A 139665-nucleotide genomic window follows, 5' to 3' on the forward strand; every position below is an offset into this window, starting at 1 on the left:
ACTTGTGTTTACATAACCTCTGAAAAATGGGCGCTGAAATGCCTAATTCCTGTGATTCAGAGCCATTCCAAGCCCGAATGGTCCCAAGCTTGACACCTTGCTTCTCAGTTTGCTTTGTGTCATGCTCTGTTCCAAGGGTCCGAGTCTGTTCCCCTGGGATTCCATTGGTGGTGTCAGTGGGAGCAGTGGAACCTGACATGTGTGTGAACTGTTCAAATAGTCGTGTAACCAGGATAATTTCTGCTGCCTGTCTCAAGCCAGAGCCTTCTGAGAACCAAATCTTTCTCTTGGCCTTTCCAAGTGTCCTGTCTCCAGCTGGAACAAGCCATTGCAATAGCTGTACGTTCAAACCCAAGGTGTGCAGGGTGGAATTCATGTGGAATGTCTTGAATAGCAGCTCTTTTGGGGAAAATGCAGTTTTTTTCTTGGGCTTGGATCTTCAGGTAGTGCACTGGTGTAGGGCTGGGTGCCCTGGTCCTGCAGGAGAGCTGATCCCTGTCACTGAGCAATGGCAAAAGCAGAATTCCGGCTGTTGTGGGTGGCTCAGGGGACACAGGAGGCCCCTTCTGAGGCTGGAGAGAGGCAGGAGAAGCGCTCATCAGGTCTGTGAGGTGTGAGGCAGCAGGACTGGAGTGGCAGCAGTGGCACAGGGATGCTCTGGTGGGTTCCCTGATGCCCTCACGGTGCCCCCAGGTACAGTCAAGGTCAGTACAGGCTTTTCGGTGGAGAAACTTGAAGGAAAAAAGGCTGGGGTTTTCTCATAATAATTTGTTGAAGTTTTATCACTGACTAGTGACACTGAAAGATAAGGAAAGTAATTAAGATTCCCTCTAAAACTCTTATGTGATAACAGTGGAGCTTGGTGTAGTCATAGCGACTTTTCAAAAACTAATCCTAATCATTATGAGAATATTATAAATTACTTGGAATTGCATAAAAGCTTCAAATTGAATTTGTACACACACAGTTGAAAAATTTTCCTAATACTGCACCATTTATCCAATTTCCCAGCTATGAATTTTTTAAAAAACCATGTAGTGTATAGAAAATGTAAATTATATACAGGCAATGAGCAGATACATTTTCAGCTTCTTGCAAAAAAGGACTGCAACCTTACATTTTTTTCACTTAAATGCAATTTTATACATTTATGTTGCTTTATATCAAGGAAATTGAATGTGAATGTTACCTTTTATGAATGCAACTTGCTCTTTTTTCATTACAGAAACTTTTGTTTGAAGTAATCAATAAACTTTGGTATGTTGTTCTGATTAATATATCTTTGTTGTCTCTCATCTCCTTGGATACTCCTCGGGGGTAGTTGATTGTGTGGACTTTTCCAGGGCAGTACGAGGGGCACAATCAGCATTTTCACAGTGGGGTAGGTGCCAGCAGGGCCATGCTTGGTTGTCTGATGTGGAGCAGCATTTGCCTAAGGAAACACTGCTTGCTTCTCATCCATTTTTTATTTTTCCAGCTGTGTATTCGCAGTTGTGGGTATCAGCTGCTGCACGTAGCTGGCCTGTGTGCCCTCCACTCCTTTCCCTCAAAATGAATGTTTAATTATGAAAGTGAGTCCTGTGAATTAAGTGAATAAATTGATTTAACTTTCTAGAATAGGTGAACCCAGGGCTTCAGCTGGCATTTAGGAACTGATGTAGGTCCATGTGCCTGATTTCCATTCACAAAGTGTTTTCCTTACTGCTGTTTTGGTTCTTGGTTCTGTCTCATGGCTGCCTGTTATAAGTAATTTTTAGTTCACAGCCTCGAAATACACAAATGAGGTTTGCAAAGTGCCTGGTGCTGGTGAGGTTCAGGCCCAATATTTGCATTGATCAAATTCAAACAACACAAGGAAACTGCGAAAGCACGACTCACAGTGTTTGTGTAATGCACAAGAAATTTATAGGCTTAACTTTCTTTTTAAGGACACGGCTCTGTTTCAAGCTGAAATGTTTGTAACGAGAAAGTGACAGTTTGAAAAATTCTGTTTTGGCTGCTTGGATGCCTGCAGCTCCCATCAGGCACCGCAGGACAGATGGCTGAGCTATTTAAAACAAACTCTAACCTTTCCCGAGTACTATTGGAAACCAGATACACGCATTGAGAATCTGAACAGCGCCAGGAGTGATAGTGAAAATGTCTGCAGGGTGGAGAGGAGCTCACTGAGCTGGCTGGCCAGGCTGGCAGGACAGGGGCTGTGAATGGGGGCTGGCCGCAGGTCACCAGTGCTTCAGAAAGCACCAAAATTAGCATTTCAAACACCCGTGTAGCCCTTCTGGTCGGAAAGGAGAAGCAGTGTCGTGCTGTACGGTGACTTTTACAAGGACAGCAGGTTTTTGAAGGCCGGGCTGTTGGCGTGTGAGGGCTCTTGGCACGTGGAGGGGTCACGGTGTCCCTGTCCCCGCTGTCCCCTGCAGCGGTTGCAGGACATGCAGCCACTGCTGGCATGGGGCTTTGCTTTACATTTTCACACGTCAGGATAACCTGCTAAGCTGGAAAATACACGGTGGCCTGGAGAAAGGGTGGGTGTGTGTGTGTGTGCACCTGTGGGTGTTCCTTCCCAAAAGCAGGAGCTGTAACAAGAAATAAGGCAAGTCTGACTGACACAGGGGAGAGTGAGAGTGGCAGAACAGAGTGGAGCCCCTCGTTTTCATTTCACATCCAAGTAGGAGACACAAAATCCTCCTCCTGATTAAACCATGCAGGTGTGGCTGGCTTCGGTGGGGCCAGGATTTCTGCCAGGCTCTGGAGGATCTGCTCAGCCTGGACCAGCTTGGGAGGAGCCTCACTGGGCAGTGCCCCTGGAGTGGGTGATGCTGCGGTCTGCACAAGAAATCCTCCCAAACCCCTGCTCATGAAAACCAACCCGAGGTTAATTACTCTTCTGCACAAGTAGTTTGCTGTGGCTGTGCTTACTCCAGAGGTGAGCAATTCCCTTGGACATCACTTTGACTCTAACCTGTGTTTAGCCAGATCTGTTTTTCCAGTTCTCGGCACTTGACTGAACAGGTATTTTTGAAGGGTGATCTTTCAAATCCAAATAATGGCTCCAGTCTCAACCCAACCTTCTAGCCTTAATGTGGGAAAGGGAGAAAAAAGTTGGGGTTTTTTTCAAATTTAAAAGCTTTAGAATTTCGTTTGAGTGGGGCTTTTTTCAGCCCCTGATCTGGAATTAATGAAATTAGTTGGAGTTCTTCCTACACCTTCTCCCTAAGATTAGATTTAAGGATGAGGCATTGCACCCACATGAAATAAATCTCTGCAAACAGGTGCTGTCAAGATTTTCCACGGCTTTAAAGGGCCCTTGCCCCTCACACACCAGTTTGTATGTGCCACCCTCAGGGTGCTAACATTGCTATGGGGCCTGGACAGGAGATCCCTGCAAAAGAAACAGCCACGTTTCTGGCTGTCAGAATTTCCTTTTAATCTGTCTCCTTGCTGCTCCTCTCTCAGTTTATCAGCTCCTGGGCAGGCAGAGGGTAACACGGATCTGGAGGAGCCCAGGGGCTGCTGGCAGTGTAAAATGTGGGCAGCTGGAGGATGCAGAGTGCCTTGCTGGGATAGCTGGGCATTGAGATGGCCCAAAGTGAGCAGCCAGGGCCCCAAACTGTGAATCTCAGTGGCCATAAGGGAAAGCCATGAGCAATTGCCCCACAAGGAAAAGCCATGAGCAGCTGCCCCATAAGGGAAATCCATGAGCAGTTGCCCTCCAGTCTGAGCTAACCCAGCTTTTCCAGCTGTGAGGCTGCCTGTGTCAGCTGAGCTGTCTGCAGCAGTGCAGCTCTGGCTGTGCAGGGTTCCTGTGGCTGTGCAGGGTTCCTGCAGCAGTGCAGCAGTGGCTGTGCAGGGTTCCTGCAGCAGTGCAGCTCTGGCTGTGCAGGGTTCCTGCAGCAGTGCAGCAGTGGCTGTGCAGGGTTCCTGCAGCAGTGCAGCTCTGGCTGGCTGTGCAGGGTTCCTGCAGCAGTGCAACAGTGGCTGTGCAGGGTTCCTGCAGCAATGCAGCTCTGTCTGGCTGTGCAGGGTTCCTGCAGCAGTGCACTCTGTCTGGCTGTGCAGGGTTCCTGCAGCAGTGCAGCTCTGGCTGGCTGTGCAGGGTTCCTGCAGCAATGCAGCTCTGGCTGGCTGTGCAGGGTTCCTGCAGCAGTGCAGCTCTGGCTGTGCAGGGTTCCTGCAGCAATGCAGCTCTGGCTGGCTGTGCAGGGTTCCTGCAGCAATGCAGCTCTGGCTGTGCAGGGTTCCTGCAGCAGTGCAGCTCTGTTTGGCTGTGCAGGGTTCCTGCAGCAATGCAGCTCTGGCTGGCTGTGCAGGGTTCCTATTCCTGCTGGCTGCACTGGGGCCAGCCCTGCCCACCTGGGGCTCGAGCAGGGGCTGGGCTGCAGAGACCTCACCCAGATCCTGTCTAAATGACTTTCCCTCCATTCAGAGAGCAAGAAATTGATTGATTGTGAAACCTTGGGGGTGGCAGCTGCATCTTCCTGGGGTGGCTCCGTTCTCCCCAAACCCTGTGTCGGAAGCGGGTGTGTGACACTCGGGGGGATGAGTCCCAGCTCCAGCAGAGCATCCCCTGCACTGAGGTGGGGCAGAGCAGGGACTTTCAGCACCTGGATGGGTCCCGTTCTCCCTGGGCCGGGGCAGTTTGGGACAAACAGCATTCCTGTGATAAGAACACAGCAGGAATGTGGCAAGGCTCTTTCTTGGCTTGTAGCCTTGTGTATCAGACGGATTTTTCATGAGTACCTGCACATGAACTGTCCCTGTCACACACATAAGAAGTGCTTTAAGACCAGACAGAAAGTCATCTGTCCAAACTGTGGTGGTGAGAACCTGCTGTGGCACCAACAAGGAGCACTGGCTGATTGTTTTTCCTTGAAAAATTCTGTATCAGTGTGAGAAGGGCCTACCAAAAGATGCTGGATTTTATATTACCACTGTTAGACCACGGCTCTTTAATTAATAGCCCTGACTGCTGAAGTGTTGGAAAAAGGCTGCTATTATAGTAAAGAGCATAATTAAAAGGTTGTTTTGGAAAAACAGGAGCATCTACTTTTCCATGCTGCCTTCCTGGGCAGCTCAGGCTCCTGAGAGAATGAGCTGGCATCGTTGGAGTCTCAGCATCAGGAAAAGTGAGACTGATGGGTCAGCCCAGTGCTGTGCTTGGAGCTCTGGCCAGCACTGGCTGGAGTACAATTTAATGTAGTGCTCATAAATCGTTCAAGGAATTTGCTAGAATGCTGCTTGCAAAGGATGGAAATGGTTTTTTGTTTGGTTTTTTTTTTTCCCCTCCAGAAGTGCTGTAGGCACTAAGGCAGGGAGTAAATCCAGCTGCAGGATGGTTTGCTGGGGTGCACTGGGTATATGGTGAATTAAAGAAAAAAAAAAGGACTGAAAGGGGAGGGAAAGGAAAGGAAGGGGAAAAGGGAGAGGAGGGAAAAGGCAGGGGGGGAAGGAGGGAGAAACAAAAGAGGGAACAGAAGGAAATACTGGAAAAAAGACTAAAAAGAAGGGGCAAAAGAGGAAAAATAGGGGAATGGAAAAAAGGGGGAAGGGGGAAAAGAAAAAGGGAAAAAAGAGGGGAAAAAGGAGGAGAAAGGGGGAAGGGTCTAAACTAAAGAAATCCAGAAAAAGGGCGAAAGGAAAAAAGGGGAAAAAGAAAAAGGAATAAAGGGGAAAAAAGGGGGAAAAGAGGAAGGGGTGGAAGAGGGAAAAAACGGCAGAAAAAGGGAAGGAAACAAACAAACAAACAAACAAACAAACAAACAAACCAGAAAGGAAAAAGCCGGGTAAGGAGCTAAAAAAAAGGGAAAGAAATGCCCGGGGCAGCGGTGCCGGTACCGGTACCGGGGCGGGGCCGGGGGCGGTGCCAGTACCGGACCGGGGCGCGGCGGGGGCGGTGCCAGTACCGGTACCGGTACCGGGGCGGTGCGGAGCGGTGCCAGCGGCGGGCAGAGGCGGTGCCGGTACTGGGGTGGTGCCAGTGCCGGGCCGGGGCCGGGGCGGTACCAGGGCGGAGGCGGTGCCGGTACCAGGGCGGAGGCGGTGCCGGTACCGGGGCGGTGCCGGGGGCGGTGCCAGTACCGGGCCGGGGCGGGGCCGGGGCGGGGCCGGGGCGGGCAGAGGCGGCGGCCCCGCCCGTCGGGCCCGGGGCGCGGAGCGGGCGCTGCGGGCGGGGAGCGCTGCCCGCGGCATGGCCCTGGCCCCGGCCCCGGCCCCGGGCGGGCCCCCGCCGGGCGGCACCTCGGCGGGGGACATGGAGCGCTACTACCGCCTGCTCCGCGCCGCCGCGCTGCTGGAGGCCGCCGCCGCCGGTGAGTGCGGGCGGCCGGGCCGCGGGGCTCGCAGGTGCCCGGGCGGCGGGGGGACAGCGGCTTTCCCGGACACCCTGGGGCAGCGGCACCGCGGGCAGGGGTGCCGGGGGTGCCCCGGCCCTCCCGCCCCATCCCTCCCGCCCCATCCCTCCTCGCTGCCGCTGCCGCTGCCGGTGCCGGGCGCGTTCTGCGCGCTCGGTGCCGCTGCCCGCGGGAGCCCGGCAGGGTCCGTCTCTCGCGGCTGGCCCAGGGTTCGAGCTGCTGCTCTGTTATTCATTCACGGACGGCACGGTGGGTGCGGACGGCCCCAGGGGCTCAGCAGAGCCTTGTCCCCGCGCTGCCGGCGGTGCCGGTGTCACCGAGTGCGCGGCCGGAGCGCCCGGAGTGCCCGGGGTGCCCGGAGCGTCCGATGTGCCCGGGGTGCCCGACTGCGTGGCCAGAGTGCCCGGGGTGCCCGGAGCGCCCCGAGTGCCCGGTGCCGGCGGCAGGCGCTGCCCGGCCCGAGGATGGATGTTCTCCCGTGCGAGCCCCGGCGCGGCTCCCGTGGCCACAATGAAGAGCTCTTCCCTGGAAGTCGTAGCTCAGCTCTGGCCGTGGCTGCCCGTCCCCGGGTGGGAAGCAGGGGATAGATGTGTGTGAGGTGTGCTCCTCTGTCAGACACCTCGGTCCCCTCCCGTGTCCCGTGTCCCCAAGCACCCCCGAACGCCCGGCTGTGTCGGGAATTCAGCATTGTACTGAAGCCGCTGTGCTTTTGTGCCCGCACACCCTGAACGTGAGAAGCAGATGCAATCTGATCCCTTATCTCAGGCCGTAGCTGCCTCAGCGATGTTTCCTTTGGTGGACGGTGATGTGCTCAGAAGTTGTGTGGAGCCCTCACTTTTTCATTGCTTTCCTGATTTCGCGAGGGGAGTTACAGGTGTTTTTGCAGTGAGGGGAGTTACAGGTGTTTTTGCAGTGAGGGGAGTTACAGGTGTTTTTGTTACAGGTGTTTTTGTAGTGAGGTCTTTCCCAAGCCAGGAGGGGAAGGGGTCCTCGGGTGGCTCCAGGCTCACTAGGGGACGCCTACCTGGGCAGGAGTGGAAGCAGGCAGAGCCATCACTCCTTGTTGGTGTGCAGCTGGTGGAGGGCTTGCAGCTGTGCTGGGCACAGAAAAGACACACGGACCCAAAAAAGGCTCCCTGTCTAGTGCCAGCCCTCTTGACATCTTTGCAAGGCACAGCTGGGGTGCAGGAGGAATCTGCCAGGGGTAGGTCACAGGTGAGGGCTCTACCAACGTGTCCCCTGCTCCCCAGAGCTGCTGTGTCCATGCTCCTGTGAGGTGGTGCCACAGCACCTGCTGCTCTGCCTGCCCTGCCCAAGGCCTGCCCTGTTCCCCTCCCTGCACCCTCAAATGGGGCAGGTACGTGTAGGCAGGGGTGTCACGGTCAGTTAGCAAGGGATGCTGCTTGAATGGATGTGGGTAAATGCTCTTTGTGCTGCTGTGGCATGGAACAGCATGGATGTGGGTAAATGCTCTTTGTGCTGCTGCTGCTGTGGCATGGAACAGCATGGATGTGGGTAAATGCTCCTTGTGCTGCTGTGGCATGGAACAGCATGGATGTGGGTAAATGCTCCTTGTGCTGCTGCTGCTGTGGCATGGAAGCATGGATGTGGGTAAATGCTCCTTGTGCTGCTGTTGGTGTGGAACAGCATGGATGTGGGTAAATGCTCCTTGTGCTGCTGTTGGTGTGGAACAGCATGGATGTGGGTAAATGCTCTTTGTGCTGCTGTTGGTGTGGAACAGCCCCACTGCTGGAGCAGGAGCTGGTGCCACGGCCATGGGGACACGCCTGCTGTGAGCTGTGTACTGGGAACCAGGTGAAAGCAGGCAGTGGGTTTCTTCTGAGCATGAGTCTTCCCTCCCAGCCAGCTTTTGGCAGATGACCTTTGTGTAATGGTCATGCAGAGCCAAAATACCCCCACAAAGGCACACTTGTGTGGTTATAGCTGCAGGATCCGGACCCATGATTTGGCATCCACACAGGTTCTGAAAATAAAACGTTGAGAAAGAGACAAAGTTGAGTAAGGCTCTCCAAATCATGAGATTAAAAATAAATCAGAAGCTTTTTTCCCTTATTGCCAATTTCTGAGCGTTCAGCCTGATCTGGGACCATGTTTTAACCATTTCCCTACATGCAGCAGTCCTGGAAACTTGTTGGTTGTTTCTGGTAGAAACCTGTACCTGCCTTAGATAAAAGGCAGTAAAAATGCCAAGCTCTTCATGGCCATTCCCATCTCTAAGATGGCTTGGGCTCCCCCAGAGCATGGCAGAACCAGGGCAGCCCCCAGGAGCTCTGTGCTGGCATCAGCCAGGCCCCCGGGGTGGCCCACGGAGCAGGAGCAGTCTGGAGCACTCAGTAGTACGTGGGATGTGCTTCCTCTCCCTGCAGCACATTTGCTACAACCACTTTAATGGTTATCATTCATGTACCAGGACAAAAGTGCAGTGACAGCAGGGCTGTGTGGGAGGGAACAACTGAGGTGTAAAACATGGTGAGGGAAAGAAAGAGCTTCCCAAAGAGCTCTGTTTGCCACTGAACGAGAGGATGCCCGGAGACACAGAGTGCCTGGGGATGGGGGTTAGGGCTGGGACCCTGCCCCTGGTTGTGCTGCCACGGGAGCCTTTGTTAGCCTTGGTTTTGGCAGGTGGGACTTGCAGGGGAGCGCTGGAGCCCCAGAGCAGCCCCAGAGCAGCCCCAGGCTCTGTGCACAGCCACGTGTCGCTGTGACAGGGGCTGCTGGGGCCATGTGCTGAGCACAGGGCAGGGCCCTGCCCAGCCTGCTCTGCTGCCAGCTTCCCTCACGCTGGGCAATGCCAGGCCAGTGGAAAGCGGCTGGGCACAGGAGCTGCAGTCTGAGGAGTGATGGTGCCAGGGGCTGGGTTGTTTTCTTTCTTTCTTCCTTTTTGCTCCCAGGCCATGCTGGAATTGCTTTTAGGGCAGGGATGAGTCAGGATGTCCTGGGCAGAGCTGTTCCCTAGCCCAGCACAGTTTTCTGCTGCTCTGGGAGTGTCTGTCAGGGCAAGCAGGGGGTGACAGCCAGCAAGCACCAGCAGTGTCCTCCCCACCTCCCTCTCCATTGCACAGGCCTGCTCTGCTGCAGGAGCATCAGCTGGATCTGCAAATGTGCTTTTGCTTGGAAATGCCAGAGTTGGGCATTTCCACTCTCAGTTCGGGAAAAATTGTGTTTATTTTCCCTTGCTTTACAGTAGAGTTTCCAGGTGATGCCATTGGGGGAACCTGGCTGCACAGTGTAGTTTCCTGGCTGTGTCAGCTGTGAAAGGAGTTGTTCCAGTGTCCTCAGTGAACTTCATTCCAGCTTCTCCAGGCAGCCAGTGAGGCCCCAGGATTTACTGCTGAAATATCTCCCAGGAGTTGCTTTGTGCTGCAATTTCTCTTTGAAAAATCAGCGTTTGCATGGTGCTGAATGATGATGGGAAGGTTACTGATGTCTGTATATTTTTATTGGGTTTTGGAAGTCTTTTGTGCTGAATGGGCTCTGGTTTAGGGGCCGATTGTTTGGACTGGGAAGATGTGTGCTAAATACTAAATGTGCCTTTGCCTGCACAGCTGGCAGGGGTGCCCTGGTGCTGATGGGCAAACACATGGACTGCTCTCTTTGGTAAGGGAGGAGTGCCTGAAGCTGGGAAAAGGAGACAACTAAAGTACATTGGAGCTGCTACATGTTAGAAATGCAGGAAACTAGATTTTCTCAACTCCCACACCGAGGCTGAATCCAAAAGAGGGGGTGTTGGGAATCTTTTATTACATTTCTGCAGCTGACGTGAATCCATGTATGGTGGAGCTGGCTTTTATCATTCCCAATTTGTGCTTCCTTCGGTGTGCTGGGAGAGTGGGGTTTCTCTGATTGGCCATGAAAACATCACAGCATAGCAGGAGGCAACAGCTAAGCCTTGCTGCTGCTTAATTTGCTTTTGCTTCACCTTTTCTTAGCAAAGCCTCCCCAGTTTCTCAGCTGCTAAATATAAACTGGAAGAGATTCCCTCCCCACCAGCCCCAGGCCCCAAAACTCCATGGTCTCCAGCAGAGGGGATCTTTAACCTCCCCTGAAGATCCTCCTCTTCCTCCTCTTCCTCCTCTTCCTCCTCTTCCTCCTCTTCCTCCTCTTCCTCCTCTTCCTCCTCTTCCTCCTCTTCCTCCTCTTCCTCCTCTTCCTCCTCTTCCTCCTCTTCCTCCTCTTCCTCCTCTTCCTCCTCCTCTTCCTCCTCCTCTTCCTCCTCCTCTTCCTCCTCTTCCTCCTCTTCCTCCTCCTCACGGGCAGCGTGGCTCAGCCAGGGCTCCTGCAGCCCCTGTGCTCCCTGCAGCTCCCAGGACTGTGTGGCAGGATGGCATTTCCATGGCTCTGGGCTCCTTGGCTGGCGGCACCTCGTCCTGTGGCAGCAGTGGCTGCCCAGCAGGAGTGGGGCTGTGCTGGTTTGGGTGTCAGCAGTGGCTGCAGCTGTGCCACCCCAGTGCCCTGGCTGCTCCTGCTGTCCCACTGCAGCTCCTGGGGCATGCCTGGTACTGGGATGCTCTGTGCTGCTGTTCCTGGGGCATGCCTGGCACTGGGATGCTCTGTGCTGATGTGGGCATGCCTGGCACTGGGATGCTCTGTGCTGCTGTTCCTGTGGGCATGCCTGGCACTGGGATGCTCTGTGCTGTTCATGGGGCATGCCTGGCACTGGGATGCTCTGCAGCTCCTGTGGGCATGCCTGGCACTGGGATGCTCTGTGCTGATCCTGGGGCATGCCTGGCACTGGGATGCTCTGTGCTGCTGTTCCTGGGGCATGCCTGGTACTGGGATGCTCTGTGCTGCTGTTCCTGGGGCATGCCTGGCACTGGGATGCTCTGTGCTGTTCCTGAGGGCATGCCTGGCACTGGGATGCTCTGTGCTGCTGTTCCTGTGGGCATGCCTGGCACTGGGATGCTCTGTGCTGTTCCTGGGGCATGCCTGGCACTGGGATGCTCTGTGCTGATGTGGGCATGCCTGGCACTGGGATGCTCTGTGCTGCTGTTCCTGTGGGCATGCCTGGCACTGGGATGCTCTGCTGTGCCCCAGGCTGGCACTGGGATGCTCTGTGCTGTTCCTGTGGGCATGCCTGGCACTGGGATGCTCTGTGCTGCTGCTCCTGGGACATGCCTGGCACTGGGATGCTCTGCTGTGCCCCAGGCTGGCACTGGGATGCTCTGGAGCCAGAGCCCTGGCTCAGTGCACTCCTGGGTGTGGTGGTTGCTGCCCTGTTTGGGCACAGGGCTGGCTCCTGCTGTTCCTGGGGCATGGCTGTCCCATGGGGACACTCCTCCATGGGTCACTCACACTGCCTGGCTGATGGCACCCAAACCTGAATTGCACCCAGTTAACATTTTCTATTTCTTGTCTTCTTTTCCTTTCACAGCACCTTTTTTTTGCCCTTTTCCTCTTATCCTCAGTGTGTCTAAATCTAAGCCTTTTGAAAAGGTCATTGTGGTTTTTCAGGAGCTTTCCTTTTTTTGCTGTGTGGTTTCTGGGTGAGCACACCCCCAGGCTGGGTGCTGGGGATGTGCCTGCACTGAAGCTCTCATGCACACAAGCCCTGGAAGGCTTTGCAGGAGATGCACAGCCCTGGGTCACAGGAGAGAACCATCTGCTGCTGCTTCCCACGCCGTGCTGGAGCAGGTGCTTGGGGACAAGGAGAAGAAGGAGCTTGGAAATAGAGTGAGCTGTTCTTAACAATCCCCCCCAGTCGGAGAAAAGAGAGTTCAGGGAGTCCTTGAACCTGGGGAGGTGACCAAGGCACCGCTCCTGGGGATGGGCTAATCTGGTGGGACTTTGGTGCCACGTGCAGGACCCAGGCCTTGCAGGGGCCATCCCCCTTGGGATCAGCCCATCGTATCTCCCAGAGGAACAGCCATACATAAACCTCCCTGCTGACCTTTCCCTTGGGATGAAAGCTGCCTTTGGCTGGCTCTGGGCAGGCAGCAGGTGCTGCAGGCTGAGCCAGGGCTCAGGGGGTGCAGGTGAGCCCCTGGCCACAGAGAGGAGTGGGCTGTCCCCAGGGGCTCTGGGGACAAAGGCACTTGCAGCAGTCACAGGCGTTGAAGCTTTCTGCCATAAATATTTTAATGTGTCTTTTGTGTCCCCGCTTGGCACGGGGAATGGCACACCAGCTGGAATTCCAAGGGATTCCATGGCTCACCCTGGTGCCCAGGTTAGTCCAGCACCTGCAGCAGGGCTCAGCACTGCCCTGGGTGCCAGTCTGACACAGCCATGGGCACCTGCAGCAGCTGCTGGCTGGGGGCTGCAGGGTCCTCCCTGCCCTTGGCATCAGGGTGCTCATGGCCCTTTGCCAGCCCTGCTGGCACTGCCTGTTCTGTCCCAGGTGGGCACCCGGAGCCACTGGGGACACCATTTGCTCCTGGCTACCCCAGCGTTGGCTGTCACACCCAGGAAGCAGCCCCAGGACCCTGGCTGTCTGTTCTCTGCCCCAGCCAGGCCCTGTAAGTCACCCTCTGAACAGAGCAGGCTCTGCTGGGAGCACAGGGAGCTGCTGAGTGCCACACGTGCCGTGGGCTGGCTCCATCAGCCTCGTGCCACCTGCGTGTGCCAGCCCCTCCCAGGGCTGGATCCCATGGGTGCTGTGTAAACACCCGCTCTGCCTGTGCCCAGCAGGGACAGTGTCCTGGGCAGGACAGACAGACACAGCCCAGCAGGGACAGTGTCCTGGGGGCAGGACAGACTGACACAGCCCAGCAGGGACAGTGTCCTGGGGGCAGGACAGACTGACACAGCCCAGCAGGGACAGTGTCCTGGGGGCAGGACAGACTGACACAGCCCAGCAGAGTGTCCTGTTCTGGGCAGGACAGACTGACACAGCCCAGCAGGGAGAGTGTCCTGTCCTGGGCAGGACAGACTGACACAGCCCAGCAGAGTGTCCTGTCCTGGGCAGGACAGACAGACACAGCCCAGCAGGGAGAGTGTCCTGGGCAGGACAGACTGACACAGCCCAGCAGAGTGTCCTGTCCTGGGCAGGACAGACAGACACAGCCCAGCAGGGAGAGTGTCCTGGGGGCAGGACAGACTGACACAGCCCAGCAGGGACAGTGTCCTGGGGGCAGGACAGACTGACACAGCCCAGCAGGGACAGTGTCCTGGGGGCAGGACAGACTGACACAGCCCAGCAGGGACAGTGTCCTGGGGGCAGGACAGACTGACACAGCCCAGCAGAGTGTCCTGTCCTGGGCAGGACAGACTGACACAGCCCAGCAGAGTGTCCTGGGCAGGACAGACTGACACAGCCCAGCAGAGTGTCCTGGGGGCAGGACAGACTGACACAGCCCAGCAGAGTGTCCTGGGCAGGACAGACTGACACAGCCCAGCAGAGTGTCCTGGGGGCAGGACAGACTGACACAGCCCAGCAGAGTGTCCTGGGGGCAGGACAGACTGACACAGCCCAGCAGAGTGTCCTGTCCTGGGCAGGACAGACTGACACAGCCCAGCAGGGACAGTGTCCTGGGGGCAGGACAGACTGACACAGCCCAGCAGAGTGTCCTGGGGTCAGGACAGACTGACACAGCCCAGCAGGAACAGTGTCCTGGGGGCAGGACAGGCTCTGCAGGGCTCCTGGCTGAGCCACACTGGTTCCCTCATGGGCTGCAGAGCCCCAAATTCCCCCTTTGTCTTTTCCCTGCTTGGCTTCATGCAGCCTCCAAAACTCTGTACCAGGGCCACAGTCTCCCCCTGCAAGGAGCCTCTGGATGCAGTAACTGCAGCACTTTATGAATGGCCATTTTAGAACTGTATAAAAGTGACTCTCCACTGTTGTGACCATTTCCCACCCAGGTGCTGCTGCTGGTTTTCAGTCAGACCCTAAACCTGGAGGTGGTGCCAGCTGTGGGGACAGCAGTTTGTGAGGTGCTGTGTGGGGAGCTCAGGCTTGGTTTTGTAACAGCTGCTGGGCACAAAGGCTCCTTTTGGCTTGGAAAGAAATGAGTGGACTTTGCTGAAGCCCTGCCTTGTGCCCCCTGTGCCAGGGCAGGCTGTGCTGCTCACAGGGCAGGGCCCTGGGCTCTCCTCTGTGCTGTCCCAAGAGTGGCCTTAAATGAAAATCCCCAGATTGAGCAGAGCATCAGCTGAAGCCTTGTTTGAGAGCCGTTGGTGCCTCCCTGCCTTGCTCTGCCCTTTCTGCAGAGATTAATATCAGAGGACAAAGGTCTGTGGAGGGTTTACAGCAGCACCCACCGAGTGCCTCGGGCACAGCAGCGCTCTGGGTTTGGTGCCAGCCCTTGATTTGCCCCAGTGTTTGCCCAGGAGGTTGGGCTCAGCGGGCAGCACAGGGTGGGTGCAGGGATGAGCTGCCCAGGGAGTGGCTCTGATCAAGCACAATCAGGCTGTTGTTGTGCCTGGCCTTGCCCAGGGGCAGCATCCTGCTCCTGTGTCCTGTTGGGTTGTCCCACAGGATGGGCACAGGCTCCCCCTGCCTCCCTGCACCTTGGCAGGGTTCTCAGGGAGACCATGCCCTGTGAAACCCTTAAACCAAGAGATGTTTTCTTTAAAGGAGAGCTCCCTTTCTGCAGCCTGTTCCTGCCCAGCCTCAGTTGCTGGCTCATCCCTCTGGCAGCAGGGCAGAGCCCAACCCAGCCCACGATTGCTGCAGGGTGGTGCTGGGGCTGCCCTGGGTGTCCCAGCACATCCAGCCCTGGCTGCTGCTGCCTTTTGGGGCAGCCAGGGCTGGGCAGGGTGTGTTTGGGGACCAGGCAGCCACAATGGTTTGTGACAAACACATGGGCACAGCATGGGCTTTTCTCTTGTGTTTGCAATGGCACATGTTTGGTGTCATCTGGTTCATGTGTTGGAGCTCATTAGGTTGTTAAATGTGAATTTTATCAGTATGAAACCACTGACCTGGTGAAAAAAGGAATCCACAAATAGAGAAGAAATCTCTTGCTGCTGCTTGTCCTCAAGCTGGGTGAAGAGGTTGAATGAGAGACAAATATTTGAAATATCTTTGCAAGACAAACTTCTTCCTCACCAAGACCAATTCTAGGGCCTGTTAAAATCAAGAATGTTTCTGTAGATGCCAGTGGGACTGGGGCTCCATCCTCAACAAGCACAAATCCCATTTTTATCCACAGGAGGGGAACCCAGCAGTGTGTGTGCCTGGGAGCAGCCCTGGCTGGGGAATTTGGGAGGCACAGTGACCCCCAAACACATCTGGGCTGCAGCACCTGACAGCCAGAGCAGGCCTGAAAACCCTTCAGATAAAGGAGAAGTGACCAGAAAGCTTTTGAAAAAAGGGGAAATAGAATAAATATTGATTATACTGGAGTGTGCTGAAGTATGCAGCCTGTCTGATTTAAAGCAGCCAGAAGATTATTCCCTAGGACCAACTCTGGGAAATAATCAGTGTTTAAAATTTGATTATCAGAAAGCCCAAGGATTTTAATCTGCATAGATGTGCTTCAAAACATTTATTTGCAGGAACAAGGATGTTTGATTTTTAGCTGTCATTCCGTTTATAGATAATCCAGAAAAATGTCTGCCAGCTTTAGGCTCCTGTTGTGTTTAGTCAGTGTGGTCTTTGTTTCCTCTCCCAGGGAGAGGTGAAGTTGTGTGTGTTGTTCTGATGTGCTTCATTGCCTCTGAAACGATCCTGGTGCTAAATATGGCATTGAAACAGCTCTGCCATGATTTAATTAGGAAGAAGTCTAATAACTGACCATAAGAACAGCAGCCTCTGCAATGGCTGTGGCCCCGTGCCAGGTGGAAGCATGATTTCAGGGGGTTATTTGTGCAAAATTAAGGACTGGCACAGCCTGAAAGGGCAGCAGCCTTGGGTGCTGCAGCTCCCAGCAGAAACCTCAGCCCATTGCATTGCCAGGGCTGGGAGGCACTGGGTAAAACAGGGAGAGGGATTGCTGACTCCAAAATATAAAAATTTGCACTGGAAATGGCCCACTGAGGGGAGGGCAGTGCTCCCTTGGTGCATCTAGTGGAATACATTTGTTGCTGACTCGTGGCTTTCACCCTGTCAGAGTCATTAGAAACATTAGAAATAACATCTCTAAGATCCACATATCCTTTATTACACAATTTCACGTATAGTTTAGGGAAGTTCGGGTTCCACCTTTGGATTAACTCACTGATAAATGTGTTTGCTTTGGATTTGTGCTTTATTTTGATTGCTGCTTTTCCCTTTCTCCAGAAACTGCAATACCCATCTGTGCAAAGGACATCAGTGATGATCTGATGAAAGAGTTTGCTTTTCTGTCTGGTGAGTACAGGAACATCTCCAGGGTCTCTCTCCCCCTGTGGTAATTAAACACTCCAGAGCAAGTTCTTTGCCATTTGTCAGAGTGATACTTCCCACAGGCTGTTGGCCATCAGGTAGTATCCAGTGCCATAGAAATGCTGTTAATAAAACATGGAGGCACTTGGGAGAGCAGATTAAGTTTCTGTCCCGTGCCACTGTAAAATATTCTGACTCCCAGCACTCCATGCATTACAAGCACTTTGCTGTGAAATGCATTTCTGTAGGTTCCAGAGCAGTGTGTTTGTTTGCCCTTGTATTTCTGATTTCTTCTGCTGTGCTGTGTAAAGTTCACTCAGTGAGTAAAGGAAATGCCTGGTACTGGATGCATTTGTTTCCAGCACCTGCCCTCGTGTGTTGGACTCAGAGGCAGATTTGGCCTTGTGTGGCTCCTCTGGCGCTGTGAACCCCCTGTGCCAGGGGCAGGGAGTGCTCTGAGCAGCCCAGGGCAGCATCCCTGTGTGTTTGCAGGTGGAAGGGGCAAGGACAAGGCCTGGATCATCACCCTGCCTGACAACGCTGGCTTCAACCAGGTGCCCGAGGAGAGCGTGGCCAGAGTCCTGAGCTACCTGACCTCAGTGCCCAGGTAGGAGCTGCTGGCAGCCCTGCCCTGGGGCGGGTGGGCAGGGGGGTCCTGCCTGCCCTGGGCAGGGCTCTGCAGGTGCAGCAGGGTGGGCGAGGGCTCCCTCGGCTCTCGGAGCAGCACAGGGGTGCCAGCCCCTACAGTGTCCAGGGCAGGTGTTCTGAGTGCCAGCAACTGCAGGGCAAGGAGTGGGCATCATCCCTGCGACCTGTCAGCTGGAATGTACCACACATTTCCTTGATTAAGTTTCTAATTAGCAACAAGCTTTCCTCAAGCTTTGGCGTGTGTCACTGCTTAAATATACCATGCCACTGCAAAATAATATTTTGACGTGTACAAATAGAGAGTCATTGCTGTGGAAAAAGAGAAGTGAAACCAGAGGGAGAGGCTAATTACAGAACAAAGCCTTTGGGGTCCCTGTGACAGCTGATGGCTCAGCAGAGAGCAGCAGCTCCCATTGCCTGCCTGTGTGTCAGGGCTGAGCTGCTGACAGTCTGCCTGTGCCTCACACAGGGCTGTAGGCTTGGATTAATGACCCTCCTAATTCTGGCTGCTGAGCCTGGTGACTCACTTACCTGGAATCCTTCATTTTCTTGAATTATGCCTGTTTTGGCAAATTCTGTCCTGCAGGGAGAGCAGGCCGACAGCAGCTAGATGGGAGCTTTCCATCAGCAGCTGCTTTGGAAGAAGTGTGGGGTGTTTAGGCACCTCTGTTCAAAATAAAAAAAAAAAAAAAACAAAACCAAAAAGGAGCCTCTGGTTCCTCTGTCCTCTTTTTGATGGACTCTGAGGGTTCAGGGGCTCCTGGCCCAGCAGGAACAGGACCCAGCCCTGCTCTGTGCAGCTGCACTTCCCAGCTCTGGCTGCTTTCTCCAAGGCTTCTCATTCCAGCCTGGCATTAGCATGATGAGCAGTCCTGAGTCCCTGTAATAGGTCAGACTCAGTCAAGAAACTAATGAGAGCTGCGAGCTTGCTGGTGATTCAAACGCGTTCAGCATGTTTGTAGTAAAAGCACTTTAATCATCCTGCTCTGCTCCTCCTGCCCCGGTGTCTGATCAGCTCAGGAACGTGTGCTCCCCAGCACTTTGGGGCTGCAAGGCTCAGGGCACCAGGAAAGCATCACCTGGGTGAGGGTGGCAGGTTCTGTGCCAGCCCTGGGTACACATCCCCCAGCAGCATCACATCGTGGGGTTAGAGTCAGACCTAGGCCAGAAAGCCCCTAAAAGAGGGAGATGTTTCCTTGCTAGAGGTGCTTCACTTCCTCAGTTATCAGGGTTAGGTGGCTGCACCAACTCCTGCTTACCTGGATGTGCAGGGGCAGATGAAAACCACACACCCGTGCCAAGGAGCTGCTTGGTGTCCTGCCTGTACGGCCTGGGAACACCTCAGGGCTGTCAGCTTTGTGGTGTTTGGGCAAGCTGAGTGGTTTGGAGTATTTTGGGAAGCTGAATTTCACGAGGCACTCTTCTCCTGGAAATCATTGTTGGGTAAAGGAGGTGGATGCTGAGAGCTGCTCCCGAGTCCTCAAGGCAGGTGCATTTACAGCAGAGCCAGGGGCAAGGTGAGTCTGTAGGCAAGAGAACTTTTAGTGTTCCTGGGAACTGCTGCAGGCAGGAGGCAGCTGCAGGGAGTACTTGTGTGCATGAGCTGGAAGGGAAAATAAGTAATAGGTGCCCACTTTCTATTCTGTGCACATGCAGCTCAAAATGCTGCCTGCCTTCAGGCTGGCTGTGCTGAGCAGCAGCTGCAGGGGGCTGCTGGAAGCAGGGAGGTGTGACAGATCTGTGTTTGCAGAACAGAGACCCGAGCAGTGGGAAAGCAGGGAGGTGTCCTTTACCCAGGCTTGGATTGAGCACTGTGACAGTGCAAATTACAGCAAATACAAATCTTTTCTCTAGGCTGAAGGAATTGATCTCTTCCAAGTTAAGCCAGAATTCCAATAGAAGCTGAAACAAAAATAAATCAGTTGAAGTCAGTTATGGTATCTGTAAGATTGTTACTACAGAAAACTGACTTAATTACCATTAAAGTAAAACTTGAAAACTGAAAGAATCCCTGTGTGTGTAGCCTTGTGTGGTGTTACCTTCAGTCCTGTGTGCAGTGCTGGGTGCCACATTGCAAAGGATGTGAAGCTGTGCAGAGGGATCAGGTCTGGCGAGAGGGCAGAAGGAATGAGAGCAGCTGCCCTGTGGAGGGGGAGGCTGGAGGGGATCCCTGCTCCCTGGCCCTCCTGAGGATGCCAGAGGAGGGTGCTGAGCTCTCCTCCTGGCGTCCAGGGCATGTGGGAATGGTTCAAAGCTGCCAGGGCAGCTTTAGAGCAGACATTGGGAAGCATTCATTTGCTGAGGGGGTGCCAAACTCCAGAACAGTTTCCCTGGAGATGCCATTGATTCCCCAAGCTGTCAGCGTTCAGGGGGCATTTGGACAATGCCCTGAGCACATCTTCTAGCTTTGGTCAGCCTCAAGTGGTCAGACCTTTGGACAGGTTATCACTGTGGGTCCCTTCCTACTGCAATGTCACCTCCTGTTCTGTTCTTTCTTTGACTCACAGCTGGTTGGTGTTTGGACAAGCTTTGCCTGTTTGCTGTGGGCTGGAGGTGAGGTGCAGAGTGGCTCAGGGCTGTGACACTGAGTGTGGCACACTGGAGGGTGCTGGTGCCTATAAATATCCCAGGATTCCAGCACTGGGCAGGTCCTGGTGCTCTGATCCCACCAGCAGCAAGGAGCCTCTGGGGGCTGTGCTCAGCCTCACAGCTGCAGACTCCAGGGTCCAATTTCAAGTCCTGCAAAACATCCCAGGCCTTTATTTTTAGTCTGGTGCATCAAAAAGGGACAAGAAACACCCAGAGAGAAGCAATCCTTGCCCTGGTTATCTGTCTCCATCTCCCTGCTGCTGGATGCAAACAGAGAGCCCTCACAGCCCCGGTAGAAAGCATTCATTTATTTTTATTGTCACTCTAAAAGGTACATCATGGGCCTGGAAATCTGACAAACGTGCAAGGCCTGGGTTGCAAATAGTCACAGAGTTTCTCCACCGGCCTACAGTGACCAATTTCTCACAGTAGGTGCCAAGGCTGTCAGACTGCTGGGAGCTTCCCTCTGTTTCTGTAAGGGCACTGGTAAAAGTCCATTAGCATGCTCAGAGGTGCTCTCTGAGCATAACCTTGTCCTGAGTTAATGACTCCAGCTTTTCCTAACTGGCACTGCACTGCAGTCTGGCTGCCTTTTCTGCATTCTGGGGGTTGTAGTCAGGTTTTATTATGATTACAGCAGTTCTGTGTAAACACAGTTTATTTTTTTTTCACTTGCAGGCCCTTGGGAAACACCAGGGAAGTTGGGAATTGTTCTTTATAGCTCAGAGACATAGCTTTTAAAATTCTAAAGTGTGCTGAAAAACCAAAGGGTTTTATTTTTGCCTCAAACCAAAGGATCCTTTGGCCTGCTCTTACCCACCTGGGTCACTTAGCTCGTGGTGGGGAGGAACAGAGCTGACAGAAACCTGCAGAGTTGGCTCACATTGCCCAAACCATTCTAAGCAAATAAAGGTTTTGGCTGAAAAGCCAGACTCACCATGCTCACAGCCTCAGACTTTATTCCATGTGTTCTGCGTATGACCCATATGCAAAATTTGATGTTCATTTTCTCTGCTCTTTTCGTCTACACTTCAAAGCCACTGAATGAATTCAAGCCTTTGCACTGTGGGTGTGAAGGTGCAGATCCATAGGATGTGGCACAGGGTGGCTTGGGAGCCTCTCCATGCCTTCAGTCAGCTTTTGTGATGAGTCAGAGGGAATTGTAGTCCTCATCCCTCTGAGCACCGCTGCTAATTCCTCCTAAATGTGTTTGTCAGAGCTGTAGCTGCCACAGAGCAGAGCAGCAAGATGTGCACTGAATGAAAGCTCCTGCACTGCCTTCAAGTGACTTTTTTTCCTTTCCTGTAGCGAGTTGCCAAGTGTTGTCTGCCTTGTGATACCTCTGAGCAATCCCCCTGTGTTTGCCTTGCCAAACACGGGAATTAGCAGGGATGATGCTGGCACAGGGCTGTGCCAGGGCAGCCACCTGAGCCCTCTGGGGAGCCAGCAGCGTCCTGGGAGCCTCTCCCAGCAGCAGGGCAGGCTGCTGTGGGCATGGCTGTCCTGTGTCAGCATCCACAGGGTAAACGCTGCAGCCATTGCCTGGCTGTGCTGTAAATACACTCCTGGAGAGGAGGAGGTTCCAGGCTGGCTGTGTGCAAGCACAGAGCAGCTCCAGCTCAGCTGCCTGCTGTGTGCTGCTCCCCCAGCCTGCCAAGGAACCTTTGAGTTACAGCCAGGGCAGCCTTGGGCCCTGCCAGAGCAGGCACCCCTGGTGCAGCTGCCTGGCCTGGCCTGGCCATCTCAGAGCAGCTCAGAGGCTTTGGGAGTTACAGGGACTCAGGAGCCTGTGCTTGCTGAGTCAGCTGGGCAGTGCTGGAAAACACCTTGGGGCAGTGGCAGTGGCCCTGCAGGACGGGCTGGGGGAGCCACCACAGCTCCCTGGCCCCTCTGCCAGGCTGCCACTGCCCTGCCCTGTTGGTGTCCCCTCTGCTGTCTCCTGCCCTGTTGGTGTCCCCTCTGCTGTCTCCTGCCCTGTTGGTGCCACCCCTCCTGTCTCCTGCCCTATTGGTGTCCCCTCTGCTGTCTCCTGCCCAAACAAGGCAGGAGTCCCCACTTGGCTGCTCTGACCTGGGCAGGGAGGGCAGGGGGGCTTGGGCCATCAGCTGGGGGAGCCTCTGGCCAGGGCACAGCTCCTCTGCAGGCTCCTTCTCAAGGCCAGTTTGGGTTTCAAGAGCAATCTGCTGTCACCACCTCTCACAGAGCCACAGGTGATGCTGAACATGGGTAGCACAGTCAGAGGTGATGCTGGACCTGGGTAGCACAGTCAGAAGTGATGCTGAACATGGGTAGCACAGTCAGAGGTGATGCTGGACCTGGGTAGCACAATCAGAGGTGATGCTGGACCTGGGTAGCACAATCAGAGGTGATGCTGAACCTGGGTAACACAATCAGAGGTGATGCTGAACATGGGTAGCACAGTCAGAGGTGATGCTGAACATGGGTAGCACAGTCAGAGGTGATGCTGGGCCTGGGTAGCACAGTCACAATCACAGGGGCTGGGCTGGGAGGGGAGCTGTGGAGATCACAGAGCCTGGGCTGGAAGGGATCTTAAAGGTGATCCAAGCCCCCAGGCAGAGCAGCCTCACCTGCAGCAGGTTGTGCTGGAATATCTGGAGATGTGAAAAGCCCCAGGTGGGTTTTTAAAATATGCAGAGAAGGAGATTTCCCAATCTCTCCTGGCAGCGTGTCCCAGGGCACTGTCACCCTCAGGAGAAAGACATTTTTCCTCATATTCAGATGGAATTCCCTGTGGTTCAGTTTATGCCTGTTGGCCCTTGTCCTGTTGCTAAGCTCCACTGGAAAGAGTTTGGGCGTTCAGGAAATTTTTTTCAAAGGGAATTTCAGGAACTGCAGAAATACTAAAATGTGGTTTGCACTCTGAGTTCTTGGATTTGGGGTTTTTTTGGGAACAGAGTCACTTTTCTTGGAACATTATCTGGTTACTGGTATTTTCTTATCTTGCAGTCAGCATGAGTCTGACACTAAATTTATCCTAATCCTGGACAGAAGACTGGACACCTGGACATCAGTCAAAACAACTCTCCAAAAAATAGCAGTAAGTCCTCTTTATTGTGGATTGCTTTTAGTGCACTGTCACCCTGCCTTTGTGTACCTCCTTCAGAAAACAGTGGGAACCAGAGCAATGGTGCTCCTGCTTCCTCTCTAGGCAGCACTTTGCTTTATAGCCCTGTAATTAATTGCAGTGTGTAAATGAGCTGTTTGTGTGTTAATTTGCTTGCTTGATCCATTTCCTGGGGTTTATGCTCTTTTGCACTGGTTCAAATGTATTTTGTGCCATGTTCTATGCTTTTGATGGGTGGAAAATTTTGCTCCATATATGTTCTTTCTTGACACTGGTTATTAGTTTATTTTACCTAATTGTTGGTGACTGAAAGTTTTAGGTTCTTTGAACAGGCTTCACAAGGATTTGTATGTGGGCATGGATGGAAAAATCTATTAAAAGGTGTATGGATGCATTAATGTGTTTTAAATAATCTGGTACACATGCATGAAGCACTGGCAGGCACCTGCTCTGAGCACAGCTCACAAGGGGGTTGTGCAATTCTGCATTGCTCTGTGTCTGGGAACCAGAGCTTGGATTTTCAGCAGAGTGTGCAGCTGTAGGGAAGTCACAGCTCTGGGTGCATGGGGAGGTGGGAGCTAACAGAGAAATCCTTTCCCAGCCACACCATGCCATGGGGTGGGTCAGGGGAGGTATTCTGGGTGTATTGTTGTTGTGCTTGTTTCTGCTCAGTCATTGAGGGGTTAAAGACATTGGTCCATCTGAGGAAGGATGAAGGGAGTGTACTGAGACAGAAAATGCTTGCCTGGTTCTGATAAAGTTAGATTTATGGTATTTTAAATGGTTAATGCTGCTACAGCTGAAGTTGGTGTTAAAAATACCTGGCTTTGCTGGCAGTTTGCTGGTCAGCATCCCCAGGAGGCAGAGAGGGCTCCCTTTTTGCAGTGTGAATGAGATCCCACTAAGAGTATTTTCCGTTCTTATTTTTCTGAATGTTAGAATCTGAACTTGCAGGTGTGGTTACCATACCACTAGAGAAGAAGCAGCATTTAGAAAGTAGTTCTTTAAAGTGATCATCAAAATTCAGTTCTGCTGCCAGCATTTGAACAGGTGCTAATACCAAGAGCATCCTTTAAGGATGAAGGACTTGCTTTGCATAGTCTGGAAGTGTCAAATGGGAAAAAATCCTGTCCTAATTTGTAGCTTCTACAGAAGTGTCATTCATTTTGTGTTTAATAAGAAAATGGAATTATTTGAGCAGGCACCCTGTTTGTGCCATGTGTCCATGTGGAGAGGTGACTTTGCCTGCAGGATCAGGGCTGTCCATGCAAAGACTGGGAGGTGCTCTGTGCAAAGAGGGATGCAGGAAACCTGTGCCCACTAAATCTTAAGACTTGGGAATATGATCTTAAAAACCAGTCAGGTCCTAAATGGCTGTGGCTGTGTCCAGGAGGTGTAAGGACAAAAATTTAAATCTTGATTTTTTTCCCAGTCACGCATCATAAGCCCTGATGCAATTTAAAAAAAATCTTTTTCTGATCTTTGTACAATTTTGGAGTAAAGGAGTGCCATGAAGCTGAATTTAAATCACAGACTGTGTCCTATTTTTTCCAGCATATGTATATGCAAGTGCAGCTCTGCGGTTGTGCATCTGATCTTGAAAATTTTTCTATCACACTGCACAGATTTTTGTTTTAACTCTTTCTGTATGTCTCTAACTGCCTGGGCAGAGCAGGCTAGCAGTGCTGTGGGAAGTGATGCCGGGCAAGCCTCGGGTTTTGGCCGGAGCATCTTTCCTTGGTTCAGCCCCAGAACCCAGAGCAGCTGGAAAGGCACCTTGGAGATAGCGGCGGGGGAAAGGGAAGGGTGAGAGCTCCTAGCTGGGAGCCCAGTCCTCGCAGCAAAGAGCGGCTGCAGCATGATTTTTGGCATTCCACCTTAAAAGCAAAGCCGGCGCTGGGGAGGAGAGCGGGGCTGCCAGCCGGGAGCCGGCAGGGCTGCTGCCTGCCCGAACCGAGCCGAACCGAGCCGAACCGAGCAGCTGCGTGCCGGCCCCGGCAGCGGGGAGAGCCGGGCAGGGCCCCGCAGCATCCCCGCAGCATCCCCGCAGCATCCCTGCATCCCTGCATCCCTTCCCGCAGCATCCCCGCATCCCTGCGGGGCCATGGCGGAGGCGGGCCCGCGGCGGGGCGGGCGGCCCGCCCGGGATGCGGTAAGGCTCGGGCCGCCGTGCTGCGGACAGCGGGACACGGGGACAGGGGGACACGGGGACAGGGGGACAGCGAGACAGCGGGGGAGGCCGGGCAGCCGCGGCACGGCCCGCAGCGCTCGGGCTCCGGCGGCGCGGGGGGAGCCAGCGGCAGCACCCTCCGTGCGGGAGCGGCCGGCGCTGGGCACCGCTGGGTATCGCTGGTATCGCTGGGTACCGCTGGGTATCGCTGGTACTGCTGGGGGCCGCTGGTACCGCCGGGTGTCACTGGGTACCGCTGGTACCGCCGGGTATCACTGGGTACCGCTGGTACTGCTGGGGGCCGCTGGTACCGCCGGGTATCACTGGGTACCGCTGGTACCGCTGGGTATCGCTGGTACTGCTGGGGCCCGCTGGCACCGCCGGCTATCACTGGGTACCGCTGGTACCGCCGGGTATCAGTGGGTACCGCCAGGTACCGCCGGGTATCACCGGGTTCCCCGGGTATCAGTGGGTACCGCTGGGTATCACCGGGTTCCCCGGGTATCAGTGGGTACCGCCGGGTATCACCGGGTTCCCCGGGTATCAGTGGGTACCGCTGGTACCACCGGGTTCCCCGGGTATCAGTGGGTACCGCTGGTACCACCGGCTATCACCGGGTTCCCCGGGTACCGCCGGCCCCGCTGCCCGCAGCGCTGCTGCCCTGGCTCCCCGCCCGCAGGAACGGCTCTGTCATTGCCCCTCCAGGGCAGGAGAAGCCGCGGCACGGAGCGGCCCCGCACGGATCCGTGCCCGGTGGTGCTGACAGCATCCTCGGGTCAGTCGTGCCGCCGGCTGCAGCAAAGGCAGCAGAGCGCTTGGGAGTTTGGCTCTGGCTCCGGGGGAAGTTAAAGGCTCGGATTAGCAGCACCTGGCATTTTGTTGCATGGCTTTTCCTTCAAGGGGCAGCAGAAAGTCATCGAGTTCAGTACCTGTAGAAGGACTCCTGGACTCTGCAGAGCTCAGAAAGAAACTTATTGGCAGATAATACTTTGGGTTTAAAATTTATTTTTTTATATATTGATTTCCAGCCTCATGGATACCCCAGTGAACTGCAGGGGAGAATAGTGTCTGAAAACAGAGTTCCTGAACTGGGCGGAAATGTTGAAATACCACTAAATGTGTCAGAGTGAGATATCCAGTAACCTCTCAGTGCACGTCCTTTCTTGTGCTTTATTAGCCCAGTTTGTCTGTATTGATTAAATCAGGGCTCTCTGTTGGTTCTAGTTAAATGTGCATTTAAAAAGTTGCTGAAGTGGCCTGAAGGTGTCCGTGTCTGTCCTGGGAAGGAGGGATGTGGTGAGCAGCCTGTGGTCAGTGGGACAGGTAACAGCAGTGAAGTGCTGCCAGCTGCCTGCTTTAGGGGGACTGTGCTGGGGGTTTTCTGCCTTTCCTGGTGAGCTGCAGAGGGCAGAGGCTTTAGAGGGTTCTTTAGGTGTTTTGTTACATAACCCCAGGCTTATCAAGTGCACAGGATTCTTTTTAGATTTACAAATGATAACGTAAAGCATGAGGCAATGTTAAATATCCTTTTGTCTTTGCTTTCTTTAATATATTGTGGGGAAGGGTCTTTTGCAGCAGTATTTTCAGTATCATTAGAGATCAGTTTTTAGGAAACTTATCTACACTTCAGCTCTGAGAAAAACTAAAATTGTTACATTAACTAAAAAAATACAATCCTTACAGTAATGTTATATTGAGGAATTACTGGTCTATGTGGGGTTTTTTTTCTCCTAACATTTCATCCTTTCCCTTAAGTCTCTAAGAGGGCACAGGACATGGTTTGTGGGTGTCTGTCTTTCTTACAAGCTTATTTCTTGTCATGTTCATTTTTTCCCATGCTTGGAATACGTTAGGTGTCATTTGCAAATCTGTGCTTCCTGTTTTGTAGCTACTCCTAAGTGCTGACCTTGATCCTGTATGTATAAGATCAGCTGAAAAATCCCCAGACGCTTTCTAAACTGAATGGAAATCCAATCATCTGCCCTGGAAACTCAGGGTGAAACTCAGGCATTTCACTTTTGAGGTGAAATACCAAGGAGCAGGAGGGATACAATGGTGTGTGTATGGCTGTCCCTGGGGTGAAGGAGGACAGTGCTGTGCTCTCCTGGTGTGTCTGTGGTGTGGGACACCTTGGCATCCTGCAGCAGAGGTGTCCTGCAGCCAGAGGTGTCCCTGGGGTGGAGGGGGACAGTGCTGTGCTCTCCTGGTGTGGGACACCTTGGCATCCTGCAGCCAGAGGTGTCCAGGGCCATCCCTGCTCCCAGCCAGGCTGCTCCCTCTGGTCCCTGTGAGCTGCGTTTTCTCCTGCCTCTGCTCCCCTTTCCTGTCCTGCCCAGGGGCTCCTGGGGCTGACATTCAAAGCCTGCAGGTTTCCCATGGGGAGCTGGGTTTGGACACCCAGGTTTGGACACCCAGGCTGTTGCTCCAGGGAGATTGCTCTGCACCCAGAGGGTGCCTGTTCAAAAGGACTTGAAGGAGTAGGGGAGGCTGAAGCTCCAAGTGGCAGCAGGGCTGAAGGGCCAGGGGATGAAGGGAGTAATGATGTCAGGGTGAGGGAGGATGAATTTCTGTGCTCAAAGACATTCCTGCAGCGTTTTCCAGGGCAGGGCCAAGGTAGGAGCCCAGGGTTCACAGAGGAGGCATTCTATGCTGCCCAGGGCTGGAGCAGGAGCACAGCACCAGGGCCTGGAGCCAGCACCAATGCCCCTGTTATTTAATGGTTTGCTGTTGTTTCCAGTGCCAAGTCTTTGTCCCTGGCACCACTCTTGTTGACTTCCAAAGGGTATGAGTTTGTCATTTCATTCACAACCTTTTTTTTTCCGCTCGTACTTAAAATAACAGCAGATCAATATATTGGATTTATGTGGCTTATATGATCCTAAAACTCACTGTCCATTTCTAAGGGAAGCTGTGGGCAGTGGAAGCCACAACCTGCCCCTTCCTACCCAAGAAAACAGAGCAAATGAGTGACAGTGCAGCTCAGGGATGCCAGAGCTCGTGTAAATCCTGTTTCAAACAGCACTAATGCATGTTTGTGGGATGATCTTTGTTTTGAGGGCATGGATGAAGTGCCCTGCAGTGCAAAGTACCCAAACACGTTCATTATTCTCACCCTTGGCATAGAGGTTACTATCATGTTTCATGGAGGAGGATGCTATAAGGAGGAGAGAAATGTGACCTGGCCTGGCAAGATCTCAGAGCAAATATTGTCTTAATTAACTGAAGGCTTTACATCATGTGCTTATCCATAATTTAATGATGCAACTTCTACTTTCTTAAAAATTCTTTTTCATTCTCAAGAACCCTTTTCACAGATCTATTTAAAAATGCACCTGCTAACCATATGCTTGAAAAAAGGCTCCAGCAGTGTAGACAGGAAATTCCAAATTCTTGCCACAAATTAAATGTTGCCTGGTAATTACCAAGGACAAGACGAGTGTGCTTCATGCAGTTATGGGATGATTAGAAAGTTTGGCAATAAATTTTGCTTCCTCAATCTGTCATTCCTCTCAGTGTTCCAGCCCTCTGCTCCCTGCTAAGTTGTAATTTCATTCCCCAAGTTATAATGATGAACAGAATCTGCATTATTAAAGTTTATAACAAGTGTGCCTCTGAGGAGCAGGGCTGACCTCCTGCCTGCTCCAAGGGGAGGTGGGGCTGGACAGCCCTGCTGCAGTTCCATCCCATATCTCTGAACCACCCCCAGCATCTCCCTCCTGTTGTATTTGCGGGGTGCCCCAATGAAGGAGGGAATGATGAATCTGACTCCATGTTCTCAGAAGGCTAATTTATTATTTCATGATACTATATTGTATTAAAGAATGCTATACTAAACTATAGTAAAGAATACAGGCAAGATACTTACAGAATGCTAAAAAGATAATAATGAAAACTCCCGACTCTCTCCCAACACAGCTTGGCACCAATTGGCCAAAGAGTGAAAACAACTCCCAGCAGAATCCAATGGAACAATCACCTGTGGGTAAACAATCCCCAAATACATTCCGCATGAGCACAACACAGGAGAAGCAAATGAGAGAATTATTGTTTTCCTTTTTCTCTGAGGCTTCTCAGCTTCCCAGGGGAAAAATCCTGGGCGAAGGGGTTTTTCAGAAAACGTGAATGCCACACCCTCCTGTTTTGAAAATAAGAAAGCCCCCCTAAAACTGAACGATCCCCCTGCTTTCAGTGCGTTGGGAGCTGCTGCTGGAGCTGCCACTGCCCAGGGTGAATGCTGTCTGTGTTTCCTTGCAGGCATCCTTCCCAGGGAACCTGCACTTGGTGATGGTCCTGCGGCCCACGGGCTTCTTCCAGCGCACCTTCACCGACATCGGCTTCCGCTTCAGCCAGGAGGATTTCCTGCTCAAGTTACCGGTATGGAGCAGCCTGGGCATGGCTGTGTGTGCCCAGAGCAGCCTGGGCATGGCTGTGTGTGCCCAGAGAGGCCTGGGCATGGCTGTGTGTGCCCAGAGAGGCCTGGGCATGGCTGTGTGTGTGCCCAGAGCAGCCTGGGCATGGCTGTGTGTGTGCCCAGAGCAGCCTGGGCACTGCTGTGTGTGCCCAGAGCAGCCTGGGCATGGCTGTGTGTGTGCTCAGAGCCTGGGACAGAGCTGTGTTAAGCCATAAGTGTAAGAAGGAAGCCCTGCTCCAGAACAGGATGTAGAGCAGAGTTTGAGGTGCATCAGGGGTCGGTGTAGGGCAGGAGGGTGACCCAGGGCTCTGTGTGTGTGTGTGCAGGTGGTGATGCTGAGCTCAGGGGGTCAGTGTGGGGCAGGAGGGTGGCTCAGGGGTCACACAGCCCCTGTGTGTGTGTGTGTGTGTGTGCAGGTAGTGACGCTGAGCTCGGTCAGTGATGGGGCAAGAGGGTGACCCAGGGGTCACACAGGCTCTGTGTGTGCAGGTGGTGATGCTGAGCTCGGTCAGTGAGCTCAGGGGGTCGGTGTGGGGCAGGAGGGTGGCCCAGGTGACACAGGCCCTGTGTGTGTGTGCAGGTGGTGATGCTGAGCTCGGTCAGTGACCTGCTGACGTACATCGAGGAGCAGCAGCTGACCCCCGAGCTGGGGGGCACCCTGGAGTACTGCCACAGCGAGTGGGTCATCTTCAGGACGGTGAGTGGGGCTGGCCACGGGTGCTCAGCCAGCTGGGGCTCCCTGGGGAACGTCTGCAGTCAGGCACTGAGCACTGGGGGGCTGAAAGGAGCCCCCAGAGCCACTGCACCTCCCAGATCACACGTGCACAGGAGCCAAGGGGTGTGAGGCTTTGATGGGTTTGCAGGATTGGCTCCCTCAGGCTCCTATAGAAACTGCTCCCGAAAGATCTGTCTTTAAAATCTTTATTAGAGTTCCCTTAATGGGAGATACCAAATAGGCTTTTTTGTTAATAATGGTTGCTTAATGTGATTAATATCAGAACTGTGTTTGGGAAGCAGGGTAATGAGACTGCCTACTGCATACTGACCAAATGCAGAGAATTCAGAGAATTTCCAGTTCGGTTTGTTTCTTTCCCTTTGCAAGAACTTTCATATTGCCAGGAATCAGGCGTTGTGCCTTGCTGTGTGTCCTTGTGCTTCCTGTGCACTCAGTTTCCCGGGGATGCTGTGTCCCAGGTGATGGCAGGTTGGGTTCCCAGTGGGATGTTCTCCCTGTGTGCCTGCACATCCCACCCAGCCGTCTCAGCTGTTGGGCTGCCCCGGCCCAGCCCAGCCCTGGCTCTTGGGGTGCCCCTGAGGAGCTGCAGGATGGTGGTGACCCCCGGGCCGATTGCAGCCGCTGTGTCCCTGCAGGCCATAGAGAGCTTTGCCCTGACTGTGAAGGACATTGCCCAGATGTTGCAGTGCTTCGGCACGGAGCTGGCGGAGGCGGAGCTGCCCGAGGACATGTTCTGCATCGAGCGCCTGCTGGCCGTGCGCACCGAGAGGTACCTGCAGCTGAAGGTACGGCACAGGGCACTGCCAGCTCGGGGTGTGGCACAGGGTATGGCACAGGGCACTGCCAGCTCGGGGTGTGGCTCAGGGTATGGCTCAGGGTATGGCACAGGGCACTGCCAGCTCGGGGTGTGGCACAGGGTATGGCACAGGGCACTGCCAGCTCAGGGTATGGCACAGGGTATGGCTCAGGGTATGGCACAGGGCACTGCCAGCTCGGGGTGTGGCTCAGGGTATGGCTCAGGGTATGGCTCAGGGCACTGCCAGCTCAGGGTATGGCTCAGGGCACTGCCAGCTCGGGGTACGGCACAGGGCACTGCCAGCTGAAGGTATGGCACAGGGTATGGCACAGGGCACTGCCAGCTCAGGGTATGGCACAGGGTATGGCTCAGGGTATGGCACAGGGCACTGCCAGCTCAGGGTGTGGCTCAGGGGATTTGTGATTAATATTATCCTAGGGGTCAATGGAAGGTTCTGTGCAGCCAGCTGCTGCTTTATCAGCCTGTTGTCTTTGGTGCTCCTGCACCTTCCAGGGAGCAGCACAGGCCCCAAACCCTTCCTTCAGAAGCAATCACTGTGTTCATAGTTGTTCTGTGGGGCTGAAGAATGAGCTCCTTTGCTTTGTGACAGGTTTCATTTACCTAAGTCAAAGAATTGAATCTATTTTAATTTATAATCATTTGTCATTCATGTGACAGCGAGTTCCCAGAAAGATGCCTCTAAGAAATACTGAAAATATCATCCAAGTTGTGCTGTGTGTAGGCATAATACATGTGTGCATGTTTAGAAAGTATCATTATAGATACTGTCAATGGGCCTCCATCTCTTTGAAAATGAAGAGAGTAAAATGAAATAGCAGCTACATGTATTGCAACATGACTCAGTGGCTTCAGCTTTGTGCTCAGGACTGTGGCCACAGTGCAGGGTGCAGATACCAGCTCCACAGGGTGGGTCACAGTGTAAAACCAGCCAGCAGTGCCCACTCTCTGGAGAAATAAAACACATCACATGTTTTCATTTGCGTAGAAAGCACAGCAGCACTCAGTACAAGCCATCTGTTGCTTTTAATTCCTCATCTATTAATTTCAAATATCAAAATCACTCATTGGCTTTTGTCTGAAGTGAGGTCTGCTGGCTTTTTTCTTTTGTTCCTTCTAAGACCATGAAACACAAAAGCAGATGAGAAACTGTGCACAGATTGTGGTGACAGCAAGACATGGGGTCCGTGTCTCTCTCATGACAACCCCAGGACTGGTACAGTTGATTCCTGAATTCAAATACTCAATAAATCAGAATAATTTATGTAGCTGTGATGCTGCGCAGAAACTGGCATCAAGCACAATGAAAAAATGACAGAAATTAATTAAACAGCCTAACCAAGAAATTAACCCCACTGATATACTGAACAGAAGAAGTCAAGACACCACCTGTTTGACAGTCAGGCCACTTTGCTTTATGGATAATGAATGGCTTTGAATCAAAGGAGGACCATGGCTCTGTGCAGAGCGAGGGGTAAGAGATAAATAACAGCCCCCTGCAGTCTGAAACATGCTGCACCATTGCTCTGCTGAGTCTCCTGCCTGGGCAGTGCCAGGAGATGGGGTTTGCCTTGTGTTCATCCCCAGGGTGTTTCAGTGACAGGGCTGGCACTGCACACTGGGACAGGGGAGGCTCCTGCAGCTGTGTCCTGCTCCTGGGGCTGATGCTGTGTTTGGGCTGCTGTGAGCTCTCTGGGGCAGGCAGACACTGAACCCAGTCTGGGCTTTCTGAATCCTCTCCCTGAAGAGATTTTGCCATTGTTTCTCTTGCAGTAGAGACCTGGCCATCTCCTGGGAGGGCTCTCACCCCTCCAGGGCCAGGCTCTGCAATGGAACCACAGACAGGTCACTCCTTCAGGGCCTCTGCCACCTCAGCTCCTCAGCCACATGTGTTTTCTCCCTCCTCACTTCTGTCTTTGGCCTCTTTGTCCTGAAAATAGTTGACTCAATGCACATGTTTGCTTTGGGGCTGAGCCCAGCCAGCACAGAGCACCTCAGCTGGTGCTGATGAGGACCCCAAGGGTTTAAATTTCCCCAAGAGAGGATGTATTGGGTGTGTTGGCTTCAGATGTAGGGGTTGTACTGAGTGCTGCTGTGTGGGCTCACAGCAAAGTCCTGGCTTTGTTCCTCCATGGGATGCTCCTCTTACAACCTCCTCTGCTGACCTTGATGGAGAAGCACAGCCTTCAAGCTGTGGAAAACCCTGCTTGAAGACATGAACTTGTGGACAGGTGTCTCACACCAGCACCACTGCTCACCAGGAGAGAGCTGGGGCTGTGCTGGCCTCCTGAATCATTTTGTGGCCTGCTGAATTCATGTGTGGCACTTTCCACCCAGCCTGGTGCCCTGTCCATGGCTCAGCCTCGTGCAGCTCCTGGGGTTAATTCCGTGTGAAGAGGACTGAGACATCTGCTGGGAGTGCTTTGGTCTGTTGGGTGTTGCTGCTTTGTTTCACACAGGGAAACTAAGGCAGGAGAAACACAAAATGCCTCATCCTTACCTCACAATAAGCAGCCTGAATGAGAAATGTTTTGTGTTATACAGGAGGAGATCACGGCAGTCACAAAAGAGGGGAAGTTGCTTTTGAGCAGTTTTGAAGAGCCAGACTCAGGGGAATGCAGTCAGGACCAGCAGCAGGAGAGGCCTGGGGACTGGGAGACGGTGAATCGGTGAGTGCACTGTGTTCCTAAATCCCCTGATTTTCAGTGGAAACACTCAAATTATTGAGGCGTGGATGTGTTCTTTAGGTCACCTGTCAAAGACAAAGATACCCGAATTTTGCTCCATCAGGTTGCTGGGTGACTTCTCTCATGATGTTGACTTGCTCTGATCGTTGTCCCCACTGTTGTGATGAGGCTGTGGAGCACATGCAGGGCTCTTCCCTGCCAGGCCCCCAGGTTTCACCCAGATAAATGTAGATAGCAACAACTGCTTCCCACAGATGTGTGATCACACTGCTCTGCAGTGCTGGTTTCATTAAATCCCTCCCTGGGATCATCTCAAGCCACGTGTATATGTCTGTTGACTTCTTCTGAGACCTTGGGTCCCTGTGTAAGTTATCTCTGGGTCTTGTCCATCTCTGTCCCCTCTTTGCAAATTGTCCCAGTCTTGTCCTTTCTCTGTGCCCAAGGTTGCTTGGTCAGCTGCGTGAGATGGAGACTGCTTTTGATGGCTTCTGGGAAAAGCACCAGTTAAAAATGGAACAATATTTACAACTCTGGAAGTTTGAGCAAAGTTTTCAAGAGGTAGGATCAGATGTGCTCCCATTGGCAGAAGGGAGAGGTGGAGATCTGTTGGATAGAAGTTGTTATACTTTTTCTTTTGAGAGTGTTTAATTTATGCTGCTGTTCCTTGACTGTGGCAGGGCTGGCTAGCCTGGGGAGACGGCTGTGCTTCCTCCCTGAGAGCTAATTTAGGTACCACTGCCCTGCAGTCGCGTGGATTCTGCTGATGGAAGCATCTTTCAATTTACAAATTAGTTCTTGGACACTAGTTGTGTTATTGGATTTAGCAATCGTAGCTCAAGTGTGATTAATTTTGGGCTCAGACTGCTTTCCTGCCTGTGCTTTGTATCCTTTTGCAGCAATTTTCTTCTCTGTGTCCAGGTCAAGAGTGCCATTGAATTTTTAATGGGGCAGCAGGCGGAGCTGCCCGACACCGGCGACAGCATCCCCCAGGTGAAGCAGAGGCTCAAGGAGCTGGAGCACTTGGATGGCCTGGCTCAGGTGAGGTGGCCTAACATGGCTCAGGGGAGGTGATAACGTGGCTCAGGGGAGGTGATAACATGGCTCAGGTGAGGTGGCCTTGCACAGAAGCAGCACCCACGAAACACAGGAGCCACACTCTGTATTTGTGGTAGGTCTTTGTGAAATCACCTGGCTCTGTAATTTGTTGGTGAGTGCTGCATGAAGGATTGATTTCATGTCTCTGCTCTGAGCAGCAAGGCTGTGATCACTCTGAAAGCCAGAAACAGGCTGTTTAATTATCAGAGTTAAAATAAATTGCTGAGCCACCGTGAAGATCCAGAACAGATAAATGTCTGAACATGGGGGAGGCGTGGGATTTAATGAGCTGGAAGGAGAATTATTTATATTTTAAGTGCTTTAGCTATGCTAATAGGCAGAAACTTGTTACCAGGCACATGGAGTTGCAAAAAAGTTGTATCCTGCCATGTCTGTGAGTTGAACATAGCACATGGGGGAAGACTAAGAGATGTAGGGGAAACAAGAGCGAAGAGAAATGATTCACAGGAGCCCAGCTAAGGCTGTGACCTTTGCAAGGGGATGTGCTGGGCACCTGGGCCAGGGTCAGCAGAGAAATCCTGAGGGGTCTGGTCACAGAAGAGAAGAGTTTAGAGAACGGTCTGAGGCTTGCTGGCCATTTGGAAGACATGTTTGTGGAGAGAGGGAGGAGGATCAAAAAGCCAGGCAGGCAGGGAGCAGCAGGGAAGCCATCCCAGTTCCTCCCAGCCCTGGAGAAACCAGAACCAGTACACTGACTGGGGTGTGCAGAAAAGCTCCTGTGTTCTTGGCATCAAGATAAACCTTAACTACTGCAATTCCCTTTGATGCCTGGGAGCACGGTGGGCCTGAACTGGAATCAGCTGAGTGTATTCAGGGTGTGGCTCCTGGAGGGGCAGAGATGCACTGACAGCAGGCACTCACAGCCGTGCTGCTTTGGTGAAATACTGTTTTCTGCTTCATCCTCTGTATGGCTAGGAAGGTTTTTCTCCCAGATGGTGGGTACCACTTTCTGCTGTGTAAGCCACCCCTGCTGGCTACTCCTGATGGCAGCCATCCCCAAGAGTGGCTGTGTTTCAGTAACTTCTTTGAGCCGGGTCTAATAAGCTCTTGGAGGCCTATAACACACCAAAATAGCTCAGCTGCCCTTGGAGCCATAAAAATCAGCAGGATGGCTTCTGTTGCAGTGTTGGAAACAAAAAGGTTTAATAAAAAGCAAAATAACAAACAGAAATACTGAGCCAGGTGCAAGAGGTCCCTGCTCCTGGTGGAACACTTCACAAAATCCATTAGTTTCTTTGTTCTCTTCTTTTCCTACTTAATTGCCTGGGTGGGACTTTTTGGCTTCTGTCCAATTAGCTATCCTTACCTTTGAGGTGAGGTCCCCCAGGCCCTGTGAGGTGTCTTTTCACTGAATAGAGGAGAGAAACTTGTGGGCTTATTTCCTTTTTAGGGGACAAAGGGTAATTTTGTCACTCTCAGCAAAGAGCTCAGTCCTACATGGCTGAGCCCTGGTGAGCTGGGCGGGCACCCTGGTGTGTGTGGGCACTTTGGCACCGTTTCTGTGTGTGTGCCAGCCTGGGCTCTCCCCTTCCTGCAGGAGCTGATAGGGAAGGCTCAGGTGGTGATCCTGCACGGGCACCAGCTGGCAGCCAACCACCACTACGCCCTGAACCTGATCTGCCAGCAGTGCAACGAGCTGCGGCACCACTGCGACCTCCTGGCTGAGCACGGCAAGAGGAAGCAGCTGCGCCTGCAGAGGACCCTGGAGCTCCACAGCCGCCTTCAGCAGGTACCGTTCAGACACGCAGGGCTCTGAGGAGATGCTTGGTGAGCTCCTCCATGGGGCTGGCCCCTCCTCTTGGCTGGAAGCATCTGGAGTCTGCAGCTCTTCTTCACAGTTAATGGTAGGGAGGTGTTCCCAGAGGCTGGGGGAGCCCCTTGGCGGGGAAGTCAGCACGCAGGTATCTGCTGCTGCTGCTGTGAGGGCAGCAGAAGGAGGTGGGCATCTCCACAGAGCACCGAGCTCAGCTGCTGCTCTTGGTGGTGCTTTCATGCTACATCCATGAATTGACTGACTTTGGAGGTTTTCCTGCCCAGTGTGACAGAGGTGATGCTCTCACATAAACTCCTGCCCCTTTTTCTGAGGGATTTATTAAGAACGAACATGGCTGAGTGTGAAATGAGGTGACAGATTGGTAGATAGGCACAGCTGCTGTGTGCTAGCATGGAAGTGGAGTCATGTGGCTCCAACGCTCTTTGATATCTTAATCAGCATCAAATATTCATTTAGGGAAATTCACGCTAATTAGGCCAGAAGGCACACGGCTGTAATGTGCTTGAGGCCAATTAAGAGAAACAGTGAATTTTGACCCTGTTCCATTTCCCTGTTTCGGGGAACTGGGGAGCTCCTTTTTCCTCTCTGTGTGCTCCACTTCAGCACTGTGCTGATCTGTGGGACACAGTTCCTCAGCCTGCAGGACAGGGGCCTCTCCTGGGCTCCTTGCAGGCCTGGCTGGTGCCTGGGGTCTGGCTTGGGGCCGTGCTGGAGCACAGCATGGTCCTGCTCTCCATGTCTCCTGTCCCATTCACAGCTCTGGAAATTCTCTGTTGTTCTTGGCTGGAGCATCCTCTTACCCCTGAGTGTGTGAGTGCCAGTATCACACACACACCCCAGTGTGCCAGTGAGCCCAGTCCAGGTCTGCACTGAGCCTCAGAAACCTGCCAGCCTCCCTGTAGGCTGCAAAGTGCCCACTTCAGCTTTCCCAGCTGGAGAGAGAAACACCTGCTTATCCCTGTGCCCTCATGGCAGGCACAGCTGAGGGCTGCAGTCACCTTACAGACAAAGTGTGGCTTTGTGCCTTCTGCTGAAACACCAGTAAGTGCTGAGCTCTTGGGGATGCTGCTGGCTGCACCCAGGGCCAGTCAGTGATATTCTCATGAGGGCCTCGTGCCAGTGGGGGTTCCTGGAGGCTCTCACTCCCTGTGCTGTCCCCAGGCTCTGCAGTGCTGTGATGAAGGTGCCTACCTGCTTGCCAACCAGCAGATGGACAAGTGCCAGTCTAAAGAAGGCGCTCAGAAAGCACTCCAGGACATAGAAAGATTTCTTGAAAGCTCTTCATCCTACTTGAACTATGATCCCCAAGCCCTGCAGGACGATTTTGAGTCGGTTTTGACACCTGAGCTGAAGGTAAGCAGTTCCCCAGTGAGGAGTGAGGAGCAGGGTTGGGGTGTGTGGCAGTGCTGGCACCCTGGCAGCCCTGTGCCAGCTCAGGGTGGGCTGGTGCTGACTGTGGCTCCCTTTGGCTCTCTGCTGTGTGTCAGGGTGGGCTGGTGCTGACTGTGGCTCCCTTTGGCTCTCTGCTCTGTGTCAGGGTGAGCTGGTGCTGACTGTGGCTCCCTTTGGCTCTCTGCTCTGTGTCAGGGTGGGCTGGTGCTGACTGTGGCTCCCTTTGGCTCTCTGCTCTGTGTCAGGGTGAGCTGGTGCTGACTGTGGCTCCCCTGGCTCTCTGCTCTGTGTCAGGGTGAGCTGGTGCTGACTGTGGCTCCCTTTGGCTCTCTGCTCTGTGTCAGGGTGAGCTGGTGCTGACTGTGGCTCCCTTTGGCTCTCTGCTCTGTGTCAGGGTGGGCTGGTGCTGACTGTGGCTCCCTTTGGCTCTCTGCTCTGTGTCAGGGTGAGCTGGTGCTGACTGTGGCTCCCCTGGCTCTCTGCTCTGTGTCAGGGTGGGCTGGTGCTGACTGTGGCTCCCCTTGGCTCTCTGCAGGGCCAGGTGCAGGCGGTGCAGGGGAAGCTGGTGATGGGTCAGGGTGGGCTGGTGCTGACTGTGGCTCCTTTGGCTCTCTGCTCTGTGTCAGGGTGAGCTGGTGCTGACTGTGGCTCCCTTTGGCTCTCTGCTCTGTGATGGGGTGGGCTGGTGCTGACTGTGGCTCTCCTGGCTCTCTGCAGGGCCAGGTGCAGGCGGTGCAGGGGAAGCTGGTGATGGGTCAGGGTGGGCTGGTGCTGACTGTGGCTCCCCTGGCTCTCTGCAGTGCCAGGTGCAGGCAGTGCAGGTGAAGCTGGTGATGGGTCAGGGTGGGCTGGTGCTGACTGTGGCTCCCTTTGGCTCTCTGCTCTGTGTCAGGGTGGGCTGGTGCTGACTGTGGCTCCCCTGGCTCTCTGCAGGGCCAGGTGCAGGCGGTGCAGGGGAAGCTGGACAGCGTGCGCAGCATGTTTGAGAGCAGGCAGTGCTGCTTCAGGAGACTGCTGGACAAGCACGTGAGGCCCGTGCAGCTCGTGGCTCCTCGGCCAGAGACCCCACCCCGGGCCAAGTCACCCCTGTTCTCTCCTAAGCACGGTAAAACGTCCTGCACTTATGGATTTCCAGCTGGTAACTTTGCTGTGAGGCTTAGGATGGTTTTGAGAGGCTAACTAAACCTTGCTGGCAGAGAAAGAGTTATTGGAGAGTGTTAAATACATATCAGGGGATTTATGAACTTCCCGGTGTTTGTGCTCCCATACCTGTGTGAAGGATGAAGCTGGTTCCTTGTTATTTATTTCCAGTTCCTACTCAGTGAAAAAAGAGCTGTAAGTAGTGCACACCTCCAGTTACTGGCATCCTGCTGGGCTGGAAACTGGTGAATTAATACTACAGGGAAAAAAGAGCAAGGTTTATCAATTTATTGGCTTGCCTGTTCTCTGGGGCTGTCTGGAACTGACACCAGGTTAGACTGATGTTTGCAAAGGAGCTTGGAGAAACGAGCAGCTCAAGTCTCATGAGCAGAAATGAGCTGGATGCTTAACTCCTTTTGATTCCTTCAGGGTGTCTTCCCTAAATCCCAATTGTGGAATAATTAATGCCCATAAAGTTACAAATTTTCATTGAACTGAGGTCACTGAATGTTCTGCCTTGGTTTTGGTAATGGGATGTGGCACCATGTTAGCTTTAAATGATAACATTAAAACTTTCATCCCTGGTAGCCCTGAGTGTAGCAGGCAGAATTAAAAGAGATTCCAAAGTAACATCCATGTATTTTCAACCAGGGACTTGCTAAATTATGTCAGAATATTAAATTCAGTGATCTGACTACATAAAATCAATTAAACATTTGTGTTTTAACACAAGGGTTTTATGATGAATTAACAAATAATGGTTATGGTGAGTTCTAGCAGGTGTCATACAGCAGCAAAAGCAGCTTCAGTTCAGGGAATGAGACATGGAAATAGCCAAGTGAGGGGTGGGAATGAAGCTGGATGCAGTGAGGGAAATGAAGCTCCTCAAGATGCAGGCCAGTGCAGTGAAAAACCCCAGATTTCCTGTTTGCAGGCTGATGCCACCCTCTCCAAAGCACATCACCCTCTGAAGCCCTTTCCTCAATCAGTAAAAGCTCTGAGTCTCCAGACTAGAGCATTCCCCATTTCACCCAGCACAGCTTTGCCAGCTTTCTAGAAAGAGGAGAGGGCCAAAGACAAATTATTGACCTAAAGAGCAGGGTGAGTGGGGGGCCAGCTCTGTGGCTGTTGTGAGAGCACCATCCCTCAGCTGAACTTTTTCCATGCCTTTGTGGGACACGGGTGTTTCTGGCAGAGGCACCAGTCACCTGCAAAGCACAGGTGTGCTGCATTAATCCTGCTCCTGGAGCAGGGCTCAAGGGTGGCAAAGACAAAAGGCTCCTCTTTGGAGAGGTCATGACAAGAGAGCTTTTTAATCGAGTCTGTTTGATAGCAAACATCAAACTGCTGCAGGGCTGATGGGCAGAGGCACTGAGCTGTGCTGGCAGTGCTTTGACATGGATGTGTTTTATGGTGGGGCTGGAAACCAAACCAGCTCTGAGCACATCATTTTGTCTCTGTTCCTTTCTTCCTTATGTTTCTATGCCCCATTCCCCCCTCTGTCTCTGTCTGAGGACAGATGCTTCCTCTTTTATCTTTGCCCTGGGTTTGAAGCCTGTCTGAGAATTGTGGTTCTAATTTTTAAACCATTTGTTTGGGGGGTGGGGAGAAGGGAAGGGTAAATCTGTCCCACCTGAGCCCTCAGGTGTGGTGGGATGTGCAGAAGTGGCACTGCAGGCTGTGGCAGTGCTGGAGCAGAGTCCCTCTGGCAGGAGGAGCTGGTGCCCATGTCCCATCCCAAATCCGTGTGCCCTTCCTGCCAGGGCAGTGCCAGGCAGTGCCCCAGGGCAGTCTCTGAGCAGGACCTCTGGCAAGTCCTCCCCTCCTTTGGGTGCTCCCAGGTGTGGTGGGGCGGCCGGGCTGTGTGTGCAGCAGGCAGAGCTCTCAGGTGACGCCTGCAAGGCCAGGCTGTGCTCACCTCCCTGCAGGCTGCCCCTCCAGCATCTCCAGGTTTCCTTACAAAGTGTTTGAATGATGCCATACAGCTACTGCAGAGACTGATGCTTTATTTTTGAGCTTCCAGTTTACCTCTGGAGCTCGATTGCAACTTGCAGTTATTTACTGACCGTATCAATGCATTTGTGCAAGATGGAGAAGCAGTTTATTACAGCTGAGCATCTTGCCCTGTGTTCATCAAAGGACTTTAAAACAGTGTCCTGGCAGGGGGTGCTCTTTTTTGTAGTTTATTTGCTTTTATTGTTTTTGCTGTTATCATATGCTCAGGCTCCAGAGACTTTGTTAGGTTTTGATTACTGTGTTCCCTTAGTGAGCATTTTGTTTTTCCTAAATATTTGTACTTTATGACCGAGGGCTGTGCTATGTGGAATCGGTATTGTTTGGGATAAATACCCTTTATTTTGTCAGTCTGCTATTAGTACTAGCTAACTAATTATTTGTTCTTAAAGTATGTCCCCTTTTTCTTCCTGACTTCTTCGTTTCTGTCTGAGGAATCCCCTTCACCATAGATATACATTATGTAATTCTGCTTTCTTCTATCCAAGGTGTAGATTTTAATTCCAGTTTGAAATTTTCATTTGATCTCTCTCTCCCTGGGAAGAAAACTTCAAGAAAAACTCCAAGTTCTCGCAAGGTAAAAATTATTCATGGAATCTGAGTTAGTTTAATGGAAAAAGTGAAACTGCTCTAAAGATTGTGTGTACTTTGGATTTGGAGGTGCCCTCTTTATTTTCTTTTTTTCTTTTAAAAAACTGAAGCAAACCCAAACCCTTGGATGCCTGTGGTTTAGTTGGATTACTCCAACACCTGAGCTCTGGCCTGACTGATTTTACAATATCTGGGTACCTATTTCTCTGTGTGTTGTTCCCTGAAGTCATTTCTTACATAACAGAGGTGTGCATTAGGAAATATCCCCATGCATAGATATTTCCCCTGTGGGAACTGTTCCCTGGCCTCCTCACTAATGACTTATGTTACCAGTATTTCAGATTCATGTAGCAGAGTAATTTCTGGGAATTTTTTGCTCCCCATTACGTTATTCCCTTCTGAGGTTTGCTGCCCAGAGGTTTTTATAAGGAAGCACCTTTCATCCTTCCCCAGGGAGCTGCAGCGGGGCTGGGCTCCTGCTGCAGCTCTGAGCTCTGCCCAGTGCATCCCTTTCCCCTTGGTTTTTTCCCTTTTCCCTTTTTTTCTTTCTCCTTTTCCCCCCAGATCGAGGTCATGCACGACTACCAGGAGAAGAGGAATTCCTTGCAGTACTTCATTTCAGACAGTGAGGACAGCTTGGATGTGCTGAAAGGGTGAGCACTCGGCCCCTTCACACCACCTAAAGGATGTTTGTTTCTGCCCAATCCTTGCCCCATCCCTGTTCCTGCAGCCTGACCCAGGAGTCCTCTCCTGTGCTTTTACCTCTTGGTTATTAATAGGGTCACACAATGGTTTGGGCTCCTTGAACTGCACTCATCACTTGTGGGGCTTTTCATAGACACTCAATAATATACTTCTATTTTTTTCTTCATTTTAGGCATGTGATAAACGAGCTTATAGAAACAGAGAGGGTGTATGTGGAGGAGCTGTTCACTGTTCTGACGGTGAGTGAGCTCTGCAGGTTCCCATTGCTGTGCCCTGGTGACTTGTACAGAAGGGCACCTGCCACTGTCAGGCTGAGCCAAGGTGTGACAGGGCAGCCTTCCACCAGTCTCACAGATCCCAATCCAGTCATAAATGCCCAAGTTTGCTCCTTAGGTTTTCTTTGCTGGAGGCATCTGCAGGAACAGTTGGTGCCAGGATGAGCTTTTCATCTGCAGTGAAGGAGAACCCTTCTGTTTGTACACAAAAGCACTGGTAATTAGCCTCAGAGCAGTGCCTGTAAAATATACAAAAAGCTGTTTCTCTTGACTGTTCCCTAATTTCCTTTACCTTTAGGAGACAAAAGGAAGCAGCTTGTGTTTTATCCTTGGAGAATCCTGTCTCAATACTGTGAAATGGTGACTGTATGAAGCACATTGCTTTAGAAAGCAGATCATGATTTCTCATGCTGTCATTTTAGATATTACTACTTTATTCCAAAATAACTCTTGCTGATGGCCAAAACAGGGAATAAAAGGGATATTGCACTCAGAAACAGGGAGATCATATTGAAAGTCTGTTCACGTTCCCTTTTCACCTGCCTTTGGGGAGATGGCAGCTAAGTGAGAGCCCTTTTCACTGGCAGGGCTACAGAGCAGAGATGGATAACCCTGCCATGCTGATCCTGCTGCCCCCCGTGCTGAGGAACAGGAAGGATGTTCTCTTTGGAAACATGCCCGAGATCTACGACTTCCACAACAAGTATGGGGCTGCTCTCCTCCCTCCCTCCCTCCCTCCCTCCAGGCTGATCCCTGCTGGGACCCCCAGAGCTCTCCCTGCTCACTGCTGCTTCTTGTCCCTTCTCCCATCTCTTGCAGGATTTTCCTGCACAGTCTGGAAAGCTGCCTGGGAGCGCCCGAGAGAGTGGGATGTTGTTTCCTAGACAGGGTGGGTGAATCCTCGTCACTTCAAAGCAGACTCCAAGGCCAGGCTTTCTCCTGGCTGTCACACTCTGCAACGCCTCAGTTACGTTGGTGGGGTGAGAGGCTCCTGGCCCTCAGCGCCAGCAGCCAGGCCAGCAGAGACGGCAGAGCCCCAGCTGTGACCCCAGCTGTGCTTTTTCCGCCCAGACTGTCACTTGCAGACACTAAAGCTGGCAGCAGAGGTGAAAGCACACACGGTCTGGGTGCTGGCCTGGCAGCATTGGTCCCTGAGGGTGACCTGCCCCGTGGCTTGCCTTGCAGAGGGAGGATTTCCAGATGTATGAGAAGTACTGCCAGAACAAGCCCCGCTCCGAGTCCCTGTGGAGGCAGTGCTCCGAGAGCTCCTTCTTCCAGGTGAGCTGCTCCCACCCCCTGGGGCACTGCCTTGTCCTGACAGCCTCCTCACAGCCCACAGTGCTGCAGAATGCTCACAAAATGCTCACAAAAGGAGATGCTGGTGTTTCTCGTACCCCAGGAGTACAGGGCAGACCCACAGGTTAATTTGCATGTAATTATCATATTTCTTTAGTTGTTGGTACCATTCAACGCCTGGACATGAAACCTTTGAAGTGATCAAACCCCGCAGCTGTGCTGTTGGAATATCTGCTTGCAGATGGTGCAGAACTGACTTGGTCTGATTGTGTGTTGCAGGAGTGCCAAAGGAAGTTGGAGCACAAGCTGGGGCTGGACTCCTACCTGCTCAAACCCGTGCAGCGCCTGACCAAGTACCAGCTCCTGCTGAAGGTATGCCACGTTCTGCTTCCTAGGGCCATCAGCAGAGAGGGTACATGAAAACATCTCCTGTTTTTCAATTAGAGGTGACCTGTAAATCAGCATCAAGCTTTGGGTGACATACTGCTTGTCTGGGCCTCTCCTGAACTGCCTCTCAGTGCAGATGAATGTTCACATACCTGGAAAAGGAACAGGGGCTTGTGACAGGCTGTTCTTAAGGAGAGCAAGACTTTGAATCTGTTCAGAGATGCAGAACTACAGAAGTACTTGTAAGAAAACCGAGCCAGAGATGATCATGATGATCTCATGAATGAAATAAATTATTGCATCTCTTTTCCATGGGTGTTGATAGCACCTGTAAACTTTAATGCATTTATTCTTGTGGATAAATCTTGTGCATTTATTGTTCCCATCTGAGGCAGGGCAGTGCAGTTATTCTCACTGTGTAAGGCAGGAGTTACACTTGGGTAGTAGCTTCTGAACCTCCTTCCAGCCTCCTGAATGAGTATACATGCAGCTGTAGGTGGGCACAGGAGATCTGAAATGGAACCAGTTTCATCTCAGTGGTAAAATTCTGTCCTCCATTTACTGACCCGAAGGCTCTGGGTTTTATAAATTCTGTTCCTTGTGCCTGCCAGTCTGAAGACAGGCATCTGCTGCAAGCTCCTTTGAGGGCATGTTGGCTCTGATGAAAACCCCAGCCTCATTTGTCATATCTTACCAAGCAGGAAAACACAGCACAGAGGAATCAGAATGTGGTGCTGCTCTGTGCTCACTCCATCCTTTAGGAAACATTAAAAATAGGCCATCCCTCACTGGCCTGTCCCCACCACATCCTGACTGTGCTTCAGAGAGAGCCCTTTTTTCCAGGGACATGAGAAAAGAAACTCAGTGTGGGTCACTTCTGGGCATTGGACACTTCGGGCAAGGTGGAAAAATCTGCTTTGTTCAAGTGCAAACATGTGCTCTCCCATTTCTATTTTCAGGAGCTGCTAAAGTACAGCACGAGCTGTGATGGAGTTCAGGAACTTCAAGAAGCTCTGGTTGCAATGCTGGATTTGCTGAAGTCAGTCAATGACTCCATGCATCAGATTTCAATCACAGGATATGATGTGAGTAGCTCTGGGCACAGAGAGCCCTGGCACAGGGCTGGGGATGCTCTGGGCATGGGTTAGGGTGTGCAGAGTGTGAGAGCTGGCCCAGAGGAGAGCCTGTGCAGGGGTTTGGGATCAGGAGCCTCACAGGTGACAGTCTCCATCTGATTTCAGGGTTTGGGATATCCTGAGCCCACACTTTGCCACCTTGTGGTTTTCTAGAGTATTTTTCCAGTGTGACCCTCTGTGTTCTCATGGCTGACCTAGTAGCTCTCCTGGGCTGTTTCTGTAGCATTTCCCATTCAGCATTTAATAAATGACTCTCTGAGGCTGAGTTTGAACCTTCCCCATTGGAGTGGTTGTATTTCCTAGGGTTTCAGGGGAGCTGCTGATCCCAGGCCTGGCCTCCTGGAGAATTCCATCTCCTGGTACCTCAGTGCAGGCTCAAATCTCACTTCCCTGTCCCACTAAAGCAGCCAGAGCCCTTGACATGCTCTTCCCTAGGGGCTGGATGGTTTTCTGTTCCTTTTAGTCCTTCCAGTTCCTGCCCTCCTAGGCCAGCTGCAGCCCTGCACGAGAGCTGTGCTCCCCTGGCACCAGGCCATCATCCCAGGGATCCCCTGGTCCTTCCAGGAAGAGCCATCCTTAGAGGGACGTGCCTTGGAGCAGAGCCGGCCCTGTGTCCTGGCATTGTTTGGAGAGACCTCTCACATTTTAATTCACCTCTTTTTCATTCCTTTTTGTCTGTCATGCTCTCCCCAGGGCGACCTCAGCGAACTGGGGAAGGTATTGATGCAGGGATCTTTCAGTGTTTGGGCAGGACACCGAAAAGGGCCCACAAAGATGAAGGATCTGGCCAGGTTCAAGCCCATGCAGAGGCACCTGTTCCTGTATGAGAAAGCCTTGGTCTTCTGCAAGAAGAGAGAGGAGCACGGAGATGGATATGACAAAACCTCATCTTACAGCTTTAAGCACTTTCTGAAAGTAAGGGGTTCTATTTTTGTTATGAACCTTAGGGTGTTTTACACAGCCATGTATGCTGCAGAGCAGTAATTCTGCAGAGCCAGGGGCTTTTTCTCTGACATGGGCTTTGTTTTCTGCTGCTGAGGGCTGTGGTGCCCCACAGGGATGTGCAGTGATCCAACAGCTGACAGTAAATCCTGGCCGGGGGAGGAAATGGAATTTTAAAATCCACTAACCTGGATGAACAGACCTTAAATCTGTCTCTTCCTGGCACTTGTTCTGGGCATCATCATGGTAGATCATCTAAAATTTCTAATGTCTTGATGCCTGGGCAGTTTTGTAGGAGCCTCTATAAATTGCCGAGGTAAACAAGGTGCACACAACTGGGAATTGCAGTGCCTCTATGGATGAGGCTCTCCAGGCTGCTCTTCCAACAGCTTTCAGCAATTTTAAGTTTTTATAAAACCGAACTGGAGCCTCATCCAGCTTTCCAAAGGGGAAATGGCCTCAAGCTGTGCCAGGAGGTTCAGCTGGGGTATGAGGAGTGGGCAGCCCTGGCACAGCTGCCCAGGGCAGGGGGTCCCCATCCCGGGAGGGGTTTAAAGCCCTGTGCCTGTGGCACCTGGGGACAGGGTCAGTGTGGCCTTGGCAGTGCTGGGTCATGGTTGGACTCGACGGTCTCGGGGTCTGTTCCAGCCCCAGTTTCTGTGCTGTCAGGGGCAGCTTGGTGCCTGCTCCTGTCACTGGCAAGGGGCACCCCCACGGGAATCCCTTGGAGCAGAACATTTGTCCATGGCACCTGTGCTGTAAATCATCCAGGGCTTTCAGACCTGGGCACGCACACATTGTCAGGAGGAACAGCCCTGGTGAACAGATGTTATTTCTAAGGGTTTGTTTGTGTTTATAGTGGATTTGTCTGATCCAGTCTGCGTGAATAATTTATGATAGATGATACCTTTATTATTACATCTGTTCCAAGACATGCAAGTGGGATACTGGAGCTATTTCTGGCCATCCCTTAATCAGTGAATCATTGCCAGCAAACCCTGCCTTGAGGGAGAGGATGGTTCATGTGCTGTCAGGTACTACAGCAGCTTTCAGCTTCATGGCCTGCTCAGGAGGGAGGGCAGAGCTCTCCTGTTGCTGAAGAGTTTCTTGTCTCTAATCATGGTTTGAGCTTGGTTCAGGTGGGTCACACTGTGCAGGTCCTGAAGGATTTGGGCCTTTGGTGTTTCATCCAAACTGTCAGAAGTGGATGGGGATGATGAGTAAAGCAGCATTCAGCTGCAAGCCAGGCTTGGGGCATGCCAAAAATTAACCCTGCTTTTGGAAAGAAATAATCAGTGTGGATAAATAATGTGTATTATAACATGTAACATATTTACAAAATAACATGTATTATAACGTGTCAGGTATTTACAAATCTTCATATGCCAAATCTGAGACGTTCTGTGCAGAAAGAGGCAGCTGAGATGAAGCTTCAGTTGGTTCCACTGGTTCCCAAATGAAGTTCCCAAAGGTCCATTGATTTGTTTTGGAAAGCTCATCCAAAATGCAGCTGATAGGAAGTCAGGAGGAATGGGACAGATAATGACTTCCAACTGCTGTGTAAATTGAAATTGATGAAATATGTTAAATTCAGTGCAAACAGGTTTCACTTGCTGCCAGTGTCTGCATTCCTGGGTGTGTTTAATTTTCTGTTTGTTTGGATTTGCAGATGAATGCAGTTGGGATAACCGAGAATGTGAAAGGCGACCATCGGAAATTTGAGATCTGGTACAGTGGGAGAGAGGAGGTGTATGTGGTGCAGGTTTGTCCCTTCACAATCTGGGTATTTGCACATCCTCAGAGCTGTGGGAAGAAAATGTCCCATTGATCTTCCTGCTTGTAGTGATAGCTCTACAACTGCCACTGTGCCTTGCCTGGATCTAATGGGAATCATCAATTTTAAAAGATCAAGACTGTTTAAAATTTAGTAGTAGCTTTGGGGAAAAAGAGGATTTCAGATAATTACAGCATAGAAAAGTAAGATTTTTTCCTACATTATAATGGATGACTCTTAATTCAAAATTCAGACAATTTTCTCTTCTTCCAGGCCCAAACAGTAGATCTGAAGATGGCATGGCTGAATGAAATAAGAAAAATTTTGTTCAAGCAGCAAGAGCTTATAAAAGGTACATTTGCTCAATTTCTCTGTGGCTTTCATTCTGCAGCAGAAGCTTTCCTATTGGCACATTGCTGATCTTCAAGTCCACGAATTCTCTCTGGAGAATTAATTTTTAGGGCCTGGTAGCAAAATGCTGGAGTGAGGCCTTACATTGTAGGGAAATAACAGAACTTGGGGCAGTAAAAACTGGGTGCTCGTGTGAAAATGAATCACAGAAGTACATTTTTTGGTTGTCATTACCTTGGGCATTATTTCCCATTTGTTATAGGTTTAATGCAGCAAGATACAAACCAGGTGCCTAACTGGGAGCATCTCATGGTGCTGCTCAGTGTTGGGTTTGTGCTAACATGCCACCTTAATCATAATTAGCTCTGTGCTTTCCAAGAGCCCATAGGTCTGTTTTCCTCTGAACAGAAGCCACTGGGGTTGTACAAAAGGTCTCATTTTTAAAGCAATGATTCAAGTGTGGCAGCTGCAGTAGAGAACTGGATTTGAATTTGTGTTTGCCCTTGCAGCAGGGGAGAAGCAGCAGCCTGGCTCGTGCTCGGAGCAGCTCCCACTCTCCTCCCAGCTGGGGGACAGGTGAGTGCTGGCCTGGCCTGGCCTGGGCTGGGCTGGGTGCCCTCCCATCGGGGAGCACCTCCCTGAGCTGCTGGCCCTGTCCCTGGCCCTGTCCTGGGGAGGGACAGCAGGGCTGTGCTGCTGCTGGCCCTGTCCCTGTGTCTGTCCTGGGGAGGGACAGCAGGGAAGTGCTGCTGCTGGCCCTGTCCCTGGCCCTGTCCTGGGCAGGGGACAGCAGGGCTGTGCTGCTGCTGGCCCTGTCCCTGTGTCTGTCCCTGTCCTGGGGAGGGACAGCAGGGCTGTGCTGCTGCTGGCCCTGTGTCTGTGTCTGTCCTGGGCAGGGGACAGCAGGGCTGTGCTGCTGCTGCTGGCCCTGTCCCTGTGTCTGTCCTGGGGAGGGACAGCAGGGCTGTGCTGCTGCTGTCCCTGTGTCTGTCCTGAGGAGGGACAGCAGGGCTGTGCTGCTGCTGCTGGCCCTGTCCCTGTCCCTGTCCTGGGCAGGGGACAGCAGGGCTGTGCTGCTGCTGGCCCTGTCCCTGTCCTGGGCAGGGGACAGCAGGGCTGTGCTGCTGCTCACCCTTGGTGCCCATGGCCTGGGGACAGGTTCTGCAGGGACACCCTTGAGCCTGGCTGAGCCTGAGCTGCAGCCCCTCTGCAGATGGAGCAGAGCAGAGACAGGGCTCTCATTCAGGGCAGAGACACTGCAGCAGCTTCATTCCCCTCCCAAAAAGATTGGGAACTGGGCACTAAGTCCTTAATCTTCACAGAAACCTACACTGAGAGGTCAAACCTACACTGAGGGCTACCAGGATTGTTTCTGGCCCTGTTTAACAAACCCTCGTGGGGTTGGTGCTCACTGGGGAAGTAAAGCTGGGCCTGATTCTGTTCTCTTGCCCCCTCAGGAAGCAGCAGAGAGCCTCCATCAGCTCGGAGGAGAACGACTCGGAGCGCACCAGCCCGGTGCTGCTGTCCCCCCAGAACAAACCCCACAGAGGTAGGGCCCCTTTCTACTCCCCTCGGGGCCTCTCTGGGGCTGCTGGGCTCAGGCTGAGCCCCAGGTGTGTTGCAGGCTGGCCGGGAATGTCCCAGTCCCTGGAGATCTGCGAGGGGCTGGAGGAGTGGGCGGGCCAGCAGGAGCTGTCCAACTGCTCGGACACCGAGGAGGAGGAGGGCACCCAGCTGGTAGGTGATGGGGCAGCCCATCTGGGGGCTCCCTCTGCCTGTTCCCTCACTGATAACGCTTGTGTCTTGGCCATGTCCCTCAGAAATTCCATACCTCAGTGTGGGCAATGAGACGATGTCTCAGACAGAGTTTCTTGAATAATCCTGATTCAGGTGGCTGGCAGGGCTCTGCCACGTTCCCTGCAGCAGTCAGACTCACAGCTGCATGATATGAAATGCAGCTAAATAATAATGCAAGCTTTTCTCTCTGCCACAGTCTCCAGGAAAGTACAAAGCCCTTGCAGACTGCAAGAGGAGAGGATCAGAGGACCTGCTGGTGAAAAACGGGGATGAAATTCAGCTCTTGCATGAAGATGGTGAGGGACAGTGGTAGGTATTTCAGGATGACTTTGCCTTATCTCTAGGAGCCTGCAGGGCAGTCCCTTGAAATGTCACTTGCCTGGTGATACACTGACTGCAGCTCCTGGCTGAGCTTTAGGCCATTCCAGAAAGTGGAGAATTTATTCTCCTGCCAAGACCAGACCCATCCCCGCTGGCATGGCCTGGGGAAATGAGTCAGGACTCCCCTGGCCATGGGTCTCTGCCTGAGCTGGGTTTTCCCAACACCTTCTCAGCCCCTCTTGCTATGCTGTCCCCACTTCAGATGGTGCTTCCCTCTGTCCGTCCCAGCTCAGCTCCAGGCTGTGTCCCTCTGGGGTTACTGACAGCCACAGTGAGTGACTGCAGGGTGTTTGCCTCCCTCAGACAGCTGTAGGAGGGTTCCCTACACTGGGGATGGCTGCAGACTGTTTCTGCTGTGTGTAAAGCTGTAAAGGCTCACAGAGGAACACCTCAGAGCTGCCTCCCTTCTGGGGCTGGGAGGATCCCCTGGGAACCCCCCTGGGCCTGCTGGACCCTCCTGAGGCTCACAGCAGTTTGGCTGAGTGTTCTGGCTCTTCCCTTTCCAGGATGGTTCTGAGCAGCTCTCAGCCAGCCCAAGGGAGCCCAGTGTGCCAAAGTCCTGTTTGGGGTGTGGGAAGGGTGATGCTGGCAGGAACCTGGGTCAGGTTTGTGCAGGATGCACAGATGTCAATGCCCTGTGCAGGATTCCTGGCTGAGAGCTGCAGCCCCTGCACTTCAAGGGAAATCAGAACAGGATAAAATAGAATATTTCAATTGCAAGGGATCTGCAAGGATCATCTAGTCCCAGTGCATTTTGAAGAATTCAGTGTGTTGTTACCAAAGCAGATTCAAAGCACCTCAGGTTTGCTGAAAGTTCGCCTCTCCTAGGGGCTCTAGCCAGTGCCAGTCAGAGATTTCTCACACCAAGCTTTCTGTTAGCACAAATTTCACTGCATGAGTGAGACAGAGGGTTGTCACTTATGAGCATGAGTATTTCCAGCTGCCTAAATCTTGGCTTGAATTTACTTACAGTACCCTGGCTAAAATCATCCTACTGGTCTAAATGGCAGAGGAGTGAGAAAAATAATTGCCCTTAACTCCTTCAGTCGCCAGATTCCCTGAGCTGGCATCTCTGGAGGTCTCGGGCAGGATGACTTGAGAGGGAGTCCTGTTCTTCTCCATTGTCTACAGAGGTGTAGGCTTTTAAATGGGGTTCCTAAATTGAGGTGGGAGGAATGCTTTAAGCACGTGGCCAGGCCCTGTTAAAATGCTTCCCTGCCTGGGGCAAACTGCTGCTTGCAGCCCCAGCTGTGTGCCTCCCCAAGCTGCTTTGGGTGGGTTGGCTTCTGTTCCTAATGCTGCTGTCGTCCCAAGGCTGGTGAAGAACCTCAACAGAAGAAAAGAAGGCTGGATCCCCGTGCACAGCCTGCAGATTGTAGTCGGGGACTGCAGGTTTCGGAATGCCAAAGTTGCAGGTATTTGATAGCACGCCTAGCAGAAATATCCCATAGCTCAAACCGGGTCTTTTAAGCCATTTGCATTACACTTGATCTACTAAATCTGGCTGCTTATGCCTCTGCTGGAAAAATAGGAAAGCAAGCAGCTATTCCAAAAAGCCTGCAAAAGTAGTAAATTAAGCTTTTTTGGTTTGTTTATTTAAGATGTTTCTGAGACTTTAGGCACGAGTAAATTAAAACCAAGCATTTAAAAACATAGATTTCATTGCAAGAGCACTGGGTAGAAGACCGGGGAGAAGAGACGGAGTCTGACCAGGGATTCCAGGACTGTTTTCCTCCTCCCTGCTGTAGCTCACACCCTCCTGTGGGAGCAGGAGGTACCTAAGCCAAATCTCCTCCTCCTGCTGCTGCTAAGGACACCGTGGCCTGACCCCAGCACTCTAAGGCAACACTTCCTCCCTGCTGCCTCACTCCTGCCCTCACTGCTGCCTGCTGGTTCATCCGCCCTTAGAGAAAGTTCATTATAAACAGGTTTCAGCCAAAGGCTTGGAGTTCTCATTTTCTAGCTGTAACTGTACATAGCAATAGACAGGGAAGCATAAGAGATGACACAAGAAAATGCCTTAAGAGCAGCCTGTTGCCCTTGCCATGTCACTGCTCCATGTGTTGCCTCATCACCACGCTGTCCTCTGAAATGGGACACCAGGGCTGGAGATGGAACAGCTCAGGAAGCCCACAGAGACTTAGTCCATTAAAAAAAATTAAAATTACTAGCTATAAGTGTGTGAAGCAAATCTTGCAAGGAGATTTCTCTTTAAATAATTCTTTCTGTCAGAATACATTTTTTGATGAAGGTGAAGGAAGCCATCTGAGAGGCTCAGAATTCCAGCCAGCTCTTGATGGTTTTTTGGTGTATTTCAGTGAAATCCTTCCTATGCAGGAAGGTATTTTTATCCCCTTTGTTGCAGGGCAGTCAAATCTCACCGGTTGAAGGTTTGCTGATTTTCTGTAAGGGGTACTTTGCTAACCACTGTTCGGAGTTTACTGGCACCCTGCAGTTAGGGCTCCCTTGATCTTCTCTCCATGTATACCTACCCCATCTCAGCAGGTCCTATGCAGAAGGGTTTTCCATCTGAGGATGCATTTCAAAAAAGGTGCTGGGAAACTTTGAACCCTGGTTTGCATTGTCAGTGGTCATAACCCCAAAAACCTAGAGACTGTCAGCTCTGGACTGGTTTATAAAGTTGCTGAGTACAAAGTGAGGGGAATTGCACAGAAAATGCCTCCTGTGAGTCCCACCCCCCTGCCCAGGTACTCCTGAGCCCTGTCCCAGGCTCTGAGAGCACTGGGGCTCTGTTTTCCCTGTGGGGGTAACTGTTCTGTTTGCTGCTTCTGATGGTGCCTGCAGTCCCAAGGCATGATTCTAACCTTACACACACCAGGAGCTACTGGGGGATGATGGAGGATGTCCTCTTGCCATTTCCTAGAGCTATCCCTAGAGCTTCCCAGCACTGTGTCCTTCCAGCCATAAGCAACTTGCACTCTGAAAATTGATTTTCATGCAGTTCTTCTGCACTCAGCAATTGCCTTTACCCTGGGCTGGTCCCTTCACCCTGCAGTGACTCTGGGCTGTCTGGGCTGGGCTCTTTCCCGCTGCTCAGGAGATGGAGCTCTTGCTCCAGTCAGCAGAGGAGATGAGGCAGCCGGGCTGGTGGAGCCAGGCAGGGGCAGGAGCAGCCTCAGATCCCTCCCTGAGCTGCTGCTTTGCCTGCCAGCAATGTAAACTGGATTAACACTGTGGGACCCCGGGAGCCTGGGGCCTGCTGGAGTCACTTCAGGGCTGGGGGAGAGGCACTTCTGGCATTTGTGGGGGCACTGCCTGTCTTACTGCTCAGCTCCAGCTTCCCCTAATTAAAACTCTGTGGCCAGTCACAGAATTTCACAGCAGAATTCACACAAATCTGGGGTTTGGGATTTTTTTCAGGGCAAAGCCTTTAGCTGAATAGAATAAATGGTTGCCTTGCCTTCACATTTCTCCTTGGATTTATCCTGTGGCCCACCACAGGATGGCTGATTCCTGCATGCCCACAAGCTGTTCCTCTCCCCTCCTGCTAATGATTCCAGTGTTGAGCCAATACAGATCATCATGAAGTTACAGGGAACTCTTTGCTGTCCATTTTAAGTTAGCAGAGGGGGTATTTGGTCAATGCTTCACTTCTCAGCTTTGCAAATCCATGGTCCTCTTGTAAATCTTGGCCTGGATATGAGCCATGAGTTCTCTGGGAGGAAGGCGGCTGGCTTGGAGATCATTTTGGAAATGAGTTTTCCTTCTGCTGTGCCTCCAGCTATAAGTTGTGAGATTAGTCCTTGCTGCTTTCTTCCAGACAGATTTATTCTCTCTGCTCTGCAAACCCATGGTGGATTTCTTTAATGTGCATGATGAAGGAGCAGTTTTGTATTGCAGGTGGTAACATGCAGAGCTCAAAATGAAAAATATTTGGAGAGGACTGAGCTCAGAAAGAGCAATACTCAGAATGTGACTGCTGCTGAGGCTCACCCATGTGTTGGTGATTGCAGCTGCCTTGCAGGTGGCCAGGCATTGCCTTTTCCATGAATTAACACGGGGATGCAAGATTGTCTCCTCGTGTCAGGGAAGGTTGGGGCTCCAGCATTACAATCCCAACTCCCCTTGTGCACAGGAGCAGCGGACAAAGCATTTCTGCGTGTGCCTTGGCGGGCAGTGTGCCAGGGTCACAGAGGGCAGCACTGGCAGGTCTGTGCCAGCCAGGAGGAGGCTCTCACCTCTCAGCTGCACTGCAGGGCTTGGAACCAGGTTCCTTTTGAACTCTCGCCCTGCCCAAGCCATTCTGGTGATTTAAGGTGGGCACAGGCCCCTGTTGCACGTGCCAGACCCTCTCCTAGTTTATTTAACATCCTGCTTGCCAAAATGCTCTCCTCCAAGCCTCAGGGGGATCCCCTGTGCCTGCTCTCCATGCCATAAAGCTGAGCAGAGGTTCCCCCCAGCTGGCAGGGCCTGAAGGACTGAGATTGCATGTCCTGTGCCCCTTGGGCAGGGCACTGGGATTGTCCTGTGTCCCTGTTGGACAGGGCACTGGGATTGTCCTGTGTCCCCTGGGCAGGGCACTGGGATTGTCCTGTGTGCCTGTTGGACAATGCCTGGGGATTGTCCTGTGTCCCTGTTGGGCAGGGCACTGGGATTGTCCTGTGTCCCTGTTGGGCAGGGCACTGGGATTGTCCTGTGTCCCTGTTGGGCACTGGGATTGTCCTGTGTGCCTGTTGGACAATGCCTGGGGATTGTCCTGTGTCCCCTGGGCAGGGCACTGGGATTGTCCTGTGTCCCTGTTGGACAATGTCTGGGGATTGTCCTGTGTCCCCTGGGCACTGGGATTGTCCTGTGTCCCCTGGGCACTGGGATTGTCCTGTGTGCCTGTTGGACAATGCCTGGGGATTGTCCTGTGTCCCCTGGGCACTGGGATTGTCCTGTGTCCCCTGGGCAGGGCACTGGGATTGTCCTGTGTGCCTGTTGGACAATGCCTGGGGATTGTCCTGTGCCCCTTGGGCAGGGCACTGGGATTGTCCTGTGTCCCTGTTGGGCACTGGGATTGTCCTGTGTCCCTGTTGGACAATGCCTGGGGATTGTCCTGTGTCCCCTGGGCACTGGGATTGTCCTGTATCTCTGTTGGACAATGCCTGGGGATTGTCCTGTGTCCCCTGGACAATCCCTGGGGATCTCTGTGCCCCTGGCCACTCTGCACCTCCCTGGGCAGCTGTTCCTGTGTGTTGCTGGAGCTTTGGCAGGGCTGCTGTGCCATGTTGGCTGGAAGGTGCCAGCTGTGCCCACGCTCTGGCTGCGGTGCCACCACAGCTGGCAGCTGCAGCACAGCTCCTTCCCTGCCCCTCTCACCCTCAGTGACTGCAGCCACAGGCTCTTGTGTCCACTCAGGGTCCCTTAGAGGCAATGCTGATTGTTTTTAGCCTTTGAAGCATAAAGCAGGGTCTCTCCTCCGCCCTGCAGCTCTTTAGTAACCCAGAAACCATCTCCAGCCTGACAGAATAAAGAGCCTGGAGAAGATTTCAGCTGGCCTTGCTGTGATAATGAAGTGATAGATGATGGAAATGACTCAAACCCTGTGGTCCTGCCTTAGTCAAGGCTCTCACTGATGCCAGTGGGAGTTCAGCTTTTAGGGAGAAATGCAGGAGTGCATTTATTTTTTTTTTCTGTTATACAAATGTTACATGATTACGGGGAACAATGTCTTTCTTGGAATAAGATGCTTTAATATTAACACCATTCTCCATTACTTTATAGATGCTGCCCTGTGTAACACCAGAAAGTTTAGTTCCCCTTGAATTGAGGGTGAACTAGCAGCATCCATTTCCGATGCTCTTTGGAGGCTCTCAGCTCAGTGTTACAGAGAAATAGCACAGTAGTTGGAGCTGTCCTGTCCTGTTCATCACATTCACAGACCTCCACAGCCTCATCTGCACTGAGTGGGACCGGGGTCCTAAGCAGCTTCTCATGCTCATAAAGGAAGCCATTCTCTGCTCTTTGGTTTTTTTTGCCTGTGGAAATTGTGGTATTTTATTCATTTTTCCTGCTGTTTTTCCATGACATACATCATGTTTCATCAGAGAAGTACACTACAGTTTCCTGACACTTTGTTTAGATGCTTGAAATCTCCTCTGCAGGTTGAAGTAGGTTTTGCCTACTTACTAGCTGACAACTGTTGAAGTTGCAAACGAGAGTTGAGTTTTGGTAAACCAAAAAGAAAAAAAAAAACCAAACCAAGAAGCTGTATGTCCTGCTTAATTGATTTTATGGGTGGATTTTTGTTAAATATCTGCTTCAGCTATGTGAATGTAATGTTCTGTAGGAGCATCATCTGGCTGACTCCACGTGAGGAAGCAATAACACAAAGATCCTCTTTTTGCACTTAGGGTCTGACTCCAGCCCACTGCAGTCAGCCTCCCTGACTTCGGTGAGGTCTGGGTCAGGTCAGACTGACACCTCAGGGTTGTCACCAATCACTTAGGGTCCCAAAGCGTCCCAGGGCTGAAACCTGTATCTAGCAAGTGTTGAAGTTTACATTAATGTAGGTACCTTTGGAACACGTGCCATAAATCCAAGCTAAATGTCCATGTTTGCACTAAGGATGTTCTTGTGATAAGACTTTTTCAGCATCTTTAACAATAATGTATCTATTGAATTTTTGAGAAGGGAAAAAGAATGTTGGAGACTGATAATTTAATTTTGTGTTTCTTTGTCTAGTTTTGCTTTTGTAGAACATAGGTAGGTACAGGTGGTTTGAACTTTGAAGCAGCTGTGTGCAAAGAGCACCTGAGTGTGTGGAGAGCAGGGTTAATGGTGTGCATGCAGTAGTGAGTTTGCTCTGCCCCAGCCAAAGGAAATGTTTATTCCATGGACTAAAGGGGGACCTTTATGATCTGAGTTTGATTTGTGAGCTGGTCCGTGGACAGTCCCAGGTTCGGTCGGAGCGTGCTGGGTTTGTTTAGTGCCTGTTGTTGTGTGGAGCAGTTGCTGAGCTGCTGGCTGGGGTGGCCTGGGGCTCCCAGCCCCCCGTGGCTGCTCCTGCAGGACTGGGTGAGCCCTGAGCCCCTCAGAGCCGGCACCAGCTGAGCCTGAGCTGAGCAGCACCAGAGCCCATCCCGGGCCCTTCACTGGGGCCACAGTGCAGAGCTGTGCAGCCACTGAAGGCTCTGTTCCTCTGCTTCCAAATCAATCACAATGCACTAATGAGCTGGGGAAGTCTTAATTACTGTTGGGGCTCTTTATAGTGGTTACAATTCTTGTGGTAACAATACACATTTTGAGGTACAATGTAAATATTTGTCTGAAACATAGCACACATGGCATATTGAATGATTTTAATCTTTTTTGTCTTCCATAGTTTTAAATCTAAGCTTTTATTAATTTATGAGGTTGATAAGTTCTGCAAATCTGAATGTACAGTCTGAGGTTTTTAACATTTGAAACTTTGCACACATGGTATGTTCCCCTGAGTATGCTGTTGAACTAGGCTCTCCATGTATATGTATAAATTACAGTAGAGAATTTTCTCTGACTGCAAGTTTAAATGAACTATATTGTATATGTACCTGTAAAAATGTGTTAAATCTATATTTAAAGATTAAAACTTGTTAAATAAATCCATCTGAGAATATGCTATTCTGTTCAAATACACATCTGCTATAATTCCAGAGGGAAAAGAAGTGCTCACAGTGTTGGTTTTATTTCATTTCCTTGGAAAAACTTAAAACCTTCTTACATGCATTTTGATTTTAAGGTAAGCAGTGGCAGATGATCCAATTAGTTTCTTGCTGGATGCAGTGGCAATGAGAGTGGGAGAGGCACCTTAGCACTCATACTGAAGTCTGAAAGAGCAGCTGCTGACAGCCTGCCCTGGCTCAGGGTGTCCCCAGTGTCCCCTGTATCAATCCCAGCAGGGTCAGGGTGTCCCCAATGTCCCCTGGCTCCATCCCAGCAGGGTCAGGGTGTCCCCAGCCTCTCCTCCATGTGAAAAGCTCTGTTTGGGAGCCCTGTGGCTGCACTGCTCTGTGTGTTCACCTCCCTCATGGGCTCCTGGGGTGCTGCTGGGGCACCAGTGCCTGCTGGGCTTCCCTTGCCCACACTGCTGTGTGCCAGCTGTGGGCACTGCTGGTGGCACAGTGGCCTGGGACATGTGTGATCCATCCCCCTGCTGATCCACCAACCTCTGCATTCAGGATTTGGGGACTCACCCCACCCCAGCAGCAGCAGTGCATTCAGAAATGCAGCCGTGGGGTCATTAGAGGCCTTTTTATTTCCTTATTACCACATTTTCATTGCATTCTCTCAACTTCAGCCTTCCAAGAGCAGAAGTTATTTCATCCAGAAACGTTTATTGAAATGCCACGATCTCTCCAAGCCACGGGCATTGCCGTGGTCCCTCTGCACGCCCCCAGTCCATCCTCCAGCGTGGAGCAGCCTCCCCAGCAGGGCACCGTGCTCCTCCCCGGGGTCAGGGGAGCCTCGTGGTTTGCTTGATCCACTTGACGTACTTGGAGACCCTGGTGTAGATGCCGTACTTGCCGGGCAGGGCGCACTCCTCGCCCCAGCTGGTGATGCCCGTGAGGAACCAGGTGCCCTCGATCTCGGTGGTGTAGGGCCCGCCGCTGTCCCCCTCGCACGTGTCCCTGCCCCCGCTGGGGAACCCCGCGCAGAACATGTTCTGCAGGATGCTGGTGGAGGTGCTCTTCAGGCAGGTGGGCCGGTCCACGAAGGGCACCCTGAGCACCTGCAGGGTGGTGGCCGTGCGGCCGCGGAACAGCACCTTGCCCCAGCCGCTGACCGTGCCCACGCCCTGCTTCAGGAGGGCGTTGGTGAACTCGCGGCTGCCCAGGCACACGGGGGTCACGTAGCTGCTGAAGGTGAGCGGCTGGTCCAGCTCCAGCAGGGCGATGTCGTTGTGGTACTCGTTGATGGAGGCGTTGTAGGTGGGGTGGGGCAGCAGCCTCACCACCTTGCGCAGCTGCTCCGTGTGGTCGTCGCTCCTGACGTCGTGTTCACCTGCACAGAGCAGCGGGGCCGGGCAGCACCAGGGACTGTGCCCTGCTGGAGCCACTCCAGCCCAGCCCAGAGCCTGCACCAGGGACTGTGCCCTGCTGGAGCCACTCCAGCCCAGCCCAGAGCCTGCACCAGGGACTGTGCCCTGCTGGTGCCAACCAGTGCCAGTGCCACTCCAGCCCAGCCCAGAGCCTGCACCAGGGACTGTGCCCTGCTGGTGCCAACCAGTGCCACTCCAGCCCAGCCCAGAGGCTGCAGAGGGCTGAGCCCTCAGGTGCCTCTGAAGCTGGTCTGGCCAGGCTGCTGGCTCCTCGTCAGAGGCACCTGCAGGTTCCCTCCCATCTCAGGCCCCCAGCACTACCCAGGTGTGACACTGGGCACCCATCATCCAGCCAGGCACCAAAGATGCAGATGCTTTTGCCAGGGCTAGCAGTAAAGGGGCTGTTCTGGGGATTTAGCACCCACAGAGAGAGGTAAGGTGATGTCACCCTTGCAGCAAAGGGGGCAGAACTCGCTGATGAAAAATACTGGTCTAAAATAAATAATGTATTAATGAAAAGAAACCTTAACCTCCCCTCTCTAGACCCCCAGAGCCTGCCCCCCCAGGGGCAGGATGGGGCACGGGAGGGCAGCGGTGCCACCGCTGATGCTCACAGGTGCCCCTGAGCCAGCCCGAGGCTCAGCTGCTCTCGGCCTCTGCCGGCACCTGCGGGAAGCCGGGATCGCGGTACCGGTACCGGCACCGGCGGCTGCGGGATGCTGTGATCGCGGTACCGGCAGCTGCGGGATGCTGGGATCCCGGTACCGGTACTGGCAGCTGCGGGATGCTGTGATCCCGGTACCGGCGGCTGCGGGATGCTGTGACCCCGGTACCGGCGGCTGCGGGATCACAGGTGCGATGGCATCCTGCGGTGCGCGATGCTCTGATCGCGGTGCCCGCAGCCCGTTCCCCCGCCGTGTGTAACAGGTGCGGAGAGGGCAGGGCAGAGCTCAGGTGGGCGAGGGCGCAGCCCCTGGGGCCGCATCCCCCGCAGCCTGAGCAGCGTTAAGGATGGGTTTTGCCGGGCGCCGTGCGGCAGCCCCCGGGCCGTTCGGGCCGTGCTGCGGGGGCTCTGCTGGGCTCTGCTGGGCTCTGCTGGGCTCTCCGGAACCGGCGGCACCGAGCAGCACCTGCGGAGCCGGCCTGAGGTGAGCTCTGTGGGCACGGGGGGAATGGAGCTCCCAGCTCCCAGGCTGCTCCTGCAGCCCAAACGCGGGGGACATTCTCGGCTGGCTTTTCTTACCTTAGAGATGCTTGCTATTGCTGGGGACACGAATATGTGATTCAGGGCTGAAAGTGGAGGAGCAAAGAAGCCTAGGGAGGGGAATGCTTCTTCCACCGGGCTTTAAAGCCGGCTGGATGAGCCTCTGGCTCAGGTGGGCTCGCCCATGGCCAGGCTGATCTGTGCTCACATTGTGGCTCTGGGACCAAGGCAGACCAGGCTCACTGCCCCTGCCAGAGATGGTGGCACCTGCAGGACCAGGCTGGTGAAGCGTTGTAAGTTCAGCTGGGCCTCTGTGCCCCCAGCAGCTCGAGTCAGACCCCACAGCAGCTCAGGTCCTGCTGCTGCTGCCCCTCAGTGTGCTCAGAGCCCTGTGCCCTGCCTTGCCCAGCCCCGTGCACGTCCCTCCCCTCGTGCCCAGGCGCTCACCTGCCACAGCAGTGAGGTTGTGGGTGTAGCCTGGCTTCAGGCAGTGTGCTGCTGTCACCAGCCACTTCTCGTTGATGATGGTGGCGCCGCAGAAGCCCACGCCTTGGCTGTTCACCAGCAGAACCTGTGGGAGCAGGGCAAATCACACTTTGGAGTTTGTGTAAGCCTGGACCAGTGGAAGGTGGCCCTGGAACTGGCAGGGGGTTGGAACTGGCTGATCTTTAAGGTTCCTTCCAACCCAAACTGTTGGGTGATTCTATGATCTGCAGCAACCGATGGAGCCAAAAAATGAGTTGTATTGCTCCTTGCAAAACTCCCTTCCCTCAGCCTTCAGCTTACTTTGGGTACATTCATGGACTACAGGGCAATCTCTTGGTGTAGCTCGACCCTTTGTGCCCCACTGGGTAAAGCTGCTGTGACTCTGACTTGTGGCTTTCTTTGCCAGAGGAGAGCCCCGTGCAGGCAAGTTTTGTTGCTGTGGCATAAAACTGTGTATGGAAAGAAGCTGTGCCCCTGCTAGGCCTGGACTATTGCCAGCCTAACCCCAGAGACAGGCTCTGGGTGTTTAAAGGCAGGACGCTCTGTGCTCAGGAGGGCCTGCTGGGGTCCCAGAAGGTTTGCAAAGGTCGGTACCTGCCAGGGCACCTCTCCCTTCATGCTGTCCGAGCCGCCGACGACACGCGTGCCCGTCCTGAGCACGGGGGCGATCCTGGCGGGGGCTGCGGTGCTGCTCTCCGTGGCATTGTCCTGCCCCTCCTCAGGGCCATCCTCGGGCTCCTCACCCGTGCTGTTCCAGTGCTCAAAGGTGTTCATGGAGCGGGTCAGCTTCCTCCTGGCCTCGGGAGCCGTGATCCTCCCGCAGGGAAACGGCACTGGAGAGGAAGGGGCACACGGGGGCTGGCTGTGGCACACGGGGGCTGGCTGTGGCACACCAGGGCTGGCTGTGGCACACCGGGGCTGCCTCTGGCACACCAGGGCTGGCTGTGGCACACGGGGGCTGGCTGTGGCACACCAGAGCTGGCTGTGGCACACCGGGACTGGCTGTGGCACACCAGGGCTGGCTGTGGCACACCAGGGCTGGCTGTGGCACACCAAGGCGGGCTGCGGCACACCGGGGGTGGCTGTGGCACACGGGGGCTGGCTGTGGCACACCGGGACTGGCTGTGGCACACCGGGGCTGGGGCTGGCTGTGGCACACCGGGGCTGGCTCTGGCACATCGGGGCTGGTTGTGGCACACCGGGACTGCCTCTGGCACACCGGGGCTGGCTCTGGCACACCCCACAGCCACCAGAGGCGAGGCAGGAGGGAAATCCTCACCTCAGCACAACTTGGGACCAGTTCAGGGCTGTGGGCTGAGCACGGGCACCCTGGGCACAGTGCCTGTGCCTTGGAGCACCAGTGCGAGCGAGATGGAAACATTGCAAAAGCATTGATTGTTTCTGGGCTTTGGAAATGACACCTGAGCCGCTTTAAAAGTGAAAAAAGCTTGTGTGGGGCAGCTGTGCCTGCTCTTGGCAGGATGTGTGCTGCATATCCAGGAATCCTGTGCTGGGCATTGCCAGAGCAGTGACCCCAGAGCAATGAACAGCCAGCTGGGACAGGGCAGGAAATAACAGCTGCCAATTGTACAGATAATCCTGCTTGGCACCAAGGTGAGGAAAACATTAATCAACTCTTCCTAGAGTTGTATATTTCCTGTTAATGAAGAACTCATCTGCAGGCTCGTTTCAGACGAGCTCTTCCCGTTGCTCTCCCACGCAGCGTGTGCTGAATTCCTGCTGGTGGTGGCAGTCAAAATAGTAAATAGCACCAGGCATTGTCTTTCATCTGAAAAGCTCTCAGAAGCACTGAGCAAACAAACATTAGTGTAAAATCAGATGTGAGTGTGGCCTACGGAGACTTCATCCTGTATTTCTAAACAGTTCACTTTAGGGACAGGACTCAAACGAGTGTTGAGTGATGGAAAGTGGTACCTGCAGGCTCAGCCTATGAAATTAAGGTTTCAGAGCCAACAAAACAAAGCTTTTGCAGGAAGGACAACCACGCAACCTGAAAGACAATCTTCTTGCTAACTGCAAACCTTTCTGGTCCAGTGAAAGTGATACAGCATTGTTGGGCAACACAGGATGAGATCCTCTGTTCACAGGATTCCCAGCCCAGGATCCTTCCCAAACTGATTGCTGGCAGCCAGCCCTTTCAGGAGGCCACTGCTCCCTGCTGCAGCTCACAGAGCTGCCCTGTGCAGGTGCCTGTGTGTGAGCTTGGGTGTGCAAACCTGTGTGTGAGCTTGGGTGTGCAAACCTGCTGCAGGTGCCTGTGTGTGAGCTTGGGGGTGCAAACCTGCTGCAGCCAGCTGTTGAAAATGTCATAGCATCAAATGGTAAACTGACTTCAGATAGCAAAATGTTCATCTGCTCAATCTCTTCTCTGCCAGGTGTGCTTCTGAGATGCTCGTGTCCAGTTAATTTGCTGTGTTGTGGTGGGCTGGGTCTGCATGTGTCAGTGTGTTTATAGGTACTGTCATGGTCTAGGGCAGGGTAGAGCTGGGGAGCACAAGGAGAACCAGCTATTCTTTAGCCCTTTGTGAAGCTGCAGCCTCAAGCACTGCACTAAATCCAGGACAAGGCCTTGAAAACTTGAACCCAAATCTCTTAAAAGCAGTTTAAAAGCTCACCTGTAGGTTCACAGGACTTTCCATCTTCGTGCAGTTTGTAGCCAGGGGCACAGGAGCACACAACCTTCTGTGGGGGCTGATGACTGCAGAAGTGCTTGCAGCCTCCATTTTTAATAGCACAAGTAAAGTCTGAAAGAAAAATGGAAATGAAACTGTGAGGGCTCTTTTGAAACCCAGCTGGTCAGAGATCTGTTGAGACTGGGGGGTTTGGGCTCAGTAACCCCTGTGGCTGACCCAGACTGTGGAAAGCAGATGGTGGTTTGCAAGGAGCTGGGGAGGCACGGCAGTCCCATCCCTGCTCTCAGTACAGGGCAGGGCACTGGGCAGGTTGAGGAGCTCACAGAGCCCCCCAGAGCCCTGGCACAGCCTCCTGCCAACAGCTGTGTGCTGGCTGAAATGTGGCACCTGACCCGACAGGACTCATGCAAATATTTGGTGACAAGCCACGTGATTTCCCCACTTTTGTGCTTTTGGCAGTGGGGGAGAACACCCTGTAAAGACTGGAGCAAAACCTGTACTTGTATAAAATGGAACACCCTGTATAGACTGGAACAAGCCCTGTATAGACTGGAACACCCTGTATAGAATGGAACAAACCCTGTATAGACTGGAACAAACCCTGTATAGACTGGAACACCCTGTATAGACTGGAGCAAACCCTGTATAGACTGGAACACCCTGTATAGACTGGAACAAGCCCTGTATAGAATGGAACACCCTGTATAGAATGGAGCAAACCCTGTACAGACTGGAACAAGCCCTGTACAGACTGGAACAAGCCCTGTATAGACTGGAACACCCTGTACAGACTGGAGCAAACCCTGTATAGACTGGAACACCCTGTATAGACTGGAACAAACCCTGTATAGACTGGAACAAACCCTGTATAGACTGGAACACCCTGTACAGACTGGAACAAGCCCTGTATAGACTGGAGCAAACCCTGTATAGACTGGAACACCCTGTATAGACTGGAACAAGCCCTGTATAGACTGGAACACCCTGTACAGACTGGAACAAGCCCTGTATAGAATGGAACACCCTGTATAGACTGGAACAAACCCTGTATAGAATGGAACAAACCCTGTATAGACTGGAACAAACCCTGTACAGACTGGAACACCCTGTATAGAATGGAACACCCTGTATAGACTGGAACAGTCTGTATAGAATGGAACACCCTGTACAGACTGGAACACCCTGTACAGAATGGAGCAAACCCTGTATAGACTGGAACACCCTGTATAGACTGGAACACCCTGTATAGACTGGAACAAACCCTGTACAGACTGGAACAAACCCTGTATAGACTGGAACACCCTGTATAGAATGGAGCAAACCCTGTACAGACTGGAACAAACCCTGTATAGACTGGAACACCCTGTACAGAATGGAACAAACCCTGTATAGACTGGAACAGTCTGTATAGAATGGAACAAACCCTGTATAGACTGGAACACCCTGTATAGACTGGAACAAACCCTGTATAGACTGGAACACCCCGTATAGACTGGAACAAACCCTGTATAGACTGGAACACCCTGTACAGACTGGAACACCCTGTATAGACTGGAACACCCTGTATAGACTGGAACACCCCATATAGACTGGAACAAACCCTGTATAGACTGGAACACCCCATATAGACTGGAACACCCCATACAGACTGGAGCAAGCCCTGCTCCCAGGCAGGGCTTTGTGCTGGGGTTGGTGCTGGGCTCCAGGTCCAAGACAAGCCTTGTGCTCCTCCTGGGGCACCACGAGCTGTGCCTGCCCGGCCTGGAGGAGCCCTTCCAGCAGTGAATGTCTGTCCATCGGTGAATGCCTGAGGGACACCCCCAGCCCGAGGCACAGCCCGGTCTCCACCCCTTGCACCCAGCCCAGCCTCACTCCTCTGGGGGCAGCACCTTGGACCTGGGGAACCACAAACCTGCAGAGGCCCTTGCAATTCCCAGGGAGTTCTCAAATAACTCCACGGCAGATTAACTCCACTCCTACTTCCTCAAGGACACCTCCCTTCCTGTAGCCATTTTAATGCCATCATTTACTATTTTTACAGAGCTCTTCTTCACGCCTCACTTCCAGCTCTATTTTTGCTCCTCACTTCCCCAAGAAATCTGCAATGAGACTATTTAAATTTGATGCAACTTTGAAATGCTCTTTTTAACGTACACTCCTCTCTTGCCAGAGCAGAAATACAACTAGAAAGAGAATCTTTTATTAGTGCAGTGAGTCTAGCACATTATGTGAGCTGCACAGCCCCTGTTTATATTATAAGAGCTGAATATCCCTCTTGCTTAAATTATCAGCTGTTTGGTTTTCATAAACTCCTCAACCCATCAGGAAAATATTTGCCTTTTATTTGCCTCCAGAATCAAGGTCGCTGCTGATAATTGTAATTATGAATTAAGCAGAGTGCCATTGAGGGGAAGTCAGGACAGTCCTGCCCTGCCCAGCACCTGCTGCTCAGCCTGGCATGAGGAAGGGGAGTGGGAGAATGGGGATCCCATGGGGTCTGTGGGAGCGTGGGGGTTCCACGGGGTCTGTGGGGAACTCTGCTCTCAGCAGGTGAGCAGGCTGTGCCTGGCTGAGCAGTCCCAGGCAGGTTTGTGCTTTGGGGACATAAAGGAAGGGCTCTGTGTCAACATTTGCCCTGGCAGCCACAGCTGGACAGGAGACCTTGAGCCTGAGTCTCCACTGAGCCCTGCCTAAGAGCAGGTGCCCAGCAAAGGGGAGCTGGGGCTGCTCTGGGGGCTGGGCAGGACCAGAGCCAGCCCCTGCTGTCCCCAGGCACGTCCCCCTGCCATCCCCAGTGCCCTGCTGTCCCCAGGCACGTCCCCCTGCCATCCCCAGTGCCCTGCTGTCCCCAGGCACGTCCCCCTGCCATCCCCAGTGCCCTGCTGTCCCCAGGCACGTCCCTCTGCCATCCCCAGTGCCCTGCTGTCCCCAGGCACGTCCCTCTGCCATCCCCAGTGCCCTGCCATCCCCAGGCACGTCCCTCTGCCATCCCCAGTGCCCTGCCATCCCCAGGCATGTCCCCCTGCCATCCCCAGTGCCCTGCTGTCCCCAGGCATGTCCCCAGGCACGTCCCCCTGCCATGCCCAGGGCCAGCAGGCTGCATTTACACCTCCCTGCCTCCCAGCACAGCAGGGTGGGTGTCAGCCAGCCCCAGAGGGTGACCCTGACCCCGCTGATCCCAGGGGTTGCAGCAGGGCCCCTGGGGCAGCCCTGGCACGTACCTATCTCACAGTTCTTGCCTTCATAGCCAGCTGGGCACCAGCACACGTAGGAGTTGATCTGGTCCTTGCAAACGGCTCCGTTTTTGCACGGGTTGGGGTTGCACTGATCCCCATCTTGGAGAGAGCACAGCAGAGTCAGCAAACACAGGGCCAACACCCACCACAGCCCAGCCAGGGCCAGCACAGCTCCTCCCTGGGCTGGGGACAGCCAGGTCCTGGCAGCTGGGTGTGCAACACCCGGGCAGCAGGGCTGTGTGCCCTGGGGCTGCGTGCCCTGCGGGTCACCCTGCCCAGCTCAGAGAGCCCCTCTGCAGTCACCATGAGCAGCACCTCGTGGCTTGGCCACGTTAGACAAGAGGAGAAGGTTCGCTGCTTCAGGAGTGCTTTGAGTATCCTACCCTGGGTTGTTTGAACACTCAGGCTGCTCTGGGAAAGTTTGAGTCTGTCCATGGGGCTATGGAGACCTGTCTGGTGTCAGGATTGAGAACCTCCCTGTTGCTCTTCCTTTCTCAGTCCTGCACTGTCACCTGCTCTAGATTTCTCCCCATGTGCCAGGGCTTTAATTTTCCCAGCTCTCCAGCTGGGAACCTGAGGCTTTAATGAAAACGCTGATATTGCAAAGCTGGGGATGTACAGCTCTGGAGAAGCAAATCAGGGATGTTAAACCATGGGGGATGCCCTTTGAATGTTTGTGCCACGGCACAAAGAAAGGTCAGGGCCAAGCTGGGTTTGTGCCCTGTCAAGGGTGGCAGCCCATGGGGCTTTCAGGAAAGGGCTGGAATGCAAAATGCAAACAGGAACAAATGGTTTGGGCTTGTCTGAGTCCTGCTGGAGCTCTGAGGCAGGGTGAGGATTGCAGCTGGGGCTGGGGGCTGTGCAGGGCTGAGCTCCTGAGGGCTGCACTCTGAGCAGCAAAGCAGGCACCCCAGATGACAGAGGAATAGATGGCATTCCTTATTTTTGATGAGCCAATTTCTTATTACAGTGGCAGGGAAGCAAATGCAGTGTGGAGTTTGATCAGTTGTTTTTTCAGAGGACAGTCCTACAATGCAAATGTAATGTTTTTATTTTATAGTCTGGACTGAGTAATCTGAATTATTTAAGGCTTTTTAGTGAGATGTTCTGGGCACTCTGCCAATCTACCAAACAGTTCATTTATTGAAATGTCCTCAAAATTAGTTTCAGATGGTGTAGTGGGCATTGAAATCTTTTTGTTAAGGGACCAAGGAGTCGCTGGGGATGGAGGCTGAAAAGGAAGAAGTGGATGTGGAAAGAAAGCAGTGAAGCAAGGGTGTGAATTGCAAACAGCTGTTTGCTATGATCATGTTGAGTCTCCACTTTAATATGGCATTTCTAGGGATTCACGCTGTGCCTGCACAGGGCTGTGCCTTATCTGGAGATCTCTACTAGAGAGCAGAGCATTTGCTGGTTGCTGAAGGGCTGTTAATTATTGCTGTGGTATTTTTCTCTGTGGCACAGCTGAAACTGGAGCCAGAGCGTGACCTGGGCTCAATGAGATCCAGCACTCTGCCTGCACGGGTTTTGTTCAGTAAGGTTTTTCAAATTTGCTCAGAAAAACCCTGCTTGAACAAATAAAATGCTAAGGCATCCTTTTTTGTTTGGCTTGCCATTTCTGTACCAAGGGGACAGACCCAGGCTGGGCACTGCAGGATTTGGAGTGCAAGGCTCTGATGGCTCTGCCCTTACAGTTCCTGGATGCTGGAATACATTTGTTACAGACACATCAGGTCTTTATGCACTGAGACAGGAATATTAAACATTAGAACATCAAGAAAGCAGCTCTTACCAACATATGTTTGCCAAAACTGCATCTGCAAAGGGAAAAAAAGAAAAAGTTTCCTTTGTTTTCTACTTTCTGGGTGTTGTGTGACTGAAGTAGTACCTGGATGGCTCCTAAGCTGAAGGGAAAGACTTGCAGGGAAACCACCACCTCCATATCCCAGTGGTGACTGATAAAGCCCTTAAAGCCTCTCCCCAGCCCAAGTGATGGAGCACAGATGAGAACCTGCCATGCCAGAGGCTGCCCTTGCCCTGCAGGTTTTCTCCTGGCTGTTCCCTCCTCCTGCCCCTCTGTGCCAAGCTGAAGGGCTGGAGGGAACAGGGTTGGGGTTAGGTTTAGGTTAGGGTCAGGTTAGAGCAGCAGGCACTCACCGTTTTCTCTTCATTCTCAAACACCTCCCGGGCCTCCTCATAGCTGCACTTCTCCTCGATGCACTCCCTCTCCAGGTTGCCAGGGATCACCTCCTCCAGCCGGTTGGAGTTGGCTCTGCGCTGCCTCTGCAGCACCGAGCTGGCCTCTCTGCTGCCCAGGAACACTGGAACGGGCAGGGAGGGCAGGGCTGGCAGGGCTGGCAGGGCTGAGAATGAGCCCTGCCAGGTGTGCACCCCCATTGTCCATGGACAGAGAAACAAACCCTTTCCAGGTGTGCATCCCCACTGACCATGGACAGAGAAACAAACCCTTTCCAGATGTGCATCCCCACTGACCAGGGACAGAGAAACAAACCCTTTCCAGATGTGCATCCCCACTGACCAGGGACAGAGAAACAAACCCTTTCCAGATGTGCATCCCCACTGACCATGGACAGAGAAACAAACCCTTTCCAGGTGTGCATCCCCACTGACCATGGACAGAGAAACAAACCCTTTCCAGATGTGCACCCCCACTGACCAGGGACAGAGAAACAAACCCTTTCCAGATGTGCACCCCCATTGTCCATGGACAGAGAAACAAACCCTTTCCAGATGTGCACCCCCATTGTCCATGGACAGAGAAACAAACCCTTTCCAGATGTGCATCCCCACTGACCATGGACAGAGAAACAAACCCTTTCCAGATGTGCACCCCCATTGTCCATGCCAGAGACAGTCCAGCAATGTCACTGTGGACTGAGCTTTCTTTATTGCCCCACCTCAGCCCCTCTGATCCAAGGGATCAAATCTGCAGAGCCAAATGTCAAAATAGTCAATAGAAATGGCCAATGGCAAGAGGGTGGTTGGGAGGGCTGAAGTTTGATGCTTAAAATACCCCAAAGCAGATGGTGTGAGAATCTCCCATCACAGATGCATAGAGTGGAATAAGCTGTTTGAGAGGGGGAAATAATGGGCTTTTTCATGCTGCTGCTGCTTGGTGAGGTCTTGTTTGGCCACAGAAACTGTCCTGCCCTGTGTGCCTGTGTAGCTGTGCTGGCCATTGGCCCCTGCAGAGCTCTGGCCCTTGGGAGCAAGGGGCCATTCCTCCTCTCCCTCCTCCTCATGCTCATCCTCAGCCCTGGGTCCCAGCATCTCCTGCAGGCAGGAGGGGACACGAGCCTTCCTCACCCCCTGGGCCACCTCCTCAGTGGGCTGTTGGTGTCCACCCTCCTCATGGGGTCCCACCTGCTGCCTTTACAAGCAAAACCTGATTGGGACTGAAGGCTGCAGGGTCACTCTGTGGGGTGACAGGAATGGCACCCTGTGAAGGGCTGGGAGCCTCCTCCCCCTGAGAATGCACTCCCACACCACCTACCAGCTTCTGAACCACCACCTGAGACAGGCACACAGGGCTCTAGGCAGGTGCTGGCAGGGCACACCTGTCCTCTCCACTGTACTTTATAGGGGGTACACCTGGTGGGGGCTGGAAAAAATATGAGTGTTTGCTCACTTTTCATTGCTGAGCAAACATTGTGGAAAGAGCCTTTTTAAAACCTGTTCCCAGCTATGTGTTAATGAAAGAAGAAAGGGCAGCCTTGCAGGAAACAGGAGCTCACACTGGACGTGAAGCAGCCTCTGCTGGAAGTGTTGCTGCTGCAGATAAATCAACATCCTGAGTTACTGTGAGTGATTGCCCACATCCACCAGCTGCTCTCTCCTGTCCCCAGCTCTGGCTGCATCCCACAGCCTTTGTTAAAGCCACACTGGGCTTGCCTGTAAACAATCCTGGCAGTGGCAAACCCAAGGAGTGTTTTATGGATGTGAGCACTTGTTTGCTCTCCAGGACAAAGGGATGGCACACAAAGAGGTGTGACTGTCACTCCTCCAGCAGCGCTCTCCCCTTTCCCCTTCCGTGTGTGCCTCCTAAAATGGCTGAATGGAGCTCTGAAAGCTTAAAGATGCAAAAACCTAAGGAAAAATCCATTCTGAAAATTAATCCCTGTGACACACGCTGTGTAAAACCAGCACAAAAGCCATTATTTCATTCCCCCAGCAAAGAGCAGAGCTTTGGAGAGGAGCAGTGCAATGCAGCAGTGCCTCTGAGCTGCTCTCCCAATACTGCCCGAGCTGTCACATTCCAAGTGACAAACTGCAAACTGTCCCTGCCCGTGTCTGCGACACCTGTGCCAAAGGTGAAGGGTTTGCTGTCTTTGAGATGCACTCACCTGTGTTTGCAGCAGCCAGCCAGGCTCCCAGCAGACATAAGGAGAGCGTGAGGGGGCCCTTTGCCATCTTCTCCCCCAGCCAGGCTCTGACAGCGCAGGGCTGAGCTCGGTCCATGGTTCAAAGGGCAGGAGTTGTTGATTTACTGCCCTGGGCAGCTCTGGGGTTAAGGTGGCCACACGTCCCCGTGCCCAGCACAGGCAGCTGCTGCTCTGCCACCTCAGGGCACGCTGTGCTCCCTGGCAAGGGGGGCTCACAGCCGGGCAGGGGCAGGGATGGGCAGGGATGGGGATGGGACAGGGACAGGGGCAGGGATGGGACAGGGACAGGGGCAGGGATGGGGATGGGACAGGGACAGGGGCAGGGATGGGGATGGGACAGGGATGGGACAGGGACAGGGGCTGGGACAGGGACAGGGGCAGGGATGGGGATGGGACAGGGACAGGGATGGGGCAGGGGCAGGGATGGGACAGGGACAGGGGCAGGGGCAGGGAAGGGACAGGGAAAGGGGCAGGGAGAGGGACAGGCACAGGGACAGGGCTGGGCAGGGATGGGACAGGGACAGGGGCAGGGATGGGACAGGGACAGGGACAGGGATGGGACAGGGACAGGGCTGGGCAGGGATGGGACAGGGGCAGGGATGGGGCAGGGACAGGGGCAGGGATGGGACAGGGACAGGGATGGGACAGGGACAGGGGCAGGGATGGGGCAGGGACAGGGATGGGACAGGGACAGGGGCAGGGAAGGGACAGGGACAGGGGCAGGGATGGGGCAGGGACAGGGCTGGGCAGGGATGGGACAGGGACAGGGACAGGGGCTGGGACAGGGACAGGGACAGGGACAGGGATGGGACAGGGACAGGGGCTGGGACAGGGGGTGCCCTTTGGACGTGCTGCTGTCTCCAGGCTGCAGCACCACTCATGCTCTGAGGCCACAGCAGCCCCTGGGTGGCTGGTAAAGCTTCTCCTCGAGCTTATGACCCATACATTCTGTTCACTCAGTCTGGAAAATGAGGAACATCCCTTTGTGAGGCACAGGGCACAGACATTTATGGCTCATGGGTTTGGGGTTACCTCCATATACAACACACATCAGCAGGTGAAGAGGAGATGCTGAATATGAGTTGCAGCCTCGTGAGATCCTCTTGTCTAGGTGGAAAAAAAATCCTTTCTCTTCCTTTTCTTTAGCAAACAAAAAGTCCTGAAACCTATAATTCATCTTGTTTCTTCTTGCTGCATTTGAAATGATCTTTATTCATCACTGACAGTAGCTTTTGTTATCAAATTTCTGTGCTTGATAAATGAGTTAGGATGAGGTAATGTGCTGTTGATGTAAATTGAATGCAAAGTGAAGAAGGTAATGATCGCCTCTCATTCTCTGTGCATGTGGAAATGCAAATGTGAGAAAATAAATGGGGCTAAAATGCTGAAACAATACATCTCCTATCAACAACGAGGAGTGCGGAGAATGGCTGCCATAACAAAGGATAATTAGAATCTCATTACTGTAAATATTTTACTTTAGAACTTAGGTCAGTCAAATTATTTTGGGTTTATGGTGCATATTTCTCGTGCAATAGTTTTTGCAACATTATTGCCAATTAATCTTCACAGAGAATGCCAGCATCATTAGAATAAGCTCAGCTATTAATGCAAATAATTTCTATTGTGTACTACTATTGCTGTCAACTTCTGGGGCACTAATTTGAAAGCAAAATGCTCCTTTTTATTTATTTTGCAAACAAATCCTGAGAACTGTGATCCCTTTGGAGATGAAAGCTTTGTTGTCTGGGTGGCTGACATGGATCGGATCTGGGTCTATTCTGACTTGGTGTTCAAGAAGAGGAGTGTTTAAATAACACCCAGGTGATGTTCCTCCCTATTGAATGGTTTGCTGTGGCCACGAGCTGTTGGGAGAGGTCCCTTCTGGTGTGATGTGGTTGTTTATTGAGCTACCCCTTTTTTGCTGGGCTGCCAGGGCTGCAGGGCAGCTTGCTCCTGGCAGGGGCACCCCTCTGACCTGGGGCTGCCCCTCCTTCAGGGGAGCTCTGCTGCCAAGGGAAATGAAACCTGTGAGCAGCCACAACCAGAAATCTATTTCCATTTCAATCCGATAGATTTTTTAAAAAACGTGCTCTGCCTGCACTGATCAATAATGTTAAACAGCCTGATGGCTTGAGATCTTGTTAAAGGATTGTTCATAATCTCCCTTGTCTCCAAATGCACTCTTTAAAGTGAAGAATCCTCATTCCAAACCTGAAGCAATTTGCCCTTGCCCTGTAGACAGCTGTGGTAAGAAATCTTTCCTTAACCAAGAGCAAACAAGCTATTTCTAAAAAAAAACCAAAAAGCCAGAACAGGGGAAGTGGTGCTTGATCTTTATTTTTTCTTGCTCTTTATGTGGTGGCTTTGGAGTGGCTGGTTTCTCTGCAGCTCTGGATGTGGGAATTCTGCAAACACAAAGGCAGCAGAGCACAGTCCCTGCCTTTCCCTGTAATGATTAACGTCCTGGAGAAAGTGCCAGCTCTGGGAAACGTCTGTCCGACACTCAGGTGTGCCTGGCCACCCTCTCCTCTCCTCTCCTCTCCTCTCCTCTCCTCTCCTCTCCTCTCCTCTCCTCTCCTCTCCTCTCCTCTCCTCTCCTCTCCTCTCCTCTCCTCTCCTCTCCTCTCCTCTCCTCTCCTCTCCTCTCCTCTCCTCTCCTCTCCTCTCCTCTCCTCTCCTCTCCTCTCCTCTCCTCTCCTCTCCTCTCCTCTCCTCTCCTCTCCTCTCCTCTCCTCTCCTCTCCTCTCCTCTCCCTCGTGATTTGGGCACTTTTCCTCTGCTTTTATGCTTCAATAATTGTGCCAAGAAGAGGGTCCCTTGCTGAATTCCCTCTAGATCCATCCATTGCAGTTAGCACTTAGCTCCATCCCTCCCATTTCATTCTGGTTTTAATTAGACTCCTGAACGGGAGCACAAAGCAAACTCTGCTTTCATCTGGGAGGTCCTGTGGCTGTGAAATATTTACAGGAAGTAAATAACTGTCAGAAAGTAAATAAGTGCCTGACTCTACATGGGTGTAAAAGTGCTTTGAAATAGTCTCATTCAAATAAAAGCTCCTCACGTTGAGTGGCAGTAAGAAAACAGCAACACAGGCAAAAAATCCCCAGTGCAGAAGATAAACACAATTACTAATTCATGGAGCAGCACGTTTCCCAGTAGCAGCTTTAGTATCTCTCCTTGCAGTTTGATTCAAAATAGGCCAGATTAAAAGGAAATCTGGATTTGGTTTGGTCATCATCTTTCAGAAGGCAGAGTGCAAGCATGGGCAGACCCAGCGTGCTGCTGAAGCCACTCTAAATTTAGCATTCCCCATCTCCACCTCAAAGTCTGATAAAGCAATGAAAGAGAGCTCAGCTCCTGCAGGTTTGGACAGGTCAGGAGGATCACCAGGCTCGACCATCAGTGTGCAGAGCAAGAGCTGAATGAAATAGAAGCTGAGAATCTGGCTTGCTGCTGTGCCTTGGCATGAGATGCCACAGCCCTGTCAGGCCAGGCAGGTGTGAGACAGAGCCTGTCCTGCCCCAGGCCTGTCCAGCTGAGCCCGATTCCTCCTCCTGCGGCAGGGAGCACCCACTGGGCCTTGCTCTGATGCCTCTTGGAGGAGGGAGGTGTCTCTCTCTCTCTCCCCTTTTCTGTTAACTGGAAAAGCAGCCTCAATTGACAGGTCCCATTACATCAAACTTTACTCTTGGGGAGCTCAAGCTGGGGTGAAATGAGTCTGAACCAGCAGAGCCAAACCCTCCACAGACAGAGCTCCTGCACCTAACCCTGAGCTCAAGTAACAGCATTCAGTGCTCTTGTTCTGCATTCAGTGCTCTTGTTCTGCCTATTTTCTAAGGCAACAATTGTGGCTATTGCTTTGTTCCTTTTCATTGCCTTAATCACATTTCATCTGTAGTTTTTATCCTCTCCTGGTCTCAGGGCATCCCTGTGTCCCATGCACTTTTCCCACCTCCCTTTCTTCCTGCACTTCATAGTTTTCCATCTTGACTTTAGGGACAAATCTGTCTGTGGTATCAGCACTAAAACCCAAGGGGAGGATGTGCAGGGAAGAGAGAGGGATGTTTCTAAGCTGGGCATCCCTAATTGACAGCACCAACGAGCTCCCTGAGTCACAGGTACTTGAAGCAGTGGCACTCAGAGCTTGTTCTCTGCTTGATCAATGTGGTTTCAGAGCATCCCTGCCAGCTGAGCTGCAGAGGCAGCTGGAGGCACTGAGAGCCCTCCCAGGGCTCTTGGGCTGCTGCAAGAGGCAGTGAGAGAGGAAATTCAGAGAGGGAGTGCCCAGTGTGCCCTGCCCACTGACCCCAGCACTCCTGGGGACGAGCCCTGGCTGCAGCCGCTGCCACTCTCTGGGATCCCCAGCCTGCAGAGGCTGGGATGCCGTGAGCAGTTCACCATGGGCTGGTGGTTCTGTGACCTCTTGGGCTCCCCCTTTGCTCCTGACCCAGTGCCCTGCAGGGCTGCTGCCAGCGCTCAGTGGGGCTGCTCCAGAGCCAGCACAGCCCTGCCCTGAGCAGCAGCTGCAGCCAAAGCCACCAGAGAGGGGCCAGGCTGCCCTGCCCTGCCTGGGCTCTGCCCTGCCCTGCCTGGGCTCTGCCCTGCCCTGCCTGGGCTCTGCTCTGAGGGCTCAGGGGGATGGCAGCTGGTGCCCAGGGCAGCTCCAGAGGGTGATTTCACGGGGGTACAGGGCAGGCACCCCCCTGCTGATGTGAGCATCTGCCAGGACCCTTGCAGGTTCCACTCTCTGGTGCAAAGCTGGCACCAAAGTTTGGGTTCATCCTCCCGCATTTAATCATTTGCACTAGTGCAAGACCAGGAGACAAAGCTGCTCTGGCAGCACAGGAATAAAAATAAAATAAAATAAAATAAAATAAAATAAAATAAAATAAAATAAAATAAAATAAAATAAAATAAAATAAAATAAAGTAAAATAAAATAAAATAAAATAAAGTAAAATAAAATAAATACCCCCCCCAGGGGTCAGGTGAGCAAAACTGACCCTCAGGGCTCTCTGCTCCAGGTGTACACCACTGCTGCCAGGGGAGTGTGAGGAATGAAGCTCAGTGCTAGTAAATACTTCTGACCTGTGCCCTGGCTGTGGGTAATTTATGGCACACTTGAAAATCTCATCTGGGTTGTGTCCAAATCACAGAAGTTTATTTCCAAGGTGGTTATTTATAGACTGCCTTCCTGACTCTTGGGTTTTTTTGTGGAAATGTCTGAACATCAGCTCTCTGAGCAATCCCCATAAAATTAAAATTTTCAGTTTTAATGGTGAATAAACAGTTTAAGGGAAATGAAATATTATCCAACAAATCCTTCCTTTCACTTAAAGCTCTGAGACTTGAAATATTTATTAGCAGTGTCTTGGCTCTGCAGCAGTGTTAAAAGGCTCAGCAGCATTCTAAGGAGGGAAACAATCCATTTGATTAAAAAGGAACAGAAAATGCCACTTCAGATTACAGAGTTTGGGAAAATGATCGGCACTTCTGTCTTCTCTGGGGCCAGAAAGGGGCCCTGGGTTTGATTCCTCCTTTAAACCTCCTGTGCCCCACAGATTTCTGTGGTTCTTTCTCATGGCTTGCCCCTGCTGGAGCAGTGCTGGCATTTCTGGGGCAGATCCACCAAGCTGCTCCCACACTCCTCCTCTCCACTGGTGCATGTGGGGCCTTTGGGGGTTTATTGTTCCACTTTAGGTTCTGTCTTCCCCTTTAGCTGTGTAGGAAACAGCCTGCTGGAATCTCAGAGGACAATAACTCAAATTTGGGGAAGCCGAGGAAACTTTTTCTCCAAAAAAAAAGTAAGATGAGCCAAACACCCGTGCCTTTTCTTTCTTAAAAAATGCTTCAAAACTTTCAAAGGGTTCTCTACACAGTAGTGAACAGAAGCAAGATGTGATTATTGAATAGGATTTCAAACTGCACAATGTCCCCCCTCCAAAATCTGCTATTTCAGAGAGCAGATAGGGGTGAAGTCACCTCTCCCAGCTGGAGGGCCCAGCTCCCTCCTCTCTGGGCCCAGGGGACCCTGGTGCTGGAGCTGAGCCCTTGCAGGACCCTGGTGCTGCCCTCAGGCTCCTGGAAAGGAGGAGGTGGCAGCAAATTGTTGATGGCAGAATGAAGGAAAACAAATTATCATGCCTGAAATCAAATGAGTTTAATTAATGCTTCTAATCTGTCTAGTGGAAGTTCTAAATGCCATTTGTGCCTTCATTTTTGCTCTCAACAGTGACAAACTCACCGGAGACCAACAAACTGAGATGTGTGGCACTAGAGCTAAAGTATCCCAGAAGTGGAGTAATCTGGGGAAGGATTTCATGGTGGGAGACCTTGTGCAGCCCTGAGGTTTGTGTCTCACATCTCCCTCTGGGGCTGTAAACACCCCTGGGCTCGGTGCTGGGCTCGGTGCTGGGCTCTGTGCCTGCTCCCAGCCTGAGCCCTGCCCAGGCTCCCTCCCCACCTGCAGCCCTGGGGATTCCCTGCTCACCATCCTGCCTGGGCACGGGGGAAGTTTGTGTTTATCCTCAGAAGGAGCTGGAGCCACCCAGAAATTTATTCAGAGTTAAATCTGAGTAACACCTTTTCCCCAGCACAGGCTCTGGAGAAGCCTAAGCAAAATGAGCTGGCACAGATCTTTATTTTCCATGTCCATTCAGTTTTCCCCTCTGATTTACTCTTAGAAGTCACAAAACACCTAACTACAGAAAAGGGCAAATCTCCACCTTGCCAGGGTGAGCACAGCTGGCAGGTTGGACACATTCTACCAGACTGAGACAGGATCTTGTTGGGGGTTCTGCTGTGCTTTGGCCTTTTAAAACCCAGGTTCTGTGTCCTGCAGGAGGAAGGGAACAGTGATGTAAGAGCAGGAGAGTTTGAAGTGGCAATAAATAAACAGGGACTGGGATTTAAAGGCGAGTTCCTCCCTGAGAGTAAGAGAAGAGTTTGGAAACTGCCCAGGGATGCCGCAGGGATGGGGCACAGGGGAGGAAAAAGTGGTTTAAAAAAAGCTTTAAAGCAAAACCTGCAAGTGGAGGGGCAGGGCTGGGGTGGAAGGGGACAAACAGGAACTCTCTGATCACAGAGTCAGGGTTTTCCTGTGCCCATTGAGGGAAGAGGTTCTGGGTGGACAGAGCCACTCCCAGCTGGAGCAGAGGCCCAGGTCCTTGCAGGGGAATGTGAAACAAAGCCAGACTGGGAACTCGGGGTTTGGTTTTGCTGAAGCCCCAGAGCAGCTCAGTGCCATCCATCTGATCCTCCAGAGGAGCTGGCTGCTGTCCTTGGGCCTGCTGGGCCACCCCAGGAGCAGCAGAGCCCAGGGAAGGGTTTGTCCTGGTAGGGGCTTCCCGCAGCACCCGAGGAGGTGCAAATGTTCTGTGCAATCTGAATGACATGAGCAACCCCATTGCTGGGTAATTATTGCAAATGAGAGGAAACTTTGAACTGAAACAGCCCCTCTGAAAAGGAGCCATTGTTTTTCCCATGCAAATTTGATGTATCTTGATTCTGCTGGTGCTGAAATGTGGGAATAATCTGTGGAGAGCCCTGAACATTTCTCTCTTTTCCATTCCACAGAATATGGCAGATCTCAGTAATCTTCTGTCCTATAGCCTCTGTGGTAGATTTAACAGCAGAAAACTGCCAATGCCTCAAAATAAAAATGAATTTAGGTTTGCATTGGGATGCAGAGGGAAGGAGTTATTTTTGTTGCTGTTTTCTTTTTCTGCCTTATGTTTTTTTTTTTTTACCTGCTCCGAATAGAGATTCTTTCAAGTCTTTGGTGTTTATGCTTCAAGCTAATGCAAATAGAACAGTGACTAAACCTGCTGGGTGCTGAATGTATGCAGAGAATCACAAATTTTATGGATTGTTTGTGTTATCTGAGAGAAATCACAAAGAATTAGATTGAGTAGTGAATTATAGAAGGAAAAATTTCCTTCCTTCCCTCCATTGTGGGTTTAGGGAAATGTAATCTATGTGAAGGAGCTCAGTGCAGTATTTTGAGGTGAATTTACAAGTTCGGTTGATGAAAACACTTGGGTTGATACAGCAGAACATGTACAGACTTCAGCAGGACAGACAGTTCTGTACCTTCATACTAAACAACTAGAGAGCACAGAAATGAATGCAGCGTGTGTTAGAGGGATTTCTAAGTGTCCAAATAATGATCCTCAGCAGGATCATAGCCAGAGGGATTTCAAAGTGTCCAAATAACGATCCTCAGCAGGATCATAGCCAGCTGCTGGCCCAGGGGGGCTCCCCACAGCTTTTCTCCCTTTGCTTGATGCACACCTGGAAATGGCCCTGGCAGGAGCTCCCAGCCCACGCCAGGGCAGTGCCCAGGGAGAGGGCACAGGATGGGCACGGGCAATAAATCCTGGATTTGAGCTCCCCTGCAGGCAGATGGGAGTGTGGTGCTTGCTGACACATCCTTGGAGAGGGAGCAGCCTGTGCAGCCATTGCTGCATGCAGAGCCCGTCTAGGCCAGCAGCTCAAAAAGCTCTCAGGTCAATTAGGCTCCCTCGAAGAAGGTTTACAAAAATAATAGCAGGATTCATTTCCATGCCTTGTTGTGAGAAACCTGAGCCATTTTCTTAGCTATTAAAATACCAGTTTTGTGTTAACCAAGGCAGTCTGAGCTCTCCACATTTGGACAAAAGGTTGTAAGGGGAGCCCTTTCAATGGAGCAGATACAGCTCTAATCACACCCTGGAAGTACAGAAGAAGCCTCTTCACCCAAGAAATACAAGTGATGGTCACTGGGACAATGGCAGAGGTCATGGTCAAGTACCATTGCTGCAGAGTTCGAGCTGCATTTAGCATTGATGTGGAATTAAAAAATGCTGCTTTGGGATGACCTGTGGCTCCTGCTGTGCAGTTTAGGGCAGAGCTTCAGAGCAATTCTCTCACAATTCCCTCGATTGGTTTGCCCCGTGCCAGGGAAGAGCCCCAGGACCCCTCAGAACTGGTCCCACTGCTGTGTCTGAACACTGCAATGTCTCACTCTGGGGAAATTGTGTTTTCAGCAGGGCCTGGGGACAGAAACCCATCCTGCCCTGTCCCTGTGCAAGGCAATCAGCACCTTCAGCAACTGCCCCATCAAAGCTTGAGATATTCTCTGTATGGTGCTGTGTTTGCACAGAGTGAAGAACCACGGGTGCTTTTGGAACAGGAACTCCATTTCTTATTCAACATTCAGGCCTGCAAGTTGATGAAACCACAGCAATTAGAGCGGGTGAGAGTGGGTAAGGTGCCTCTTCCACTTCATTTAGCACAGAAACTGAGTTGTCTCCCCCAGGCACTGTCTTGCAGCCTGTGGGGCTGCAGATGGCTGGCACTTTGAGGGAAGCCTGTAGCTCAAAAGCAGCTCTGAATCATCCTGCCTGCCCTCCCTGGCACAGCAGCATCCCTGTGCAGCCCTGCAGAGCCCAGTGCCCATGGCTCTTCTCCCTGGCAGCCCCAGGGAGCTGAACCTGGGGCTGGTGGAGGGGCTGGGAGCACAGGGCAGCTCCAGGGCTGCTCCATCCTCTGGGCACAGAGCCCTGGGTGCTGCCCCTAGGCACAGAGCCCTGGGTGCTGCTCCTGGGCACAGAGCCCTGGGTGCTGCTGGCCCTGTGCACAGAGCCCTGGGTGCTGCTCCTGGGCACAGAGCCCTGGGTACTGCCCCTGGGCACAGAGCCCTGGGTGCTGCTCCTGGGGGCACAGAGAGCCCTGGGTGCTCCATCCTCTGTGCACAGAGCCCTGGGTGCTGTCCCTGGGGGCACACAGAGCCCTGGGTGCTGTCCCTGTGCACAGAGCCCTGGGTGCTGTCCCTGGGCACACAGAGCCCTGGGTGCTGCCCCTGGGGGCACAGAGCCCTGGGTGCTGTCCCTGTGCACAGAGCCCTGGGTGCTGCTGTCCCTGGGCACAGAGCCCTGGGTGCTGTCCCTGTGCACAGAGCCCTGGGTGCTGCTGTCCCTGGGCACAGAGCCCTGGGTGCTGTCCCTGGGGGCACAGAGCCCTGGGTGCTGCTGTCCCTGTGCACAGAGCCCTGGGTGCTGCTGTCCCTGGGCACAGAGCCCTGGGTGCTGCTGTCCCTGTGCACAGAGCCCTGGGTGCTGCCCCTGGGGGCACACAGAGCCCTGGGTGCTGCTGCCCCTGGGCACAGAGCCCTGGGTGCTGCTGGCCCTGGGCACAGAGCCCTGGGTGCTGCTGGCCCTGTGCACAGAGCCCTGGGTGCTGTCCCTGGGCACAGAGCCCTGGGTGCTGCTGGCCCTGTGCACAGAGCCCTGGGTGCTGCTCCTGGGGGCACAGAGCCCTGGGTGCTGTCCCTGGGCACACACAGCCCTGGGTGCTGCTGGCCCTGGGCACAGAGCCCTGGGTGCTGTCCCTGTGCACAGAGCCCTGGGTGCTGCTGGCCCTGGGCACAGAGCCCTGGGTGCTGCCCCTGGGCACAGAGCCCTGGGTGCTGCCCCTGGGCACAGAGAGCCCTGGGTGCTGCTCCTGGGGGCACAGAGCCCTGGGTGCTGCTGGCCCTGGGCACACACAGCCCTGGGCAGTGCCACCTCCAACAGCCCAACCTCGCAGGGAGCACAGGAGGGAGCAGCAGTGCCTGCCCACGTGGGAAGGGCATTTGGGGATTTGGGGGAGCCCCATCAGCCCTGCCCTGGCCCAGGGGCAGCAGGAGAATGGGCACACTCTGATCCCCTGGCACAGGACTCATGGCACCAGCCAGACCATGTTAAAAAGCAGGATCACACTTTGATAGGAAGATGTTTCTGAAAGCATTGCCAGGTGCTGTCCCCACATGGCCATTGCATCACTGCTGGCTGACTGCAGAGCCCCGTCTGCAAATCTGCACTGCAAGTTCTGCACACATGGGCAATTAGCATCTAGTTCTACATTACCCATAATATAACTCTCATCTCTTTAGCCTTTCCATTTTCACAGCTTTATTTTAAGGATAGAGAGTCTGTAGTGGGGACACTCTTGATTTGATGGGAGCTGATGAATAGGGTAAGATGAAGACCATATAAATATTTCTTTGAAATAGTGCAGCTGGTGGCAGAGTGAATCAGATGTCTGTGTCTCATGATGGTAGCTGTCACTTTACTGGACTTTTTAATTCAACTTTGAATCCATGCTTTATAGCCAGCTATCTCTTTTCTACTTTGTAATTTTTCATCCCCAGCGTGTCCATTGCACACCTGAAATATTTGCACACTTCTCAAAGGCGACCTGAGGTGGGGGATTCCAGCTGGCAGAAGAGCAGCACAGACTGACAGAGCAGGGGGATCCCCAGGCTCAGGCTGGGGGGCAGCCAGGCAGCTTTTCTGGGGATCATTTGATGGGGATTTGGAGGCTGGAGACAAGAACAGAGCTGCAATGGTGAGCTGGGGGTATTTAGTGCTTCTGGAGTTCCCACACAAGCAGATGCACTTCCAGAGCTCCCAGTGGCCTGCAGAGCACAGGGAAGACAAGAAGCAGCCGCAGCTCCCAAAGGCAGAGTCAGCTCCTGGTTCACACTGCCTGTAGGAGCTCATTGAAGCTTTTAATCAGTGGGTAGAGGGTTAACTTCTGGCCCTGGACAATGAAAGGATCTGTGCATCCATGCAGAGTTGGAGACTCAGCTATCAGACAAGCTGAAAGGAATGATAGCCTGAGTCACCAGGATGAGTCAGGCGTGTTCTAGAAGGAGAATTCCTTTCTGCCTGTGGTTTTTTGTGTTTGACTAGGTATCAGTAAAGTGATGCTGGTGTTGTCACTGCAAACAGAATAGTAGAGCAGAACAAAGCAATGAAATTGCTCATGAAACTTGTGCAGGTGGGAAAAGGCACCCAGATCTATTCCACACTCCTCGCAAACTGCTCTAGAAATGCAGTAATCTAGGAAGATGCAAGTGCCTGTCTATTCTCTGGAGTCTCTTTGTACTTGTTCACTGCAGCAAAATCTCCCGAGGTAGCTCTGCTTGTACTTTCTGTTGAACTGTGAAATGCTGGAAGATGTGTTTGCAAAGAGAGATTTTCTTGGGGCAATGTTCTCTCCAAGGCAGCAGCTGCTTTCCCAGCCATCATTCTCTTCTGCTCTACCTGTTCCACTTCTTTCTCTCGGCAGCATTTTCTGGGCAGCATTTTGCAATTTGCTTTCAGCCTGCTGGGTGAAGGGCCCTGGGATCTCTGCCTCGTCCCTGCTGAGTCCTTTGGGCTGCAGTTCCCTGGTTGTACCAGGCTCCAGGCAGGTCTGCTGTGCTCCATCTCCTGCCAGCCCGGGAGGGACATTGTCTGGAACAGCCTTGGAAACCCAAAGAATGGCACTGGCTGAACAAATGCTACTTTAGTTATTGGAATGAGTCCAAAACCAATTGTAATAACAAAATTTGGGATTTGGCTTGCAGCTGCCAGCCCCTCATCCTTCCCTGAGTGGTTTTTTGTGGATGACTTTATTTGCTGCCTGAGGAAGAGGATGGGTGGGCTGGCAAACAGATGCAGAACTGAAACACAGGGATGAAAGTCCTGAGCCCCCAAAACCTGGAACTCCAAACTAAGAATATCACAGTGTTCAGAAAGATGAGGCTTCTGATCCTGTTGGCAAAACCTGCTGGTTCCCAGCTGGTCAGCCAGCTCTGGCATCCTCCAGCCACAGTTGCAGCAGAGCAATGACTGAGAGCTGCTCCCGCTCCCACATCCTCGCTGCCAGGTGTACAATTATCACCACCGAGGCAGCAAAAGACTCTGCCTTGGAACACAGCAGGCTCCAGCAGCTTGATTTCCTCTGGACAGCTGCAGCCCTCCATTCTGCAGCTCACTCTGATTCCTGAGCACGGCTGACATCTCTCAGCCCTTGACCTCTGCTGGCTGTGCTGTCCTGTGGCTGGGATTACTTCCAATGGCTGAAATACACGGGAGTGTTGAAGAGGTCAGGTAAGATTTTGGCTAAGGAGCAAGGTGAAAGGGGCAAGTCTCCTTTCAATGAGAAGATCTGGTTTTCCTCTCACGGATATATGGCTTACCTTCCTGACTGCTCCTTAATTAACATGAAAATGGACTAAATATTTTAAGCAAATCAGAATTTCAAGAAGCAGTTACAGCAGTGTCTCATGTTTAAATGCACGCAGCACTATGCACGTCATCATTGAATAATGAATTAATAAATATATCTGAAGGAATTTTTAGCTCAGAAAGCATTCCCCATTTTAGCTTCCAGTCAATTGCCCTATTTACTGCAGGTTTTTTTTAGCAATGCTATCAGTCCTGGAAGTAGCCTTGTCAATATTTTAGTTGCTTTGGTGCACAGGGCCATAGCATTCAGTTGAATTGTAATCCTTAAATTGGCAAGCAAACAGGTTTGCTCAGCTTGCCTGCTTCCTTTTTGGTAACAGAAGCTTGGAAACCCTCCTGCACAGGGAAGGATGAAGCCACAGCTGTCCATGGTTAAACCTCTCTCTGATGCTGCTGATTTGAAGGGTACAGAGAAACTTCACCAAGAGAAAAAACCCTATCATAGGTTGATCCAATCCTTCCAAAGACAAGGAGAGTTAAGGATTTAAATCACATCTTCTCTGCTCTCCCTGGCAGAACTCACCTCCTCCTCTCCCTTTTTACAGGTGTTTCCAGCCCCTGGACCCGACCTGCTGGAAGGGAAGGCTCAGCTGTGCCTTGGATGGCAGAGTTTGGGCTCAGACTGGCCCCACTGCAGGGAGCAGGGGTCGTGTGCCACAATCCCTGTCCCCGTGGGCACACAGGGACACCCTGAGGGTGCGGGGGCTGCAGCCCCTCCTGGGCCAGCACCTGGCCCTGCCCGGTGTCCCCTGGGCTGGGACACAGGGAGGGGACACAGGAGGGACATGGGGAGCGGGGACACTGGGACACAGGGAGGGACAGAGGGAGGGACACTGGGACACGGGGAGGGGGGGACACAGGGAGGGACACCGGGACAGAGGGGAGGACACTGGGACACAGGGAGGGACACGGAGAGGGACACTGGGCTCAGGGAGGGACACTGGGACACAGGGAAGGACACTGGGCACAGGGAGGGACGTGGGGCACAGAGAGGGACACTGGGCACAGGGAGAGACACAGGGAGGGACACTGGGCACAAAGAGGGACACAGAGAGGGACACTGGGACACAGGGAAGGACACTGGGCACAGGGAGGGACATGGGGCACAGAGAGGGACACTGGGCACAAAGAGGGACACAGAGAGGGACACTGGGACACAGGGAAGGACACTGGGCACAGGGAGGGACATAGGCACAGGGAGGGACATGGGGCACAGAGAGGGACACTGGGCACAGGGGGGGACATAGGGACAGGGAGGGCCCACCCTGCAATGGCAGTGTGATACATTCATGATTAACAAAGGATAAATTAAATGCACTGTGAATAGAGTTCCTGGGATCTCAGTTTAGAACAGCCACAGCCAGTGCTGCTGCTGACAGAGGAGGTAAAGGATCAGTGCTGGGGAATGTGAGGTTTGAACCTGAGCACTGTGAGGCAGGGTTTGGGTTTGGTGTTCAGCTGTGGATGATGGGGAGCAGCAGCAGAGCTGGGCTGTGGCTCTGCAGGGTATCAGGTCACTGCATTCTGCAAGAGGAAACCAGCATTTGTTCAGGCTGGGATTCAGCCTGGCTCTGAAGCATTAAATCCCATTGACTTCAGTGGGACTACTCGTGTCCTTTGGAAGTTACACAAGGGCTTAAGTGTTTTGCGGTGTTGAAGCCTCCCATTGAGACTGAAATTCATTCTTCCATGTAACATAAAATATCCCAATGGCAATATTTAGCTCTAGCTAGGAAAAACAGAGAAAAGCTGAGTTACATTTCTCATTGAGGCACACTCAGCATTCACATAAATAGTTTCTGTGAAGTGTTTTCCCATCAAAATCACACGTGCACCATTTACCTGAACATACTCTGAGGTCTGAAATTTTATCTTTGTTTCTCTTCAGTTTCTTTAACATGAAAACCAGCTAAATCCAGTCTCTGAAGACTGGTCAGATGTTTAAGAGATGTTGTGAGTGTTGGTTAGCCTGCCAGTGGGGCACTTCCAGTTGAATGGCACTGGAGGGTGAGCGAGGATGGAGCACAGGAGGAGAAGGAGCAGCCATGGGGAAGGGATGTGCTCCTGAAGGCTTCATGAGGCAGGAGGGGACGCAAGAAGGAACTGAACAAGTGTAGAAACTCAGGGCTACTGCGTGAGAGTCAACAGGACGAGCCCTTCTCCTCTGGGGGAAACCGGCACAAAGAAAGCAGTGAAAACCCAGAGCTGATTGTGTAAACAACACCAAAAGGTCCTCATAGACCTCAGCTGTGCCAGGGCTCTATAAGAGGGCCTGGGAGTGCCCCAGCACAGGGAGGAGCGGGCAGGGCAGGGCAGGGCAGGGCAGGGCAGGGCAGGGCAGGGCAGGGCAGGGCAGGGCAGGGCAGGTGCAGGGCAGGTGCAGGGCAGGTGCAGGGCAGGTGCAGGGCAGGGCAGGTGCAGGGCAGGGCAGGGCAGGGCAGGTGCAGCCCACAGGATGCAGGTGCAGCCCACAGGATGCAGGTGAGCTGCTGGGAGCAGGGAGGGATGCAGGAACAGCCATGGAGAAATGCTCTGTGTGCCCAGGGCAGCCCTGGGAGCCTGGCACAGCAGCCACACCAGGCTGCTGCGACACCAGCAATGCTGAGCTGCTCAGGATCAGCCCTGCTGCAGACAGCTCCGTGTGTGCCACTCTCAGCTGCATTTATTGCATGCACCTATGGGCACAGCCTGCTTGTGGGGCGTGAGTGAGGAGTGAGAAATGAACTCCAGGCAGTCTCTGGAGCACCTCTGTGAGTGTTGCCTTAGCAGAGGCCCTGGCAGTGCAGAGCTGGGGCTGGTGTGAGGACCACATCAACCTTTTAGGGTCACTGAAGTGTTTGAGTTTTGTTTGAGGTCTCCCAGAGGTGCTGCTGGCCAGGTGCTTTCCAAGCCCAAGGTAGCTGTCGTGTGTCCTTGTTAAAGGGCAGAGAAGGCAGTGGGGAAGAAGCTTAGGATCAGAGAGGAGGATTAGAAATAGAAAGGGAAAATTAAATGGTACCAACAAATTCCTACCAATAATAATGTGAGCTGTAGCAAGCAGCTCCAAATGGCTGATTTCCTTTTGGCCATTTTTACGTAGGAGTTTAAGTATAGATTCAGGAGGCTAAATATAGACAGTCTGAGATACCTATTATGTGAAATCTCAGTTTGAAATTATTCAACATCTTCCTATTATCTATGAATAATCAGTGTTTTATTGCTGTGAGACTGAACAGAAATCCTTTCAGCAGCTACTTCTTGCTGTTAGTTGGATAACTCAGGAGAGATTTCCTGTGTGAAAAGCAGCCTTTGGATACCCTTCAGAAGATGAACATCTCTGCAGGCTCTAACCAGAAAAGAGAGGGGACCAGGGTGTGAGGCCAGTGTGCCCCCACAACTGTTGCTTTTGGGACAGCTGGACTGGAAGCTGTTCCTGTAACAGCCTCAGCCTGGTTGGTAGAAGCCTTGCAGAGGTTTTTGGAGGAGGTTCCATATCAGATTCTTCATCCTGAGCCTGCCCATCAAGATCTCATTTGCCAGATAACAGGAGCAGCTTGTTGTGCATGTTCAGGGTGCAGGCACATCATGCTGGAGATTGAACTGAGCTGATGAATGAACCCTTCGCTCCTGTGAGTAATTGCCAACCACTAAAGCCTTAAACTGGCAACAGTCCTGCAGCACAGGCAGGGAAATGGTAAAAAGCTGTGATTGCAACCTGTGCTCCTTCAAAATAATGTCAGTCTTCTTGTGGCACACACAGATTGACTGGTGTGCCACTGTACACTAATATAGAGTATCAGTGCTGTCCACCCCAGCAGGAACCTCTGGAGCTGCAATCCATTGGAAAAGGTCTTTGAAGGCTCTAAATATCCCAGCATTGCTCCCTGTTTCTAAATCAGAGCAATGGAAGCTAAATATAGGCTGACTCTGGTTGTGACAGATCCTGAAAGCAATTCCTATTCATTTTGATTCTTGCCCAGAATATCCTTCTTGCAGTCCTACTTCTGAACTGTTGAAGAAAACAACTCTGACAACTCACCCTTCAGCCTGAGCTGCAGAGAGGAGAGCTCTGCACAGCTGACTGCAGAGTGAAACACAGAGTGGGTCCTTTCCTCCTTTCTGTACCAAACCCAGACTCCCATTAGGTGTCAGGGCCAGGAGCTTTATCTGCTTTCCCCTGGCACTGCTGCATTGGTGCCATCAGCACTCTGGTTTCATTGGCAGGAGGACCCAGGCTCAGGCTCCATCACCCAGGGGCTGTCCTGGACCCAGGCTCAGGCTCCATCACCCAGGGGATGCTTTGGCTGTCCTGGACCCAGGCTCAGGCTCCATCACCCAGGGGCTGTCCTGGACCCAGGCTCAGGCTCCATCACCCAGGGGCTGTTCTGGACCCAGGCCCAGGCTCCATCACCCAGGGGCTGTCCTGGACCCAGGCCCAGGCTCCATCACCCAGGGGCTGTTCTGGACCCAGGCTCAGGCTCCATCACCCAGGGGCTGTCCTGGACCCAGGCCCAGGCTCCATCACCCAGGGGCTGTTCTGGACCCAGGCTCAGGCTCCATCACCCAGGGGCTGTCCTGGATCCAGGCTCAGGCTCCATTACCCAGGGGCTGTCCTGGACCCAGGCTCAGGCTCCATCACCCAGGGGCTGTTCTGGACCCAGGCTCAGGCTCCATCACCCAGGGGATGCTTTGGCTGTCCTGGATCCAGGCTCAGGCTCCATCACCCAGGGGCTGTATTTAATCGTGATCCAGAGTAAATCCAATTCCATGTGGGGTATGGTGGAAATGCTGTGTGTGCCAGGAACTGAAAGGGGCTGATCCCAGTGTGTGAAGTGCCCAGGGGCAGCAGGCAGTGAGGGGTGCCAGCAGACACTCAGAACTCTGGGCTGCCCTGGCACACAGAGCTGCCAGCCCTGCTCCCTCCAGGCCTCCCCAGCACAAGCTCCCAGCTCCAGAGGTGGAGGATGAAAAGCTGAGGCAGCTGTCAGAGAGCAGGGGAGTTTCTGGGGAAGGTGTGGCTGGACAGTGCCGAGGGTGGCCCTGGACCTTCCTGACAAGGGGGTGGTGCCCTGAGGAGCCAGGAGCAGGCTCCCACCATCCCTCTGGGAAGCAGAGGATTCCTGAGAACAAGAGCACGGCGAGGATTTTATTTGTTGTACATGCTGTGTACAGCCTCCCAGGGAATACAGCTGCATTCACACTTTAAGGTTAAAATCCAGACCAGTGGAGAAATGGAGGTGTTATTCCTGCTGTGGGAACAGTGAAGATTACAAGGGGAAAAACACAGTCAGACAGGAGGAAATTCAGCTTGGTCTGTCTGTGGTACTGGCACCCCAATGGCAGCTTCTCTTCTGTTTCCAGGCATTTTGGAAGCACTGTGAAGTCCCACAGCCACAGAAATTGCAAATTTACACCTGAAGGTTTTTGCATCCCCAGCTCAGGAAATGGAGGCAGGGTTGAAGAACAGATGGCAGCTATCAGCCAGCTCAGAAGTGATGTGCCTCAGGAGGTGCTTTATTTGTGGAGCTGTTGGGACCAAACAATCACAAAAGGTCCTTGGCACCATCTAGAGAAGGGGAATTTGGTTCCCATGGCCCAGTTCTCCCTTCTTTCAACCATTTGCTCTAAGCTTGGGGGAGGACAAGAGGGCAGCAGGGACCCCCAGGCTCCCCTGCCCCACAGGAGCCTGGGCTGGGGGAGGCATCCCCGTTGCATGTACAAATGAATGTCAGAGGGAGGGACAGGGCACCTTCTGCTCCTCACAGAATGGAGCAGAACAGGGTTAACGATGAGCTTCCAGAAGTGCATGAGAAACGTGAATGTCAGATGCCCACAATATTGTTAAACACGAGTGATCTGCGAATTAAAATATTACCAGGCTGCTATTTTTAGCCCAGTGGAACCTTTAGTCATTCTACATTTAGATGGCTTATCAGAATTAAATAAATAACAGCAATGGTTACTGCTCAAATTAGGTCTGTCTCGGTTTCCATGGCATCCAATCTGTTATCTCCAATACTCCTGCCAGGATTTGTAGTGGGACTCTGGGACAGCAACATTTCTTATAAGGCTTATAAGGAATTATCCTGTAGCAATTTCAGCTATATGGTTTCTATGAAACCCTGGAATAAATGGATTTCTTTAAGATGAGTTGAAGGGGTTTTTTCTTTCTTTTTTTTCTTTTTTTTTGACTGTTTTCTATTTTTAGCAGTGCAGCCTGCTTTCCCGTGGTGGTGGTGGTTTAACCCTTTCAGGACAGATCACCTGTGTGGTGCCTGTTGCACTCTGCTGGGAGAGCAGCAGCAGACCTGCATGTTTGGTGCCACCAGCAGAGTGTGTTTGAATACAGGAGTATGGGCTAGCCTGAATCCTTGCCTGCACCTTTCTGGCACCTCCCAGTGCTTTGCAGGCAGCTGCCCAGGAGCGTTTGCATTGGCCTGAGACACTGAGCAGAGCCATGCTCAGAGCACTCACAACTGTCTGAGGCCAGGACAAGGCAATGTCGGTGCGCTGGGTGCAGGTGAAGGTGAGTGGGCAGAGCCCTGTGCTGTGTGCAGGGCCAGGCTGGGGCAGGTGTGCTCTCCCTGTGACCCAGACCAGGAGCTGTGCAGTGAACACAGCTCCCACCCAGCTCACACAGGGGGCACAGCAAGCTTGTGCTGCACAGAGCAGGGAAATCCATTTCTTTCTGCTGTCCCAGCTGTGCATTTCCCCACTGCTCCTCAATTAATAGTACATCTTCTAGTTCCTTGGCCATTTGAGTTTTCAAGTGAGGCTTTCATTAATCTTCTGTTTTCTAATGTAACCTAGGGTATAGATCCTGTTCTCTTTTCCCCTCTGGTAAGCAGTAATTTACTTTGAGTTTATTTGCATCCTGTTGTGAAGGAATTCTGGACCCATGGCATTTTAAAAATCAATGACTCACTGGGTTTCTAATTTCCAGGTGATATTCCTAAACAAAATCTGCTGTGACATAGCATGGAGATTTATGGCAAATACTAAGTAGCTCTAAAACACTTCTAATCCTTTTATAGGAGTGAGTGACATCACAGGGGATAAGCACTTTTACAGAGTGCTTTGGGTGGCTCTCAGGAGGACAGTGAGGCCACAGTGAACATTCTGGTGTTTGATGTTTAGGTATTTGTATCTCAGTGTTGCACGGGTGACACTGGCACTGCCCTGCAGCTGGCATCCTTCCCTCAGGCATCAGTGGGGCTGTGCTGATTTGTGCCAGCTCAGGGTGCACCCCTGGCACACACAGCATTTCCACCACAGCTCCCATGCAATTTGATTTACTCTGAATCACGATTGAAATACAGCAGCATGTTCAAAGTAGGCAAGAAATGATAAAGTACTTACTATTTATAGAGCCACAGCTACTTCCCAGAGCCAGCTGAGCAGTCCCCAAGTACAATCACAATACAAAGACTTTAATATTTCAGTGCTCTGTCACGCTGTGGTCACTGTAGATTTGCTGTGGCTGGGCACGCAGCCCCAGCACAAACCTTTCTGGAAAACCCTTACCTAGCAGCTGCACCAATGCAGAGGCTGGTTATTTTATTCCTGTTTGCACACAGCCTCTCTGGGCTGCAGAAACTGAAAAGGGCTGAGCCCAGGGTGTGAGATGCCCCGGGCTCCAGGCAGTGAGGGCTGACGCTGGGATCATGGAGCCAGCGCACACTCAGAGCTCTGCTCGAGCTTCTTGCATGGAAGGAAGGGGTTAATGGTTGACATCAGCAGCACCGAGGCCATTGGAGTGGTTATTCCAAGATTCCTGCTTGAAGCCAGGTTCTCCTGGCTGCTCTCTAGCCAGCATTTCTTCTATTCCTGGCCTCTACATTTCAGTACAATAGTTTGCTTTTTCTGCTGCATTTTCCGGTTTAGGTATGTTTTTACACCAGAATGCCCTTGAAATGCTGCAGCTTGTCTGAGTACAGAGGGGGCACAGCACAGAGCCCTGGTGCTGGGTGCAGGAGCTGGGAGGTTGGTGCCTCCCCCCAGGGACTGCTCTGGGTGTAGTCCAACTCAGTGAGGAAAGATTTTAACTCAAATTCGCTGCAGAAGTTCCCAAGGAAGGGAAAATAAAGGCAGCTGTGGAATCTCTGTGTGGGCTCCCCAACTCGCCCAGGTCAGTGCAGTTCCCTGATGCTCCTGTGGCTGCCACAGGCAGCTCTGCCCCAGGCTGGTGCTTGATGCTCTGAGTGACAGAAATCACATTTTCATGCAGCTGACACACCTGGGAAAATGGTTCCACAGTTCTCCAGATCAGGATGTGGTCCAGTCTGCTCCCACCCTCCCTGTGCCACTCACTAAATCTTCCTGAAGCTCTCTTGTCATGGCCTCAGGGATGCAACACATGGAGACAAAAATGCCGTGGAAATTGTACAGCAGTTACTGTGGGGGGCTGTGGGTCCCTCCAAGCTGAAAATGAACCCTGGGTAAGGCCCTCGTGAGGAGGAGGAGGCTGAGGCAGCGCAGAAAGGGCATGGCTGGTGCCAGGCAGCTCTCAGGGGTGCTGGCTGCCCTCTGCACCGCTGGGCTTTAACCTCTGAGGCTGCCCAGTCCCTGCTGGGGATGGTCAGTGAGTGTCACAGAGCCCCCAGCGAGGGGACAGCCCTGCCCCAGGCACTGACACCGGCCCTGGCCAGGAGCTCTGAGATAAAGAGGTGGAGGGGACAGGGTTTGGACAGCAGGAGCCCAGTGAGGGCTGCAGGGGCTGCACCTGCACTCAGCTGAGAGCCCAGAGGGTGCCCAGCATGGGCAAGGGCTGCTCCCAGCCCAGGCACTGCTCTGCTGGGCCTTTCACCCTCCTGCCTGAGCACAGCACCTCTGCATTTGCTGGGGCGAACTCCCGTTTGTGGATGCCTGTGCAGTTTGTGCATGGTTTTTTTTTCAGTTTGTGGATGTTTTTTTGCAGTTTGTGGATGTTTTTTGCAGTTTGTGGATTTTTTTTGCAGTTTGTGGATGTTTTTTGCAGTTTGTGGATGTTTTTTTGCAGTTTGTGGATGTTTTTTTGCAGTTTGTGGATGTTTTTTGCAGTTTGTGGATGTTTTTTTGCAGTTTGTGGATGTTTTTCGCAGTTGTAAATATTGGGATTGCTGGCAGTTCCCAGCTCATGTGCTGAGCTCTGGCAGAGGGATGTGGGGCTTGGATGACCCTCATGGTGTTTGTGTCTTGGAAGTAAAGGTGTTAACTCTTTCTGACTTCATTCATTCAGGGCACCAAGGGATTGAACCTGAAACACAGTAAATCAATAGCAGAAACTCTTTGAGCTCTGTGAGCTAAGAATAAACACCGAGCACAGATCGAGTCAATGAACCTGTGCAGAGGCACAGGGGAAATGCAGCAGCAGTGCTCTGTTATTGCAGGTCAATAAAGGCTGGATAATGTTTGGCTTTCACTACTGATTAAAAAGATTTCCTTGCAAATGTTATGAGATTAAGACTGAGCTTTCTGTATGTGCTGAAAGGGTCCTGCTTAGAAATGATCATCCTGGGCTGTCCCAGTGGAGCTGGTGCTGCAAATGCTGCTGCCCTGTGGGTGCCCAGCTGAGCCCTGCCTGCTCTGGGTGGGTGCCCTGTGGGTGCCCAGCTGACCCTGCCTGCACTGGGTGGGTGCCCAGCTGACCCTGCCTGCTCTGGGCCCTGCCCTGGGGTGGTTTTCAGCCCGATGGGCCCAGGTCAGAGCAGACCCCAGGGCAGTGATGCCCTGCCAGTGGGATGCAGGAGCCCAGCAGCTCTGGGGGACATGCTGCACTGTACCCTTACAGCAGGTATGGCTGAGGAGGCAATTTCATTTCACATGACTATTTTTAGGTGCTTACAGCTCAAAAGCATTACCTTGGCAGGAATTCATCACACTTGTTCTCAGCTCAAAGCTGATATGGATATAAGACTTGGCAGGGCTCCAGGGAGCTGAAGAACAGCTGCCTGGGATGTTTCCCAACTGTGGTTTTCACCAATTAAGAAGTTTGTTTCCACACAGTTTGGAGGATATTTTCCTCTGAGATCTTTCCTCCATGATCTCTGCAGCCCCATGACTTTGGTCCCACAACCAAAGTGTTCATTCAGAGATCTCAAAGCATTTGTTCCCTTGGGGAACCATGGGCAGAGCCACAGGGTCTACCAACATTTAGTCCATGTAAACCTAACCTACAGCTCTACAGAACCAGGAGCTGCACACACTGGAGTGAGAATTGCTGGTTTTTACTGGCACAGCTGTGCAGCAGCAGGCAGTGGCACAGGCTGGCAGGGATGTGCTGGGCAGCAGAGCTGGGGGTGCTCCCAGTCCTGCCTCTTTGGTTCCCTCCCGCAGCTCTGGGTGGCAGCCACACCACCACAGCTGCAGTGCTGCTCTGCTTGGCTGGAGCTTTTCCCCAGTGTTCTGGAAAGCAAGGCCCCGTCCCCTTCAGGCCATGCCTGATTCACAGCTCTTCCCACGCTTCTGTGACATGGATGTGTCCACAGGCAACAGCTTCCAGGTGGCTGAAAGGTAGAGGTGCAGGGTCTGTCAAGCTGAGCCAAGTGAAAAATTAGTGTAAGATTAAATTCTCTCCTGGATTGAGTTTACCACATCTCAGAGAAAGAGAACTATTTCTTAGAACTCGACAGTAACAGTGCCAGACAGAAATTTGCCTTTTTTTGGAAACTGCCTAGACTCAGAAATTTGCATCCTTCTCTGCAGAGAGGTAGACAGCTGAGGCATTTAACAGCTGAGTATTTCCTTTAAACATAATGCTTAAAGCTTGTCTACATTTCTGTGGCTGCTCTGAAGCAGCACCTGCAGTCTGGGAGATATCTTTGCTGAGGCAGAGCAGCTGAGAATCTGAGAACCGTGCTGGGAAGTTCTAAAGCTTAGAGAGTTCTGAAGCTGCTTCCAGTCCAGCTCTCAGAGGAGTTTCAGCCCCTGGCTGTGAGATACTGACCCAGTGCCCAGCTGGGATAAGGCAGCGGCACAGCCAGAGGCCCTGGGAGGGTTTGTGATGGAAACAGCAGCAGAGAGAACCCTCAGACACTTCTGCCATCCCTGGAAATGCTGCTGAAGGGAGGGACATGAAGGGATTTGCTCTGCCTGCAGTGTGTTTCATGTTCCCCAAATACAGCAAAGTGTGCACACACAGAGCAGGCAGGTGTGCCTGGGACAGGGGAGGAGGAGGAGGGTGATGATGGTGATGGTGATGATGGTGGGCAGCCTTGGCAGGGAAGCACAGCTGGATCCCACAGCTGGCTGGCAGAGCAGGGACCCAGGCAGCCCCTCCCAGTTTAATGAGGATTTGCCCAGTTCCAGCTGCTGGGGGCACTGGGGGTCCCTGAGCAGCACAGAAGGCCCAGGTGCTGTGTGAAGGGGCAGTGCCTGGGCAGCTGGGCTGAGCTGGGCTGGGCTGGGCTGGACTGAGCTGGGCTGAGCTGGGCTGAGCTGGGCTGGGCTGAGCTGGGCTGGGCTGGGCTGGACTGAGCTGGGCTGAGCTGGGCTGAGCTGGGCTGGGCTGGGCTGGGCTGGGCTGGGCTGGGCTGGGCTGGGCTGGGCTGGGCTGGGCTGGGCTGGGCTGAGCTGGGCTGGGCTGGGCTGGGCTGAGCTGAGCTGAGATGGGCTGGGCTGAGCTGGGCTGGGCTGAGCTGGGCTGAGCTGGGCTGGGCTGGGCTGAACTGAGCTGAGCTGGGCTGGGCTGGGCTGAGCTGCTGAGGGCACACAGGCCAGGCCAGGGCAGGGGCTGCTCTCCAGGGGTACCTGGGGAGGTTTAACTGGTTTAACTGGGGAGGTTTAACTGGTTTAACTGGTGTCACTCCTGCCTGTGAGGATGGAGCAGCATCCTGCACTGTGCTGGCAGCTGGCAGCACCCCAGAGCAAAGGGCAGCAGGAGGGGAAGGTCTCTCTCTCTCTCCTGCTGTGGGGTGGAGGTGCCAGGCCAGGGGTGGAAGGACAGCACCCTCCTGATCCTGCCACCCCAGCAGCAGGTGAGGAGAGCTCCCTTCCTTGCCACCAACAGGCCACAGGCTTGCTTGCTTGCTCAGAGGGTTTCTGTCTGGAGAGTGGAGTCTTAGCTTAATAAAACTGCTCAAAAGATACAAAAAATTCCCATTGCTGCAGGCAGATGCAGAGTGGAAGTTCCAGGCCACAACAAGCTCTCTGGAGTCCCAGGAAAGCAGCTCATTCTTCCTTTTAAAGCCCCGCTCTGAAATAAATCTGAGTGTTTCCTCAGAGATAAACATCCTGGTGACAGGAAAAGGTCTTGCCAGTCTGGCTGACATTTGGAAGTCTGTAAAAGTTTGATGGTGCAGCCCACACTCTGGCTTTCACTGCAAGAAGTTCTTTTTTGCAGAATCTTTTTCTCTGTTATGTGAGGTATTCAGCCCATTCATCAATTTCCTGGCACATAAAACTGCAGTTGGCTGGACAGCAGCAAGAGGCAGAGTGCTGGGAAAACTTCTCCAAACCCTTCTCTGTCGTGAACCACAGAAGGTAAAACCTTCTCCTGTGAGGGTTAAGAGCTTTATGGCCACATTTGTTTGTTTTCAATGGTCCCAGACTCAGGACCCACTTCCAGCAGTTATCTCTGGGTACTAGCACCATGTGGTAATTTCCCATGTGGTCTCCCTTTCCCTACCTTTTCATTATTATGATTTAATTTTTAATTCTCTATTAAATGATACTGTTTGTGGTTTTGTCTCAAATGGATGAAAATTTCAATTGCATTTGACATGAGCCAAAGCAGAACTGAATGTTTCTGATGGGGTTCTTTGCTACTGAATTTTCTGGGACCAAACCAACATATTTCTTGCTTTTAATCCTGACCTGTCTTCCTTTGGCAATTGTGATTTCCCCACCTCCTGTGAACAAAACTTGAGGAAAAGATTTGTGTGGCTCCCTGCAGCAGGAACCAGCGCACTCAGGGGGAAAAGAGACACAACCCAAACCACAAATCTCCCTTTTCTATTTGAAATGTCTCTTGGCAGATTGTCTGATTTTCATTATCTTCATTGTTTCTCTTCCCCCCTCCTCCCCAGAAGATACCATTTGGGCCATTAGCAATCTCAGTGTTTTCTGTGCATTCTGCTGGATATTTTTGTCAGTCTCAAATCAAATCGGCGCCAGATGGAAGCCCCATGCTCTTCAGAGATGATCATTTCCAGCATTCTTCTCTGAGCTTGTATAACATATGTCCACAAGAAATTGAAAATGCTTTTCCTTGTATGAATTGTGCACACTCAAGGGCACTGAGAAGGTTGAGAAAATAACTGAGCCAGGAGTGTTCTGTACTTTTAAAACAGATTAATTTCCTTAAGGGAGGTTAGATTAACATTTAGATTGGTTGTTGATTTGTTGTGGATTGTCTGATTGCTACAAACACCTGCATCTGGCAAAGAAGTCATGAAACCCACCCACCACCCATAAAAGAGAAGTTTTATGTTAAAAATTGTCATTTTTACTATTAGGAAGGTGCTGTTTTTCTGTTTTGAGGGGTTTTGTTGGCTTCATTTTTTATGCCGTCCCTTTCCAGCCCTGTCCCTTTCCAGCCTGTCTCCTCTCATTTCCATCCCCACCCAGCCCTGTGTGTGAAGCACAGTCCCTTTGCATCTGTTTGTATGGGGTTTGTGCAAAGTGCTACATGTGCTCGTGGGGGCTGTAAAAAGACCTTTAATATTTAAGCTACTGCAAGAAATTTGCAGGGGCTGCAGATAGCTGCACTAAACACTACCAGAAACAGCCAAGCATCCCCCTTCTTTTGAAGTGATCATCTGAGAAGATAAATGTCCTGTGATCACATGTGCACAGACAGCATTTAGCTTCTTGTGGGCATTTGGCAGAAGGATTCAGATCTTGGGCAAAACCTTTGTGCTAAATAAGTGAAAGTGTTTGACTCTGTTTTAGGGCAGGCAAGAGGAGCACACAGCATCCATCACTGTGGGCTGCCTGATGGGTGGGAGGTTGTTCAGGAGAGCTAATTAGGTTGCTTGCAAACATTCTATGCAAATTTCCAGTCTGCTTTCCTAAGGAGGAGTGTTGTGTTGTGAACCTGCTGTCCTTTGCTGCTGAAGAGTTTGGTGAAAACAGCAGAGGATGCAAAACCTTGGCTGGCTGGGGGTGCCTCAGACAAAGCCTGCAGGGTGAGAGTGCCACAGCCAGGCCAGGGTGGGCAGCCAGGCACACACAGAGATCCCCTCTGGCTGGGTCAGCTCCCCTGGCATGGGGCAGAGGCAGCCAGAGCCATGGGGCAGAGAGGGATGAGGAGCTGGGTGACCCTGTGCCAGCTCAGTGCCCCTTTCCTCGCCTGGCACAGCCCCAGGGCAGAGAGGGATGAGGAGCTGGGTGACCCTGTGCCAGCTCAGTGCCCCTTTCCTCACCTGGCACAGCCCCAGGGCAGAGAGGGATGAGGAGCTGGGTGACCCTGTGCCAGCTCAGTGCCCCTTTCCTTGCCTGGCACAGCCATGGGGCAGAGAGGGATGAGGAGCTGGGTGACCCTGTGCCAGCTCAGCGCCCCTTTCCTCGCCTGGCACAGCCCCAGGGCAGAGAGGGATGAGGAGCTGGGTGACCCTGTGCCAGCTCAGTGCCCCTTTCCTCACCTGGCACAGCCCCAGGGCCAGGGGATGCCCCTGGGAGCAGGATGGGAATGCAGAAAGGAAAGCAGTGAGCTCTGCCCGCTCCCCTCCTGCCCTGCTTTGGGCATCATGCTCACCCACTGCCAGGCACAGAGCATGCTGCCACCTGGGAAAGCATCAGCGCTTGTGGCAGGAGGGATTGTTTGTGAGGGCTGTTTGGCAGATGTGGTTCATTTAACCCCCTGTACTTTCCTGGGCTGTTTGGGGTCCTGAGCTGTCAAGTGCCAGCTCAGGTGTTTTGGGGCTGTCAATATCCTGGAAAGGAACTGCAGGACAGCAGCTGCTATCTGACTTTTCACTGGATATTCAGAAACTGCTCTGAGAAGTTGGGAGACTGGGGGGCCCTCGGTGGATTCTCTGAAAATTAGCTTATTACTCGACTGTTAAGCATATTGTATATGCCAAGTAATTAATTTTTACAGCAAACTTGTCTATGATTTGGGCAAAGGAGCAATTAATTCTCTGGAAAGAGATCCATTATCATAATTGCTAATGGATCCAAAACTCCCTTAGACACAAATGGACAAAAAAACCCCTTTCATCTCTGTGATTAGGGTACCTGAAAGTCAGGCCCAGCCTCCATGGTAGGTAGTGAGCCCATTAAAAACCCTAATCTAGTGCTAATTGCAGATCAGCTGGAGGAGAGAGAACAGCTCCTTTCTCCTCCCCCAGCTAGCACAGAGCACCCCCCCATCCCCTGTCCCTGCTCTGGGTGCTCTTCCCCTCCTGGGTGTAGCTGGGATTCCCTGCTGGCAGCAGAACCAGTGGGTGTGGAGCTAGAACATCTCAAACCAGAGACACTCTCACACCCGCAGTGCTGAGCAGAGCCAGGTGGGCCGAGGAGGAGCTGCCACAGCCCTGCCCATTCACACAGGCTGGGTTTGTCCCTGCCCATTCACACAGGCTGGGTTTGTCCCTGCCCATTCACACAGGCTGGGTTTGTCCCTGGCCACAGCAAACACAGCTGGGCACAGGACACAGGACACTCTGCTCCTTTTACTGTTTGCTGCATCCTTCTGCAACAAATCTCAGCTCTTCAGCTTCATTTGGGGCTGAAAGGACGTTTGGGAGCTTGCAGAATTGTAATGAACATTTAATAGAATCCAACCCTGAAGACTCAGGGCTGTGCAGTGCCAAACCCTGTGTGTCCCTGGGCCAGGGGACCCTGCTGGGGACCCCAGGCTGCCAGGCTCACCCAGCAGCACCAGGCTGTGTGTGCACTGCCCGCTGCCCTGCTTGGAAGGGAGCAGAGCAAGAGGCCTCTCTGAGAGCTCCTGCACTGCTCCTGCAGTGACTGAGGCACCGTGAACAGCACGGGGAGGATGCTGAGATGGGCCAGGAACACAGACCATGCTCTTCTGAGCTGCCCAGCATCTTCTGAGCACCTGCATGGCCCTTCTGCAGCATCTTCTTGCTCCGGAGGTGAGATTTTGTCAAAACTGGAAGCCTTATATGGTTTACACCCATCACGGGTACAGCGCTGCTTGTTCTAGGGATGCCTTAGGATTTTAGCTTTTATATTTTCTGGATTCTATACTATTGTAGTTCTCACACTATACTTTACTTTAGTGCATAACTCTAAAGCTCCACAGCCTGTTAGTTCCTGTCTTCCCATTTTGTTCAGACAAGCAATTCCTCACACAAAATACCACCTTTACTCATTTCTCTGTTAAATTTGGAGGATTTCTTGCTGGTGGGTGCTGGTCCAACATCCTTGATAATCATCCTGAATTCCCAGTACAGTTGAAACAGGGAGTCTGGAGGGAAAATACTTCTTCTAGAAATAACCTGTTTTTCTTGGGGATCAAAGCTGCCCAGATGGTGTTGGTGGCATTTTAAAGCTCTGACTAAGTAGAGAAAGGGGAAAACGTGAGCCTGGGTCCTGGGCAGAGCCCTGGAGATGAGGAATAGGTGCTGCACTCCTGGAGGAGAGCACAGCAGTGCTTCATTACCGGAGGTGCTGAGGAAATGAATCACCAGCAGTAGTGGAGAGCTCTCAGCTCATCCCTCCTTCAGGAAGAAGTGGCTCTTCTAGGTATTCTTAATGGAAATTGTTCTTAGTGCTTCACTGGCAGGAGCAGCAGTTGAATTGTTTCTTGGGAAGCATTATCTTGCCACACTAGATGTCAGTAAATACAGGTGTATCTAACTTTTTGCTCAAGGAAGGGAGTTTTTAGTTGATTAAATTCCCTTTTTTTCAAGTTATTGGCTGCCACTGTTTCCCTTAATTATCTTTTGATGAAAAAACAAAATATGACACTACGTTGTACTGATTAACACAGTAAAAAGCTTAAACAGCTCATTGTCAAATTCATTTAAATGCAGAGGGATGGAGTCCCTTGGGTTGTGATCCCAATCCCTCTGCAGGTTTGGCACTCAGCAGGGCTGGACTGCTCCCAGAGCAGAGCAGAGCAGAGCAGAGCAGAGCAGAGCAGAGCAGAGCAGAGCAGCTGTCCCTGCACATCTCTGGAGTTTGGGCTTTGTGCTTCACCGGGAACAGGGGCACTGACCACACTGTGTCCTCGGGTCAGGAACCACAGAAATACTGCTCTGGAAGGGACCATAAGGAGAACTTTTGAAAGGGGTGTGGAGCTTTTTTAGACTCCTGAAGCTGCGGCTGGCAGAGAGCTTCCCAGGACTGGCAATGAAATCATTTTACAGCACTCTCCCACCTTAATGCAGGCAGTCTCGTGGTGGCAGCTTTTAAACGCTGTTTGTCTCATTAAAGTTCAGTTAACTCATTTCTGAAATTAGAAACTTTTATGATTAATGACTTGTGGTAGTTTGCTTTAAACAAGATGCTTGCTAATCAGATCTGCTGTATTTCCTTAAATCACTTCTGAGAGTTGTACTGCTGCCTCAGTTATGACACAGTGACAGCGATGCCTGGTGCTCCAAGAAAAGTAATTGGTAGTGATGCAATTTGTGCCTACAAGAACTGTGTCTGAGGAGCAATTGAGAGGTACATGGCTGTAATAACAAACCAGGAGGAGGATGAGTTCTGGTGAATTTGCCAGCTTTAGCACACAAGCTCTCATTCATTTTAACGGGGGTGTGCCAGGCTAAGAGGCTTAGGAGGAAGTTTCTCAAGAATGGGTGATTTCAGCTTGCCTGGTTTCCCTCCCTTTGGGAGTGCCTCCGACTGAGGTGTACACTCGTGGGTGTCACCTTTGTGTCACACACTCACAGCTGGGCTCTGAGCCCTGCAGGGCTGCCAGCCCCTGCCAGAGGCACAGGGCGAGGTGGCAGTGCTGGAAGGCCCTGCTGCAGCTCCTGCTGCTCCAGCCTGGCTGCTGCACCATGGACACAGGGCTGTGCAGGCATCTCTGCTCCTCCCGCTCCCAGGACAGCGTCCAAGGGGTTAATCCTGGCCTTTACAAGGGCTCACATCAGCTGAGATGCTGGGGCTCATTCTGACAGTGGCCTGTGCTCTGCGGTTGTCAGCTTTTATTTCCAGTAGTATTCAAAGCCTTCTGGCTGTGCCTGGGAGCTGTGGTGGTTTGGGGCAGTGTGAGAGCAGTGTCCTGGCAGTGTCCTGGCAGTGTCCTGGCATTGCCCAGCCTGGCTGGGGCAGGCTGAGAGCAGTGTCCTGGGCAGGATGGCCCTGGCCCAGCCTGGCCCTGGCCCAGGGCCACCAAGGAGCCCTCCCAGCTCCCCTGGAGCCCTGAGCCTGCTGCAGCTCCAGGGCCAACACCCCACATGCACCCGCTGGGCACGTTCATCACTCAGCCCTCAGCAGTAAGCAGCCAAGCCTTGTTCACCAAATATATTTATTTATGGTGGGAGGCAGGGAGTCCTTCGTTAAAAATATAAAAGACAAAATCCTGTCTGAGCCCGGATCTTTAAGGTTTGTATTTTCCAAGACAAAAATGTTTTATTTGTTCCCCCTCCACTCCTTTTGTGTCTTCCCCCCTGTGATATTTCCTTGTTGTGATTCCCTACTTTGGAACTGCTCATGTCAGGCTACTCCTCTTTGTATATGATAGTGGGATTTTTATGCAATACTTAATTCTGTTATCTTTAAAATTACAGACTTGGCCCGTGCTTTCATACTCCACATCTCTCTGTCCCTTGGAAAGGAATCCTACAAGCATTCTAAAGCAGGAAGGGTTTGTGCAGTGAGTTGGTGAGTATAAATAGCTCTGAAGCAGAGCAGCACCTGCCATCCTTGATCCTCAGGCTTCCCACAAATCACTCCTGCACCAGGGCTTGATCACAGCTATTGTTTGTGCTAAGCCTCCTCCTACCCCTCTAATCCTCCTATTTAAATGGATGGGATATTCTGCATACAGGAAAGGGTGTGCGGCCATAAATTGCAGCTGAGTATTTTGTGGACATGGCACGGTGCACGTGTGCTGCTCTGCCAAGGGCAGAGGAATGGAAATGCTGACAAGCACTGAATGGAAAGGGAAAGGATGTGGCTCTCCCAAAAGTGCCTCGTGTCACACTGACTGACTCTGGGCTGCTGTGACAGCTGGACTGACAGCATCCGTGGGCTTTGGTGACATGGGGGCTGCTGGGCTCCTGCCACCCTCACCTGGGGTGGGCTGAGGCACATTGGCCTCCCTGTGCCCCGCTGCCAGGTGTGTGCCCTGCTGCCCAGGTGTGCCTGCCCAGTGTGTGTGTCCTGCTGCTCAGGTGTGTGCCTGCCCTGCTGCCCAGTGTGTGCCCTGCTGCCCAGTGTGTGCCCTGCTGCCCAGGTGTGCCCTGCTGCCCAGTGTGTGCCCTGCTGCCCAGTGTGTGCCCTGCTGCCCAGGTGTGCCCTGCTGCCCAGTGTGTGCCCTGCTGCCAGGTGTGTGCCCTGCTGCCCAGTGTGTGCCCTGCTGCCCAGTGTGTGCCCCGCTGCCAGGTGTGTGCCCTGCTGCCCAGTGTGTGCCCTGCTGCCCAGTGTGTGTGCCCTGCTGCCAGGTGTGCCTGCCCAGTGTGTGCCCTGCTGCCAGGTGTGCCTGCCCTGCTGCCCAGGTGTGCCCTGCTGCCCAGTGTGTGTGTCCTGCTGCCAGGTGTGCCTGCCCTGCTGCCCAGGTGTGCCCTGCGGCCCAGTGTGTGCCCTGCTGCCCAGTGTGTGCCCTGCTGCCCAGTGTGTGTGCCCTGCTGCCCAGTGTGCCTGCCCGAGGGATGCTGGCACACCTGTAACCAACGCAGGTGCTCCCATATCCATTGTGTGCCTGGAGGGCTGGAGGAGCTCAGCTGATGCTCCAGGGCCTGCAGAGACTCAGGTTTGGTTGCCATGGCATATTCAGGTTGTTTGGCCCCTTCTGAGGAGCGTGGATTGCATGGAACACACGGGCCGAGCGTGGCACTGCTCCTCTGGCTGTGCTCTCCTGCAGACACAGCCAAGGCAGTTTCTATAACCTGCTGCCTGTACCTGCAGGACAGGGCACACGTGGGGCTCACCCACCCTGGTTCCTGTCCATGGTGTGCTGTAGGCAGCGTGGCTCAGTTTCCTTCCATGGCACAGCCCAGGGCTGCTCAGAGAGGCTCACACTGGGAGGGTTTCCTGCCTTGTGATGTTTACCCTGACCCCAAACCCTCCCCTTCTGCTGGGTCAGTATTCCAGCTGACCAGGGCTTCTCTGCCAGGTGTTATGGAGGCCCTGGAGAGTCCCTGCAGCTGGAAATGTGCTCGGTATTGGTGGTGGTGCCAGGCCCAGGGCTGTGCAGGCAGGCAGGGGCTGGGCACGAGGAGCTGGCAGCTGGCACGATGGTGACACGGGCACTGTTTAAACCTGGCACGCGTGGGCACGCGCCTGAGACGTTCCCCAGGACGCCTGGGGGAGCCTGATGTTCATGAATGATTCTTCTGCCTCCTGCTAATTTTAGCCTGGGCGTGTTTACAAACAGAGAAGCAGTGGCCTCTGCTCCTGACCCAGCAGGATTTCAGCCCCATCCCTCGGGCACGTTCCCTACAGGAACAACAAAATGGGATACAAAGCAGGGATAGCCAAGGGAGCACTCAGACTGCAGGCACAGAAAGCCAGATCCCAGGGCTATGAATAATGTATCTGCAGCTAGCACAGTGTCACCAGAAATTAAGAAGTATGGACACCTAGGGATCGTTTTGGAGGAGAGGAATGGGGAACAGGGAGCCAGAGCTGGAGGCACAGTTTTAGTGGTGCTCCAAGGTGGTGTCTGGCAATGTTTCAGGAAAAGGCCAGTGAAGGCTGGCATGACAAGGTGTCCCCAGTTTGTAGTCACCAGCACTGAGCCCAGGTGCTCCTCTGCCTCACACAAAATGTCCAGTGCTGGTGCCCACAGGTTGCTGCACACAGCATCCCTCATCTGAGCATACTGCTTGGCTATGAGGCAAGAGGAAAACAAAAAAAATCAATTGTTATTAATTCTTTCTGCATGCTTCTAACAGAAGCCATCAAGTTAAAGCTTTATTTCAGTTGGGTATGGTCCCCAGTGTCTCCCCTGGAGTGGACATAGGCCACTTTCACTCCTGCAAGGAGCCAGGCCTGTCTGCTTTGTGTGTGTGCACGTTTGTGCAGGCACGGGCAGGGCTGGTGAGCTGAAGGGAAAGGGAAAGGTGCTCCTTTATTGCCCTGCCCCATTGCAGCACAGCCCCAGGACACACCTGAGACCTCTGCCACTGCTCCCCAGGGCTGGTCACAAATGGTTACTGCACTCTGAAGGCCCTGGGGTCAGGGTGATGCTGCTGCTGCAAAGGAGAACCCTTAAACAGCTGCAATTCATCAAACCCGAGGAGAGGGGCAACCCCAGAGGCAGGTGGCAAGCAGGCATCTATTAGAGGTCATCTGGGTAGGATTTTAAGACAGGAAGCTTCTTCTGTAGGTTTTCAAGATTTAGTTTTTACTTCTCATTTGATTTGTAAGACATTGAATTGTTTTGCCTGGCAGTAACTGGTGAGTGATCTCTCCCTGTCCTTATCCCGACCCAGGAGACTTCTGTTACATTTTCTGTCCCCTGTCCTGCTGAGGAGGGCAGTGATGGAGCAGCTTTGGTGGCACCTGGCACCCAGCCAGGGCCAGCATTCCATGGATGTGTGATCATTATCCCTTCCCACTTGGATCTTGTGAGGGCGTCTCTGTTGATCAGACTGAATTACTTAGAGAAATGAAGCTGCAGTCTCTGTGCCATCCATTAGCTGGAACTCTATGTGCGTGTAGCAGTTGGGTTTTGGCAATCAAAAGGAAGAAGATTGTGCACAGCAAGCTGTCTGCCCAGAAACGATCTTCTGTGTAGTGCTTTAGACTGTGTAGGAATAGGAGTGGTAAAAGTAATTTAGGGCCAAATGAAGCACCCATTGGAACAGGGATGTGCCTGCTCGGGGACAGGCTGTGCTTTGGGCCTGTGTTTAGTATTTATCTCACCTGTAAATCTCCCTGGCTTTTATTGTGACACACAACTGGTAGAACAAAAATTTGCCCTGGCATTCCACCTGAAGCAGTGGTAGGAAATAAGGAGATGTGCAATGGATTTCTCTGGGCTGATTTTATAGGCACCACTGCAAAACAGTGGCAGCTAAACCAGACACATGCCTTACTTATTCTATCCCCATTAAATAGATACCTCTAGATGCCAGTGTGAATATTGAAATATAAATTGAAATGAGGATTAAGTACTGGTATTAGTGAGACTTTATCATGTCTGGAATCTTAAATGCAAGGCCTGATCCTGCTCTGCCTGAATGTAGGGAGAGTTTTACTCCAGATTTAACTGGGAACATACCAGGAGCCATCATGACAAAGCTTTAAAGGCACAATGTAAGATTCCTGCTATATAAAAGAGTAGAATCTGGACCTTTTACAAACCCCTGCCTACAGAAAAGAGAAACTTTCAACTTGAGAATCAGCCAAAGAACCAAGGGAAAAGTACACTGAGGAGCAATGTCACTACTGTATCTGTGTGAGTTCCAAAATTCCTCAGGGGATATTTGTCTCTGTGGATATTTTACGAGGGCAGGAAAAGCATGTTCATGACTTGAGAGTGTGTTTTATAGACAGACCATACTGTCTGCCCATGAAGCAGCCGCAGCTTTGCTGTATAAAAGCACTTACAGTTTACAGCTTCAGCTTGTTAAGTGAGACTTGACTCAGCCAGGCCTGGGCCAAGTCAGAAGCTCCTGGGAGATGTTTCTGGGGGAATAAACGCCCTCAGCAGAGAGGCACAGCTCCGTGCAGCACATCAGCCCTGCTGAGCCTGCTCCCCGAGAGCCACCCCGGGCTGGGGGAGCTCAGAGAGCCCAGCTGGGACCTGCTGTGTGTGTCTGCTGGAAAAGCCTCGTGTCCCACCTCGCTCTGAGCTCTGAGCCCTTGCTGTGCCTGGGGCAAGCCTGTTTGTCCCTCTGGGAAGGAGAGTCACAAGCCATGCAAGGGTACAGATGATGCTCCAGCCATTTGTGCTGCCTGGCCTGTAGCCACTCAGTTTAAATGACTCTGTTGGAATCTCGGAGCTGCACAAAAGGTGAGAAATTAGAACAATTTACCGATATCTGACTTGAAATCGTGCTTCCCCAACAAAGACTGTCTTGAATTTAAACCCTCCCAGGGCACACAGGGAGCACCTAAACAGCATTTACACAGACACACCAGATTTCTTTGTATTAAATTTCACTAAATCTCCTGGGTACTGATTTATCTGGAGGTGCAGAAATTGCTGTAAATTCAGAAACTCAGAGAATACTGTCAGTGAGAGGTCAGGGATCCATGTCAGGGCCATGTATAGGTAAGTTCCTGCCTGGGCCTGGCTGTGCTGTGCAGCTTGCTGTGTTTCACTTCTGTCACCACAGCATCCGAGTGCTTCTCGGCTTCCAGGGCAGGAGCTGGGAAGCAATGAGGTGACAATTTTCCCTACTAGAGTTGGGAAGTGATGCACCAAGACACTGAGGTTCAGATCCATGTTTAAATACTCGAGTTAGTTAAAGAAATTCTGTTTTAAAGCCAGACCTGAAGTGACTTCCCTAAAATCCAGAGATGCTCACTTCAAAGAGAGGAACGGATGGGGGAATCTGAAGACATAAGGCAGCACCCTGACCACAGATTCCATCTCCACTGGGATACTCCAGCCATCAAGGCAGCTTTCAAATTAAAGGCTGTGCAAACTGGACCCGGATTGCAATAAGCCTTCATGCAAATCCCCTTAGATTTTGCATGCATAACACGATATTTTATTACTGTTTTAACTGACACTTCCAAGCCCTGAAAACTAGTAAGAGGAAAAGCTAACTCATTTTAAAACAGCAGGGGAAGCTCCCTCTGCCCACCAGTTGGTACAATTCTTCCACAACCTGCTGAGCTGCTGCCTCCTTCCAGTGTAGTAAATTTGAGTGTATGGCCTGGTTTGGGCAATGTAATAACTACTCCTGCAAAACTGAACGGGTCTCCTGGCAAAGGTGAGAATGGCTCGGGGAAGGCAGCTTCACTGTCAGCACTAACACAGCACTTGTCAGTGACATTTGGTGTTGGGAGGATCTCAGACCAGAAGTGTGAATTGTCACGGGCTCTCAGCAAAGACACTGCAAGTGCCTTTGAAAATCAGGTCTAAGTTGTATTGGACAGCTGAAATCTCCTTGCTGGGGTTCATCAGCTACTTCTGACAGTGCTGGTTCAGCTGAACCAGAGAATCTCTCCTTCCCCATTCCATTTCCAGCTCCCTGGATTCAGTGGTCCCTGTTTGGAGAGAAACAGGCAAGAAAAAGACCAGGTTCTAACCCCCTGGAGAGCCTGGGATGTGTTAAAAAAACAAACAGCTGAAGAGGCTGATGTGAAATGGACGTACATGGAGAGCCCTCCAACGCCACTATCATCAGAGGGCTTACTGAATCCTAGAGTCATTTTGACTGGGAAAGGCCTCTGAGATCATCAAATCTAACTGTTCACCCACACTCCCGTGCTCACCGCTAAGCCGAGTCCCTAAGTGCCACCCTCTGTGGTTTGAAATACCTCGGCCGATGGTGACCTCACCACTGCCCCAGCAATCCTGTGTCCCTGCAGAGCAAAGCTGAGCCTACCGAGTCATCCCGGCTCGTGGTTCTCAGCCTAAACACCCCTAACATCCCTAACCACACTTGATGTCCAGCCACTGTGTGCGGTGGGAATGAGCCTTCATCCCACGCCGTGTTTCATCACCCCCTTACTCGGCGGCTGCGGTGCAGGGGCACGGCGCTGGCGGCCGAAAGCCGAGCTGTCCCCAGCTGTCCCCAGCTGTCCCCAGCTGTCTGGGTGCCGCAGGGGACGGGGCCGGGCAGGAATTCGGCCCCACTAAAAATAGCGGCCCGGGGCCGCTGCTGTGCCGGGACCCCCGGCGGGAGCGGGGCACGGGGGCTGCCCGGATGCCAGCCCTGCCTCTCTTCCCTGCGGAAATCCCTCGGGTCCCCCGGCCCAGGCGGGCCCCCTCGGGCTGGGGAGAGCGGGCAGGAGGAGCCGAGGGGCTCCCCGGGCCCGGCACGGCTCGCCCTTGCCGAGGGTTATTTTGGTCGGCCCCGGCGGGGCCGGGCTCCAAGGGGCTGCACCGGGCTCGTCCCTCCCCCGACGGCGGCCCCGGCAGAGGAAGTTTTGCCCCACGGAGGAGAGGGGGCCAGGGGGGCGGGACACGCCGCTGTTAGCACAGGTGAGGGGCTCTGGCTGCTCTCGGGGTCCCTTCCTGCTCCCCGAGGGGATGGAGCAGGGCCGGGAGGGGTGAGCGCCGTCCCACGCCCCGGGGCAGGGGCAGGGCTGGGCGGCAGCCGGCGCGGCTCTGCGCGTTCCTTGCTGGGGAACCCGATCCCCTTTCCCCTCCGTGCCCGCTGTTAACGGGAACCCGATTCCCCTTGCCCCCCGTGGCCCGGCCGGCGCTCTGCGCTCCCGGCACGGCAGCAACAGGCTGGGAGCGGGCGGCACCGGGCCCCGCGCCCAGAGCCCAGAGCCGCCCCTGCGGTACCGGGCTGGGAGCGGCTCCCCGGGCCGGGGCAGCCCGGCTGGCCGTGGCTCCGGCCGTGGGGCGGCGTTTCCTCGCCGGGGGGCAGCGGGAGGCGTGCTGCCCCCGCCCTCCCCCGTGCCGGTTAATGGAGCCCCGGTGCGGGTGATGGGGAGCGCGATGCGCGGGGCCGGGGCGGCTGCAGCTGCCCCCTCCAGCCCTCCTCGCTGCCGCGAGCGTAAACCTGCCGCCTCTTCTGCAGTGACGGGGACTCGCGTCCTCCTCCTCCGCCTATCCGCGGCTGCAGCTCGGCTGCTCCATCCCATTATTATTAGGGGAGGATGCGAAAAGAGAAAAACCCAAACCCAACACACCCAAGCAAACAAGCCCCCCCCAGTCACGGTACCCCCCTCCCCCCGGTCGGTGGGACTTGCAGGACCAGCTGCGCTTCCCTGGCCCTGGGGAGGGGAGGCAGAGCCGGGGAGGCGGGGGAAGGAGGGGGCCGGGGCCGGGCAGACACAGGGAATATCGCTTTTGTCTCCGGCACGGCGAGCGGCGCAGGGGCTCGGTGCTGCGGCTGCCGGAGCCCCCCGCTCCCCGTTCCGCTCCCGCAGGCACCGCGGCGGCGCCGCCGGGCTCCGAGGCTCCGCTCCGGGGAGCGGGCAGCTCGCCGGCTCCTCATTGCCCCCCCTTCCCCCGCTCCTGGTGTTATTTCAGCCTTTTCGGCGTAGAGGATCCCCCACACGCACGCACGCTGCCCCCCGCCCGAGGTTTCTTTGGTCCAGCCGGAATTCGCGACGCTCCCGGGGATTTTCCCACCCAAGCTGGGGTCTATGAGCGGGAAGGTGATCAAGCCCAAAGAAGAGAAAGATGCTTCCAAGGGTAAGGCAGGCGCAGCCGCCCCGATCAGCGGCTCGTTCCCCGGCCCGACCGCGGACAGCCCGAGCTCACGGGGCCGGGAGGGGGACACGGCTCCGGGGGCAGCCCCGGCCGGGCAGGGAGCGGCGCCCGGCGCTGCCCGGCACGGCCGCGGGGCCCGCTCAATGCGGCACCGGCGGGAGCGGGGCCCCCCCGTTCCCCGCCGGGGAGGGGAGGGGGCGGCTCCCGGCCGGGGCCGGGGGTGCTCGGCGCTGCGGCGGCTCCGGCCAGCGGGGCGGGGAGGGCACACATCGCCACGGAGCCGGGGAACGGGGACACCGCCGGGGCTCCCGGCCGGGGCCGGGCACGGGGGGACCCCGGGCACGGGGATTTCCCCGCCCCGCTTCGCCCCGGGCCCCGCGGCGCTGGGGCGTGAGGGGCCGGGCTGCCCGCGCCGGGTGCGTGCCCGGGTTCCCTGCCGGGGTGCGGGGTCCCTGCCGGGGTCCCTGCCGGGCTCCTTGCCGGGGTCCCTGCCGGGGTCCCTGCCAGGGTGCGGGTTCCCTGCCGGGTTCCCTGCCGGGTTCCCTGCCAGGGTGCGGGTTCCCTGCCGGGTTCCCTGCCGGGCTCCTTGCCGGGTTCCCTGCCGGGGTCCCTGCCGGGTTCCCTGCCAGGGTGCGGGTTCCCTGCCGGGTTCCCTGCCGGGGTCCCTGCCGGGTTCCCTGCCGGGGTCCCTGCCAGGGTGCGGGGTCCCTGCCGGGTTCCCTGCCGGGGTGCGGGTTCCCTGCCGGGTTCCCTGCCGGGTTCCCTGCCGGGCTCCTTGCCGGGTTCCCTGCCGGGGTGCGGGTTCCCTGCCGGGGTCCCCGCCGGGGTCGTGCCCGCGCAGTGCCCGCCCAGGGTCGCACAGGTGGCGGTGTCCCCCGTGCCATCCCGGCCGGGTCGGGGCTCGGTGGCCCTCGGGGGTGTCCCCGGGGCTGCCCGCACACCCCGTGTGGGCTCGGAGCGGGGCCGGGGCCGGGCCTCCCCGCAGGACCGAGAGCTGCTCCTCGTTTCCTAGCTCTGTAAAACCGAGTGGGACACTTCCCTGCCGTTTACTTTTTTAGCAGCCAGAGAGGCCGAATCAAAACAATACAGCCTTTCTATTCTTGATAAAAAGCTTTTTGGTTTCATGATTTTGAAAATTTATGTTTAACACTTTGGAAAGCTTCTTTTTTTATGTTCTTTTTATGTGAGTCTTTTTCCCAACTCTGTCTTTCCCCTCCTTACTATGTTCTGTCTCATGTCCAAATCCTTTGCGTTTGCATGACATTTTTCTTCTCAGTAACACAATCAACTTCACTACTTAGATGCATTGCAAAACCTTACATTTTTCAGATAAATATGTTTTGCCTTTACATTATATCCTTTGAAGTTGAGTTGGTTTTGATTTTCTTTCATGGTGGCCTTATTCGCTATATTGCGCCTTAAATAATTTATTAAGCAGGGCAGAACAAAAGATTCCCGCCTTTCTGAGGAATTATTTTGCATGATTTAGAGCTGTGGTATAAACATAAAAAGAGAAATTTCCGTACTTGTGCTATGCTTGCCTGAAAGCTTATTTTTAAAATCAAGCTTACGTATTCCATTTTGTGCTGTGATTACAAGTTCTAATGACACACTTCATGTCTGAAATTGCTTTGGCACATTTCAGAGCAGTGGGACAAAGGCACTTGTGTGTCTGTTAATGAGTCAGTGATGCCTGAGACGTGCGAGGCTGTGATGTCAGTGCCGACAGGGAACCAGCAGGTGAATATTCTGAGGCTCCCAGGAAAAGCAGTGGGTGCTGCTACTCTGCTTCAGGAGACGCTGCTCCGCTCCCCGAGCTCATAGAAAAACTTTCTGTGTTCCTACCAAGAAGAGAGGCAGTTGTAGGTAGAGCAGGAGGAGCCCACACGTGTGAGGAGGTTTGTGAGTCGTGGGGAGCACCTGTGAAACAGCTTCTACAGAGGCTCGGGGATGCTGAGGAGGAGTTAATATTTACTAGCTCATGGATAGGCTGGTCCTCCTCAGCCTCTTGAGTTGTAGACGAGAATAGGAAATGTTCTTTCCTCTGGACCACCTGAATTCTCTTTTGGTCATTGCAAGTGTTAATAGTCGTCATGGGAATGTTTAATTTGGCTCCAGCCATAGTAAATCCAGGCAGTGGAGTTTTTTGTTAAGGTTTTTTGGTTTGGATGGGTTTTCTTATGCAATTAAACAATTTATAATTTGCCCAGAAAGGATGGGATACCATTTCCTGCATTTTTCTGCAGGTGTACTGTGGCACTGGAGTCCTGAGAGAAAGCTCTGTGGTTTTGTGTTAGTTAACCTCTCTCTCAGAGAACAACATAATCATGTTTTTGTTGTGGTGATGGTTCAGGTACTCCACTCTGTAAGGGAAGGTGGTGTAGTTTGAATACCTGCTGTAAATGCAGCTGTCCCAGGGTAATGTTTGCCTCATGAATGTGGAATGATTCTCACTGAGAGCAGTGCCAGCGTTTCTCACTCCTGAAGCTTTCTTAGGCATTGCAGGGCCATGCATGAGGTGAGATCTTGCTGTAATTCTCTACAGAATTTGGGGAGAGCCATGTTCAGCCCAAATGTAGGAGCTGTACGTTGTTAAAAGACACTTTTTCCACTGGCTTTTGGGGTGGCTCTTTCTAGAAAAAACTGATTTATACAAACCTTGAGAGGCCATGGCTTTTGCTGGGAAAAAGCACAATCCAGAGCAAATACTTAACTGCCTTGCAGTGGTTGTTTGCAGTGAAATTATGCTTTTGTAAAGTCTGTGGTGGTGTCAGTGGAGTTCTGCAGGTGTTACAGAAGTATAAAAATCATCTATTTTTATTTAAAATAGTGGGGTTTTTTCACTTCTTTCCTGAAGCCAAAGAGGAAGGTACCTGCCTGCTTAAGAGTGTGTTGCTCCCACTTTTGTAAGTCCTGTCTGGAAAACCCAGTGATGGCTTTGTTTTGCTCAATACCTGGTTGCTTTTAAAAGTGGCTGTGGGCATTCAGCATTATCTGTCCTAATCTTAAATAAAGCTCATGGATTAACAGAATGAAGTCAGGGATGTGCACCTTTCCTTTCTGCAAGATGCTGCAATAACTGTGCGTGTGTACCTGTAGGATTATGGCAGATGATGGCATTGATTTCCCCTCCCCTATCTTTATTTCAGGTGTGTGAGAGGTGGAGGGTGCAGGGTGCTGTGAGCCCAGGTGTGCTCCCAGCTGCTCCCCAGGGGCAGAGGGGCAGTGCTCTGGGGCAGAGGCTGTTTGGGGAAGCCAGCAGCTGGTTCCAGAGCGCAGCCTGTCCCCTCTGGGCTGCCTCCATCCTGGGGCCGGTGTCCGAGCCTCCTCACTGTGCCTGGGGGCAGGAATGCCAGGGCTGGAGGAGAACAGCTCAGCATCCCACTGTGGGCACTGACCTGGGCAGCAGCTCAGGGCATGCTCTGGGTGCGTTCCCAGCACAGCAGTGGGCACTCAGTGATTTTGGGAGCAGCTCAGTGCTCAGGGGGTGCTCTGGGTGCATCCCCAGCACAGCAGTGGGCACTCAGTGATTTTGGGGCAGCTCTCCTGCATCCCCAGCACAGCAGTGAGCACTCAGTGATTTTGGGGCAGCTCTCCTGCATCCCCAGCACAGCAGAGCAGCTCCCCCTGGGCAGGTTCTTGTCCTGGCACAGAGCTGCTGTGCCCAGAGCCTTGGCTGTGCCAGGGCAGGGCACTTCCCCACAAGTGTTGGCCTTGCACTCTGGGCACAGTGCGTCGAGTGTCCCCATCGGTCCTTGGGGCTGGACCAACGTCGCCTGGTTTGAATTAATATCTTATATCTTCAGTTTGGGGAGGCTTGTGGGGCAGGAGGAGAGCCCTGGGCATGGGGAAGGGAGCTGAGAGTGCTGGATGCCCTGTGCTTTGGACCTGGCCCTCAGGGAGCCCGTGCTGTCTGCTCTTACAGCCCGGCCCTTGCACAGGCTGCTCTGCAATTTGTGGGGCTCCTCTGGGCAAAGCCAAGAGCTGGAGCAGAGAGTCTCAAACTGAATCTGAGGAATGGATTAATCTGCATTTGTGTTCCTTTTTACTAAGGGGATTATGTACTATTGGCTTCCCCATCAAAGCAGATGCAGGGAGATCTGTTCCTGTCACCGTGCTGTCACTACAAGGAACTGGGAAAGCTTTGTCCAAAAGTCTGATAACCTCAGCCATAAGCAGTGAGAAAATGCAGAGTGTATTTTCTTCTGCAGAAAGCAAAATAGGAGCATTTTTGAAGCTGAAAGCTTCTAATCTGAGAAGAGTGTATTGAAATAGTGACAGTAACAGTGAAGACTCTGGAAGTACAGGTACTATTCTAATTCAGTGATGGCAGAAAACAAAGCACTTAGAGAAATCACTTGGCAGGAAGAACAGAAGTCAGAATTTTGAGGTATCTATTACTGCTTTTCCTGGCTTTATGGGAATATAGGATAATGCAGCTTATGATTGAAAGGTCTGGAGAAAAGCTGACAAAAATAAAGAAGCTGATCTCAACAGTTATATTTCTATAGAACTGATTCATGAGACAGTAACTTACTTCAGGGACTGAGGAGGAGCAGCATGTAAGCTGACCACGTCTTGGTCTGAGGCCACGGAATCAAAATTAGCAGCAAGTGCAGCCCTGGTGAGAAGGGGGAAGGGAGCCCGGTGCGCACTGCCTCGAGTGCTGCTTGGCCAGCTCAGCTCACAGGCGGGCAATTCTTTGTCTTTTTGTCAGAAACTTGGGTGCCAGCTCCTTTCATTTCAGACCAAAAGCCCCACCAAACTTCAGCAGCAGCTGCAGTTTAGGATGTGAGCTTGAGGATCGGTTCAGGCAGGTGCTTGCCAGCAGCAGATTGGGTCTTTTTGTGGTCAGTTGGTGCTGCTGACCTACACATCAGAATTTGTGGTTGTGTTACAAACACTGAATGGCACCAAAGAGTGAGCGTTAACCACAGTGCTTTTGTTCACTTCACACTGGAAATCTCAGAGCCTCCTGTGTGAGATTGCAGATTTCACTTTGAATAGAAGCCTGCATCGCCCACTGGAAAGAGCCAGCCAAAATCTGGGCCGTGGCCCATCCCATCGTGGTATTAATCCCTCAGGTTACAATGGATGCTGAGTGCTTGGCTGAGCCCCTGATCCATTCAGATCTGTCATTGACACCTGTGGGAGTTCTCTGTCTGCCCGTGGCATTGCCTCTGATTAGTGGGTGGTTGTTAATGTGCCCATGCTTGGAATATTTACAGTAACTACCTCCTGTTCTGACTCATTATCTGGGGCTGGCTTTGGTACCACAAACGACAGTAACTCTATAAAAGAAACATCCTTCCCTCTCAATCCCAAACTGTGGCCCCTCACATATGTTGATAAAACGTCAGCAGCTAAAAAGTGGAAGCAGTGTTGAGATGAAAATGCCAGCACATTTGTGCTGATGCTCTTGAATGGTTTTCAGTGTGGAGGAAATCCACAGCAAGGCAGGATTCCCAGGGACAAGCTCCACACTCGGGGGTTTGTTAGTGTTGGTTCTGAGTGGCTGCTGTCCATGCCAAGAACTCGTGCTGTACAGAAGGTAGTAAAAGGCATCTTTTTTTTTGCTTCTAGAGGAAAACTTAATAACAATTGCCTCTTGCAGGTGCCAAATCTCATCTCCAAAGGAAAAGCTCCCCGGCAGATGAAGCCTGCAGGATGAGCAGCCCCATAGAGCGTTGCAGGGCCCTGCAGAGGGGGAGCACAGCAGATGCACAAGAATCTGCATGGCTTAGGCTCCAGGCATCTCTGCTCTGTGGCCACCCACAGTACACTGCAGACTTGTCATTAACTGAATTTGTGCCATCTACTGAGATTTCCTGCAGGGCACTGGTCTCACCCTGTGCTTTGGGAATGGAGTGCTGCAGGGCAGCCTTGGCTCCATGCATGCTCTATTTCTGCTTCTGTTCCTCATTGTGTGTTAGTGCTGAAGTGTCCTGCAGAAGACACAGAGTATGTGAAAAACCTCCTCAGGAGCAAAGACACGGCAAGTCCAGTTCCTCAGTCTCCTGCAAGCACTGAATCCATGCTTGTATAAAATCCTCAGTAAATCTGGAGGTGTTCTGTGTACGAACAAAACATTTGTAACTCCAAGAGGACAAGCCTCCCATCCTGGACAGCCCTTAGCTGAGCATTTTCAGGCCAGGAGTTCAGTGTTTATGTGTATTGGAGAGGAACTGCCCTGTTGGTGGCTGGATGCTCTCACAGGTTCCATGGTTTTAGATCTCCTCTGTGGCTCTGAAGGTTTCTTAGCCACTCCTGTCCCTCCTAGCTGAGCCTGGCTCTAGGGCTTGTGTAGCCCAAACTGTTTTTCCTTCCTCAACGACATCATTTGACCTAACAAAACTCCCTCCTTTTCCCAAAACATGTCTTGCTCAAGCTTACATGAAAAGGCATGTTAAAAACCAAAATGAGACAAGGATGTTATGTATATTATTTACAATAATCCTTTTATTTTCGTGTGTGGTATCTTGGGTAAAGGGTTCCTGTGAATTGTCTGGTTTCGTGCTCAATATTTGTATTGTGTTGCTGAGTGAAATGAAGGCGAAAATAATTTGAATTGCACCCTCGGGCAGGTAACAATTCAGTTCTTTTCAAGAAGAGAGTGTAGAGTGAGACTGTTCTCCACTTAATTAGTTTTGTGAGAGTGATGTATAAGGCAAGGTCAGTGCTAAAGGAAGAAAGGGCTGGCATGGATTGAACACTGCTTACGTTGTTTGAATAATTAGAGCATCACTGCGAGGTGGGAGGGAGCAGAGGACAGAAATGAGGTGGGAAGGAGATATTCCTGAAATAGCAATCGAATTGCCATTGATCTGGGCTGCATTACATGTACACAGTTCAGGATTGACTGAACCTGAGCTGGTGGTGGTTTGTTACCTGTGCCACTGGTGGTGCTTGCAGCTGAAATGAAGGTGTATTCATAGAGATTCCCTGGGCCAAAGAACAGAGTATCTCTAGGTGCTTTTCTAAAGCTGGGGTTTGACATAATTCATACAAGGCTGTCTTGGTTGCTTTAAGAATAAATTGTTTAACCAGTGCTTGATATCTTTGATATGCATGCATTTAGTTACCACCCAGTTTAGGATGAATTTCTGCTGTGATGGTGGGATCAGATCAGAGGTGGGCATTGTGTAATCCCCCTCTGAGCTGTGTGCTCTGCAGGGATTTGCTTTGGAAGTCACTTGTGTCTCTTATGTAGCTGCTGGCCACAATGTTCAAGTAGCTGAGGCTGGATTTACTTCCACACATTGCCAGTGTGCTGTCAAAGTGCTTACACAGAAACATTTTCCTTTGGCTTTTACATCTGCTGTGGAGTTCTGTGCAGCTATCTGTATGTTCAGTACACACGTGAAATTCTTACGTTGCTCTTACATCTCCGTTTGCCCAAGTTGTGTCACAGTACTGCCTGGAAAATGATCAGTGTTTTAATTGGAATTATACACAGTGCTCCCAACTGCTGTCACTTTATTCCTCCGAGTGCTGCAGGAGAATAAGAAGCCAGGATGGAGCCAGTTGTCACTGCAAGCCATTGTCGCTCCTTGTGGGGGCAGAGCTGGAGAACCTGATCTGTGAGAGTCCTCCCTGGTGCCATAAAGATGTGGAGGTATTTTTGTGAGCTGCAGTGTTGGTGGGCACTGCAGGTGTACGCATTTCCTCAGGGAGATGGTGTGCAGTTGTGTGAGGCCCTCCAGGAGCAGGTGCTCCCTCCTGCCCACAGCTGTCCCTCCTGCTGGAGGAGCAGGGGTCCCTGCAGCCCCACAGAACAACACACAGCCATCCCACAGTGTACAGAGGGCAGCTCTGTCATGTGCTCTGCCTCACGTTTGCCTCTCGTCTTGCACAGCAGAGACTGAATTCAGAAACAGCCAAAAATAGCTGGCTGCTTTCAAGTGATTGGGCAAGGAGAGCTGGAGTGACTTTCATCTGCTCTCTTCTCCTCTTCCCGCTCTGCCCCTGTTTGCTTTCGGAGAGAGGATATTGGGTTTTCGTTTGCTTTGGCGGAGCTCAATAAAAGGTGGTCAGAGTGAAGTAAGTCAAGAGGGATCACATGGCAAGGCTCTTCTTGATCACCTCATGGGGAGGCTACAGCAGCACAGAGTCACAAGTCTGCCTCCAGCTGAAAAGGGATTTTGGGGTGAGGTGTGAGCTGATTCAGACCCACTCCAAGGTCAGGACACTGCTGGCCAGGGAGGCTGGACGAGGAATGTCTGTGTTGGTAGCTGGCTGCTGGCCATACTGAGCTGTGCTACTTGGCCACTGGAGAGCAGCAGAAATGGTTTCCTTGGCTGGAGGAGGGGTTGGGCTGTTTGTTTTGGGGTTGGGTTTCATGTTGTTTGTTTGTTTTGGATTTTTTTCTTTTTTTTTTTCCTTTCTTTCCAGATTATCAGTGCAAACCCCAGTTTTCAAGTTCTGTTTGTACAATTGTGTCCTTGGGAGGAATTTCTATCACATGATTTCTGGGATGTTGGGGATTAGTGTAAATGACAGTCCCTTCACGAGGGGTATCCTGTTGGTAGGTGATGGAGAGGAGTGAAGGCTTTATAGGCAGTGACCCAGTAACTCCTGCACAAGGAGAGAACAGTGTGGAAGACAGGAGAAAGATGAACTTGGACTTTTCCCAAGTAGTTCATTTAAGAACAGTAGATGCTCTTGTTTAGGGATACTTAATGTAAGTGGCAGCAATTAATGGCTGTAGAGGAGAAAGGGATTATGCAGAGCTGTGAAAGTTGTCAGTTCTTTTCATGGCAACTTTCAGGGTTTAAAAATTTGAATTTGTTTCCCCACTGGGACATAAGCAAAACTTCTTTGGGGTTTCTCAGGAAAAATAGTCACACTGGAGCTATTTTAAGAAAAAAGACCTGTCAGGTTTTCCATCGCTGTCCTTGTTCTACCCTTGGTCTGAAAAGACCTCCCGTCAAAACAGAGATGTTTTCTCAAGACTTTTGAGTATGATCAGAAAAATTAGTTAGGCCTTTCTGAACAATGTTAGGAAGAGATTTTGAAATACATAACAGCTGAAGAAAAGCAGGGTTTTGAGTCAGTGCTGTGGAGGATGGCTGGAAGCTCAGTAGCGAGGTGGCAGGGCTGTGCCTTTTGGTCTGGAAGTGGTTTTGTTTTACTCCACATTTGATCACGAAGGGTGAACTTTAAATTGCTTTGTGGAATGAATAAGAGGTGCCAGGCTGAGAATGGAAGGGGGAGAAAGTGTGGTGCAGTGGCAGGAGAAAGCAAATTCTGTGAGACTTGGAACGATGGAAAATTAGCTTTGAAAAGTCTCTGGAGAGCACAAGGAAGCTGAAGAATGTAATGGAAGAGGAGATATTGTGGGTGTAACTCGTAGTAATATCAGACTGCAGGGAAGGCACGCAGGTTTGACAGCCTGAAATGGTGCAGAAAAGACTTGACAATCTGTCCTGCAAGGTGCCAAACATCTCTACTTTCCATTTGCCCAAAAGCTGCTAGCAATCTGCTTGGGCCCCTATCAGTGAATGTTGGATATTCTTGTCATGCCACATTCCCACTATCACCAATTCTTACCTTCAGTGCATTTCAGGAGCCATTGAGTGTGCATGAGGCAGGCTGAGTGAATGACTAAAGGCTTATGGGAGAAATGAAGGAAACCTAGGTGATGGCTGAGGTGCAGAGTGTGAGTGAGCTGTTTGTCAGGCAGTCCTGTGGCCCTGCCAGGAGATCACACATTGCTCTTCCTTCACAGAGCAGTGCTGGGAGAGCGTTGCTGTTGGTGCGTCCACAATGCCTGCGCTCACTGTGGAACCCTCTCTTTTATAGGGCTTTTCTCAAAGTGCTTTTGCCTCCTCAGTCAGATCTCTAATTACTGTTCTTATTGCTGCTGTAAGCATTTTGGGTTTGAATAACCACCGGTGAGAGCTTTTGATAGATCATGGGTGTTTATTTGGGTGGCACCTTCTAGAGAGCAGCACTTGAGCTGTACTGTCCTGCCAGGTCAGACTGAAGCATGGTTTGTGCTGCTCAGTCCCAGCCTTGCTGAATCCGATCCTCAGTGGAAGTGTGATACGCTTTGCACTTCACAGTGCTGACCGCTCTTGTGATGAATATTTTAAATTCTTTTTCCCCCACTTGTTTTCTTTATAAAAAGTGTGGGAGGGGGTTGTGTTGAATCAATGTTCTAAGATAAGCCTGAAGATTGCTAGAATGAGCTGCAATTTTGAGCCTTGATTCTGCAGCATGGGATTACTGAAGTATGTAAGAGAAACAGATTTGGCTCCTGAAATCTGGTATTGCAGCAGCAGAAAACTGTGCTGGTGAATAAAAGGGAGCAGAATCCCGTGTTTAGTTTGCATCCTCAGAGATTGCCTGGGAGATGCTGTGGACTGAACAGTGTGGTTTGAACTGAAGTGTGGTTTGAAGTTTTACCTGTCCTGTGCTGGATGTCCTTGAAGGCAGCTGCTGCCTCTCCAGTTCTGCTGTATTTTGGTTGTTGGTGCTTCAAAATTTGGCTTTAGGAATTATTCTGTATAATTCAGTCTGTTGCAATATCTTCATCTTTATCTGTTTCTGATGTATGTTTTATCTTTATTCACAAGCATAGGATTATTGACTCAAAGGTCTTGAAGGATCATTAACGCCTTGGTAAATATGTGAGAATGAAGAGTGGTGGCATCAATTTTTGACCCAGTCAAAATACCAGCACAAAGGATGGCAATGTTGGTTTTATGTGCATCTTCTGTTCAGTATTCAGACCTGCAGTGTGCTGTGTGATGGCTCTGTGCTGTTCTGTGTGGAGGGAGCTGCTGGTGCTGGATAAATTCTGGCTGGTGCTGCTGTGATCAGTGAACAAGGTCTGTGCGTGTAGGCTCAGGACCCTGGCTGCCCTGGCCGTGGGCTGGCTGAGGATCAGCTGGGCGAGCTCAGCTCTCAGAGCACCAGGCACTTTGAGGCTTCACATCAAACTGTGGCAGCAAACCAGATCTGCCTTTGTTTCTGAGCTTTCAAATCCTGCAGCAGTGAAACGGCTGCCCTGGCATGCCCAGCTTTATTTCCCAAGATGTAATTTAATTTATTCCTTGCTCACTGACTTGAGTAAATCAATTAAAACTTGTGTGTGTGTGTGTGTGTGTAACAAGGCTTTGACATAAGGTAATTGATCAGGAGGTGCAGACATATGAGGAAGGCGTGGGACAGATTTTAAAGTAGAAGAGTGAAACGTGGTGGTTTCTTTTGATGTGGTGTGGTGGTAGCTAAATTCCCATCTTGTGTAGTAACAGGCTTTTCTCTGGGTGCTGTGGTGTTAAACACTCCTCTTTGCACATATGCAGGTTAATCTTTTTTCAGCCTGTCCTTTTGGAAACACCCGAAGGGAGGTTAAGGATGGGAATCTCAAAATGCAAAGACTGTCAGTTGTCCACCTCTTTCATTAGGCCAGTACAGTTCACTAATTAATTACTTCCTGCTCCTTGGCTACCTCTGGAAACTGGTCCCTTTCCAGTTCCTCTGCCTCTGTGGGGTGCTGTCCCCACCAGCTGGGATGACAAGCATGTAAATCCTCCCTGTGCTCCTCCAAGTGCCTCATGAGCCATAGGACTGGCTTTAGGTCAGCCTGAAGCACTGGAGGGTGCAGCTGGCAGGGAGTGAGCACCTTGCCAGGCTCTCCTGCAAGGACAAGGTCCTCCCTGCCCCAAAGGGACAACGTGTGTGGGCACAACTGCCCCAGGGAGCCCAGGGCTGTGGCAGTGGCAGGAGAGCCAGCCCCTGCCCAGGACTCATCCTTGCTCTCTCTCCATGGTATCTTTAGAGTTGTAATAATTTCTTGCTCTTGTTTTTCCTCCCCAGAAAAACGAGACCTTGGCTCAAGCCGCGTGTGAGCTATTGGGAATTGATGATTTGTTTGTGATCCTGGATCCAGAGTTAGGGCAGGTATTGCTCACTGCAAGCTCTCCCCTTTCAGGCACACAGGAAGACCTGATGAAAAGCAGTGTTGCAGAATCTTATTTTTAGCTTCTGTCCTGTGGTGATGTTTTTGTTGTTGCTGTTTGATCATTTGGGTTTTTTTAGATTTGGACAGCCTCTGTCAGGGGTCACGGTGTGTCAGAGCAGCTTTGCTGTGTGTGGATGCTGTTGTTGTTGCTTGGTGCCCCATGGCTGGTGTGCCCTGATGTGCTACTGGTGTCACTGGCACCGTGCTGCTGTGCAAGGTCCCTGCTAGATGGCCACATTGCCTTGGGCACACGAGTGTCCTGCTGTTGCTGTCTGCTGTTGGTGGCACACCTTCAGAGGGCTGTTTGCTCCTGTGCAGCCGTGTCCTGCGTTTACCCCACCGTGCCAACTGCTGCAGCCACCCCACAGGGCACTGGCCACATCCAGGAGCTGCTGTAGGGACACAACGGCTGTTTGGTTTCAACTGTTTTGGAAAAATACTCTTTATTGCCTATGTGTCTGTACACCATTTTTTGGTTTGTTTTTTTTTTTCCTTCCCTTCAAGTTTTCCTCTTTGCTTTGTGGTTTTGTTGGTGCCCTGGGCCAGGCTTGCTGTCAGACAGGCGCGGGAAGCTGATGCAAATTCTGTGCCCGTGGTGTGGACCGAGCTCCCATCTTTGCCTCTGTTATTATTAATGCCTTCCTTCATCTCCTCGAGCCCCTTCCCCTGTCTCACTGACAGCTCAATTGGAAACCAACAGCAGCTCTGCTCTGGTGGCGTTTTGCCCCAGGTGCCAACGATCGACTAAAACTGACTCAGATCATGGTTTTAATTGGTTTGATTTTTGCCAGTGGCTTTAGAAAGAAAGCGGGCTATTTTAGTCCTTCTTCATCCTTGGTCAGTTCTGTTACTCTGTCTGTGGCTGTCCGAGCCCAGAGGCTGTGAGGAGGGTGGGTGCTGGCGGGAGGAGCTCGCCCTGCCACGCTGATGTCCCGGCGGTGTTGGGTTTAGTGGGCACCAGTCCTGTGCTGTGGCCATGAGCAAGCTGCCGCTCCCAGGGGACATGGCACCTCTGGACTGCTCTGAGGAGGTGTTTTCCATGGAAGAGGGGAGGCGTTCAAATCCACATTTTCCTTTGGTTGTTCTAGCTGTGATACTTTTCCCTTGGACTGCTGGCCATCGCTTTTAGAGCCAAGGGAGGATAACTCAGTGCCCGTAAGCACAGAGATGAGTGGTGACACGTGTTTGTACTGCTCTGCTGTGGACGGGAGCAGTCAGTTTACCTCATTTTTAATGCTTTGATTCTTTGGCAAACACCCAAGGTGTTGAAAGGACTCTGGTGCAGACAGTGAATGGTGCATGCACACAGGTCTGGCGTCTGAGGGCATTTTCATGGGGGTACACATGCTTAAAGAGCCTGCACTCCTTCTGCACACACATCCCTGCCCTGAAAGGACAGATAACCTTCTCTGAGGGTCCATGCAGCTTCCTTCAGCCTCTCACCACCTCCTGCTCCGCAGCTGCAGTTCTCTGCTCTCTTGGCTGGTAGAACAAATTATGGATAACCTGAATGCCAGTGAGAATTGTTTGAAGATCAAAACAACAATGACACCCTGAATAGAATATGCTGAATTAAAAATATGCAAGCAGCTTTTTCTTTCTGTTCATAAGCTCCTGTTGGGTGCCAACTTTGGCTCAGCATGGCTGGTGGTTTGAGTGTCCCTTCAGTTTGAGGCTGGGTTTGTTGAACTGTGGTGGTCTCAGCTTGTATGAAATGTGACCAACAACAAAGTTCAGGCTCTGGTTAATTTGAAGTTTATGTCCTTTCCATGAGACATATTTGTTCAATTACATTACCCGCTAATTGTATTTCTGAGCAATTTCTTGCAGAGACCTATAACTGTGTGTTCTTGATCTGAAAGCTGCATTATTCTCTTGAGGAGATAATCAGTTAGTGATGTACTGAGCTCAGCTCATGCTGTCTGCTCTTTGCCTCTGTGGCAAAACCTGAATTTTAGTGGCAGAGGAGAACTTTTCTGTCTATTCTCTCCTTTATGAAGCAGGTGTTTACTGGAAGGCTTTTCTTTGTGAATAGATGAATTGTTTGTGATTATTTTTTCCCTATCCTAAGTTATTTAAATGACATAATTTATCATGAAATTTTTTGTGCTATTTAAAAACCACCAAACTGAGCTATGGGCCATGCAGTTCATTATTAGAAGGCTCTTCTGAATCAGAAAACCATGTTTCTGGAAGATGTGTGACTTGGAAACACAAATCCTGCTGACTGGTGCTGGACCCTGGAGTTAGAGGTGGAGTTTGTGCTTTGCTGGCATGTGAAGAGCATCTTCTGTCCCAGCCTCATCAGGAAAGGCAGCTTCTGGAGGGAGTACAAGTCCTTTCCAGAAGTGGTGCTGAGGCCAAAGAAGGCTCTTGACTTCTCGTGGTATTAATGGCTGAAATGGAAAATGGGAAGCCTTGACAGGGCCGGTGAGTTGGCATAAAACTCAGCCTTTAAATGATGGTTTGGCACCACAAAATGCTGATGGTGCTGAGGCTCCTGGGGCATGGTAGGCAGAACCCCCTTCTCCAAGAAAAGTTGATTTCTTTTTCCTGCATCAATATTTATGAATTTTCCCCTGCCACCCTCCAGGCAGCAGTGACCCAGTTTTAGGGTTCTGGGTATTTATGGGAGATGGGGGTGAGGATAAAATTAGGGTGGGAATGTGGTGTTCAGGGCACGTCACAGATCCACTGCTGTGGCTGCTCTGTGGGTGTTGGGTGTGCTGGGTAATTTTATTCACCCTCTTCATCACCAGGGCTTTGGGAGCTGTCAGAGGAAGGACAGTGGGTGACAGTGAAGGGTGCTCTGGCCACAGCTGCCCCAGTTTGAGCTGCTCCTGCCCTCCCCTCCTAAGGTGGTGGTCCCAGTGTGCCCAGCCCTGCTCTGTGGTCCATCCTCCCTGCAGGTGCATGGGCTCCTAAGGGGGAGCTGGCTGAACAGGCAGTGGTGCACGCTGCTTCTGGAGAGATGATGCTTTACAAATTGTCTCTGGTCTGAAAAAATAACCCCCCCTCTATTGAACTGTACATAACCTAGCAGAAATGACATTTTAGGGAATACTTAGCCAAAGCCCAAAAGATTATGGCACATAAAGTCCTCTTCCTGAGAAAAAACAGGTATGTTGTAATGAAAACCGTTTTGATCAGATTTATCTCTCAATCTTTTGATCTTTGTGAAGGTGGAGGGCTGGGTGTTCTAGTTAACTGGCATCCTAAGTTCCCAGCTTTTAAATTGCTAGCAAAATGTACAGCCTGTATTTCTGAAGGTTTCTGTGGTTTTTGTTATATGGGTTTTTTTTAACTGAGGACACAGGGGTCAGGGTATTCTCCAGGTCATATGTTAAATGATCAAATAGTCTGTGTTTTGGTTTGGAGCAGAAGGGATGGTGGAGCGTGTTCCTGCTCTGGTGGAGCCACTGGGTGCTGAGAATTGTCTTCAAAATAGTCAAGTTCTTTTTCAGTGTGAATCACGGATTGTGTGAAAGCTTTCCTTAATTGAATAGTATCTAGTTAATATTTAATATTTCAGGGTTTTCTTCTTTGCTTCATGTGTCCAGGCTTCACTGCAGTGCTTTCACACTGAAAGCAGATCCCCAAAAGATGAGATTTTCCAGGCTGCTTAGCTGAGTAAGTTCTTCTCATTAATAACAAGGTCTGCACAACCTGGTGCTTCTCATTTCAGTGGAGAAACTTTTCAATGACCATATGCACCCTCAGGTTGTCTTCATTCCTTTATGCAAGGACATAGATCTACGTAACACTGCAGCTGTTCATTTCTTGTTGTGTTTTTAGTAGCAGTATTGCTGTTAAATAGCTACTGATAAAACTTTCCCACAGATCAGGATTAGCTACAAAATGTGTGGTTTGAGCACCAAGCAGGCAGGCAGCCTTGAAAGCAAAATGTCAGAGGAGAATTGTACATGAAACACTGACATTCAGATGGGCAGCACAGACTCAGGATTATAGTTACTGCTCATCATTGACTTGATTTTTTGTCTTTGTCTCCTGAAAGCCCTTCTAGGCATCTTTCAAAATAGCATCTCTCTGTCCCTGAATATGTTTAGAAAAGCTTAGCTGCTGAAGAATCTTAGCATGAAATCATAGGACTCTTCATTGAAAGGAAGAGATTAGTTCAGTATACCTTACAAGGGCACTCATTTTCTTTTCCAGTACTCTCACATATTCATTGTGTCCTTTTCTGGGAAACCATTCTCCCTCTGAAGTTTCTACAATGGTTCTGGGCTGGTTTTGTCCTCAGGCTGTTGTGATCCACTGCATTTTACTTGTCCAAGTTTCTGTTTTTCTGTTCATGGTAAATAAGCTTGGGCTAAAGCCACAAGTCCTCAGTGGGGCTGGGATGGAGCTGCTCTGTAAATGCCTGGCTGTGGTTTGTGTACCTGGTTGTGGAATGTTTGTTGTGTGCTTGTAGTCCTTGTGACTATGAGGTGATTGAAGCAAAGCAGAGGGGAAGGAGAGTGTCTGGAGCTGAGCTAATCCTCAGCAAATGCCTGGGAGTTCTTAAATGACAGGGGTAAGACACAGAATTGAAGACCAGCAATCTGGAGATGTAAAAGCTGTTGTCTTTGACAGGAGCCCCTGTAGGTGCACAGCTTTCACTTTCCTTTCCTGAGTAACTTTATTCTGACTACAGAATCAGTACTCCTGTGGGTTTTGTTGCTTTATACCCCTGAATCTGGATTTTGAGGAATGATCATGCTGGGAAAGGCCTGCAAAGGTGCAGGACCTGTCCAGGCCGTGGGATGCTGCAGTGACAGGGGAGAGGAGGCATCTGCAGGGCACCCCAAGCTGCTCTGCTTTGTGCCTCCATCTGTGGAGGGGCTGGCACGGCAAACACAGCTCTGCAGCCAGAGCCTGGGGGTCTCTCAGCTCCGGCTGTGGCCCTGCTGAGCCCTCCTGGAAGGTGGGACAGTCCCGTGTGAGGGAGAGGAGCTGGCCTGCAGCAGCCTGCAGCCAGGCGTGCGTGCACTGCAGTGTACCCCAAAGGGGCCAGAGCACACAGGGGCTCTTCATCTGCCTGCAGCCAGGTGTGTGTGCACTGCAGTGTACCCCAAAGGGGCCAGAGCACACAGGGGCTCTTCATCTGCCTGTAGCAGAGCTGCAGTTTCAAATGCCCGCTCCAGCAAACCCTCCTGTGCTTCCCCCTGCTGCTGCCAGGGTCCCCGTGTGCCCAGAGACCCCCTGAGCGGGGCTCCAGAGGCTTTCCTGCCCTGGGCTGTCTCTGCTCCTTCAAACACCCCAGCAAATGCAGTAAAAACAGGGCTTGGGCAGCAGCTCTGAGCGCTGGGGCAGCCCCTGGCATGGGGAAGGAGAGGGCAGTGATGCCATGGAGTGCCTCCAGCCATGCACTGCTCCACAGGCCAGGCCCCTGGCATGGGGAAGGAGAGGCAGTGATGCCATGGAGTGCCTCCAGCCATGCACTGCCCCACAGGGCAGGCCCCTGGCATGGGGAAGGAGAGGCAGTGATGCCATGGAGTGCCTCCAGCCATGCACTGCTCCACAGGGCAGGCCCCTGGCATGAGGCAGTGATGCCATGGAGTGCCTCCAGCCATGCACTGCTCCACAGGGCAGGCCCCTGGCATGAAGCAGTGATGCCATGGAGTGCCTCCAGCCATGCACTGCCCCACGGGGCCATGGCAGATCATTTGGGGCTGGCTTTGCAGGCAGGCTGGGCACCAGCGCCAGGGGGATTTGCAGGCCCCAGCTGGGCCCAGGCTGGCCCTCTGGAATTTCTCAGGGGTTTTCCCAGCTCTGCCTTTGCCCCCCCGTAGGGGCTGTGGTGGGTGAAGCAGGGTGCTCGGGAGGCTGATCACACCCAGCCTGTTCCCCTGGGCTCAGCCCTGGCTCCCAGAGCTGCCGGTGGCTGGAAATGCCCCATCCTTTGGTGGCTGTGCTTTCATCTGGAGCTTTCCCAGCTGAACCCTGCGGGCCCTTTTCCTTGTGTCCTACCTCGTTTCTCCACAGCTGCCAACCTTTCATCTCCCCCCTCAACACCCTTCTTTCCTCCATGGGTGCTAATGCCTAACCTGTAAATATAGGTTTATTTAGCCTGGGCTTTGCTTCTGCTTTTGCCAGATCTGGGGAAGGGATTATGTGCCAAAGACTTGTTCACTCTTTCCTAATAAAATGGCCAAGTAAATGACAGAGTTCTTTTCTTCTGTCCTCAAACCAGCACAGCTATAACAGTGCTACACTTGGAGACATGAATTTATTTGACAGGGTGCAGAACAGGCCCAGGACTGATATAATTCAGTGCTTTTTGCTTAATTTCTTACAATTATGCTGGTAAATTGGAACATTTGAGAGAGCTTCTAGTTGTTACAGATAGGCAGGTGCTTTGCTATTTGTCTGCAGTCCTGCATTATAACAATTCCAATCATCAGCCTGTAATGTCTTCACATTAATTACTCCTTTTGTGAGATGAGATTGGCAAATGAATCTTCATCAAGCAACTGATGAGTACATCTGTGACTTTGTAATTTAAAAGTAAGGTTAGTAAGGCCAGGTCCTGGTGGGAATCAACTGGTGGTCTTTGTTGTAAAGGTAATGAGTCTGGCTTTCCAGTTTGCATGCCTCTGTTTTCAGAGACTGGCTAAATTAGTAACCAGAAGCAGATGTGAAGTACATTATCCACTCTGTAGATGTTAATTACATCTGTGTAGAATAAACAAATCTCACTACTTTAGCAATCCAGGTGTGTGCCTTCTGAAAGCGTGGGAAGGCTCATTCTCCTTGCAGTGATGGTGCTGAGTAGTGCCTAAATACAGACACATGTTCCTGGAGCTGGGAGCACCACGCTGGCTTTGGGCTCGCATCAGCCAAATCTCCTGTTCTCTGCTGATCCCTCTCACTCGTGGTTCACTTGAGCAGGCTCATTTGGCATCTGAGCCTTGTGTTAATCTGTGCACAGCTGTGACCGTGGCCAGCAGCTGTGAGGCTGTGTCCAGCCTGGGGGAGCAGGACTCACATATGCTCTTGTTCTGCTTTCCTCCACAGAGGTACCAAAGCGGTCCCTCCTTCGTAGTGGACCCATGAAAGGCTGGTGCAGACAAAGGCAGCTGAAATCCTGGCTGGGTGTGTGTGCTCTGTGCAGCTCAGGGGAGCAGAGCTGTTCAGGGCAGGGGCCCTCAGTTTGCTCATTCTGTCCCGTTCTGAGTGAGCTCTGCTGCCCCAGAGGGGAGGTGCCTGCCTTCATGAACAGACACTGGGTTTCTTGGTGGGGCTTGCATTTCATCTCTTGATTGAAAAACAAAACCGCTCCCTTTTTATGCCTTGCTTATGGATGTGGAGTATCTCAGAGGCAGTGTGGAAATGATGTTCAGATGGGACTTCTTGGCATCAGAGGGATTAAAAGATCAGCTGGAGCCATCTCTGAGCCTGAGCTGACTGTTGCTGACTGCTGTCCCCAGTGTGTGGCACTAACTTCTAAATCCTAGAATTGGAACTACCTGTTATGTTACAGTAGAATTTCTGCTAGGTTTTAGTGCAGCAAATAATATTTTACTGTAATTTATTGCTTCCCAGTTAATGTAAGTTATAGATACTCATTAACTTTGGAATAAATACTAAATTTTACTCTTGCAATTACAAGGCAGCATTAGGATATAATTTAAATCAGCTTTAATATAGAATGTTAAGAAAAATGAACAGGATTTTAAATGTAAATGACACATATTTAAATGGGAGCTCTTTACTATGTAATTATTAGTCTGTATGCCCTACATGTCTAGATTACATGTGAATGTTCTTTGTGCATTAAGTGTGAAGTAATCAGAGGTAGAAGATATCTTAAAGATAATAAAATCAATTCATGGTGTTAATGTATTCATGTTCAAAAGCAGGCAAAGACTCTCAGGAACATTTGCCAGAGAGATGATTTGCAAAGAGATGGAGCAGGGGGGAGAAAGGAAAAGCACTTGGGATGGTGGTGTCATAGCTGGTAGCATACAGTCAAAACAACGCATATCAGAAAAGTCAAATACTAACTTGTGTAAAATGGGAGGATATTTGCACAGCTGTGGCATGGAACCAGTGCTGTTCCAGCAGTGCTGCTGCTCAGTCCAGCTGTTTGCTGAGCTCCCGCTCAGGGCTGATGGGCCTGGGTTTGGGGATGGCTCCTTGGGGCCGTGTCCCAGTGACTTTGCTGCTCTCACATCATTGTGTGAAAGTGATGCAAGTTCTGCACACAGCCACCAGTTCTGCTTGGCACTGAGACCTGAGCAAGGCTAGTAATTCAGATAGCTTTCGTATATGCCCATGGATTATTAGATTCTGCTACTTAGCATAATTATGAAGCTTAGCAGGCAGTTCTTCTGGAGCTGTTCTGACAGAGCTGTAGATAGAGGGCTTTGAGATGAGGTGCTGGAACACATGCATTGAAAGGAAAAGCCAGTTTTGATATGGTCAGTTCTGTGTTGGAAAGCATTAAAGCACAGGATGCTGTGCATGCCTGACTTTGCAATGGTAGTGTGTTTGAAGCTGGTGATTAGGACATTAAAAACAATTTCCTGGGAGTTTGCCACAATAAAAGAACAAGCAGGGATAAAGCTATTGGCAGATGTTCCCCAGGGGAAGCACTTGGGCAGTAGGTCTTGTTCACAGTCCTTGGTCCAAACCCAGGAGTTTGTGTCTGCAGTCATTTTCCAGGGTGCAGAAATATCCGTGAAGTTAAATTATTTGGATTTAGTGAAACAATAAGAAGGACAAGAGAAATGGTGCAAGTATATCTAAGTAGCCCTCTGCCTTCGTAGCTGAGGTTGTCTGCCTTGTTAGCTTGCACTGCTGATCCAATTCACCATAGCAGCAATTCCTGGCAAATGCAAGGTGAAGTATAAGTCCTTAGGCTTTTAGTTTCGTAGTTACAACAAATTATACTCAAGCCCTAGGTTTGTTGAAAATATGACATCACAGTTTGGTTTCTTAGGGACAGTGCTGTGCATGATTACATGGTCTGTCAAATATTTTCATCTGTGTAAAGCTTGAACTCAGCAAAGTTAATGGGACTTCAAAAACATTGAGTTTCTGCAATTCCATGGAAAGTGCTGTTGTGTAAAGGGGAAGGACCCAAACCAGCTCCTCTAGTGAGGCAGAGGGGGGTCACACCTCCTCTCTTAGGTTCAGAGAACTGCTCAGGTGCTGATGGATTGCATCCTCGAGTCAGAACCACATGTCCAGCCAGGCAGGCCAGAAACTGGGGAAAAGTGGGGCAATATTGAAAGCTGGAATGTGCACAGACATGGCAGATGCAAAGGAGAGATGTTTGGGGAAAAAGTGACCAGTCAGGAAAAATACAATCATAATGTCTCCTTATGCAGAGCAGCTTGTTTGTTAGCTGGGCTATTAAGCACTGTTAATCTAGATAAAGGCTCTAATCCCATCTAAATCCATTGCAAAGCTCCTCTGCAGACTTCAGTGAGACTGGAACTCCTTTCATCACTTGTTCAGAATTTCTTTTCTCGGAGCCACGTGCACGTGAGGAGCAAATGGAGAATGAAAGGAGGGTGTGCTTTGAAGTGGAGAGCAAATGCACAAGCACTTGTGTGTAAGAGGGAGAAACAATCCTTGCTGCTGCAAAGGAATATTTATCCACTCTGCCTGTATCCCAGCTGAGAGAAGATTTGAATCTGGCTGTTTCTCAGGAGCTGGATACTGAGTGCAGCCTTGTTCTGGCCCAGTCTGGCTGCTACTTTGGGAGGGGAGAACTCTTACCTGTGCCAGGGCTCCTCTCTTTTATGAGCACTGGCACGGGTCATGGATGATTTAGGAGTTGTAGCTTTTTGTGCTAAAAGGAGTTTGTACAGGCCATTGTTTTGCTTCAAAAACCAAGCACCTAACTTTCTGTAACTGGAGAGAGGCTGCATAAATCACATTTGGTGGCATTGGGTCTGTTTCTGTACTGGTACAGACAGATATTTCAGACCTATGAAGTATTTCTCAAGGGCAAAATATATTCCTTGTGCACTGAACCCATCCTTCCCTTCCCTTTACCTAAAGTATACGTGCTGAAAACAAAATGCTGTGTGCATCATCAGCAAGTGACTGTGTCTGCTGAGGATCAGAGCATTTTGCATCTTCTCTCTCTTCTGGCTGTGGGTGCGGCGGGGTTGTCAGATGGAGGAAGAAATGAGCAGATTCCCAGAGTGTCTCCCATGCTTGGCACAGGTTTGGGGAGAAAATGGCTTTGGTGTGTGGAAGGAGTAGAGGGGATTATGAACTCTGGTTGTTGGTGTTTGGTTCCCTGAGCAGTGCTGGGTTTCTCTGCTGGGAATGGGAGAGCTCAGGCCGTGGCTGTGGCCAGGCTCAGAGCCTGGGCTGGCTGTACCAGAGCAGCCAGCCCTGCACTGTGACTGCTCCTTCCCAGATACTGAGCACTCCCTGCTCCAAATTGAGTTAAGGGTTGGACTTGAAGGGATTATTTGTGCACAGAGCAAGGAGCAGCCCTGTTAATTGACTGATTCGCTTTGTTTAATTTTTGATTCAGTGAGAATGCTGAAGTGATGACTCAGTGAGCCATGCTAAGATGTAATCTGGAAATACCATATATATGATGAGTGGTCCCTTCTAATACAGTCTGATCTGAATATTAGATTTATTTCATAATTGATTTCCGCTGCAGGAAGAGCTACCTATGTCCAAAGTAGTTCAATTAAAAAGGAAAAAGAAGAGAGGGGAAAAAAAGAAGAAAGGCTTGTAGCTGTGGGCAGATGAGCTGAACAAGTGGTGTCATGTGCTCTTCAGAAGGGCTGCTCAAGTAGGCACAAGTGCAGCTGAGCCAGGGAGGGGTGTCTGAGGAGAGGCTGTGCCTCAGTCAGGAGTGCTGGCAGGAGAGCAGGGTACGAGTGCTTGGGGCAGCAGGAGCCCCCGTGCTCATTTCTGGGTCCGTGCTGGCTCACCTGGGGACAGCAGCGCAGCCCGTGCTGGGGTGGAGCAGGGCTGGGGCAGCTGGGCAGGGACTGCCCCGGGACAGTGTCCCTGCATGGGGGGCTGCACTGGGGTCCCTGCCCTGGGCAGGGGTCAGTGTGTGCAGGGGGGGTCAGTGTGTGCTGGGGTCAGTGTGTGCTGGGGTCAGTGTGTGCTGGGGTCAGTGTGTGCTGGGGTCACTGCCCAGGGCAGGGGTCAGTGTGTGCTGGGGTCAGTGCTGGGGTCAGTGTGTGCTGGGGGGGTCAGTGTGTGCTGGGGTCCCTGCCCTGGGCAGGGTCAGTGCTGGGGTCAGTGTGTGCTGGGGTCAGTGTGTGCTGGGGTCACTGCCCAGGGCAGGGGTCAGTGTGTGCTGGGGGGGTCAGTGTGTGCTGGGGTCACTGCCCAGGGCAGGGGTCAGTGTGTGCTGGGGGGGTCAGTGCCCTGGGGGGGTCAGTGTGTGCTGGGGTCAGTGCTGGGGGGTCAGTGCTGGGGTCAGTGCTGGGGGGGTCAGTGTGTGCTGGGGTCAGTGTGTGCTGGGGTCAGTGTGTGGTGGGGTCAGTGTGTGCTGGGGTCAGTGCCCAGGGCAGGGGGTCAGTGTGTGCAGGGGGGTCAGTGTGTGCTGGGGTCAGTGTGTGCTGGGGGGGTCAGTGCTGGGGGGGTCAGTGTGTGCTGGGGTCAGTGTGTGCTGGGGTCAGTGTGTGCTGGGGTCACTGCCCAGGCAGGGGTCAGCGTGTGCAGGGGTCCCAGGCCAGGGGCACTGTGCGTTGTGTTGTGCCCCACGGCTGCTGTGCCCCAGGAGCACGGGGGGATCCAGAGTGCACAGAAGCTGGGTCAGGCACTCCTCCTGCCACGGGGCTGGGGGTGCTGTAAGGCAGTCACCGAATGGGGCACAGAAATGATGCACAAAGCCCAGCTTTTGTGGGGCAAGCAGGGTTTTTCGGGAGCTGTGGCTCAGTCTGTGGGGTGGATGGGATCAGGCTCTGTGGGACAGTCAGGCAGCCCAGGCTCACGTGCTCCTGTTGGAGGGGCAGGATGAGCCCTTGGAGCAGCACAGTGCTGGCAGCCCCATCTGCCCTGCTGCAGCACCTTCACAAAGCAGGAGGCTGTGCAGTGATGGAGCAGTTCACTGCCCTGGCTGGCACTGTTCTCTGAGCTGCTGTTCCTCTGCTGGGTGTCTGCTTGGGCCTGACAACCACACAAACACTACTGGTGACATCTGAGCACAGGAGTGAGTAATCCTTCTGCTTCTGCCAAAGTTTGGCAGCCTAGAACTTTTCCTGTTTTCTGCTTTTTCCGAGCAAGAGAAAGCAGAGTTACCAAAGTCATTAATTTGGTGAAATTAATAACAACACAGAAGACAACAAACCATAAGGTTGAAGTACAATTAGCAATAATAATGATCTACAGCCACTTCTGCTTGTATTTCTTGACCATGATCTGTAATGGCTGGCTTATTTCTTTCTTCTGTTATTACCTGCCAGCTTTGAAAATGTCCTTTTCAGAACTTACTGCAGAAATTCTTTTATTTTAGTTCCATTTTTCCTTAACATTGGAAAAATAATTTTCTTAAATACTCAATGGGAATATGTGCTTGCTGAGATAAGTGAATTAGAAATTGAAAAATGGTCACATATATTTTGATTCTCATTGTGCGCATTCAAAATTAGACTCAATTTCACGATGTTCTGCAGTTTCAGAAAAAGTAAATGCTGCTAGTGCATGTTTTCAATGCAAGTCTGAATTGTTCTATATTTTTGCCAGCCTATTGCTATTTAAAAAAAATAATGGGAACATCTAATATTGGAGGCAAAAGTGCAGATGAAGGGTGATATTTTCTCCTGAGTATTTTTTGACGTGCTAAATGAGGTAATACAGAATGTCTTTATTCTGGTGTTTTCTCTTTTCAGTATTATTTAGGAGATCTGCATATGTGTGTGATGTATAATATATGAAAACCATAATGAGAGATCAGTGCTCTCCAGTCTCTGCCCCAGGCATCATTCACTGTGGTATCTGAGATCTCACAAATCGATTTGCTTGCCATTCAGGCTGTTTGACTTCTCTGCCACATCAAAAACCCGCTGAAGCCGATGGAGAGGCTCCTATTGATTTTGGCAGGGTTTGGGTCTCATCCTGATGCAGTTTTTCTTTCCTGCTCCTTTTCCCCTTACCCGGATGCCTGGTCCAAGAGGAGCTGGGGGGCTCTGTGTGCAGAGGGAAGGGAGCTGCCCTTGGGGGAGCCAGCAGTGCTTGCAGGGACCTGCAGCAAGGGAGAAGGAAGCCCTCAGGAACCCACAGAAGCTGCGATGGGTTTGTTTAGTGTCTTCATTTGCTGTCTCTCCTAGCCTGGGATGACTGAGGCTGGTGGGGCATTATTGGAGACTCACAGGTTGTGCCTGTCAGAGGCTTTTAAGTTGGGGCCAGGGCTTTGGGATGTGGTGCTGGTGTGGGGTGTAGTGGCACAACAGCATTCAAACAGGACAAGGTGTTGGATGGTGATTTGTTTATAAACCTGCTACCTCTGAGGCTGACAGACATATCCACCTATTCCTAGGAATTACTGACTGCTCTAGGTTAAAACTTGGTTTAATTGAGGAAACGTGGATCACTCGCCTGGCCCAGCCTCTCCAAGTGCTTAGGTGATAATTTATTTTAGTAGAAACAGGAATCACTATGTCTCATTTTGTGAATCCTTTGGTTGCTTTGGGTTCTCAAGACTTCATTGTCTTTTTACCCTTAACAGAGTAAATTGCCATGGCTGGATACACTGCCTCAGTAGCTTTTGGGGAGGAGTTTCTTTTTGTGTGTAGTTCATGTTTAGATGGTTGGAAGTTTGAGCTGTGTTCTGCACTGTGACAGAAATACAGGGACAAGGAGACCTTGCAGGAAGTGGCAGTGGTGCTGCTGGGGCTCAGACTGGTGTCTCAGTCTGAAGGAGCTGCATGGAGGGCAGTGAGGGGCCCCAGTTCAAACAGAGTTTCTCCCTGATGGATTGCATTTGACAGCTCATTGCCAGTCTAGCGAGCTGGGATGGATATTTGTGAAATTCATATCCTCAAATAAACACATGTCCCAGTAAAAGTGAGTAAATAAAACCTTTTGGCTCGGAGCCTTCAAGGGCACGTTTATGTAACTGGGTTCAGCCTGGGCTCACGCTCACTGGGGTCCTCCTGTGAACTGGGAAAATTCTCCTGGGCAAAATCTGCAAGAACAACTGCAAGAAAGTCTTGTACCTTTGTTGTTGCATTCAAAGGTGTAAATATTATGATGAGAAATAATTAGGGGAGAATGTGTGATGTGTGATAGCTATAATTATTGTGTATGTATTGCCACCTAATTAGCAGATGCATGGCTGGCCTGTCTGCACCTGGATTCCACAGAAATGCTGGTGCTCTGGACTGGTGTTCATGATGAGCCTGGGGGTTTCCAGCATTGACTTTGGGCTCTTTTCAGCCTCTGTAAAAGCTGAGCTGGTCCATTCCCGTGTAGCCCCCTGGTCTAAAGAGCCTGGAGGTGCCACACTGCACCCTTCTGTGAGCAGCTTTGGAGAAGCAGGATTGCACTGGCCTTGAGGGTTGGATCTGTTATTGCTGGTGTGCTGTGAATTCACTAGTGTGGATAACAGCTGGTTGCTAGTGGCTGTACCTAGAGGAAAGGAGAAGGGCCTTTTGGATGATGGGAGAGCAGTTTTTTGTCAAAGACACTATTTTGTAATGCAGCAGATACTAAAAATAAAGCACTGAGATTTACTTTATTCCATGATAGTGAGTAGCATAACTGAGTTCAGCTAATTAGAGCTGATTTCTTAAAAGCTTTTTCATTTATAAAAGCCATGATGACACTGCTTTTGGTGGGTTATTGTCATGTGAGTGATTTCATTCCTTTAGGTGTCAATCCTTAAAATTCCTGCCTGGCAAGGACTCGTGTGTTTGAAGCCAAATTCTATTGCTCTTACCTTCCTTTGTGGAAATAGTTTCAAGGTAACTGATGGAACCACTTGCAGACTGAAGATCTGGTCAATGTGATTGTAATGCAGGTATTGAGCTGGCTGCTGACAGCCCTCCCTGCTCCCAGGGAATATTGAAGATGTGCAGCCAGATGTCACAGCAGAAGAGAAATGCTGAAACATGATTTGGGAGACCACAAAGCCATGACATGAACTGAGAGCTGAAATATCAATAGCCTTGCCTGCAGTTCATACAAAAGAGAGCTTAACTGCCCTGTGTTGGCCAGCTGGGGACTTTTCTGTCAAGCCCTGGGTGCCTGCTGGGTCAGGAAATCACACACAACCTTGTGATGGCACATGCATCCAGGCTGTGATTGTCCTCACTGGAGATCCTGACTGCAGCGGGCTGTGCTGGGCTCAGGACAGCACTGAGTGAGGAATTTCATGAATGCAGGAGTGTCAGCGATGGTCCCTGCCCTGAACAGGTACATTTCAATAGGTGGCACGGGAGAAAAGATGGGCTGGGGCAGGGAGGGAGGTGAGGACAGGCCAGGTGTGCTGCAGCTGGTGACAGCAGGGCCAGAGGCTGTTCAGTGTGGGGCTGTGCAGCCCTGAGGGGATGCTGAGTTGGGCACTGGGAGGGGATCAGTTCCTGCATCCTCACATTGCTGCCAGGCACTGCTGCTGCCTGCAGCAGGCTGCAATGAGCCCCTGGCAGTGCCACAGGACACAGTCTGTGTGCCATGTCCCTGTCCCTGTCCCTGCCACAGGACACAGTCTGTGTGCCATGTCCCTGGCAGTGCCACAGGACACAGTCTGTGTGCCATGTCCCTGTCCCTGGCACTGCCACAGGACACAGTCTGTGTGCCATGTCCCTGTCCCTGGCACAGGACACAGTCTGTGTGCCATGTCCCCTGGCAGTGCCACAGGACACAGTCTGTGTGCCATGTCCCTGGCACTGCCACAGGACACAGTCTGTGTGCCATGTCCCTGTCCCTGGCAGTGCCACAGGACACAGTCTGTGTGCCATGTCCCTGTCCCTGGCAGTGCCACAGGACACAGTCTGTGTGCCATGTCCCTGTCCCCTGGCACTGCCACAGGACACAGTCTGTGTGCCATGTCCCTGTCCCTGCCACAGGACACAGTCTGTGTGCCATGTCCCTGTCCCTGGCAGTGCCACAGGACACAGTCTGTGTGCCATGTCCCTGTCCCTGCCCTGCCACAGGACACAGTCTGTGTGCCATGTCCCTGTCCCTGGCAGTGCCACAGGACACAGTCTGTGTGCCATGTCCCTGTCCCTGGCAGTGCCACAGGACACAGTCTGTGTGCCATGTCCCCTGGCAGTGCCACAGGACACAGTCTGTGTGCCATGTCCCTGGCAGTGGCACAGGACACAGTCTGTGTGCCATGTCCCTGGCACTGCCACAGGACACAGTCTGTGTGCCATGTCCCTGTCCCTGGCACTGCCCACAGGACACAGTCTGTGTGCCATGTCCCTGTCCCCTGGCAGTGCCACAGGACACAGTCTGTGTGCCATGTCCCTGGCAGTGCCACAGGACACAGTCTGTGTGCCATGTCCCTGTCCCTGTCCCTGCCACAGGACACAGTCTGTGTGCCATGTCCCTGTCCCTGGC

General features: G+C 52.1%; 2 protein-coding genes and 1 long non-coding RNA gene across 6 annotated transcripts in view; 2 read left to right on the plus strand and 1 right to left on the minus strand.

Annotated features, from left to right (window-relative positions):
* LOC118698699 (uncharacterized) overlaps window positions 1-1279 on the plus strand; it is a 7218-nt gene extending 5939 nt beyond the window's left edge. Inside the window, exon 3 of the long non-coding RNA XR_004981933.1 lies at window positions 1-1279. This exon is cut by the window's left edge and continues 2018 nt beyond it. This is a non-coding gene — a long non-coding RNA (uncharacterized LOC118698699).
* Window positions 1280-6199: 4920 nt separating this feature from the next.
* On the plus strand, window positions 6200-58407 carry MCF2 (MCF.2 cell line derived transforming sequence). Of its 4 annotated transcripts, none has more exons than XM_036401883.2 (30): window positions 6200-6308; window positions 16528-16596; window positions 17104-17218; window positions 22816-22906; window positions 29358-29477; window positions 30095-30211; window positions 30886-31035; window positions 33609-33733; window positions 34195-34309; window positions 34670-34789; window positions 36405-36596; window positions 37803-37994; window positions 38967-39138; window positions 41675-41763; window positions 42342-42430; window positions 42655-42721; window positions 43345-43460; window positions 43577-43646; window positions 43943-44035; window positions 44333-44425; window positions 45400-45525; window positions 46270-46491; window positions 48188-48280; window positions 48566-48644; window positions 49153-49219; window positions 50101-50192; window positions 50268-50380; window positions 50637-50749; window positions 52136-52236; window positions 56549-58407. In XM_036401883.2, the coding sequence occupies exons 1-30, from the start codon at window positions 6251-6253 to the stop codon at window positions 56587-56589; spliced, it is 3300 nt and encodes a 1099-aa protein (XP_036257776.1). In that variant the 5' UTR covers window positions 6200-6250; the 3' UTR covers window positions 56590-58407. The 4 variants fall into 4 exon arrangements, with proteins under 4 accessions (XP_036257776.1, XP_036257777.1, XP_054372272.1 ...); XM_036401884.2 differs by having other exon boundaries at window positions 49156-49219; XM_054516297.1 differs by having other exon boundaries at window positions 41681-41763.
* Window positions 58408-59258: 851 nt separating this feature from the next.
* F9 (coagulation factor IX) lies at window positions 59259-71854 on the minus strand. Its single transcript, XM_036401887.1, has 8 exons — window positions 71788-71854; window positions 69581-69744; window positions 69216-69240; window positions 67409-67522; window positions 64170-64298; window positions 62128-62366; window positions 61495-61618; window positions 59259-59806 (listed from the first exon to the last, which is right to left on the minus strand). Exons 1-8 carry the CDS (start codon window positions 71852-71854, stop codon window positions 59259-59261), a joined length of 1410 nt encoding a protein of 469 aa, XP_036257780.1.
* Window positions 71855-139665: the final 67811 nt, after the last annotated feature.

This window comes from Molothrus ater, chromosome 14 (assembly GCF_012460135.2).
Source record: "Molothrus ater isolate BHLD 08-10-18 breed brown headed cowbird chromosome 14, BPBGC_Mater_1.1, whole genome shotgun sequence".
NCBI classification, from domain to species: domain Eukaryota; kingdom Metazoa; phylum Chordata; class Aves; order Passeriformes; family Icteridae; genus Molothrus; species Molothrus ater.

Coding starts and splice junctions, on each gene's coding strand:
- F9 (XM_036401887.1), bottom strand. CDS start 71,854: ATGGCAAAGGGCCCCCTCACGCTCTCCTTATGTCTGCTGGGAGCCTGG. Junction 64,299..67,408: donor AGGCAAGAACTGTGAGATAG/GTACGTGCCAGG, acceptor TTTTTCTTTCAG/ACTTTACTTGTGCTATTAAA. Junction 62,367..64,169: donor AAAGTCCTGTGAACCTACAG/GTGAGCTTTTAA, acceptor CTTCCTCTCCAG/TGCCGTTTCCCTGCGGGAGG.
- MCF2 (XM_036401883.2), top strand. CDS start 6,251: ATGGAGCGCTACTACCGCCTGCTCCGCGCCGCCGCGCTGCTGGAGGCC. Junction 6,309..16,527: donor GCTGGAGGCCGCCGCCGCCG/GTGAGTGCGGGC, acceptor CCCTTTCTCCAG/AAACTGCAATACCCATCTGT. Junction 17,219..22,815: donor TACCTGACCTCAGTGCCCAG/GTAGGAGCTGCT, acceptor CTTATCTTGCAG/TCAGCATGAGTCTGACACTA.